Source organism: Nuphar pumila, chromosome 4 (assembly GCF_984573655.1).
Source record: "Nuphar pumila chromosome 4, dmNupPumi1.hap1.1, whole genome shotgun sequence".
NCBI lineage: Eukaryota > Viridiplantae > Streptophyta > Magnoliopsida > Nymphaeales > Nymphaeaceae > Nuphar > Nuphar pumila.
In genome coordinates this window covers 138,297,920-138,442,098 of record NC_143252.1, presented here as the reverse complement: position 1 = coordinate 138,442,098, position 144,179 = coordinate 138,297,920, and the positions used below count along the sequence as shown (strand labels likewise).

The following is a 144,179-nucleotide window of genomic DNA, read 5'->3' as shown; positions in this document are numbered from 1 at the left end:
AAACCATCATAAACTGATGCAGAACCAATTTCAATTGAATTTCTGAATATGAACAATTTGGAATTTTCAAACTTAAAACAATATCCAAATTTATCCAACTTTGAAATTGAAATTAAGTTTCTACTATACGATGGAATATAAAAGACATCATGAAGATCTAAAACTACGCCTGTATCCAGAGTAATCCTGCAGGTTCCAACACCTTTCACATGTGAACGCATCTTGTTTCCCGAATAGATGCTTTTCTCATGCATTGTTGGTTCCCTTCTGCTCAGGAACAGCTGTAGACAGTTGGAAATATGAACAGTAGCACCAGAATCAATCCACCAGCTATTTTCAGGAATTTGTAATAAATTACATTCATGAGAAACAAATGACAAATTACCTCTCTTTTCCAACCACTTCTTGTACTTTATGCAATCTGCCTTTATGTGTCCCTTCTTATTACAAAAGAAGCACTTTATGGGAGCAGAGTTGGATTGCTTGTCTTGGGATGACTTATCCCCAGTTGGCTTCTTCCTAGCATTTCTCTTAAATGCATTCTTCCTTGGTCCTACCTTGGACGTATGAGAAGCCATATGTGCACTTTGCACCTTCTCACCTTTCATCCTCTCTTCTTCTTCAACACACTTGGACATAAGTTCATTAAATGTCCATTCATCATTATGTGTGTTGTACGAGATTTTGAAAGGTCCATATTCCAAGGGTAAGGACGTTAGAACTAAATGCACTAGGAAAGAATCAGAGATAGTGAGCTTCATGTCATTCAGCTGAGACGCTATGTTTCTCATCTCCAAAATATGCTGGCGAATGTTTCCCCTCCAGTATATTTCATAGATATCAATTTTGACATCAGGGTACTGGCTCTGGCCTTGTTTGAACTCACAAACTGTGCCTCAATGGCATTCATGAATTCTCTCACTGTTCTGCATTGTGGGATAGCACTCCGAATGTTCTTAGCTACTTTAGATTGCAAAAGCAACAAGCTAAGTTTATTCGAGCGCTCCCACTTCTCAAAAGCAATCTTTTGATCAGCAGTACTCTGATCAGTGAGGGCAGCGGGTTCATCTATCCTTAGAGCCAGATCTAAATCCATATACCCTAATGCAAATAAAACAGTTTCTTTCCAATCACTAAAATTGGATCCATCTAGAAACGGTATGGAGCTAGAGCCATCTAAAATCACAGAACTAGAAACTGCATGACAAAAGACATGTATCAGGAAACATTCATACGAGACTAAAACTTTAGTGGAAAAAGCAAAATAATAAAGGCCCTTGATATGCTTCTTTCCAGGCGAGTGAAGGGGGTCATCGGAGTCCTACTTTGGTAAGAGTTCCGACACGCGAAACCACTTCGCCTACCAACCATATTCGGTAAAACTAAGGTTCTTGTGAAGATAGACCATCAACACAAGGTATCTTTGGATACACATGTGTGATGTATCTCGACACATTTACCTTATTCTACCCTACTTAAATTCCAAACACGATAAAACTACCTTTGGGTCGTCTATCGTTTCATGAATATAAGTACAATGTGCATATCGGCTTAGGAACTGTATGATAGTATAAAATTCATTCATGACTCACGTGTATTCAGTCACTTTGGTGACATGAAAACACTGATTCATTTAACTATCCTTAATGCTAATATGCAAAATTATATTTTAAAATAGTTCGTAAACCGAATGGACTAGACATATGACCCTTGAAATGGTTCTTAAACTGAATGAACCAGTCATATGTATCACGAATCGGTCTTAAAGCACTCTGAACCGGTCTGAAACAGCCCCGAACTGGTCATCCAAGGGTCCGAACCGGTTCTGAACCTTATGAACCGGGTCAAATATGAACAAAAGTTCATTAAAACCCTATAACCGTATGCCAAAACCCCTATATTTTCTTATATTTAAAAAAACAGGGTCTTAGCATCTCGGAACCGGTGAGAAACTGGAAGGAACCGGCCAAAAACGGCTCCGAACCGGTCCCGAAAGGGGACTGAGTCAGTCCCTGATCCGGTTCAGGCCAAATAGTGCCTGGACCCTTCTGGATCCGGGTCAGACCCGACTGCTAACTGAATCCGGATCAGACCCGGGGTTATCCGGATCCGGGTCAGACCCGGTACAGTCCTTATCCGGGTCGGACCCGGTTACAACTAGATTCGGGTCAGACCCGGTACTAACCGGATCCGGGTCAGACCCGGTACTAACCTGATCCGAGTCAGACCCGGTACTAACCGGATCCGGGTCGGACCCGGTTACCGCTGGATCCGGGTCTGACCCGGGGTTTTCCTTATCTGGGTCGGACCCGAGCGGGTCCCCACCCGAATCCCTGATCTGATCTGAATCACTTTATGGATCGATTTCAGGTGGTCGGGTCCGGTTCAAAAATGAACCCGACTCGAAAAAAACAAAAATTAAGGGTCGAGTTAGGGATTACAGAACCCCATTTCGCCCCTTTTTCAAAATTTGTAGGGTGTTGTCGCCGCTTGCCGGCAACCAGCGTCGGCGCCTACCGGCGACCAACGCCGCCATTCGCTGGCGACCAACGCCGCCATCAGATGGAGCTCCAACTCCGGCGAAAACAACCATCCGCCAGCCAAAATGGTTGCCGCAGAAGTTTTTCTGAAATCCGGCGACTCAATAGTCGCCGGCGACGGCTCCCGCAGCCTCCTGATGGCAGATGAAGATGAAGATGCCGGCGGAATCCTCGTTGACAGGAAAAAACCCCATGAACAGAGGTAAGAACTTTTTTTTATTATTATTATTATACTGTCGCCCAACGGCGACAGGCGCCGGTGACGGCGACAGGCGCCGGTGACGGCGACAGGCGCCGGTGACGGCGACAGGCGCCGGTGACAGGCGCCGGTGACCAGCAGCAGGGTCACCCCACGGTGACCTGCGTTTCTGGTCAAAACCGGAGCACACCCCGCGCAACAAGAAACGGGGTTGTGGGCCCATAACCCAATGTGGAGTCCGGCGAGGATTTTCCGGCGAGGCGGCATACCTCAGACGGCGTCACTGTTGCAGTGACCCTGCAAAAAACAAAAACAGAAACAGAAGAAACACAGGAAAAAGACAGCGTACCTGATGCTGCCATTTACGGAGGTTGGAGGTCGCCGGAGAAAAAGAATCTTCAACTCAGCCTGTCTGCAGCCACCACAAGCACAGGCCTTCTTATGCAGACGGTGAGTCGACCTCTACCCCTCTCAAATTTCTGTATTTTTGCTTATGTAAAGGGTTGCTTATGAGACCCTTTTATAAGCCACGAAATGGGAACGGTTGAGTAACCGTTCCCTCTGTTTTTCAGGTTTAACGGAAGGAACACCTCATGTGGGGAAGCGTTACCCACATCGTGGGTAACCACCACCAACGTGGTGGTTTAACCCAACATGAAATTCTATCTTATTTGGCTAATTGCTGCATTTTCTTCATATTGGTATATCTTGTCATGACTTGGTAATAGTAACGTGCTTGAATTTGTTGTCTTATCAATATTTACTGTAGGAGAATGAGCAGCAGGAAGAACCAGTGGAGACTATCACAGAGTCAACTGAGGGAGAAAACACAACTGATGCTACTGCAGAAAAAGCTGATCCTGTTGCTGCTGATGAAAATACTGAAAGTTCTGAGCAGGATGAACATGAAGATCAAGAAACTACTGATCCAGTGCCAGTAGTTAAGGTAATATCATCAGTAGTATGTTGTGTACTTGAGTTAGTTGCATACATTTGCATCTAGTTATTCCTTTAAATTTTAGGTCGAGACAGCACCAGCAGACTTCCGCTTCCATACGACAAATCAAACACGGCATTTCTTTACACGCTATATTGAGTACCATAGGTAGGCCTGGGCTTTTTGACAGCTTAGTTGTTCTTTTCTTTGCATCTATTTTCCTTCTTCTGAGGTGACTTCACTTATTAGCCACCAAAATAGTGGATTTTTTTTAAATGCTTGAATGAGGTTTATTTATCAGAATCAACAACAAATTTATGTTATAGGTGCATAGCTGTGAATGGCGAAGGAGCTATTGAGTGTGATTAAGTTGGAAACTTGGAAAGTATTACCGGTATTATTCCTTGATTGTTTTGTGCTGGTGATTCCAACAAATATATAATCTGTGTTTTCACTGTACATTAATTTTATAACCTTCTCAAGCTCTACGTTAGATATCAGTCATTGTCCTGTAGATATGTAACTAGGTTGGCTGGGCCTGAAAATTTTACACCAGGGCCTGAGCCAAACCAATCACTCATTTGGCTGGTTCTTGTTCCAAATCTATCAGGTTCATACTCAAAGTTTGAGCTGAATCCTGCTCATCCAGGGCTAGGTACCTGATGCCCATCAAGTGTCCTGCTAATGTCTGCAGCTAGGAACAGAAACGGATGTACGAGAGCTTGCACCAAGTTGGAACTGGCTTTCAAGTTCTAAGACTCTTCTGGCAGCTTCTGATTTTTTTATGTCAATCTTCGGTTGTTGCTAGATGCAGAGGCTGGATTCTTGAACATGCAACCATTGGCCTGAGTCTTGAATCTCCAGCACTATAGGTGCCAAACACATCTTATGGTTTCCTGATCTGGGGAACAAACTTTTGAACGCTGGACTACAAACTAATGCATGTCACGCATCTTCAAAATTGTCTTGCCTCTGTCATTATTATCTACCATTCACCTCAACCTGTTGTTTCGGTTTCCTCTCTTGATGGTCAGGACTCAAGATAACGCTTGTTTTATGATTTTCAGAAGCACTGTATTCTGGTTATCTTGTATACAGATTGATAGGTGAAATGAGCAAAGAGAAAATGGGACATTCCCTGGCCCCTTGTAAGTAGAAGTTGTCAAGCCATGCGGCAATTACTTTGTGGCCATTGTAGGAGAGACACATTTGCAAAGGATTCTCTAGGAATCCAGTTTGAAATAATTAATTTAATAAGGACTTGTCTATCTTGTTCATTTTTTTGCGAAGCAGGTTATATGTCCCCCCCCCCCCCCCGGAACAGGGCAGTTAGCTACATCTCATGATCGGGGGTCCCAAAGAGCACCACGTATGTAAGCATGTGCGTCTCGTATCCCCATGTTTGTCAGCATTAATTAGCGTTGGAGTTTGATGCGATTGCAAAGACTTAAGTACCCTCTCCTCCATTGCTGCAAAAAAAAATGACGGTTCTTGAAAAGGAGTGGTTGTAAAGACTTAACTGCTCCGAAGATGATTATTTAAGACCCAGTCTCTGCACTGCAGGATTATCCGAGAAAGAAATCTCCCCTGGAGGAGGCCATGAACATCAACCCTCTTACTCTCTCTCTCTCCCTTCTATTTCTGCTTTTGTGCACATCCATTAGAAGATCATACATTGCTCCATCAAGCACCGACTGACCTGCACATTGACTGTTGTGGAGCCTGATTCAAAGTTTTTACCCTTACAGGAGGAGGGTTTGGGGGCTCATCCCAGCGTGGGTAGCATCATTCAACTCTCACTCTCTCTCCCTTCTATTTCTGCTTCTGTGCACATCCATTAGAAGATCATACATTGCTCCATCAAGCACCGACTGACCTGCACATTTACTGTTGTGGAGCCTGATTCAGAATTTTTACCCTTACAGAAGGAGGGTCTGGGGGCTCCTCTCAGCGTGGGTAGCATCATTCAACTTGAAGAGTTATGGAGTCTGATTCAGAGCTTTTACCCTTACAGAAGGGGGGTATGAGGGCTCCTCCCAGCGTGTTCATGGCCTTTTGCCCTTACAGGAGGGGGGTCCGGGGGCTCATCAACCCTCTCTCGCTCTCTCTCCCTTCTATTTCTGCTTCTGTGCACACCCATCAGAAGATCCTACATTGCTCCATCAAGCACCGACTGACCTGCATATTGACTGTTGTGGGTCCTTACTGATGAGCTGCCTCTAAATTTATTCGACTCTGGGTCCTTACTGCACTTGAAGTTGAGTCGTTGTATTTTTTGTTATTCGGTGGGTGGTGAGGCCCTCCTCTACTCTCTCAAGATTCTTAGCTTGGGCAATCTTTCTTTTGATGATTGTAGTTGTAATGTATCGTTGAAGTTAAAATGGGGAATGAAATGATAATAGAAATCGCTGAAAATTTACAGAAATAAACTAGACTCAATAACGAAGACACCACTTTTTACGGATTTGGAATATGACCTCCGGTTAGGGAGATATGGCCCTGACAAGTTGGTTCTAATTCGGGTAGCGATTTACAGCGATTTGCTTACTGAATAACACTACAAATCGCTATAGCGATTTGCGGAAGACACTACAAATTGCGCGGAAGAATTTACAGAGCCGGTACTGAGATCTCATGTTCGGGGGTTCCAAACCGCGCCACGTATAAGATGCAGACCGGCATGTATCCCCATGTGGGTCGCCATCATATTGCATCATAATTTGGTGCCGCAACAAAGACTTAAGTAACTTTTACCATCATTCGCTTCCTCTTCCTCGGACGAACATAAATGCCCTCCTTCTAGAAAACTGAATTGTCGGTTCATGAAAATGACAAAACTGCCCTCCATCGATATCGCGGGAAAATGTTCCGCAGGTGGTTGTAATGTATCGTTGAAGTTAAAATGGAGAATGAAATGACAATAGAAATCGCTGAAAATTTACAGAAATAAATGCCCTCCTTCTAGAAAACTGAATCGTCGGTTCCTCTTCCTCGGACGGACATAAATGCCCTCCTTCTAGAGAACTGAATCGTCGGTTTGTGAAAATGACAAGACTGCCCTCCATCGATATCGCGGGAAAACGTTCCGCGGGTGGTTGTAATGTATCGTTGAAGTTAAAATGGGGAATGAAATGACAATAGAAATCGCTGAAAATTTACAGAAATAAATGCCCTCCTTCTAGAAAACTGAATCGTCAGTTCCTCTTCCTCGGACGGACATAAATGCCCTCCTTCTAGAAAACTGAATCGTCGGTTCGTGAAAATGACAAAACTGCCCTCCATCGATATCACGGGAAAACGTTCCGCAGAGTTTGCGTATGTAGCAAGCGTTATGTTGTATGATACAAATAGTTCAAAAAAATCCTTTCTCGCTCTAAGCATTCTACCGGAGATTCTTTGCTTTCATCTCGAGTTGCCGGAGCATCCTTTCCTTTTTACCAGAGCATCTGTTTCCGTCTTACGCGCAGTCGCAGCATCGTTGCCACCTTCTGTTGCGTATTAGTTGTTACTGTTGCTTACTCTACAGTTGGAATATCCAAATTTCCATCGTTTTGGTGAGTTTCGTGTAAGTTTTCTTTCTTCAATCTGAAGATTGGTTCTTATACAAGGATTTGTATTATGAACCCAAATATTCCGACGATTTCTAATGATGATGATCGTGTATTGTGTTGTGCAGGTTAGCAATGTCTGCGCCTCATCAGATTAGAGATACCCCGTCGTTCTATGGGTTGTCTATTAGAGAAGTGATCCGCCAGTCCCATCTATCTAAAGTTTTTGAAAGATACCAAAATATACTTAAGATTGAGAACGATGAAGATAGGGAAAAAGCCTTGGAATCGTATTTTGCGGAGGATTATCCATCAGATATCGAGGCTGCGGACCAAAGGAAAAACTCTGAAGAACGAAAGATGCAGAACAAAGATGACGAAGAGAAGGCAAAGGCCAGAAATATTGATGAGAATATAAATAGAAGGCGGAGGATTAACGCACAGCAGATGGAAAAGAGGAAGAAGAAGGTGGAGGAGTGGGAAAGGGATGTTAGCAATATGATGGCGGAGGCTCATAGGAGAAACTTGGAGAGTAGAGCAATGCGACACAAGGCAAGGCTACTGAAGGAGGCGGAGGATAGGCGAAGGCAAATGAATAAGGAGGAGGAAGAGAAGGAACAGAATATTCCTCAGTTTGAGGAAGAAAAGGAAAGGCGAAGGAGGGAGTTGGAGTTCGAGGAAGTTAAGGAAATGCAAAGGCAGCAGAAGGAGAATGAGGAAAAGAAGGAAATGCAACGGAAGGAGAAGGAGGAGGAGGTAGAGAAGGAAAGAGAAAGAAAGAAGCAGGAGGAAGAATTGCAGGAAAGAAGGAAACAACAACTGCAAGAGAAAGAAAGGCGGCGGAAGGAGAAGGAGGAAGAAAAGGAAAGGGAAAGGAAGAAGCAGGTGGAAGAACTGCGGCAAAGAAGGAAACAAGAAATCAAAGAGAAAGAAAGGCGGCTGAAGGAGAAGGAGGAGGAAGGAAAGGAAAGGGAAAAGAAGAAGCAGGAGGAAGAGGCGAAAAGGGAGAGACAAAGGAAGCAGAAGGAGGAGGAGATAAAGGAGAGAGAAAGGAAGGAGGAGGATGCGAAAAAGGAGAGAGAAAGGATGCAGGAGGAGAAAAGGGAGAGAGAAAGGAAGGAGAAGGAGGAGGAGAAAAGGCAGAGAGAAAGGAAGCAGAAGGAGGAGGAGGAGAAAAGGGAGAGAGAAAGGAAGGAGAAGGAGAAAAGGCAGAGAGAAAGGAAGCAGAAGGAGGAGGAGAAGAAAAGGGAGAGAGAAAGGAAGGAGAAGGAGGAGGAGGAGAAAAGGGAGAGAGAAAGGAAGGAGGAGGAGGAGAAACGCGAGAGAGAAAGGAATCAGAAGGAGCAGGCAAAAAAGGACAAAGAAAGGAAGCAAAAGGAGGAGGAGGAGAATAGGGACAGAGAAAGGAAGCAGAAGGAGGATGAGAAAAGGAAGGCGAGAGAAAAGAAGGCGACGGTGGAGCCGGTAGAGATGGAGATTGAAAGGCAGCTCGAGGTAGTGGACCCACCAGAAAGTCCCAGGTTGGAGCGAGAACAGCAGAAAATAGCGACCAAGGTAAATATATTTGTCCTGTCTGCGAAGATTTAATAATATGTTTAGCGATTTTGGTATAGCGATTACTGTGTTAGGTATTGATATTTATAGCGATTACTGTGATAGTATGTCTGCAACCGATATTATTTATAGCGGTTAGTAGAATAGTATTTATAAGTACAAATGGAAGTAATTTATAATTTGTAGGAATAATATGTTATTTTGTGTTACAGGGAGGTCACAGGAGAAGTAGAGCACCAGGTGAAAAGCTCGGAGGTCGCTGTCAATGGCCTGTAGTTCTGTCTTGGTATGGTCAACTGAGTGCATATCAGAAGGACCGACTACGAAATATGCACTTCGGTGGCCTTTTGGACCAGCAATATTTTGAAACTTGCTGGAATACCATGACTCACCTGGTAAATAAGTGGAATGATAAGACTAACACATTCCAGTTTGATTCTTTTGAGATCACCATGACTCTAAAAGATGTGGCGAGGATCACTGGCCTTAAGTGCGATGGCAGTGTTGTCCTATTACGTCATTCAAACTATAACGCAAGGGAAAACTGCATTGCCCTTCTAGGAATGTCAATGGACGAATGGAGTCAATGTATTTCTGGTGGAAGCAATTACACATCAATGAAGGTCTCAGTTTTTCGTAATAAATGGGAAGGCCACTCCGCTACTTGTGCATCTGAAACAGTTGACCAAGAGGTGCGCGACTTCCTTCTATATTTTTTTGCTCTTACATTATTTTCCGATTGTTCTGGTTCGAGAATAAGTTCCATGTGGCTGCAGTACCTGGCAGACTTAGACGAAGTCGACAACTATGCCTGGGGTGCCGCTATGCTCGCACACCTGTACAGTCAACTCCACCGTGCGAGTAATGGTACGAAAACAGTTGGCGGATTTTGGCCATTTGTTCAGGTATTTGTTGATTACATACTTAGTATTTGTAGACAAATCTCATTGCAGTCTGTGGCGTTGCTAATAATATTTTTTTTGTTAGGCCTGGGCGTTGGAACATATTATCCCATTGCGTCCACGGTGTGGCCCTCCGATTTGTGGTTTTCCAAAGATCGGTCGCTGGGCCAGAATAAACGTCGCAGTTTATAATGCTAAGTCCATTTTAGATGGGCTGCAATTAAACGAGGTAAACGTTCTAAAATTGTTTACAATCGCGTCAGCATTTACCATTGAGTATTATAAGTCGTTGTAATGTTCAGCATTCTTAAGTATACATCGTTGCAGGATTGTCTTTCGTAGTGCATATCGTTGTTGCTATATCATGCATAAATAAATTTTAATATATTTGTCATTCGTTATTAAAAAGAATTACCAATGTACAGGTTTTGTGGAGACCTTATGGAGATGGGGGCGATGATGAAGACGTTATTGCGGAGGCTGCCAGATTGTCTGACCGCGATTTGTGGCTATTCTGCAATTTTGAAGCCGAGTTGCAGCAAGGTAGTCGAGTTCTCCTACAATCTGGCTTGGGGCAGTCTATCCCAAATAAGCCTTTGGAGGTGAGAAGGAAGATGAATATTGGTGGGGGCAGGCACGTGAATTGGAGCGATCGCTACAGGGATGAATTATTAAATTGGAACTCAGGTGGTGTCCCTGTCGTACCGTATGATCATGAAGAACGACAATTTGATCCCTTCTATTTCGAAAGCTATTGGGAACCAATGCGGCGAAATCGGAAGATTGAGAAAATTGTCAACCCATGCCTCCCAACTGTCCCTTCTCATGTTGTAGCCCAGCCTCTACAACCAAAACGTTGTCTCGCTCTGGTTAATACGACTAGTCCATCAGTAACAAATCACGAGGAAGACCGAACACTTGCTCCAAAAGAGAAGACTGTCTCTGCAGCAAGGTTCGAACTTATTGAGAGGGAGAATAAGAAATTAATGACAGAAGTAAGCACTATGGGGACCCAATTGAATGCAGTGGTGGACATGATGACCAATCTTCTTAGGCAAGGTTTCGCAACGAGGAGGCCACCCAGGATAGACAGTCCACCAATAAAAAGTGAGAGACAAGTCTATGAAATTTCATCAGATTCGTCCAGTGACTCGGAATAAATCCTAGATTTTTCATTTTTATCACGCTATACATTTGTTGTAATTGTATAATGAGTTGCGGTAACGTGAAATTCTTTTACTGTTTAATTCTTTATTATTATATCTTTCTGACTTTGGGTCTCGGTAATAAATAAACTTTCCTCTATGGGAGGATTAGTAGGTTGATAAGAAGGATGGTTGTCTTCATCTATATTTTCTTTTTTACTAAACTAATTGAGTTCATCATCACTAAAAATATCATCATTTCTAGATAGTAACTTAAACAAGAAAGAGTAATCCATATTCTCTTTATGGGATTCATCCTTCTCAAAACCACTAACGTTTCCTAAGAAAGTCACATTCCTAGAAACATATAGTTTGTCGTTCTTAACATCATAGCATCTAAATCTTTTTTGAGTTTCAGAATATCCAAGAAATGCATAAGGAATGACTTTTGGTGAGAGTTTGTCATTTTTGTCGGTAAGGACAAAACATTTACATCCAAAGATTCTTAACCTATTTTAGTCGGGTTCCTTTTGGTATAAAATTTTAAAAGCTGAAGTTTTGTTTAGATTTTTTGAAGAAAAGTGATTTATAAGATAAACGGATGTAAGAGCCGTCTCGGCCCAAAAACTTTTTGGAATGTTTTGAGAAATGAGTAAAGTTCTAGTTGTTTCAATAATATACCTATGTTTTCTTTCAGCTAGACTGTTTTGTTGTGGTGTTTTTGGACAAGATCTATGATGAACTATTCTATGGTTTTCAAGATAGTTTTTAAAATCATTTGAAAGATACTCTCCTCCAGAATCAACTCTAAAGATTTTTAAATTATCATTAAATTGATTTTTAATCATCATATGATATGTCTTAAACGATGCAAAGACTTCATGCTTATGTTTAAGAAAGTATATCCAACAAAATCTTGAATAATCATAAAAAAAATAACATAGTAAGCAAATCCTCCCTTAGATACTACGGGTGTCGGTCCCCATAAATCCGAGTGCACAAGTTCAAAAGATTTGTTTGTAAACGTAGATCTTTGTTCAAAACTCAAGCTTTTCATTTTTCCAAAAATGCAATGATTACAATTGAAATTACTTTTACAGAGATCTTTGTCTTCGCAATCGTTGTATTTGTCTTCGCCTCGAAAGAATAGCGCACAAAGTATTGGCGATCTAAGCCATGAACAATAATTTAACGAGTTCTGACGGCACAAAGGTTTGTATCCATATACGATAATCGTGAAAAGGTATTTGTGTTAAATAATCAATAGATAAGGAAAGGATTTGTTGCCATCGCTGGATACTTCGTGCTTTGAGTCGGAGAGCGATCTGTGGCATCGCAGCATAGTGATTTGTGGGTATTGTTCGAATGTCAAATCACACGTGGAAAACGTATTTTTGAATATTTAAAACTTAATGAGTGGCATGGAAAGACGTATTTTTGAATATTTCGAACGTAAGCATTTAATTTGGCGGCGGTTATAAAAAAAAGGCGGCATGCGAAAAGCCGTATTTATATTTTTTTTAAACACAATCAATTAATTAGCTTCGTGCTTTGAGTCGGAGAGCGATCTGTGGCATCGCAGCATAGTGATTTGTGGGTATTGTTTGAATGTCTAATCACACGTGGAAAACGTATTTTTGAATATTTAAAACTTAATGAGCGGCATGGAAAGATGTATTTTTGAACAATAATGATTTCAAAAGGCAAGTGGAGGTGTCGGGAACGCGAAAGATTTGCTGGAGAAGAAGTTGACTAGAGGTGTATGGCGATTTGTGGTTATCGTTGAATAGCGATCTGTGGCATCGCAGCACAGTGATTGACAGTCCTACGCTGCGATGCCACACATCGCAGCACACTTGAACAATCCTTCGCATCACGCTAAGATTGACAGTCCAACAATAATCAACAACGTTCTACGCTGCGATGCCACATATCGCTATTCAACAATAACGACAAATCGCCATACATTAATTAGCTTCGTGCTTTGAGTCGGAGAGCGATCTGTGGCATCGCAGCATAGTGATTTGTGGGTATTGTTCGAATGTCTAATCACATGTGGAAAATGTATTTTTGAATATTTAAAACCTAATGAGCGGCATGGAAAGACGTATTTTTGAATACTTCGAACGCAAGCATTTAATTTGGCGGCTGTTATCAAAAAAAGGCGGCATGCGAAAAGCCGTATTTATATTTTTTTAAACGCAATCAATTAAGTAGCTTCGTGCTTTGAGTCGGAGAGCGATCTGTGGCATCGCAGCATAGTGATTTGTGGGTATTGTTCGAATGTCTAATCACACGTGGAAAACGTATTTTTGAATATTTAAAACTTAATGAGCGGCATGGAAAGACGTATTTTTGAACAATAATGATTTCAAAAGGCAAGTGGAGGTGTCGGGAACGCGAAAGATTTGCTGGAGAAGAAGTTGACTGGAGGTGTATGGCGATTTGTGGTTATCGTTGAATAGCGATTTGTGGCATCGCAGCACAGTGATTGACAGTCCTACGCTGCGATGCCACACATCGCAGCACACTTGAACAATCCTTCGCATCACGCTAAGATTGACAGTCCAACAATAATCAACAACGTTCTACGTTGCGATGCCACATATCGCTATTCAACGATAACCACAAATCGCCATACATTAATTAGCTTTGTGCTTTGAGTCGGAGAGCGATCTGTGGCATCGCAGCATAGTGATTTGTGGGTATTGTTCGAATGTCTAATCACACGTGGAAAATGTATTTTTGAATATTTAAAACTTAATGAGCGGCATGGAAAGACGTATTTTTGAATACTTCGAACGCAAGCATTTAATTTGGCGGCGGTTATCAAAAAAAGGCGGCATGCGAAAAGCCGTATTTATATTTTTATTAAACGCAATCAATTAATTAGCAGGCTGTTTTCAAAAAATGGTTGCACGTTAAAGGACTTTACCTTTGTAGGTGAGGACGGCGTTTCAGTATCTCCGTTGCAAAGGTGCCATCGATATCTCCGTCCAGGCATAGCGCCGAAGAAGGGGACAATCGGAGCAGTACGACCAACCATGGCGGACAAGAAGAGGACTAGTGGAGCAATACGACCCGGCACGACGCCAAAGACGATGGGAGCACTACGACCGGGCACGGCGACAACGGAGAGGACGATGGTAGCAAAACGACCAGGCACAGCGCCAGAGGAGTGGACGAGGGGAGAAAAACGACCAGGCACGGAGCAAACGGATAGGAGGATGGGAGCTAAACGACCAGGCACGTTGCCAATGGAGTGGACGATGGCAGCAAAACGGCCACGCACGGCTCTGAACAAGAATACAACCACATCCACAGTACCAGGACTAGCGCTTAAGAGGTATATTCTTTGAAACGCCTGAGCGGTTTAGTGAACATTTGGCTTTTTATGTCGTATTTGGACTAGTGGTGTTTACTGTAGAGAATAATTTCAATGTCCAATCCTCAATACTACGCTCATGGTGCACTCAGTGCAACATCCACAGTCTCGGGTGGGCGGCAACGCCTTGACGAGTTCGTAGATGACATTGAGCAGATGCAAGATGAATTTGCAGATGGGAACACTATCAGTAATTTTGTAAGTATTTGTCCACTATCAATTTCTAGGTCATCGGTTTGCATGTTCTGAAGTTCATAACTTTGTGCAACCAGACAATGTATGATTTTGTCAATTACATTCAGAGCAACCCAACGAGCAATACAGTACGCATCATCAGCCCGTATTTCATGTTATGTCCGTGCCGCTGTTGTTCTGTTTGTTTTCCTGACGTACTCACGTTCTTGGTGGTTAAACCTTGTTATTTCGTGCAACAGATGTACGTCCGGCGAAAGCCATACGACATAGGATTCGAAGATGCACTACCTTGTTGGAACAGCGATGATGAGTGCATAGACATTTCGAAATTTGGAAAGGTAAGTGAACAAACCTCTTATCCAAGGTTTATTCGTAACATCCCCATCACGATAAGTCTGTGGAACGAAAAATGATTTTATCGATTCGCAGATTTTACTTCCTACACTCTGGCAACATCCAGACCATTGGGTCCTATACGAGATGAATTTTCAGCTAAAACAACTATGGTGCTACAACTCATTGGACTGCCACAGTGGCGTAGAACGCGATGCTATGCATTTGGTAAGCTTGTACCCAAAGGTGAAGTAGCTATTCGAGGTGGACCGGACTGTAATATATTATCCCTTTTTCACAGGCGGGATTCCTTAACGGGCAAATGGGTGTCGACATTGGTGAGTGGATGTTGCTCTGTGCTGACGATGCTCCGTTACAAAGTAATGGGGTCGATTGTGGCATATTCGTAATGAAGCATATTGAAGCAATATACAATGGAGAACAACCTTGTTTCCACGCTGTATGAGCTTTGTATCCGATGTTATTGGGTATTTCTGTTATATATTGGTTTCACATTACCTGTTTTGTTGCAGGAACATATGCCGGTAATACGCGACGAAATATGCGAAAAATTGATTGAGTTTAAAACGAATGGCAGACAGAATAGTATAAAGTGAAACCTATTGATTGCTCTGTCTGTACAACCTAACGAGGCCCTCCATCACCGTTCTCGGCGTCCTCCTCGACAGTAACCCAGTAGGTGCAGTCGCGCTGAGGGTGGCCAGCAGGAGCTCCGCCAAGTCCTCTTCCTCTCCCTAGCGAGGTCTAAGCGGATTTGTCGTTTCGATGACGGGTGTTCATCTCGTTCCGTTGACGGGTGTTTTATGAAAAGTAAATTGTATTCAGAAATAGTTTTGTGTTGTATACGCATAACCAATGCTGGTAAAGTTGTTCTTAAGCAATGAAGAATACTGTACGGCGAAAGATATTTCTAAATATCGCATTACGTGAACTTATCAATAAGAAAGGTTTGTTCTTAGAAATCGTTGTATTGATGAACCGACGGTAATGTACACCTAAGGCGATTTCTTTAGACGTACTTGTGGATTTATTTGAGACCCAAAGATTCGGAATAGCCCTCTGGCATATTTCATGTGTTGGCTTTCTTAAGGGCATTAAGTTCTATTTTCATTGCTTTGTTTCAATGATGATATTGTTTGACATCATTATAATGAGATGACTCTTATGTTATTGAACATGCTCTAAAGTTTGGAGAAAATGCGTCATATGATACAAATCTATTAGGATCTCTAGATATTCGATTAGATCTCTTAAGTTGGGATTCCTCTAAGGATATGTTTTGAAAGAACTTGTCCAGAGAACATGGATGGTTACCTTGACCTCGCCGAGTATACACATGCATATCATTAGATGCAATTTTATTTAAACTTTCATGTTGATGACTAACTTCAACAACAACCGGATGATACTAGAGTTATTATCCAAGAGTCAAACACATCAATAGAGTTAGACTCATCATGTCTTGGCAATAGATCAAATAGAAATGAATAGTCAATTTCTTCTTTAGGTCCTTTGTTATCAAACCCATCTTTATTTTCAAGAAAGATGACATTTTTAGAAATAGAGTTTGTTTTTTATTGGATCAAAGTATCGGTGCCCTTTTTTATTTTCACCATAGCCCAAAAAAACATATTCAATGGATTTTGGAGATAGTTTATCATTTTTATGATTAAGCACATAACACTTACAACTAAATATTCTTAGTCTTTTAAAATTGAGTCATTTTAAAAAGTTTTTGAAATGGAAACATTTTGTAAAGAAGATGGAGTTCTATTTATTAATTTGAGGTTAAAACAGCTTCGGCCCAAATTTTTTTTGGAATGTCCCTAGAAATTAGAAGAGTTCTAGTAGTTTCTATTATACGTATATGCCGGAGGGCTATTTCGAAATGACTACTATTCAGAATAGCCCTCTGGCATGACATTGTTTTCATTAATGCGGAGTGCTTTTTTATTTAAGATTTGCTTTTGGTTTAATGAAACTGACGTATATACTCGAAAACTGACGGAGGGTGATAGGACGTTTCATTAATATTTGAATGACACAACACACAGTTCCACTTTGCTTCGCGAATAAGGAACCGACATAATCGACAATTCATGCATACACGACTTATTCTTGAATCGAGTGCATAGGCGGCTTCAACGCAGTTGTCGTATCCGTCTATACCTTTTTCATAGGTCTGTAAGATCATAATTGAAAAAACCGTTGTTTAAAATTCAAGCAATTTTCAAATGCTGGCACAGGTTTTCATGGTCGTAGCAGTGTAGTTTGACGTTAGACCACCAAGCGTATCGCTTTGTACTATTTGTAAAATACGAACGCGACATTAAAGCGATGTTTAAGCATACAACATTTCATAGCGATGTTGAATATTATCATTTCGAACATTAGAAGTCTTTGTTCATTACACACATCGCAGTCTCACCCTACGACTGTCAATCACGCGGGTTGAGCGCACATCTTTTATCAATTACAAGCCTTTTAGATCCTCGCCTCCGTCAGTTTCTCCTCCGAAATTAGAAAGGATGTCAACTTTTTGCAGAGTTCTTCGCGGAATCCGGGTATATCAACCTGCAAAAATAGATTGTAAACTAGAAGCAATAGACATGCCCTTAATTGCCAATAACAGAGGCCAAAGAATGGCATACAGCGTCGAAACAGGGTTCTGCACCATTGTATATCGCTTCAATGTACTTCATTACAAATACGCCGCAATCAACACCATTATCTTGTAAAGGAGCATGGTATGTCGTGCGATAGATCCACTCGCTGACATCGACTCCCAAAATGGCTATGAGGAAACCGATCTGAGAATAATGCGACCGAAAGTAAATTCATGACCCCAGTACACTACACGATACTCATATAGATGGAATCTTACGAGATGGGAAATGTCTAGCCGTAAACCACTGTCAACTTCCAACGAATTGTAACACTATAGTTGTTTTTCGCGTAAATCGGTCACGTATAAGACCCAATGCTTTTCAGACTGCCAGAGTGTAGGAATCAGTATCTGCAAATAGATCGAAAAAATGTTGTTACCACTGTCACGCTGTAATATTGCACTGTAGGTTTGTTTGCTTACCTTTTCACTTGTCATAAGGTCTCTGCAGTGATTACCGTTAACCCAATAAGGTTTGCCGTCTTGAAATCCACTGGAGTATGGCAAACGGCGTAATATAGTCTGCAAACCGAAAGAAACATTGCTAACACCAACGTTAACATACGAATCAATTGGACTAAATCAATAATGAAAAGCAACATAAAATACAACCGATATACCATGAAATATGGGCTGACGACGCTCACAGTCTGGCTTGGTGCGTTGCTTTTAATATAATTTACGAAATCGGATATAGTCTGTTTGCAGCAAATATGGTGTTGTATTGATCATACGTACACATGGCTTACGTTTATAGACAACTACTACTAGTTTCATACTAACAAAATTACTGATCATGTTGCATTGTGCGAATTCACAGCGCATTCGGTTGATGTCCTCCAGGAGTGATTGACTAAGTTTTCGCCCAACTTCGTCGGTGGATGTTCGACTGAAATGAATGTGGACATTGCAACGACCGATATTTAAATTACATTATATAGTACACAAAAACAAATCGCAAAAAACGCATGAAAGAGACGGATTTTGCTGAACATGTAGACTATGTGTAGACAATATACCCATGATTCACCATTGTTGGTCGTGTAGCTGTCTTCGTCTGCCTCACCGACTATAATTTTTTATGTTCGAGGGCGGATCTCCAGGTTTATGAAGGAACCATCGGTTTGGTTGTTGCTGGTTCACGAAGTAGAAGACAAACACACCTTCCAGTGCTTGTGCGACTATTTATGACCTAAAAGATATACTGCTCAACCAACATGATCAATGAATACTGTACGACAACTCAAACATTTATGGGTATCCGTTGGAAAATACACATTGAGTAGCCTTTTATTTATAATATATGGATACAACTTTTCACAAGATAACAATAATGATTTCAAAAGGCAAGTGGAGGTGTCGGGAACGCGAAAGATTTGCTGGAGAAGAAGTTGACTGGAGGTGTATGGCGATTTGTGGTTATCGTTGAATAGTGATCTGTGGCATCGCAGCACAGTGATTGACAGTCCTACGCTGCGATGTCACACATCGCAGCACACTTGAACAATCCTTCGCATCACGCTAAGATTGACAGTCCAACAATAATCAACAACGTTCTACGCTGCGATGCCACATATCGCTATTCAACGATAACCACAAATCGCCATACAATGATGTCATCATTCACCTTCCTGCAGAAGCAAAAACCCGCTATCTATCGATTTGAACAAATTCAACCACGAACCGCAAGTCGTCAATGACAAACGACTATAAACTCTCAAAAAATCCGGCATTGTGGAGATCGGGTCATGCAAAGAGGCATGACAACTAAGTTAATAGCCCACACGAGATTCCTGTGTCCTAAACCTATCTGTCGACTGCATCATAGCCTGTCATGAAAGAGAAAATATTAGACACTGAATTATGTTTTACAAGAAATGCGTACCTCCTCGCAACATCGATTACATACCAAAAGCCTTGTAAAACTGTAGCTATCGTTGCCGGAAATCTGGTCGGGAGGAATGTAGGTTTGAACGTTTGCCGGTACTTCTGCAGGGTATTGCTGCATGATGGACATTACACGAGTTAGCTATTTGACAAGCTTCACGCAATGGGAAGCAATATAATGTTTTGCATACCTGCTCATTCGAAGGGCTTTGTTGTTTTTTATTACAGGTTGGTTGTTTCTTAATCCTTTTCTTGCCAACCAATTCTAGTGCACCCTTTGCCCTCCGACGACTGCGATCAGAGGCAGTTTTCTTTTGATACCCTTTGCTTCATGAATATGTCCATCATAATCAACAACGTTCACTACTGACTTGTTGAAGATAATGTTTACTCTTCGGCGCAACTTCTCGGGAGTGTCAAGCGAGACATGATTTTGACCTACGTTGTTCGATCCCATTATCTTCGGCTGGTATTCATTCGCTGCAACAGACTTAATGTGAATTAACTCCACGTTTTCAAGTAACTCCGTTGCAGCTTTTCTCACACATGCATAGCCTTTTTCGCTTCTCGATGCCAAATCAACAACATGCATGAATGACCTACACAGTTGTTGGTAACGGGAGGCTATGTGGCACTTCTCGTCAACACCAGATTTACTCGCATTGTCCATAACGAGCTTTTCAATCTTCGCGCGTCTCATCCATCTTCGCATTACGTAAGACTCAGGTATTTCTTGTATCTTCTCTTGATTGAGTGCCTTTAATGCATGACAGCATAGGATACCTTTGAATTCATACATTTTGCACGAACATTCTACCCTTTCGTTGTCGACATTGTACGTGACATGCGCTTCTTGCCTTTCCTGATGCTTTTCGCCCTGACAAAAAAATATGGTATTTGTGCATATTCTCGGTTTGCACCACTTCTTCTATTCTGCAATTCATGACATGCAACACCTCTTTCTTGATCCATTCAAATACAGTTAGTGTATACAGAGCTGCAGGTCGCATCAATATTTTCATGCCAAAAGTTAGAGGTCGTGTATTGAAGCATTTCACGTCTTGTTCAAGCTCATTCTGTCTTAGACCGTCTACAAATAATTCATATTGTTCCATTAAACGAAACATTGTTAAACATGAATACAGGGTTTTCTTCAGCGTGGCATGCATAGATTCGGCTCTTTGTGTGCTTATCATACCTGCACAAAAGTATTGTCTTCCATATGCCAATGCCCACTTCTCTTTTTCTGCATATAAATTTTGCAACCACAGACAGTCAGCAAGGTCGTATGTCTTAATCATTTTGTCCCAATCTGACTTAAAGGTGACCTCGTCTACGCTATGAAGTACACACCTTGTAAAATGTTTGTCAAACCCTGTATTCTGATTAAATATGTGTTCTATGTTCTTTGCTGCATTTTGAAAGATATGCCACAAACACAGGCGATGATGTGCATCTGGCCACACATGAAGCACTGCAGCCGCAATTGCGTGATCACCATCTGTAAGTACAGTTTCAGGATGCTTCTCATTCATTGCCTGTGTAAATACTCTGAACAACCACTCAAAGGTTTCATTGGTCTGGTCATACACAAAAGCACCGCCTAATATACAACTCTGTGCATGATGGTTCACTCCCACAAACTGCGCAAATGGCCACTATTCAGTGTTAATCTTTACTGTAGTATCAAACACAAGCACATCATTGAAGCATTCATAATCTAATCTAGACCTTGAATCTGACCAAAACATATTCACGGCATATCCATCTGCGTCCACTTGCATTGCACTAAAGAAACCATGTTCATTGCTTGATTTATTCTGTAAGTAACGAACCAAACAACATATTTCTCCATTCTTCATGTTATCTGTCCTCTTCCTGCTCAAGTGGTTTCTAAGATCCAAAGGTGTGAATGACACATTTTTGCGACCACCATCAATGCGGGTAAACAAATTGTATGTCTTCCTTGGTGCAATGCCGGCGCTATCGGCTATTTCAGCCATTGCAGCATGAGCTACAGTTACTTTACGATGTGACCTTAGCATAGGAGTCATAAATGATGCAGATAAATCATGATTATGATCACTGATTAAAGTACGCACGACAAATTTCCCATTCGGATGTCTTCTCAAAACCAATCTCGCCTGACATCCACATCTTGATTCTGGCGTGCTCCTAGTTGGATTTCCCATTGATTTCTTCCAACCTTGCTTGGAACAGACATATGTCTTTCTAACCAAGACACCCTGTGCATTTTTTGACCAAGAAAACCTTCTCACACTGAAGCCAACTTTTAAGGCATAATCATTATAAAATTTATATGCATCTTCTTCGTTATTAAAATGCATTCCTTCTACAGGAACATAGTCAAGTGCAATTCCATGTACATTCCCAGTTCCTACGATTTTATTAAGTGTACTGACATCAAAATCAGGATCATTATTGAATTGCATTTCTTCTCCTGGAACATTGAAGTCAGGTGTACTTCCGTGTACATTCCCGATGCATACACTTTTATTATGTGCGCTGTCATGGTAGTCTACCTCATCATTGAATTGCATTTCTTCCACTGGAACATTCAAGTCAATAGTGGGTCTAATGCCTGCACCCTTCTTTTCATGTGCATCGTCAGTGCAAATGTTCAATTCTTCAGTTGGGTCATAAGTATAGATATTCAATTCTCCAGATCTTTCTATTGATTGAGCTACATCGTCTTTATTACAACCTGATGATAAGCTCAATAATGTTTTAAGCAATATATCAATTTGTGTTTGCAGTAACATGGCAAACAAGTCGATATTATCTCACAAAAACGAGAGTCTGTTACTAATACAGCGGTTTGAGATACAATGCATATGATGAGTGAATATAGGATACCTGATGGGGTAGAGGCCCTTCCTAGCATCTGCAAACAAGCATTCCTGTCAACAGGTCCCAGCGTCTTACAAATATCGATAAGTTTCCAACCTTCGTAAGAACAAGATCTACCTGCAATAACAAAAAAAAAGCCTTAATGACACACAAGACGACATGCCTTCTTCATCGATAGCATGATGCTGGGAAGCTACTCACGCCGCCTTGATGGAACTGGTTGGAATGTTTGTGCATCATTGCTTTCTTCCTTAATGCCTAACAACAACGACAAATAAAAGAAGACAGTGGAATGTTTTGTAAGCAATATATCAATTTCCGTTAGCAAGCGGCATAGGTTTACTACGATTTAATCAGGATGCATATAAGAACGGATACCACTAGGGTTACGCAAGTCAAAGCAACGATTTAATGAATGAAAGTATCAAAGCAAGTGCGGTTTGATGTTTGCTTATGCTGAGCATCGACGTGTCGCTTACCATGCCAATAAAATAAACATATCGTACATGTGTGTTGACGATAACGCTCTCATAATATCCACGAGGCTCTAAAGCGAGTTCAATAGAAGTCGCTGAGAGAGCAACGATATGCATGCGAAAATCGCCCCGCCATGCGTGTCAAGATGTGTTTCTGCACCCAAACGTTTTCAAAGTCTGTGTACAAATATCTTACAAATACATATTACAAAACATATAATATCTTACAAAACGATATGTATAGCGATTTGTCAGATATTGAAAATCGATACGGCAGTTCAGTATCTAAAAGGTCGATAAATATATCGCACAATAAATTACAAATCGATAAGGAAGAACTTGAACATAATAGCAAACAAATCGATATTAACTAACAAAAATGTATCTCACAAAAATGAGAGTCTGTTACTAATACAGCGGTTTGAGATACAATGCATATGATGAGTGATTGTAGGATACCTGATGGGGTAGAGGCCCTTCCTAGCATCTGCAAACAAGCGTTCTTGTCAACAGGTCCCAGCGTCTTACAAATATCGATAAGTTTCCAACCTTCGTAATAACAAGATCTACCTGCAATAACCAAACAATGCCTTAATGGCACACAAGACGACATGCCTTCTTCATCGATAGCATGATGAGATGAAAAGCTACTCACGGTGCCTTAATGGCACTGGTTGGAATGTTTGTGAATCATTGCTTTCTTCCATGATGCCTAACGACAGCAGAAATTAAGAGAAGACACTGGAATGTTTTGTAACACAAGGCAGGCACGAGAAGGCGACAGTGTGTTGTACAACAGGATAAAAAACAAGGCGGAAAGCTCGACTGGAGACGAAGGCAAAGTTTGCGTTGATAATGGGAGCACTGTTACAGCAGATGGCGCAGGCGAACGTCTCCACTTTAAATGGTTAACATCAAACTTTCTGGAAGGAGGACTTTTTTGTCCTTTTCCCCACCCGTCGTTTCACAACTTTTGAATGGAGGATATTTTTGTCATTTCCTCGAACCGTCATTTCAGGGCAAGAAAAGCAAGTAAGGGTGATTAAGTCTTTGCAACAGCACCAGAGTCCGATGCAAAGTTATGTCAACATACACGGGAATACGAGCCCCATGTGCATGAATACGTGGCGCTCATTCGATCCCCCGAACACAGACGTGGGATTCAGTGAATCATCGGGGGTGAACATACACAACCCTCCTTTGGTACCCACTTGGAATGCATTAAATGTAAAGAGAAGCTATAAGGTCATGCCAAGACAGTTCTTTGCACAATTTTTTTTTGTCCAGTTGAATGGATAGAAATTCTTGCTGGGTTTAAAGCTGAAGATGATTTCTGTGCAGGATGTGTATGTTCTTAGTTTACAACCCTTTATTTCCCTGTTCTAAATGTGGTTGTTCTAATCTGTTACATTATAATTGGTATAGGGGGTTCAACTTTTGTGTAGGTCTCCTGCATAGCCAACGGAATAGGTTGATGGAAAATGGATGCTTTGATGCATTGTGAGCCCTTGTTTTTTCTCATTTTGAAAAATATGTCAAGATGTTGGGAAATCATTATCTAAATCACATTCTTTGCTAAATATATTATAAAGATCAATTATATAAGATCCGATTAATGGAACACTTAATCATTGGAGAGTGATTACTGCTTGATCATCATTTGTTGTAGAATTTAGACTGTCCTTTGGTTGGATGGTCCCCTTTCCCTATATATAATATCAACCATTGTAGGTATATTTTTTTCAAACCTTACAAGTAGGTCATGAAATTGTTTTCCAGAAGCATTATAAGAGAAATTTGCGTGAAAATTTTCTAAATGACTCACAGATCCTAAGACATGGTTCGTCTCTTTGCATCCTTAGGATTATAGTTTGTAAATGTCAAGGTAATCTTGTTGGATATTACCATAAGTGCATATTGAAAAAGAGGAGAAAGATGGCATTACAGATGTGTAAAGATACGCTGTATTTGTAGCCAGCCTGACAATCTAAATATCTGAATATTCTGGTGAATTACCAGATTAGTGCTCGTCTTTCTCCAAGCGGACTTTTGAATCCTTAGGGTTTCTGGTCCAAGGATTGTTTCTGGCGTGGGGTCAATCTCAAATCCTAAAGGCGTGTTTGAATGCTCTGGATCTTAATGCTCGAGATCGGACTTGGTCTGAGATCCCCAAAACCCCCTTGGATTCTCAAAATCTTAGGATCTCACATTGTGTTGGATCTGAGATCTCAGTAAATCAAATGCACCCTAAGTTTAAGCGAACACTGAATGAACAGTCAGAGCATACATCTTAGAAGGGACCAGATCTGAGGTGGTCCAACTCCTTAAACCTCCAACAAAAAAACCTCATCTCTCAAACACAGGATCTTATATCCTCAGGGAGTGATCCTACAATCTCAGATCCCTAGACAGAGACGTTCAACTGTTGCACCAGCACAGCAACTGCCTGGACTAGAATTCATTCTGTTACTGATGGAACAACCAACTTAATAAAGTTCAATCTGGCACCTGCACAACATATCGACATGAGATTATGATTAATTTATGTTCTTCCTACGCATCAGAGAACTTAACATCCAAATAATTGAAAATGCTGATTGTTATGAAATGGTCAAGATTATGCGTCCAGGTTGCCAAATTCAAATTCTTCAGGGATCTCTATCTCCATGAAAATTTTGCACTCTTGGCTGTTTCTTAAAGGCAGTAATAGTTGAAAGGTGCCGACAGTTTCATCACATTATTGGTCCCTTGAAACATTTATGAGGTTGCGACTGTGTCAAAGAAAGCTCCAGCATATTTCTTAATTACTTTGATAAATCCCATATGGAGTAAGAACTTTTCAAAATCAATCCCCCTGAGAAATGACTTTACACACTTCGGTCAGCCTGCATAATTTAAAGTCAAGTAGAGGAACCAATTTCACAGCCAGGTATTGGAAACAAGCCCACCAAATCATGATTCTTGGAGCAATTTTTCTTGATAAGCAAGCTGGGAGGATAACCCGTGGGACTCGAACCAGAGACCGTCTGGTTATGATAGTACAGCCTAATCAGCTATCTCATTAGATCCCCATTGTTGAAGCAGGTTCCTTCCAATGTCCTACAACGCTTTTTATTTTGGTACAATCCCTGTCTTTCTGAGATGTTGCACAAAATTGCCATGAAGATATTTATGGGCATCTCATCAATAAATCAAGACCTTATTACAATGTGGTGCAGTGCAAGAGGCAGAGTGTTACTTTCAATGCTCAGCCAACTTCATCTCTAGTTCAATACATGCTATTACTTCATGAATTTGATCAATCTTTGGATGGGATACATCTCCCCCCATGAATAGATGGACTTCACTATCAATTTCTGTCCAACTGTAGGCTGGCTGCTTCTTGATCCCTTGCTCCTTCATCAATGTTCTCACTCTGGTTACATCCCTCCACATACCGGCAGCTGCATACATATTAGATAGTGAAATATACGGCCCGGAATTTTGGGGTTCCAATTCTGCAAGTTTTGTTGCTGCCAGTGCTCCCAACTCCACGTTCTGATAAACACAACATGCTCCAAGCAGAGCACCCCAAACTGCACCATCTGGTTCAAATGGCATTTTGTGTATCAATGCATATGCTTTATCCAGTTGGCCTGCTCGACTCAATATGTCAACCATGCATGAATAATGATCAGCACTTGGGGCAATGCCATACACAGGAACCATAGAACAAAAATGATCTAAGCTTTCCTTTATCTTTCCTGAACGTCCACAGGCAGACAACACACTCATAAATGTGATGGCATCTGGTTTCACGCCTTTTCCTAGCATGGCAGAGAACAAACTGAGCACTTTCTCATAGTGGCCATGCTGTGCATGCGCCGCTATAGCAGCATTCCAGGAGATCAAGCCTGATCCATGGATTTCTTCAAATACAGAATCAGAAGCATAGATGCTGCCACACTTGCTGTACATGGTTAGCAAGGAATTACATACTGACGTGTTTGATTGGAAACCACTTTTTATTAAATTAGCATGAGCCTGCTTCCCATGCCACAATGAAGCCAGGCTTCCACAAGCAGTAAGGACTACAAGAAATGTGGAACTGTCAGGTTTCATGCCTGATCTGAACATTTCACTCTGCAGTTTCAAGGCTTTTTCCTCCTGGCCATTTTGTGCATAACCTGGTAAGATGGCAAAAATAGATGTGAGAGCATGCAGAGTATGTCGGTCATCACAGTGTGAAACTCGTATGGACAACTTAGCTGTTAATTTATTTGCAGTTTCATCAGATATAGCTTTATCAGTTTATCTCCAGTTTAAAAGACTGGCTTGGCCGCGTCTTGATGCATCTAGTTTAGAAAGCCATCTGGGTGGAGGTTTTGTTTGTAATTTCATCAGATATAGCTTTATCTCCAGTCCAAAAGACTGGCTCAGTCCCATCAAGATACATCTAGTTTAGAAAGCCATCCGAGTGGAGGTTTTGTCACTAACCCCCAATGAGCTGACAGACCTGAATAGCTTCTTCCTTATGGATCTCTGAATTTAGTTCATTTTAGAAATTTGTAGCCGCTCCTTTTTGTTTTGTGGTAAACATAGAGAGGTTGTAACAGGGATCATAGAAGATACATGATCAGCACTGTTTGTCTTGGATTTCTACTGTTACAACAACTACTACCACCGCATTGGCACAAAAATAGCATCCTAATATCAAAGAGGACAACTGCTACAGCTTTTAATTCTAAAAGAAACCAGTGGGGGGTGTTAACCTGAAATCATTGCATTCCAACAAACAATATCCTTGCATTGGATTCGTTGAAAAGCATTCTCTGCCTGTTCCATATCGCCCTCCTTGCAATATCCGGTAAGCATGACAGTCAAGACAACCACATTGTCCTTGTCTGGAAATTCATCGAAAAGCTTAAGAGCGTCAGCAAACCTTCCATTTTTCCACATATCCATTGATCATCACAGTCCACGATACAGCATTTCTCTTCGAGGTCTGATTGAACAAAGCCCGCGCCTTGTCAAACTCTCCAACCTCTGCGTAACCGGCCACCATAGCAGTATAAGAAATCACATTCCTCTGAGGCATTGCTTCGAACAGCCTGCTGGCTTCTTCAACCTTACCAAACTTGACAAATCCAGAGATCATAGCATTCCAAGATGCAGTGCTTCTCTCCGGCATCTCTCGGAAATACTCACATGCCTCATCTAGCATGCCATTCTCAATGCAGCCAGCAACCATAGAATTCCATGAGACCACATTCCTTTCCGGCATAGATTGGAACAGTGTCTTGGCCTCCTCAGCAAGACCATTCTGCCAGTAAGCTGAAATAATAGCATTCCATGAGACAACATCCCGTTGAGACATTTTATTGAACAATTGGCGAGCAGCTCTGATATTTCCTACACTACCAAGTTGGCTAATTTTGACATTGCAATGGAAGACTTCTCTACTAGATGGGTTCCTCGTCCTGCTGCTTAGAGTGCTAAAACTACAGTTGGTAGCACCAATGGTGGTGGTGGCAGCAGTCATACTAATGACTAGTTGCAAATAACTGTTTAACTTTGTCCTGAAACAAAGGAAGGATGCAAGTGTAGCAAAGCAATTGGATTTTGCAAGAGCGCAGTGTTGATGGTAGTTGGTGAATGAAAAGCAGGTTAGTTTGGCTTCTTTTTCACAGAGGATGCCTTTCATTTCATTGAACATGACATCAACCAACCAACTTTGGAAATAAGTTGATAACATTATTGTTCGTCGGAGAGGGTGTTGAGCAATGATAAATCCTAATAATTGAGTGACTAGCATGGCAAAAATTCACAATAATTGCGTGACTAGCATTGGACCGCCTTTGTAGCGGATTCCTCGGCTTTTTTGCCTGCACATGGGGTCGTTTCTTTGGCAAGGAGAGCGGTCCCAGTGTTCCCGATGCGTTCCTAGGACCATGTGCACAACAAACCCTTCTCTCTCTTAGGGGTGTCAACAGGTCGGGTTTGGTTCAGACACCAGGTGAAACCAGACTTATATTTTGGGGTATGGTATCGGGTTTGGACCCAAGTCTAATTGGGTCTACTATAAATAAACCATACCTGGACCCGATAAGAACTAAATGAACCAGACCCCGGATCATACCCTGTAAAATAATATTTTTTATCATTTTTACATTGAAAATTTGAGTCTTAATCGGAACTCAGATCTGACCCGGGTCTGGTATAAAATTTCACAAACTATACCTGGGTCCATGTATTAATCCGACCTTCGGATCCAGACCCAAGCCTTAATCGGGTCTTCTTATTTGTCACCGTACCTGAACCCTAAGAACTGAAAATATGAGAACTAATGTGTTCATGGATACTTTGTTCTTTCTCTTGAATCTGACCATACTAATGTGATCTACATGCTTGGTTTTATAAGAATCTGCTCTTGAATCATCCAATTTTGATGCATAAATGAGATTTTTTAAAGGCTTTAAAATCAATGGCTCATAATCTTCATAAATATTCAAGCATTCAAAATTCACATTTTTTTTATCGAAAATACATGATCCAACGGTTGATTCCTAGCAAATTCACCATGCCAAGCACATCTTTTTAGTTCTCATATTCTAGTGACTATATATATATATATATATAGGCTTAACATTGGTTGATGAAGAAGGTACGAAACTGATGAGCAAGAAATCATAGGTGCAAGTTGTATACTCCATCTAACCACATAGATGTATTCAGCATGATTTTTTTGTTAAGGATCAAGCCTTGGATCATGTATTGTTTTATGTAAAAATATGATCTTTTGAATTATGAAATTTTGGCACATTGTGAGCCATTGATTTTTTGAACCCTTTAAAAACCTAAAGATTATGTTGATCACGCAAGTTTCTTACTAAACAAACCATGTAAATCACATCTGTAACATTTGATCTATAAATAAGTTAAATTTTTTGAAAAAAAAAAAGTAATTTCTACTCATTAGTTTTGTACCTTCATTAGTAGCCAATATTTATTTTACTAATGATAGGGTGCTCCCTGAGTATCTACTCTCACCTAATAAAAGCTTCAAATTTTAAAACATTTTGAGCATTTTATTATTTAGTGGAAACCAAGTTTTTTATCATATGATTATGACATACATGCAAGTTTTTTATGATCTTCAAAAATCAATGGTTCACAATTGTATATATGTTAAGTATATATGTATATATATATTACAGACAATTGTATATACAATGAACTTAATACAACCCAATTCTTTTGATTTTTTTTAATAAATCCAACCTCATAGATGTGATTTACATGTTTCGTTTAATAGGAATCAACTTTGGATCACCAGAATTGGGCATTTCTTCAGGCTTATCCAGCGATACAAAAAATGATGGCCATAAATGTACCAAATTTTTTTTACTAAAAAAAATATGTTTTTTCATAAAACTACAATAAAGGTCAATTCTCACTAAATTAACCATGTTGAACACATTTACAAGATTATACTGTGTCAAATGTATTCTATCATGAGATCCCAACTAGATTTTAGCATTGTGTCAAATGGCTTCTATCATGATATCCCAACTAGATTTTAGGCACAAACAATTATTATATGTGTGTGTACGTGCAGGTGCACACATGCCGGTACTCATATTGGGACAAATATAGGCTTTTTTTTCAAAAGTATCGTCAAACAATAGAATATTTTACTTGTTTATCAGCTATATCTTGAGAAATATAGTTTGTTATATATATATACATTTTCCTAATTTTAAATTTTTTTATTTTTGCCAATGTCTTGCTGATAAAAAATACCAATGGGCTCCGCTTGTCTGGTAAGAGCAGCTAGTGTACGTCACCTTGTGTTGGGATGTTGCAGGTTCAAAACTCAATGGTATAGTTGTGTAACTGGTAGGGGTCTGCCTAACCCCAGCTTGCCTTAAAAAAAATTTGTCAAAAAAATTCAATTTCTCACAAAAATGTGGCTACCACTGTCTTGCCATTTTTAACTTTTGAAAGAGAGAGAGTTATAATTGAACAAGGATTGGTTTATTTTTTGAAATGTTGTTAGAACCTGATGAATTGAAATTATTAATAGACATCCAACATAAAGTCGATAGGCTTGATTTTACAACTCATTTATCCAGCATGGTGGAGGCCCAATTGTTGCAGAACTTTCAAGTGCTGTACAGTTTGCATTTTACATTTTTCATGTTCATGTACGGCAAGAGTATGCATTAGGTGGGATTCAGCCCAACTAGTTCACAATGAGCAAATACAACGGGTACCCTAATCAATAAGATTGAGAAAGTAGCAATTATTGGTGCAATCTTTCAAGCTACTGACAAATAAATGAACTATATTATTGGATCCCTCGAATGAAATTACAAGGCATACCAACAGGGGCTCCGCGTGGTTGGTAGGACCTATCAGTGCACGTCTCCTTGTAGTGTGTTGCAGGTTCAAACCCCAGTGGTACATTGAATAAGAACGGGTGGGGGTCTGCGGTCGGCCTAACCCCAGCTTGCCTTCCAAAAAAGAAAAAAAAAATTAGGCATAGAGAAATGCATCACCAAACGTTGTAGCATTATTGAATTAAGACGACATTGCCAGCCCTTGTTTTCTACAAAGTTACAAACATTAATGACTTAGGGTTAGAAGTAAATTTAGTTTTGTAAAGTATTTGATCAGCTCGATGACAAGGGCTCCACTCATTTGACGGGATGTCACAAGTTCAAAACCCACAGGTAGTGTTCTTTGCCGCAAGGTCGAAGCTGAGTGTGCTCCCTAGTCGGAAAGGGGCGTCAAGGGTTGTGCCAGCCAGAGGCCAGCCAATGTGCAGTCGTTGATGGGGGGTTTTCCCTTGGATTATCCAAAAAAAAAAGTATTTGATCAACCTCTGTTGGTCCTTTGCGTCAACTTAATTAGTCTTAAGGCAACTTAAAGACAAGATAAATTATTTAATTGAGCGGTTTAGCATACATAGGAGAGAGAGAGAGCAACATTTTGTCAAGTTTGAACGAGAGCAAATCAGTTGATCTTCCGAATCACGATGAGAAATGCCCTAAGATTCCTATGGTCCCTTGATCCAATCGGGTTGGGATCAAGTGATATTAAAAATCACCACGATTTTCAATATCCACCCAGACATCTTGTGCTGCGGGTATGTCCATACCACCAAAATTTCCTAGTGTGGGAGCCTAAAAGGTGGTACCAAAAGGAGCTTAAGGGTATGTTTGATGGCTTGTCAAGGGTTGGACGAAATGAATAAAAAGAACGAACAGAACATTGGTTCTATTCGTTCCGTAACAACTGTTCCAAGTCCAATGTTTGTTTAGACTGTACTCAGACGTTATGTTTCAAATGTCCATTGTTTGATGACGATGTGTGGACAACTTGGACAGCCATGGATAATGGGTCAAATTACTTCATTTTGGATCATATGACTCAATCCGCCCACCATTTTACATGTTTTAAGAAGTTTATTATGGTTTTTTGCTGAAATGTGAATCCAATTATAAAATTATGTCTAAAATCATGATTTTTTTTTAACAGTTATGAAAAATGGAGGTTGCTTCAAAGAAGCAGAGTGGTAACAACTTTGATTTTCAAATATAGCATTTCAAAGGAGCATCATGGTAACAACTTTGATTTTCAAATATAGCATTTACAAATTCAAAAGGCACATACACACATTCCCAAAATATACATTTCGGCATCATTGGTGAGTACAGTGGATGGTATCCAAAGAATCAACATAATTGAAACATGATGCAAAATTACACTTGTTGCAACATTCGGTAAAAGGCCATTGGGCAAGAGGTCGTTTGGTTGAACCCAGCCTTCATTATTGCCCATGCAACTTCCCGTAACTAACCTGTGTTGTCTACTTGTCCCTCCCTCTGATGAGAGAGCACCGTCAAAGTTCCCTGAGAGCTATGAAAAATATATACCTTAATGAAGTGAAAAATGACTCAACCATAAGATTTTCCTCCTATCAATAATTTCAGGTAATGTTCAACAACTATTGAGCCCATCAATCATATTACTCATATGTACACAGTTCGCATTACAATCATCAACATATAGTGTACAAGAATCCATCAGAATGAACGCTACAAGAATGCATAAATTACAGACCAAAATCATCAATCCAAATCAGTCACAATAGCCCCCCTCCCAACATGCATTAACTAAGCCAAATACATATTGCAACATGAAACAAAGTGAAACCCACTTTTCCCTTCAAGCTCAACGCCAGAAAATGAATTACAGACACCAAAAGAAGTTACAAATTTCCCAGAATTTCGCTCCTCCCAGAACTCAAATCCGTAAACCCCTGCAACCTCAAAAACACAAACTGAAAGAAACCAGAAATCATCAATATAACAACTTGATCAGTAGCACCTTGTGATAGTTGCATCCTCAGCAGGTACAATGAAAACTTGATCAGTAGCACCTTGTGACATTGTAGCATAAGGAACAAAAAATCATCAATATAACAACTTGCAACAAGCTGAAAGAAAAACACAATCAACATGAAACGAACAAAGTGCATGAAAGCAGAGAAGAAGAGGTGCATAGCAACAGAAAACAATGAAATATATGGTTCATATTCCCAATCCTCTAGCAAAGTCACTCTTATATCCAAGCCCTTGAACTACTTTCAATGCAGAAGAACAGGACTGTAACGTAATATGTGGCTCCTAATCCCAATCCTCTAGCAAAAGTTCAATGACTGTGATAGGCATAGGCCAATTATTGATCTTTTCTTTTCTTTTTTAAGGATTTTGCACAACGATATCATACAAAAGTAGGGCTGAGAAACAAACCAAGCTGCTCATTGCCCAACTCATGTTTGGCTTGTAAAGAACTTATTCAAATTCATAAAATAACCTCAACATGGAAGCTGAACATGAACAACAGGTGTTCGGCTCAGCTCAGTTCATATAATTAACCTCTTTAAATGGTAATATATATATTAGATATATTTTATATCATATAATATGCTGTAAAACAAATGATCGAAGTATTTGGTTTTGAAAGCTATAGGTTTAAAGATAAGATTTTATTGCTTCCATCTCTCAAACAACATATTTGTTTGAAACCCCATTAATTCTAGCTCTGAAACAATTGTAAACAAGCCAGCTCGAGCTCAGCTTGTTTAGCTTTTTATGGTCTCAAACTTCAAACTTGGCTCGATTGTAACAAACAACAACCACTGTTGAGCTCCAATGTGCTTGTGGGTTAAAAAAAATAATCTAACCTACTTCATTTTTTCTTTTTGATAGGCATGTTGGGGGATTATCTGTGTGGGATTTAAACCCAAGACTCTTCGGTTATGATACTAAGACCTAGCCATCCAGCTATCTAATTTGACCCCTAGTCTCTTTCACTTTTTTTGTATGAACCTACTGGTTATTTTGCTTGATCTAATTGGCTGAGGTTTCCATTTGTTTGCAACCAAGGACTCAACAGAGTTAACTCACAAACTTGGTGCATCAGTCAGGTCAACTTGAAATAACTCAGTTTTCTCTTTCACACACACAATTCTGCACATTGTCTTTCAATTGATTTTATATTACCTGTCTTGCCCACAAGCTATTCTAATTCCTAGAGTACAACACAAAGAAGCCTTTATATACAAAAAAAAATCAAAAAAGAAGAAAGACAAACTAGAAAACAGGGCACCCTTTAACAATAATTCCAGGTGCAGTAGGACATGAAGCCAAGGGACACTGATCCAGTTCAGTCCCCCACCACTTGACGTTCTTATTGCCTATTTGCAAAGCAAAGTATAGCAGCATACCCATGAATGTAGTGCCTGCATCAAGTGCAGCTGACAGCACATAGTTATAGCGCTGCCACCACCTCTTTCGGTACAGAAAAACAAAGAAATTGAATACGGTGCCAGTGATCAACCAGCAAGCAATGTTGGTCGGCGATGCCGGTGGCATACCAACGAATCCCTAACTTATAACAGGAATGTTAGGGATCCATTTCTTCTCTAGGAATAACTACTTTCAGATAGAGAATTTCATTCTCCAAAACAAACAAAAACAGAAGGGAATTTTTCTCTTTATTGTGTATTGATTTTGTGTGTACCTGCTCAGTAATGTTTCCTGCTCCAGACAGAGATCTTGGCTCTTGGTGGAAAGCTTGGCGAGCATAATTGTCTGAATACCACCGATGATGGCAATCAAAGGGACTACTGCAAGAGTCACAAATGCAAGCTGCCATACCGCTGTAAACCCGATAACGAATCCGGAGACAAAGATCGCCATATGAATGAAATTCCCCAATTACAAAGCAAAAAAAAGAGCATCATAAATTCAAAAACTTCAAGTTGCAATCTTCTTTTCCGCTCTTCCTTTTCTCATTACACGATCAAAAAAGTGACAAAAGGGCATTGAAGACTATATGAACAGATCGGCACCCATGAATTCCTTCATCTCTCTCCCTTTGTGAACCAGAAAGGAAAGAACTCTATCTCAATCGAGAGAGAGAGAGAGAGAGAGAGTTTGCTCTCTTTGTGCAAAACCCTAACCCTAATTTCTCAATGGAGAGAAGAGAGACAGAGAGAAAGAGGGAGAAGATTCGCAGGAAAATGAAGGGAACGATGGAAAAGGGATGGACGGGAAAAATGGGAAAACAGATCCTCGCCTCCCCCTCCGTCGACCGTCGAGTACTCTCCTTCTCCTCCTCTAACCACTGTTCTCGCCTCCCCCTCTGCCGGCCATCGCTGCGTACTCAAAAATGTCGGGCGAGAGAGGCACGCTCGTCGAAAAAATTCCGTTCCCCTCTTCCCGATAACTTTTGTAGCAGGGAGGAGGGTGAAACAAAAAGATCATAGGTATAAGGACCCGACGGACGCGCAGAACGCCGTCCGCCGCGTTCAACGTTTGTCAAAAATCACCATTCTCGGCGAGATTTTCGTCTGAATCACCCTGAGAACGGTGCATCAAACATACCCTAAAAGGACTCCAGATGGTGGACGAATATTAGAAATATCACCATTGGTGGTGATTTGCAATATCACCTTATTTCAACTCGGCACCTATCCTTCCATAAGTTATGCAACCCACACACAAAAAAAAAGGTCATGATGACATCATCATTGGCTGCCAGAACAGTGGAGACGGACCGAAGCAGGTTATATGTCCCCCCCCCCCCCCCCCCCGAACAGGGCAGTTAGCTACATCTCATGATCGGGGGTCCCAAAGAGCACCACGTATGTAAGCATGTGCGTCTCGTATCCCCATGTTTGTCAACATTAATTAGCGTTGGAGTTTGATAAGATTGCAAAGACTTAAGTACCCTCTCCTCCATTGGTGCAAAAAAAAAAATGACGGTTCTTGAAAAGGAGTGGTTGTAAAGACTTAAGTGCCCCGAAGATGATTATTTAAGACCCAGTCTCTGCACTGCAGGATTATCCGAGAAAGAAATCTCCCCTAGAGGAGGCCATGAACATCAACCCTCTCACTCTCTCTCTCCCTTCTATTTCTGCTTCTGTGCACATCCATTAGAAGAACATACATTGCTCCATCAAGCACCGACTGACCTATACATGGACTCTTGTGAAGCCTGATTCAGAGTTTTTACCCTTACAGGAGGAAGGTTTGGGGGCTCCTCCCAGCGTGGGTATCACTACAAATGTATTTGTATCACAACTCGTTCAACTTGATGAGTTGTGGACCCTGATTTAGAGTTTTTGCCCTTACAGGAGGGGGGGTTTGGGGGCTCCTCCCAGCGTGGGTAACATCATATAACTTGAAGAGTTATGGAGTCTGATTCAAAGTTTTTATCCATTCAGATTTTAAGGCATTAGATCTCATTTTTGAACATCCACGCATGTGCAGTTTGCTTTCATCATATTCAGTTGCTTTCTAGATTATACTTTGAATTCTTGTGCATTTTAGATCTATCGATTTGTATGTAACCAGAGCTCATTTTAACTTTATTTTTTTACTGTAACTTCATGCATATGTCTTCATGCTCTCCACCAAAAATCAGATCATTCTGAGTTTGTTTGACCCACTTTAAAAATCGAGATTCAAAACCTGTTATTTTGCACCCTCAGGATTTTAGCAGAATTAGGACCAACTTGCAGAAGTGATTTCTCCATAACCAGAGATGATTTTTCCGATCCGTAAAAAGGGTTATTTTCTAAATTGAATCTAGTTTGTTCATACCAAATTTCAAAGATTTCTATGGTGTTTTTGTACCAGTTTTTGGTCAAAAAACATAACCCTGTCACCCTATGTCATTTTAACGGCTCAGATTTTGATCCATATTGTTTGAATTTTATTTTCCTAATGGAAGATCATTTTTCAATTCTTTAAAACGGGTTCTCTTCGTTTATGTGTCTAGTTCATCCCTGTAAATTTTCAGAATTTTTCATGGTCAATTACTATTTTATTTTGATTAAATACCAGAACCTTGTATCCAGATTTTATAAATATTCTGATTTTGGCCCCCATATCATGACTGTTGTAGCACTTCTACAACAAATCGTTATTTGATTGGCAATATTCTTCAGCAAATTATTGTTATGATTTTTTTGAGTCTCTAATGAGTCTCTACTATGATTTGTAGTATTTTTGGGTCTCCAACGAGCCTCACAATGATTTATAGTGTTGTTCGATCTTTTAACTATGATTTATAGTGCTTTGGGGTCTCCAACGAGCCCCACAACGATTTGTAGTGTTTTTCGGTCTTTTAACTATGATTTATAGTGTTTTCGGGTCTCTAACGAGACCCACAGCGATTTATAGTATTGTTGGACCTCGCTATAGCGATTTGTAGTGTTTCTCGCTAAACACTACAGCGATTTGTGATACAAATCGCTGTCCGAATCAGGACCAACTTGTCAGGGTCATATCTCCCTAACCAGAGATTGGATTTCAAATCCATAAAAAGCAGTGTCTTCGTTATGAAGTCTAGTTTATTCTTGTAAATTTTTAGCGATTTCTATGGTCATTTGATACCCCATTTGGATCTAAAACCAGACCCCTATTAGTCTGCCTTATTTGAGTGACATAGGTTTTTATTTCATTTTGTAAGAGTCATATCTCCCCAACGGAAGATCATTTTTCAAATCCGTAAAAAGGGTTTTCTTTCTCTATGTGTCTAGTTTATATCTCGAAAGTTTTATAACTTTTTGTGCTTATTTGATATTTTGAACCTGTTAAAAACCGAGACATGTTATAAAATGTTATAAAACTTAAGAAGTTTGAAACTTCCTCTATGTGTCTCGATTTTTAACAAGTTTGAAATATCAAATGAGCATAAAAAGTTATAAAACTTTCCAGATATAAACTAAACACATAGAGGAAGAAAACCCTTTTTACGGATTTGGAAAATGATCTTCCGTTGGGGAGATATAACTCTTACAAAATGAAATAAAAACCTATGTCACTCAAATAAGATAGACTGATAGGGGTCTGGTTTTAGATCCAAATGGGGTATCAAAAGACCATAGAAATCGCTGAAAATTTACAGAAATAAACTAGACTTCATAACAAAGATACCACTTTTTACGGATTTGAAATCCGATCTCTGGTTAGGGAGATATAGCCCTGACAAGTTGGTCCTGATTCGGATAGTGATTTGTATCACAAATCGCTGTAGTGTTTAGCGAGAAACACTACAAATCGCTAAACACTACAGCGATTTGTGATACAAATCGCTATCCGAATCAGGACCAACTTGTCATGGTCATATCTCCCTAATCAGAGATCGGATTTCAAATCCGTAAAAAGTAGTGTCTTCGTTATGAAGTCTAGTCTATTCCTATAAATTTTCAGCGATTTTTATGGTCATTTGATACCCCATTTGGATCTAAAACCAGACCCCTATTACTCTGTCTTATTTGAGTGACATAGGTTTTTATTTCAATTTGTAAGAGTCATATCTCCCCAACGGAAGATCACTTTCCAAATCTGTAAAAAGGGTTTTCTTCCTCTATGTGTCTAGTTAATATCTGGAAAGTTTTATAACTTTTTATGCTCATTTGATATTTCAAACCTGTTAAAAATCGAGACACATAGATGAAGTTTCAAACTTCTTAAGTTTTATAACATTTTATAACATGTCTCGGTTTTTAACAGGTTCGAAATATCAAATGAGCATAAAAAGTTATAAAACTTTCGAGATATAAACTAGACACATAGAGGAAAAAAACCTTTTTTACGGATTAGAAAAATGATCTTCCGTTGGGGAGATATGACTCTTACAAAATGAAATAAAAACCTATGTCACTCAAATAAGGCAGACTGATAAAGGTCTGGTTTTAGATCCAAATGGGGTATCAAATGACCATAGAAATCGCTGAAAATTTACAGGAATAAACTAGACTTCATAACAAAGACACTGCTTTTTACGGATTTGAAATCCGATCTCTGGTTAGGGATATATGACCCTTACAAGTTGGTCCTGATTCGGATAGCGATTTGTATCACAAATCGCTGTAATGTTTAGCGAGAAACACTACAAATCGCTAAACACTACAGCGATTTGTGATACAAATCGCTGTCCGAATCACGACCAACTTGTCAGGGCCATATCTCCCTAAACAGAGATCGGATTTCAAATCCGTAAAAAATGGTATCTTTGTTATGAAGTCTAGTTTATTCCTGTAAATTTTCAGTGATTTCTATGGTCATTTGATACCCCATTTGGATCTAAAATCAGACCCCTATCAGTCTGTCTTATTTGAGTGACATACGTTTTTATTTCATTTTGTAAGAGTAATATCTCCTCAACGGAAGATCATTTTCCAAAACCGTAAAAAGGGTTTTCTTCCTCTATGTATTTAGTTTATATATGGAAAGTTTTATAACTTTTTATGCTCATTTGATATTTCAAACCTGTTAAAAACCGAGACACATAGAGGGAGTTTCAAACTTTTTAAGTTTTATAACATTTTATAACATGTCTCGGTTTTTAACAGGTACGAAATATCAAATAAGCATAAAAAGTTATAAAACTATCCAGATATAAACTAGACACATAGAGGAAGAAAACCATTTTTACGGATTTGAAAAATGATCTTCCGTTGGGGAGATATGACTCTTACAAAATGAAATAAAAACCTATGTCACTCAAATAAGGCAGACTAATAGGGGTCTGATTTTAGATTCAAATGGGGTATCAAATAACCATAAAAATCGCTGAAAATTTATAGGAATAGACTAGACTTCATAACGAAGACACTACTTTTTACGGATTTGAAATCCGATCTCTGGTTAGGGAGATATGACCCTGACAAGTTGGTCCTGATTCGGACAGCGATTTGTATCACAAATCGCTGTAGTGTTTAGCGAGAAACACTACAAATCAGTAAACACTACAGCGATTTTTGATACAAATCGCTATCCGAATCAGGACCAGCTTGTCAGGGCCATATCTCTCTAACCAGAGATCGGATTTCAAATCCGTAAAAAATAGTGTCTTTGTTATGAAGTCTAGTTTATTCCTGTAAATTTTCAGTGATTTTTATGGTCATTTGATACCCCATTTGGATCTAAAACCAGACCCTTATTACTCTGTCTTATTTGAGTGACATAGGTTTTTATTTCATTTTGTAAGAGTCATATCTCACCAACGGAAGATCATTTTCCAAATCCGTAAAAACGGTTTTCTTCCTCTATGTGTCTAGTTTATATCTAGAAAGTTTTTTAACTTTTTATACTCATTTGATATTTCAAACCTTTTAAAAATCGAGACACATAGAGGAAGTTTCAAACTTCTTAAGTTTTATAACATTTTATAACATGTCTCAGTTTTTAACAGGTTCGAAATATCAAATGAGCATAAAAAGTTATAAAACTTTCCAGATATAAACTAAACACATAGAGGAAGAAAACCCTTTTTACGGATTTGAAAAATGATCTTCCGTTGGGGAGATATGACTCTTACAAAATGAAATAAAAACCTATGTCACTCAAATAAGGCAGACTAATAGGGGTCTGGTTTTAGATCCAAATGGGGTATCAAATGACCATAGAAATCGCTAAAAATTTACAAGAATAAACTAGACTTCATAACGAAGACACTGCTTTTTACGGATTTGAAATCCAATCTCTGGTTAGGGAGATATGACCCTGACAAGTTGGTCCTGATTCGGACAGCGATTTGTATCACAAATCGCTGTAGTGTTTAGCGAGAAACACTACAAATCGCTATAGCGAGGTCCAACAACACTATAAATCGTTGTGGGTCTCGTTAGAGACCCGAAAACACTATAAATCATAGTTAAAAGACCGAAAAACACTACAAATCGTTGTGGGGCTCGTTGGAGACCCCAAAGCACTATAAATCATAGTTAAAAGATCGAACAACACTATAAATCATTGTGAGGCTCGTTGGAGACCCCAAAGCACTATAAATCATAGTTAAAAGATCGAACAACACTATAAATCATTGTGAGGCTCGTTGGAGACCCAAAAATACTACAAATCATAGTAGAGACTCATTAGAGACTCAAAAAAATCATAACAATAATTTGCTGAAGAATATTGCCAATCAAATAACGATTTGTTGAAGAAGTGCTACAACAGTCATGATATGGGGGCCAAAATCAGAATATTTATAAAATCTGGATACAAGGTTCTGGTATTTAATCAAAATAAAATAGTAATTGACCATGAAAAATTCTGAAAATTTACAGGGATGAACTAGACACATAAACGAAGAGAACCCATTTTACAGAATTGAAAAATGATCTTCCATTAGGAAAATAAAATTCAAACAAAATGGATCAAAATCTGAGCCGTTAAAATGACACAGGGTGACAGGATTATGTTTTTTGACCCAAAACTGGTACAAAAACACCATAGAAATCTTTGAAATTTGGTATGAACAAACTAGATTCAATTTAGAAAATAACCCTTTTTACGGATCGGAAAAATCATCTCTGGTTAGGGAGTAATCACTTCCGCAAGTTGGTCCTAATTCTGCTAAAATCCTGAGGGTGCAAAATAACAGGTTTTGAATCTCGATTTTTAAAGTGGGTCAAACAAACTCAGAATGATCTGATTTTTGGTGGAGAGCATGAAGACATATGCATGAAGTTACAGTAAAAAATTAAAGTTAAAATGAGCTCTGGTTACATATAAATCGATAGATCTAAAATGCACAAGAATTCAAAGTATAATCTAGAAAGCAACTGAATATGATGAAAGCAAACTGCACATGCGTGGATGTTCAAAAATGAGATCTAATGCCTTAAAATATGAATGGATAAAAACTTTGAATCAGACTCCATAACTCTTCAAGTTGAATGATGCTACCCACGCTGGGAGGAGCCTCCAAACCCCCCCTCCTGTAAGGGCAAAAACTCTGAATCAGGATCTACAACTCATTTAGTTGAATGATGCTACCCACGCTGGGATGAACCCCCGGACCCCCCTCCTGTAAGGGCAAAAACTCTAAATCAGGCACATAAGTAGAGAGAGAAGGGAGAGAGAGTGAGAGGGTTGGTGTTCATGGCCTTCTCCAGGAGGAACCCTTTACCTCCCTTGATTTCTTCTCTAGAGAGAGAGAGGGTTTTACAGCGTTTTACGAAGAAGGAAGAAAAAGAAGATGACGATGGAGCAATGTATGATCGTCTGTTGGATTTGCACAGAAGTAGAGAGAGAAAAGAGAGAGAGTGAGAGGGTTGTTGTTCATGGCCTTCTCCAGGAAGAACTCTTTGTTTCCCTTGATTTCTTCTCTAGAGAGAGAGGGTTTTACAGTGTTTTACGGAGAAAGAAGAAGAAGACATGTTTGTTCTTTTTTTGAACAAAAAAAGAAGAAGACTTTGAAGAGTCAACATCATCCTCGACTTTCTGGATGGAGGACATGTTTGTCCTTTTTTTGAACTGTTTGTTTTTTTTTTTTTGAATGAAGGGCATTTTTGTCATTTTCTCAAACCATCACTTTATGAGAAGAATAGCAAGAAAGGGTACTTAAGTCTTTGCAACAACACCAGAGTCCGATGCAAAGTTATGTCAACATACACGGGAATACGAGCCCCATGTGCTTGTATACGTGGTGCTCATTCAAAGCCCCGAACACAGACGTGGGATTCAGTGAATCATCGGGGGCGAACATACACAACCCTCTCGAGACGGACTATACCCTTTAAGACGTTTATTGTCAGGGAAGTAGAGCGAAGTGTCTCCCCCTTCACAGATACACGAGCTCACCCGAACTGATGAATAATAAAATTGTAAATCAATGTATCAATTGGTAGGTAGAATCATAGATTTCATTTATTGACTTTATCCTAAAGCAAAAAAAAAACTGCTAAAAATAAAATGCCTTCGTTTTCTATTTTTATTGTTCTATTTCAATAAGAACAAACAACAACAGTGTTTTGGTTTCTTTGGTAAGAGAGTATGGGATATCATTTATACTATCTTGCACTGGAATGGCAGCTTCCCTTTCCTATTGAATTTAATTTTTACCACTCGCTCACTCACTTTTATGGGTCGCTTTGCTCTCTCAATTGTTACTTTCTTTATCAGTTTAGTTTAGGAAAGAAAAGGTAACAATGCCGAGAGCACTAAGTAAGGTCTTTTTTTCGGGTCGTCCCCTGCTCCAAACGCTCAGCAACCAATCAATACGACCTCGAAGAGTGGCTTTTGCTAAAACTTGAGCGGCTTTGATGGCTGGAATGAGCGGGAGAGCATTTTCCCACATTATTTGGCAGATGGTAGAGCATTTTCCCACCATGATTTGGGCAGTTCATCTCTAATTGAACGCCATCGGGTGTTCCATCACAAACCTGAAAAAGTCTAGCTCTGTTATTTCTCACCAACAACCCAATTAACTCTTAAGTCAAGATTAGGCGCCCTCTCCTTTTTTAAGGACCTAACCTTTGATGCCCGCTGTATCAACTCCCTTTTAACGAAATAAAATAACTTCATAACGTTGACGTCAAATTTACACAAAGTACTGCAAAGAGACCTAAACTTTTATTTTGAAATTTTTCAGTCAACGTCAACGCCAACGTCAACGTCAAAAAACACTATTATTATACCATCATGTTTCACATGGGCCGGCCCCGACATAGGCCGGGTTTGGGTCAAGATTTTAGGCTTGGGCAAGTTAGCTACCTCCGGTGTTATATACGTGAGCCATGTTTGGGTCGGCTCAATGGGCTTGAGCTATTTATTAATTTTTTATAATATAAAAATTAAAAAAATAATTAATTACATCATAACTCGGTAATTATATTTATCTAATTAGTTACATTAATTTATAAAAAAAAAACTAGAAGAATAATTAGTTAAGGTACATGAAAAATTGTTAAGTATTTAATTATTTACCTAATTAGTGAAACTAATTAGTTGAGTTTTGGCCGCTTCACATTGGCCCATTGGGGCAATGGGCTGGGTGCTCTTCAAACCTTAGCCCGTTAAAAACCGGGCCAAAGCCCGGCTGGTTAGTAAATAGGTCGGGCCAAGCTCTAAAAGAGCCCGGGCCAGCCCAATGCCCACCCCTACCTACATCATGAGCCTATTAATTGTTGCTAATAAACAGCAGGTAAATTTTGAGGAATCCCACCCAACCTTTAGGAGATAACCAATCAAGGACCTAAAATTTTAGGGCTATAAAAAAACAAACCTAAATTTTTTTGGGCTAACGTACTAGTCCTAAAACAATCTTTCATGAAAACTGAGGGTTAAAGTAATTTAAGTTGATCCCTCACGCTTAAAATTTACAACATTACTTCTCTTTTTCTCTCTTCCCATGAACCACTGCCAGTAGGGATGGCAGTGGACCGGGGGACAACGGCCCCACCCGGCCTTGCCCCATTTGGACCGGGGATGAAGGTTGAAATCTATCTCCGTGCGGGGATGGACTTACGCTTTCCCCCGCCCCGCCGTCTCAATCTCCACCTTTCCCGTCCCATTCCCAATCCTTTAAGGAATGACTATATATAGACAGAAGGGAAACGGGGCCCCAGCCCGCCTCAACCCGTTTGGACCAGGGATGGTGGACATGAAACGGGGGTGGAGGTTAAAATTCATCCCGAATGAAGGTGGGGATGAAGGTTCAGATATTGAAACGGGGCGAGGGTGGAGACCTTGTCCCCCACCTCTGCCCCTGTCCACTGCCAGCCAATGCTTATGTGTCAATGGGTTAGGTTTGACTCGAACCCGACCCATACCAAACACTATACAGTCAGGGTTTGGTGATAAATAAGAAGGTCCGATTACAATCTAGATCAGACCCTAAGTGTCTGATTAATATATGTAACCAGTTATAGTTTGTGAAATTTCTTACCAGACTCAGGCTTGACCCGAGTTCTGACTAAGATCTATATTTTTTTAATGTAAAAAGATAAAAAATATTATTTTATAGGGTATGGTTCTGGCCTGGTTCATGTAATCCTTATAGGGTTCGAGTATGGTTTCTCTTATGGTGAGTCTGATTGGACCCAGGCTCGGATCCGATACTAATATCTTAAATCAAGTTTAGATCTGGTTTTACTTGGGTTTGAACCAAACCCAACCCAACCCAACCCGTTGACACCCCTACCTATTACCTCTACCGCAAGACCTTTCTGATTTCTTCTTAAGAGAGAGAAAGAGAGAGAGAGATTTTGTATATTAATGGGTAAAAACGTATATTACCTTTAAAGTCAAGTCATTAATTTGAAAATCCAAATAATTTTACAAAAGTTGTTTCTTGCTATTTTTTTTTTTTTTTACATTTGTACATAAAGCAATTCCTAGTAACATTTGTACATAAAGCAAAACCTAAATTTTTTTGCTCGTTTCTTGCTAAACTTACAAATGTTCCAGTGCCCACAAAGGCTCTGCTTATCTGGTAAGGACCACTCGTGAACATCACCGAGTCAACAACACGTTGCAAGTTCGAAACCCACGGCTATACTCCTTTGTTGCAAGGTCCAAGTTAGGTGCAGGGATATAAAGGGACTAGATCTTAATCCGGCTTTTTTATGTATTTAGCTTATCAGGATCCGATCCATTTGCATCCCTGGTTAGGAGTACAAGGGCAAGGAGAATATGTAGAGGTGTCAACCGGTCGGGTTTACTCAGACCTGACTCGTATCAAAACATATAGGGTCTGGGTACCATGATAAATAAGAAGATCTGATTACTGGACTCCGAAGGTCCAATTAATACATAGATCCAAGTATACTTTGTGAAATTTTATACTAAGACTCACAATTTTTCAATGTAAAAATGATAAAAAATAGTATTTTACTGAGTATGACCTAGGTCTGGTTCGTGTAGTTTTTATCAGGTCCGGGTATGGTTTATTGGGTCTGATTAGACCCTGGTTCGAACCCGATACCATACCCAAAAATTGGGGCCAGGTCTGATTCTACCTGAGTCAGAATCAAACCCGACCCGTTGACACCCCTAGGAATATTATTTTTCCTGCTTATCCAAAAATAATGTTTTGAAGCATTATTTATGATTCCAAAAACTTTGATTGCTTTTTGGCAAAAGGTTAGGTGTGCTCTACAAATTGTCCTTGTAACAAGGAAATGCGAGCTGATTTTTTTTTTTTCACCTTCCTTTGTTGCGAGAACGTCACACAGTGAAACCCCACCTTTCAGCAAAGTCTCGAGGGTGTCGGTCGCCTGTTTCCGGCGGTGTCGGCAGCCACACCTCTTTTAGTTCCTCCCCTCCTTCCTCTCTCTCTCTCTCTCTCTTTCTCTCTTCTCTACTCAATCTCAAATCCGAAGGCCAAATGAGATACCCAAAGTAAAGTCACCGACCACCACTCAAATGCCTCCTTCTCCCTCCCCTTCTCAACCCTTCTTCTTCTTACCACCCTCCCCTGCCCCTCTCTCCACCCGCAATTCACCCTCTCCTTCTCCTCTCTCCCTTGATTCCAGCCCCAAAGCTTCACCTTCTCCAGCCCCCAATCTACCACAAGCCCCTTCCCCTATTGCCTCCCCCCAAAAAACCACCTCCCCACAACCAAAACCAGATTCATTTCAACCACCACCACTACGACCTTCACCTTCGCCGTTCAGAAGGCACTCTCCGGCTGTCGCCACCAAAATCCCCGCCTTGCCGAGAAATTCGCCGAGTTCCACCAAGTTCCCATGGGCCACCATCACTGGAGCTTCGGCTGCCTGTGCCATACTGTTACTCGCCGGATTAGTGCTTTTCTGGTCGTTGAGGAACAGAGCTCGGCGAAACCAGCGCTGCCAAGACGACGATGCTGATTTGTCGAGCTCAGGTAAGGCCAACTGGAACCCAATTGTACTTGATTAGAGATAATTCAAGCATTTCTCCGGCCTATTCAGGCAAACCAGCGGTGCCCCTGCCGGAAAGAGCGGCGCTGTCTCCGGCGACCTCGTGGATATGGAGGTACATGTTCAGTTACAGGGAGCTCGCGGATGCGACCGGCGGGTTCTCGGCGTGGAACCTGATCGGAGAGGGCGGGTTCGGGTTCGTCTACAAGGGGCGGCTGCCGGACGGGAAGGAGATCGCCGTGAAGAGGCTGAAGGCGACCGGATCGCAGCAGGCGGAGCGGCAGTTCCAGGCGGAGGTGGAGATCATCAGCAGGGTGCACCACCGGAACCTGGTGTCCCTGCTGGGCTACTGCATTTGCAATGAGCAGAGGCTTCTGGTCTATGAGTTCGTTCCAAATGGCACCCTCGAGCAACACCTCCATGGCAGGCACTCCTCCCTGAATCTTTTCTTTCTTGCATTTATTTTATTTTATTTTCCCACGAAAAAATGGAGAACCACCTTCGGAGTAAGAGATTTTTTTCATATTTTTACTCGAAGAAATCTAGCTGCGTAATTACAGTCTCTGTTCACGCTCTACCCAGGGAGTCGCCAAGCTTCGACTTACTGAAGGGTGCGACCCCCATGGGATTTGAACTTAGAGTGTCCGTCAAATGGCCTAAGCTCCATCCCACTACGCCAAACTCCTTGGGTCATCCGACTTAAAGATCTGATTGCCAATCTGTGGTCGCTTCTCCAATAGCGTAAAACCATGGCGCACCCTTCACCCACCCCTAGCTTCTGCTATAATACAAGCCCAATCCTACTGCACCAAACCCAAACCCAAACCCCCTTGGGGGCTCTTCTTTCTTGCATTTGATTGCAGTCATTTCATAATCATTTGGTTCTCCCTACGATGTCACAAGGACACGACAAAAAGAAGCAAGATCCATCTTTTTTTGTGCTTTGTCTTACCAATAATATATAAAAAGACACGACACGAGAGTAAAATAAAGTATCCTTGTAACATAGGCTGCTAGAGAGTCCTATTGGATGAGTTGGTGAGGATCAGGTCGAACAACCTTAGACGAGAAACTGTCACTGTCTAAAGCATCTTGGGCTTAGATGCCATTCCACTTACGTGGACCCCACAAGAATTATTAATGCCCTTTGATTTGATTGATATCAAAGGCTGAAAAAGGGACAGTTAGGATTGTTGTAAGACGAGCTTTTGGTAGGTTTTGAGAGTCCATCTTGACTAGGGCTGGTGGACGAGACCAGCTTGTAATTGAAGATTGGTTCATTCTTGTGGCGAGTCAAGCCAAGTTCATGCTCATAATCAGTTTGAGTTCGAGGTGGCTTGTTTATAAAAAAACAAATGCATTGAGAAATAGGATTACAAAAAACTACATGTAAAATATATCTAAAATATATTTCTTACTAGCTTATACGAGTCAAGCCAAAGTACCTATTGTTAGGGGTGGCAATCGGGTCGGGTTGGCGGGTTGGTGTGTCAGCATACCTCAACCCGAACCCGACCCGTTTATTAAACGGGTCGGCTGTGGCAAACACGAACCCAACCCGTTTAATAAACGGGTAACCCGACACGACCCGCCAACCCATTTAATAAATGGGTTGGGTCGGGTAAACGGGTTTTCAGGTTCGCGGGTCAAGTTGGCAGGTCGGGTTCGCGGGTTGACGGATCGGGTTGGCAGGTTGGCGGGTCGGGTTGACGGGTCAGGTTGACGGGTCGGGCAGACGGGTTGGCGGGTTGACCCACCCGCCTAACCCGTTTATTAAACGGGTCAGCCGGGTTGGCGGGTTGGCATACCCCCAACCCGAACCCGACCTGTTTAATAGACGGGTTACGCAGGTCGACCCGTTTATTAAACGGGTTGGCTTAAGCCCAACCCGAACCCGCCTAAGAGGCGGGTTGGCGGGTCGTGTCAGAAATTGCCACCCCTACCTATTGTTCATATTCAGCTTTTTAAGTGGCTTGTTTTTCCAGCCCGATTCTTGACTAAGAACGGCATCTAAAGGTGCAGGTCCTCGGGCCTGGTCTGATCTCGCAAGGTCACACCAGTTTGGATGAATCATTCTTTCACACTTGCTTAGGCCACAATGGAACCAACATTCGGTTGACACAACATGATTCAAGTGTCAGTTTTTACTAAACCAAATATTTAAAATACATCTAGAGGGTAAGGTGTGCAGAAAAAAATTAAATTTAGAAAAAGGAGTTTTTCACTAGGGGTTTGGAACCCGTGAGGATATCCAACATAATATATAAAAAGAAATGATGTATCATCTAAGGGGGAATGTGCAACCTTTGCACAATCATACCACTTTTAAAAATCATTTTTAATGTGTTCTTTCGCTAATCTAACCGTATAATATAACAATTTTTTTTTATGTATATATGTGTTCTTCATCCGACCAATGTTGTCAGTATCGGTATCGGCCCAGAATCGTTTGGCCAATGATTCAGTGGTATCGGGCCGATACCAAAAGTGAATCGTTCTGCATCAGCCAAAAAAAAACATTGTATCAATCAGAATGTGACAGGTGTTAAAACTATTAAAATAATATTTAAGAATTATTTTTTGGTATTTTTACTTTTATTAAAAAATAGCCGATTCAGGGTGATGCGTATCAATTTTCTGCGGATACTGACCGCACCAATACTAACAACATTGAAGCAGACCGTTTCCTCTAGAGATAGACCATGTTATACCTTCAAACTTTGTTCACTTGTTTATGCATATTCAGGTGTCGAATCGCCAGAGTCTCTTAACTGGGATCAAAGAATGAAGATTGCAGTGGGTGCAGCTCGTGGATTAGCATACCTTCACCAAGATTGTACCGTACATCCCACTTCTTGTTTTTTCCATCAATCGGCCACCTTATCATTCCTGATCTCTCAAATTTTAGTTGCTTACTCATTGTTTTTGTGTCAGGTCATCCCCAGATAATCCACTGTGATGTCAAGTCCTCCAATATTCTGCTTGACCAGGATTTTAACGCAAAGGTATGCATAGATAGCATCATCCCTCTTCTTTTTATCAACAATTATTTATTTCCATTATGTCGACATAACGGGGCGCGATGCATTTTAGGTCTCAGATTTTGGGCTGGCGAAACTCATGTCAGACCCGTATTGTCATATGACCACACATGTTGTTGGGACTCTTGGGTGAGTATTTGACTGGTCTCAGTGTTAGATATCGATCAGCTTATTGACTTGGCAGATAATATTGGCTACCCTCGATTGTACCAATTTTCTTCATTTTCTTTTGTGGATCAGGTCCTATGGATCTGATTTACATGGTTTGTTTAGTCAAAAAACAAGTTGTAGATCATTCCACAATGCATCGAAATTTCATGATGGACAACCAAGCTTTTACGTCAAAACCACTCTATCCAAAGTGCATTTTTCTAGTAAAAGCGACAATGTTGAATGCAACAGTTGGGGTCAAATTGATAAAAACAAAGATTGCATCTAAAGTTTCAGTTAGAGGGTACAGTACTCTAGAGTGTAGCCAATATTTCCCCTGATCTAATGGCTCTAAATTGGTTGAGATAAACTCTCTCTCTCTCTCTCTCTCTCTCTCTCTCTCTCTCTCTCTCTCTCTCTCTCTCACACAGGTACCTCGCACCAGATTACCCTCTAACGGGGAAGCTCACAGACAAGTCCGATGTGTACTCGTTTGGTGTCCTGCTCTTGGAGATTGTGACAGGAAAGAGACCAATAGACACTGCAGAAAATTCAGATTATGGCAGCCTCCTTGAGTGGGTAAATATTATTTATTGCTTTAGGCGTTAAATGTCACTGGCACAAAATGTTTTCACAGGATCCCAAACGTTTGTGTGACGGCATCAACTTAATAGTTTCCCTGGTTACAATTTTTTTAGATGATCTACTCATCGAGAGCAGATCAAGTGATCTGCCAAATCACGTTTAAGAAAGTGATTTGGCATCCTCACCATCTACAATATGCACAAAGACCATGAGGGCCCTTGTTAGATGAATCAATGGAGGGAGAAGATATCAAATCACTTAAAGTGATTTGACAGATCACCTGAGCTGATGTCCAAACAGAGCTATGTCAATTGTCAAGTAGGGGCATACTACCTCAACGTTGTCCCTTCGCATTATAGAACAAATATACAAACACGGCTCCAAGCAAACTAACCCAAATTTTTGAAGACCACCTTACCATGGCTATGAAGTTAAAATGACAACTTTATAACCACACCTCCCACTGATCATGGCAGGGTCACCCACTACTCGAGCGCGTGTTAGAAGATGGGGATGTTACAATCATTCTGGATCAGAGACTGGATGATAACTACTTCAAAAACAAAGACGAAATAATGAGGGTACTGGAGGTGGTAGCGTGCTGCCTGAACCCATCTCCCAAGGGCAGGCCCAAGATGACTCGAGTTGCCAGGATGCTGGAAAAGGAGGATCGCTCCAGCTTGGAGCATCCGCGCTCGGGAGACGAAAGATACGAGAGACCAGAGGAGGAAAACACGAATCAATTGGCCCTTGCAAATGTCTTTCGCATGATGGCCTGTGCCGATCATCATCATCTGATAGACCACACTGCCGATTGTAGCATCGATTTCCATACTAGTACTTATTTCTCCAAACAATGCACCACCCAGTCAATATCACCATGAATATATATATATAACATTTACCATTTTGTGCCCTGAAATTTTTGTTCATAAATAAAATGAATCCCCACATCTTATTCCAAGAACATATCAGATCAACTCGAGACAGTCTCAGTAGTAGCACAAGCATGAGAGAGAGAGAGAGAGAGAGAGTTGTCACAATGTCCCATCAAAGATTTGTGTGCGGAACAAAGCATGCTTAACATAAAACCCAAAAGGTCTTATCCCCTGGAATAGACTGTTTATATGTAAAATACAAGCATTATAGTCACGATTATCGACCAATATAAATATGAATTAAAGAGAGAAAAGCAATCAAAACACTGGCTTTTAGTCTTCGTATCAGCCACTATAAAACTACCAAAAAGTCATCATTAGCCTGCAATTCCCACCAAATAGACCTTCCATTCTTCAATCCAAAAGGTAGGTCCTTCCCTTCAAGCTTAGGCCCTCTCGCCACGGATCCTCCGAGCCAGCTGAATGTCTTTGGGCATGATAGTGACACGCTTGGCATGGATGGCGCACAAGTTGGTGTCCTCAAAGAGACTTACAAGGTAGGCCTCAGCAGCCTCTTGCAGCGCCAGAACAGCATGGCTCTGGAAACGCAGATCCGTCTGCAATCGCACACACGCCACAAGAGAGAGGTCGTTAGAAAACCCAAAAAAAAAAAAGTTGGGGGAGGGGCACCCAAGATTGTAGAGAGAGAGAGAGAAAGATCCCCACCCACCTTGAAGTCCTGGGCAATTTCACGAACAAGCCTCTGGAATGGCAGCTTCCTGATCAACAGCTCCGTGCTCTTCTGGTACTTGCGTATTTCACTGCCCAAATGACAAAGCAAAACACAAAAAATGTGAAATGCCTGCACATTAAAAAGGAAACCTAGAAAAACAGAATGCAAGGAGACAAACGGAGCTCTCCTCATGAAACTTGAGTAGCATACCGGAGAGCAACAGTTCCGGGGCGGTAGCGGTGGGGCTTCTTCACTCCTCCAGTTGTAGGTGCAGACTTACGAGCAGCCTAATGGAAATTTTGGAAAGGACTTTTCAGAGTTCGTGCAAGTGGAAGACGAAATAAAGCAACACTGGTTATAGAATAAAATATCACCTTGGTTGCAAGCTGCTTCCTGGGAGCCTTTCCTCCAGTAGACTTACGAGCTGTTTGCTTGGTACGAGCCATCTATAAATGCAAATCATTTAAACCCTATACTTCTTTCTGTATCCCAATACAAGTAAATATATCGATCTACAGACAACATGGCATCCCAAGGAAATCCGAAAAAAGGGAGTTAAACCAAACATTTTCGAAACTTAAGCAGAAGGTTTAAAAACAGACACAACAGGAACAGACTATCTGTGTCTCAAATATATGAAATTATCGATCCCACATGATAGGACGACGTCATCAGTTTCATAACTCACCAACCAGACTTAGATTACTCTGGTATCAGAAGCAAAAACGCTAATCGAACCCAAAATACAAAACACTGAGCATATCGGACATGGGAGAAAGAAAGAAACGAAAAGAGTTGCGTCCAATAAATAGGTATGATTAAAGCAAACCCAAGTTATCACATCAAACACGATCATATCCAATAGAAACAGAGAGCGTTATCTCCCAACCGTAGAAGGTAGAATCTTTTACAAATCAAAATAAGAAGAAACCTACAATTCTACCTACAATTGAGGGTGGAAATCTAACCCACTGGAGTCCGAGATAAAGAGAAGAAGCACAACAAAACCATGCAAAGGGGAAAAGCTCAGAAACTACAATTGGATTCTGGCAAATGACGCAGAAACAAAGACTCCTGGGTCAAAAGCCTAAATAGATACAAACACCAGGATTTAATCATGCAACCGAAAAAGGAAAAAGAAAGAAATTAGTGAAAGGTTTGAAAAAATAGGAACACAGAGATTGTAAACCAAAACAGAACCGAAACATTAGCGTAAGCAAATCACACCCACGGCAAGGGACGTAAGAAACCTTGTGAAAGAAACAACAAAGAAACCCGCGGAGTCATACAGAAGAAAATCACAAGAAAAGAACAGAATAAACTCCAAGATTCAAAGTTAATTCAAGGAGAGAAGCGAAACAAACAAATCACCGAGACAAAGAAACCTTATGACGAAATCAGGACAGAAAAAAACTAAAAAGAAAATTTTACGAAAAACGAGGCTATCAAAATCCTAATAAATCCCTGTTCGAACCCCCTCTTCACAGCAACCTATTTCACAAATTTAAAAGAAATCACAGAAATAAGGTTGAACAGGAAAAAAAAAAGATCCAAACAATAAATCCCATGAAAGAAGAAACTCTATCGAAAAGTATAAAAAAAAAAGAGGGAAGAGAACAAAATAAACGAAAACAATATGGTCACAAACGAGAGAACAATCCAGAATCTTCCCGCCATTGAGAAAACAATTGAAAAGAAAAAAGAAAACAACCAAAACGAACAAGCATCCGAACCTCCAAGAAATCCTCCTCACAATGAATTACTTGATAGAATTAAAAAAACACAATTAAAATTTGCAGCTTTTTATCAAAAGATCCAAACCCTAAATTCAAATCCCAAGAAAAAAAGACGAAAGGAAAAGATTAAAAGATTTCCAAGTAATTAGATGCCAAAATGAAGCCAATAAATGAATAAAAGAAACAGGGAAAAAAAATAAAGAGAACGAGAAAAAAGGGAATTCCATAACGCGAGAACAAAACCCTAATCCACCCACATAGAGAAAAACAAACAAAAAAATAAACCAAGAAAAAAAGATAAAAATCAAAACAAAAAGCAAGAAGAAGAAGAGAATGGAAGAAGGAGGCATACCTCAAAGGCTAGTCACGCCTCACCGAATCAAAGCGCGCCAAGGAAGAAGAAGAAGAGAAACTCCTCTCGCCCAGAGACGAACGAGCCCTTGATGGAGGACCGACTCCTATTCATACGCGGCCGTCCGTCTGTTACGAATCTCACCCCCGACCGGGAATAACATCAAACCAACGGCCGAGATCGGATTTGGGGTGTGCCTCTTTCGCCGAGGCCGACGGCCAGGATCCGCCCGCGTTATGCTTTCTCTCCCAGAAGTTTCCACCGTCGGATCTGGATTGGCGATGGACTGTCAATAAAGGGTACGTCTCCACGCGGTGGACTCCCATTGGATGTTGACAAAACTCCCAATCAGAAAACGTGATGGAGACGGAGGCGGCTGACGATGCTGAGTACTGCCCATAGTTTTGGGCCTTTTGGCTTTGCGTCCAAGGGAACAAAGGGTGTTAATGGATCGGGTTTGAACCGGACCTGATCCGTACTAAACCGGGTCCGCGTTTGGTGATAAATAAGAAGGTTCGAATAGAATCCGGGTTGGACTTGAAGGGTTCGATTAATATATGGATCCGAGTATGGTTTATGAACTTTTATATCAGACCCAGCTCGAGTTCCAACTAAGATTCATAATTTTTTAATATAAAAAGGATAAAAACTTTTAAATTTACCGGGTATGGTTCGGATCCGGTTCATGTAATCCTTACACGGTCTGGGTATGGTTTCTTTTATGATGGGTCTAATTGGACCCGAAGGTCTGATTAATACATGGACCTGGGTATAGTTTGTGAAATTTTATACCAGACCCGGACCCGACCCGAGTTCCGATTACGGCCTGAAATCTTTCAATGTAAAAAAAATATGGTTTTACCGGGTATTGTCCGGTTTGGTTCGGTTCATATAGTTCTTATCGGGTCCAGGTATGGTTTTTCTTATAAAGAACCCGATTAGACCTGGGTCCGGACCCGATACCATACCCAAAATCTGGTCCAAGTCTGGTTCCACCTGAGTCCAAACCAAACCCGACCCAACCCAACCCGTTGACCGTTAGTTGTATATGATTGTCGTCATGTACATGAATTATAGACTGGATTTGTCGCTGCATCTGTATGTAAACTTTGTTTTCAAGCCTATCTCTGATCACATTGCTTGCCACTTGATATTTGTGATACTGTTCTTATGTTGAATAATCTTGAATACTTGATTAGTATCATGCGTCAGCCACTAAGCTCCCATTCGTGATAATTGATTTTGGTCTTAGATAGATTATACATGGTATAGATGTTGAGTATGGATGCCTCTCAAACAATATGAATTCACATTCTGTGGTTTTATATTTTTGGTTGGTTCATAGTTGTCTGTTAAATGTAACTAAATCATGATTTGATATACATTTTATAATATCATAGGAATTTCAACCATTATATATGAAACTTCCTTTTAGTTAGTGCTAGTGAAGATGAACACTCAAAGCTAAAAGACCTCTGTTGTGTGCTGTGAATTCTTTGAAGAGAGAATTGTTATGTCAATAATAAGAAATATTGTGTATTTATATGACTAAGATGCAGATATAATTCCTTTAAAATGGAATCATACTTACAAGATCAAAAACTGAAAAAGTATTGTCATGGAACAGCACAGCAATACGGCCCCCGGCTATCTTCACAACTGGTGAAAATTTGATCCTTCTAATTCCATCTCTGTGAGTGTTGAATGATAAAGAAAGTCTAGTAGTCACATCCCACCAACGTATAACTTCTGATCTGTCTCCCGTAACCTTTAAAGATTTATCAATAAAAGAAGCCAGTAGCTGTGTAACTTCCCCAATCACAGAAGAATATGCATTCAAATCTACAGATATGATGAATATTGGTAAAGAACGAATCACACCACACAAAGAAAGCAAGCACACATATAACGTGGTTCGACCAGTGTAATCTACATCCACGAACCAAAGAAAAATATTACTCTCTCAAGTCCTCTCTACATGTTTTTCTCTCTTGGAGACAGAGGGCTGAGAGACACTCTATATATAGTAAGGCTACAAGTTTTTTGTAAGGAAGATTGCCTTTCAGGTGGAGTGCTCATTGTTTGTTTTAGAGAACAGTTTATTTTGATTGTAACTCCTGAAGAGGTCGACCTTGAGAATCTTGATCTGTCACAACTTCTTGAATATTTCTTTCACTACAAGAAAATGCGTTGTTAGCGACGGACTTTAGCGACGGAAATATTTCGTCGCTAGTTAGCGACGAATTAACGAGCGACAAACATCCGTCGCTATAATTAATGAAGCTTACGAAAATAGCGACGGAATATAGTCCGTCGCCCTCTCTGTCACTACTTAGCGACGAATTTTATGACATATTGTTTTGTCGTTACGGCTGCATCATTTGGCGACGACGTTTGCGACAAAATCTAGTCCATCGCTACTTAGCGACGGACTTGGCGACGGAATATAGTCTGTCGCTCGTTTCGTAAATTTGATTTACGTTGGCTTAGCGACGGATTAATTCCGTCGCTCAGTTTCGAATAACCCTAATCCCATACAGCTTTTCCTTTTCTTCTTTCGTTGCTCCCGCCGTTCGCCGCTCCCGTCGTTCGCCGGTCTCACTCCCGTCGTTCGTCGGTCCCACCGTCCGCAGGCCCCGCCGCCCAAACAGGGGGTCAGTTAACCCCCTATGTTCCGTAAGGGGGTTAACCCCCTATGTTCCGTAACGGGGTCGACCCCCTGCCAGAACAGTAGGGGAGTCGACTTCTTGACGGAACAACCTCTTTTTTTTCGTGGTGACTTCATTTTAAAACAGCATTTTTTTGTGCAGATTTTTCAACGGAACCAGCTCGTGCTCAGCCACCTGTGGTAAGTAAGTGACAAAAACAATGCAAATCGGGTAAATACCCATGGTGAGTAAGTGATGCAAGTGTATCACATGTTACTTAATTTGTTAAATGTAACACTTTATTGTTTACACACTCACTTAGTTGTTGATATTTAGGGTTGCTTTGTTGGAGTTCAGAGATCATGCTGAGCATGATTTTAATGTATGAATATTGAAGTGTTTTTATTTTTGGAGTACGGAGTCCATGCTAGGCATGGTAGTAGTTAGTGAGATATTGAAGTGTGTTTGTTGCAGGTACATGTTTGTCATGTGTTTGATATGAATGATTACGATGTATTGCAATGTTTGATGTAATTGTATCCATGCTTGCATGTAGTTACTTTCAATTTGATTATGACTTCCATGTGAAATTGTATAATAAAAACATGTTTCAAATTATTGTATTGTGTCATTAATAGTTTGCACATGAAAATATTAAGTTATCAATGCATGCATCAAAATTCTTGTTATTGTATGACATCATATATTGCATGATAAATTTGATATTTTCTTCATCGTAGCATTCTCATTGTTCTCTTTTATTTCGTTAGGCTATTATTCGTAACGTCATAAGAAAATGACTGCAAACCGTGAGTGGATGTACCGTAGGATAGTGGACAATGAGTTATCGCATGAATATATGGATGGTGTTGACAGTTTTATTGAATTTGCAATGACAAGTGTCAGTACAGTGAATCCCACAGGTCAGATTAGGTGTCCCTGCAAAGATTTGTAAGAATAATCGATTTGTAGAACCTCATAGCGTTAGACATCACCTATACAGGAAGGGTTTTGTGAGTGATTATCAAAACTGAATGTTTCATGGAGAAGAATTTAGAAACGATTTTGATGCATGGGTGAATATGGTGCACAATAATCCATATACGAATTTGATATTTGATGCTGCAGGAACAGAACTGGGTTCTGCTATGAGTTCTAGTGATATAAGAATTGTCATAGATGAAGAATCACCAAACGATGCAGCTAGTAGATTTTATGATTTACTTAAAGATGCTGATGAGCCACTTTGGAACGGTTGCGAGAGTCACACTATCTTGTCTATAGTTCTTTAACTAATGAATTTGAAGTCCGAGTATAATTTGAGTCAATCATGTTTTGACCGTTTGTGCATGATTGTGAAGAGTATGTTGCCCAAAGATGAGAAATTGCCACAAAATTTCTATCGTGCGAAAGTTATGGTCAACGCTCTAGGTATGGGTTACAAAAAGATTGATGCTTGTCCAAATCACTGCATGTTGTATTTCAAGGAGCAGAAAAACAACATATCATGTCTGTCATATGGGCATCCTCGATTCAAGCCAAAGACAAGAGGCAATGGTAGCACGAGATTAAAGGAAGTTTCATACAATTCGCTCTGCTACTTTTCTATCACTTCTAGATTGCAGTGATTGTATATGTCTTCAAGAACAGCTAAACACATGAGATGACATGCAAATAAAGTTCGACACGATGAAAACAAGATCACGCATCTTGTTGACGTTGAAGCTTGGAAGCAATTTGATCGTACTCATCAGAACTTCGCAATGGAAGTGCGAAATGTTAGACTCGGTCTATGTACAGATGGAAATGTTAGACTCGCGCTGAAGCTTGTAATACTTGATGTGAATAAATGAGTTGTACTGTAATACTTGATGTAAATGATTTGAATTATTTGAATATATTGTAATACTTGATACGAATGATTCGAATGCATTGCCATACTTGATGTGAATGATTTGAATTATTTGAATGTATTGTAATACTTAATGTGAATAATGAGTTGTATTGCAATACTTGATGTGAATGATTAAAAATTTTATTTGAATGTATTATAATACTTGATACGAATTATTTGAATACATTGTAATACTTGATGTGAATGATTTGAATGTATTGTAATACTTGATACGAATGATTCGAATGCATTGCAATACTTGATGTGAATGATTTGAATTATTTGAATGTATTGTAATTTATGCAACGAATGATTTGAATTATTGCAATACTTGATGTGAATGATTTGAATTATTTGAATGCATTGTAATACTTGATGCGAATGATTTGAATGCATTGCAATGCTTGATGTGAATGACTTGAATGCATTGCAGTACCTGATATGAATGATTTGAATGTATTGTAATACTTATTGTGAATCATTTGAATGTATTGCAATACTTGATGCGAATGATTTGAATTATTGTAATACTTGATGCGAATGACTTGAATGTATTGTAATACTTGATGTGAATTATTTGAATGTATTGTATGACATATGTTATTTGTTAGAATATGGTTCGTGGAGGTTACAGTGGTCGCTCATCCAGTAGTAGCCAGGCTCAGCCTTCATCTTCACGGGCTCCTGTGATAGGTATATCATTTAACTAATTTGATGCTTGATTAGTTCAAATGCGCATTTGGAGAATTTCTAACGTATTTTTTTACAGATGATGTTTCGCCTGTACACGACCCACCTACATCAGTTGATCACACAAGTCATGAGTCAACACAGAAAGCATGGTCTTCTCAGTCTGACACAACAAGACTCATTCGAATAGTGTATATCGATAATCGATCGTAAGTATTTTATTTTCAATTATTGCATATCTTATAAATATTTTATATTGATATTTATTATGTATCAATTCATGTGCAGCACGAGGTTTGAACCACAAGAAGTAGTACGAGAGATTAGGAATTCACTTCTTCAACATCTACCAGGACCGGTTGTTCAATGGAAAGAGTACTCAAAGGAGGTGTTAGACAGATAGTGGTCCTCATTCACGGTATATAGTTGTTTCTCATAGTTAATGTGTTTTATATTTAATTTTTTTAAATAATGTCTACTAACTTTTTGAAAATATTTGTAGGCTTCGAATCGCTTCGCAACTACGATGGAAGAAAATGATGCAAGAAATGTGTGGCAGAAGGTGGCTCGTTATTCTGTCGCAATTAGCGACGGACCTGGCGACAGATTTATTCCGCCGCCAGTTAGCGTCGAAAAAATCGCGACGTAAGCATATCGTCGCCTCGTCGTCGCTAAGCCGGTTAGCGACGGAATGTGGTCGTCGCTAATCCACTGCTTTGTTGTGGTGTTTTATCTTGGACTTTAATTAATTTAGCATCTCCTTCTTGAACACATCTTCCTTTGACCATATCAGATCTTGGATCTACTAAGAGCCCCCCCCTAGCCCCCCCCCCCCCCCCCCCCCTCCTGATCAACAGCATAGGCAGGGTGTTAAGCTTGGCACACAACATGTTGAATCAGGCAATAAAGAGAAGTGTAGTCATAATATTGGCAACTTGATCAACAAAAAATATGTATTTGACCTGAAGATGCTTGTTGATCACATGATCCCGTATGAAATGGACATCAATCTCAATATGCTTTATACGACTATTCAAAACAGGATTTGCTGCAAGATATGTGGCTCTAATATTGTCACACCACGTGGGTGTGGACAAAACAGGAACATGCGTATCATGAACTAAGTAGAGAAGCCAAAGAACCTCGACAGTGGTGTTAGATAATGACCAATATTCAACTTCAGTACTGGAGTGGACAATTGTGCATTGTTTACGAGCAGACCAAAATATAAAGGAGTTGTTTAAGAAAAAAGCAAAACCATCAGTGGACTTATGATTATCAATATTTTCTGTCCAATCAACATCAAAGAAAGAAAATATATATAAATCCAAATTATCAAGAATAAGAAGACCAAAGTAGGGTATATTTGGCATAGCGCAGAATCAACTTGATCGTTGTTTGTGCATAAACTAACATTTTATTTACATCAAAAGCAAGATCAGGCCTGGTAAGAGTCAAATATTGTAAAGCACCAACCACCTGACGGTATTGTATAGGATCCTCAAATGGTTCTCCATCATCTACTAAGAGTCTCAAAGAGGATGCCATAGATGTGGTAACTGGTTTGGCATCTAACATATATGTCTGGTCCAATAAATCCAACATATATTTTTGTTAAGACAAACATGAACCAAATGAATTGTAAGTAGCTTCAATGCCAAGAAATTAATGTAATGGTCCAAAATCCTTAATGGCAAATTTAGATCCCAACCGATAAATAATATCCAGAACATAAGAAAGAACTATTAGTAACCACAATATCATCAACATAAATAAGAATAAACACAGTAAATTGATCACGATGATAAATAAAGAGATAGGTATCTAGGGGGAGACAACAAATTCAATGCTCGGCAGGTAATGAATAAGTCGTTGGTACTATGCTTGTAGAGCCTGCTTGAGACCATATAAGGCCTTAGATAACTTGCAAACATAATAAGGATAGCGAGAATCTATAAAACTCTGTGGCTAAGTCATGTAAACCTCCTCTGATAAAATACCATGATGAAAAGTATTATGAACATCTAACTACCTAATAGGCTAGTTCCGAGCAACAACAATAGTGAGAACAATTCTAACTGTGGGAGGCTTTACAACAAAACTAAAAGTCTTAAAATAGTCAATGCCCTCATCTTGACTATAGTCTTTGGCAACCAACTTGGCCTTGTACCTTTCAAGAGAACCATCTGCCTGACTTTTTGTTTTATAAATTCACTTGCTGCCACACCAGTAAGGCTCTTAATTAGCTTGGGAGAAACAGGTCAGTTCACTGTCTCTAGAAAACTCAGTAAAGAGAACTAAGAGAATGGGATATCAAGAGATATTAAAGGTTTTGGGTTTAAGGGATCCAATTTGGGAATGGGTGACCATAGTGTGGATGAGAAGGGCAGAAGAAATTTGTGTGAGATGATTCTGGAATCAGTTGGGATAAGAGGAGCAGAAATTTGTGTAGAGGTCGGCTCTATAGCATCTAGGTCTGACACAGACTGTGGTACAGGAGTAGAAGACGGTAAGGGATGGAGACTTGTAGGTGGTGCATCAAGGGAACATGGTGGCTCAGGCAAGAAAATAAGAATAGGTTACAATTTATGGGCATTAAAAGGGCGCAGACAAGGATAATAGGAACATTCAAATACTTTTAAAAACATATAGTCAAGAAGCGACTTAAACAATATTTGAATTAGGGATTTGTGATAAGTGACAGTAGAAGAGATTTTTTTATCAAATAAACCACAGTAACAAAGGCATAATTTCAATACTGGTACGAAAAATCAACTTGATCCATAAAAGAAAGATCATTTTCGATAATATGTTATTCTGCTATTCTCTCTAACCCACATGAGAGATCCTTTATGCAAAATCAATAATATACAAATCCATAGAGAATTAAATTCATATACACAAATGTGATCACATAATGTATTGTCATATATAAGAAAGAATAAAAAAAAACCCATCCCCTTTACATGTTGAAAATATAATCCCGGTGCTAGCCCTTTAGTAAGGGGATCCACAGTCATTTCCTTTGTCTCAATTGTATTAATACATACCAGATGATTCTCAGTCTTTTCTTTAACAACAAAATATTTTAACTTCATGTGTCGACACGATGTTGAGCGCTTGTTGTTATTTGAAAAGGACACGGCTGCTTCATTATCATGAAAAATCTTTAGTGGTCTCTCAATAGAGTTCACAATACCATGACTTATAATGAAGTTTCTTATCCAAATGGCCTGAGATAAAATCTCGTATGAAATCAATAATTTTTGTTCCAATGAATTTCAGAAATTCCTTCACTATTTTGTCGTGAGAGATGATACCTCAAATATTCTTAGTCACTCGTGATTGCAAAAGCAACAAGTTAAGATATTCGAACACTCCCGCTTCTTATGAACATTATTTTAAGCGCTCCAACTTTTCATAAACAACCTTCAGAACAATTGTTCTATTCTCTGTATGAGTGAAAGATAAATCGCTTTATACGAGATTTAGATTGAAAAGGTAAATATGAGACCCCTTATTATTTACCTTTTCTAAGACAAGCATAGTTCAACCATTATAGTTTCACTTTGGTGGAAACGACAATACACATAGTTGTTCTGTCTCTTCAATTCACAAGGAATTGACTTCAGTTGGTGAAACTAACAGATCATATATCCAGAGGTAATTCAGCACTGTACTTTTGGGTATAAACATACTTCATGGGCTGAAATGCATATCTACTATCACACCCTGTGTAAATTTAGAACACAATGACCTGCCTTTGGGTATAATCGATGTTTCATAAATTTATACACAATTATAATAATAAATCTTAATACGGTTTAAAGAATCCTTAATCAACACGACTCAGATCACTTTGGTGACAACATAAATTGATCAATCAAGATCTTTTCCCAAAAATATATTCTTATTATGGAGCATGGCCATGAACACATGTAAATGCATGTATATTCATGACAAAATATATTTTATATCATCAAAATACCAGTTCATGCTTCAACTTATATGCATAAACTAATTTTGATAATAAAATGTCATGAATTTAGTCATAATTCATGTCTAAAATCATCATGCATAACTTAGCCAACATAGAACACATGATTTAACATGCATAAGTCATGCAATCTTTAGAATAAGTACTTTATAAAGCATAAAAAATAACAAAAACCAAGCTTAAATAGGTAAAACTCAGGGTCCATAAGCAGGAACCGGTCTGAAAACACCTTGAACTGGTCCATATTGATTTCAATGCATCATAACTCAACACGTGAGTCTCACTTTCTTAGTTAGTCATGAGGTTTTTATAATTCTTCTATGACCATACCATAAGATATCATCATTTGCTAATAATCTTGTACAAAGTCCATATGCACACAAGTAAAGTACTATGAATTTTCATCAACTCAAATTCATGATAAATTATGATTTGCCAAACATGACAAATGCTCTCATTTTTCAAGATTTCATCATGGATAATACTTCGCTATCTATCTGCATCATCATCACATGCACCATTCTTTAACTCTCATCACCACTTGATCATTTTGAATTGATATATTCAGATTCAAATATTCATAAATATGATTAAAAATATATATATGAATACTATTGTTGCATACCATGCATAAAGCTTCCAAAGCATAAAAACATCCCTTCATGCATTCATATAAGCAAACCATAGGGAACATGATTTATGTTGATTATTTATCATCAAATTCAAATGAATATCCACATGCATGTGAAAATTATAATTCAGCTCTCACTTTTCTAACGCATTGCAATTATGCAATATGTGCACATTAAAACATCACAAACTACGAGTAATTACATTCATTTTTCAAGGTTTTAATCATATCAAATGTGATAATAAACAACTTATATGTGAACTATAAGTCTAGATCCATTAATGGATAAAACAAAAATTTGTACCTATATCTATTAAATTTATATGAGTTCATATACAAAACTGACTTAAGATGTTTTCATCAAGTTCAACATAATTCATAGTGAAAAATTAATCTACATGCAAATTTAGATAGCTCAAGCAAAACTATAGGCCAGATATGATATGGATGTTGTCTAAATTCATACCCTTAGGTTACAAATTCAAATGAATCATTATAACATTTTCAGCATTATACTTTTTTCTATCCATCTTTGGATTCATACAATAAGAGGACCCAATAAGAAACTACCCAAAATTATATATGCATCAAAACATTTATAGTCTCACATAATCAAGTTAAATAAACTTGAATGTCATTATACTAATTTAAAATCATAATAAATTCATATATAATAGGACCAAACAAAGGCTATCCATAAGCACATGCAATAAAGTAATATGTAATCGTATAAAACATTCTTAGATCTCATAGTGCCAATATGGATCCAACTCACATTTATCATGTATAAATTTCATTTAGACCATAATTAGGTACATATCACACCATGAGTTTTGAGTTAAAATCAATTCGAAAATAGGATCGTCATACTATCCATATTGAGTTATTTAACTTAATACTTAAATAACCTCAAAACTCATAAGATATCTATTTAAGTATGATAATTATGCAAGTTGGTCCAATAGGTTCAACTAAATCCAATGGTGTTGCCTGAATTCAAACTTATTTAACTGTATCTACTCAACTCCATTTAAGTTCAATTAAATCCAATATTGTACTAACTTGTTTCAACATGATCCAACTTGCTCTTATGTCAACTTTATTGATCCAATAGTATCTTATCCAATCCAACTTGGTCTATTTGAATCCAGTCTAGCCCAATTTGGACCAATGTGATCCAATATAGATGATCAAATCAAACATCATGGTACATCCACTTATATTGACCCCATCTGAATGAAACAATTCTAGTTTTTCAACCAAATCCAAATAGTTAATAAAATGTGAATATATTGGGTTGATCTGAATAAAATTTATTATAAAAACTAGACCAATATTAGGCTATATCGGATCCATATATTAATAGAATCTAAACATAAACAAATTATAAAGCATATCAAAGCATTTCAGGATTGCATGCATCCAATATAACTACATGTTAAAAATGTCCAAACTCTCTCCTATTAGGGTAGAGATCCAATCTAAATTACAACTGCATTAAAAAACAATCCATGAGTTTTTTTGACAATAGACTGAAATATCATAGTTCCAACATGTTCTAGATTACCTTAATTGAATATCAAACTCATAAAACAATTCATGATGTCAATAATAGATCCAAACTTATTTTTGGTTTTTTTAGTAATGGTCAAATTCATGTGTTCAATGGCTTCGGTTCAGGTGGTGGCCGAGTCTTCACTCATGCTGAGTCTCTATGCACACTGATAACCTTGCTCTAATACCACTGTAGGATTTTCATGATTGTTGATGTGCGAGTGAGGAAGGAGAACTAGGGGAATTGAGTAGAGAGGCGAATGATTGATTGGTAAATGACCTGTGTCAAGGGGGGTCATTTTTTTGACCCACTTTTTTAGCATATTTGCAGGAATTATATATAGCCTCCCTTGGTGTAGTTGTTTTTATATTATATTTTAATATATTTTTAATTCACAGGTTTGGGTTTTCTATGTGTTATGGGCCCACCATTTTGTGGGCTTTTGGGTTCCATTTGTGAGACCCTATAGCCACACTGAATCCAACATCTAAATAAGTGAAATAACCATGAAACATAGGTTAGTATCATAGTTGGTAGTGCTTCACTTGTAAACAAAGCAAGGCTATTTATTTTTTTAAAAGTAGAAATGGTATTCCTTGTCATTTTTTATGTTTAAGTAGGAGTTAAGGTTTATCCACAGGTAACTAGATGAAGAACTGATAGAAGCAGTGATTCGAGCAACTTTTCAAAAGGTCAAGGGTCTATCTTAAAAGTTTGAGAATGCAGGCTGTTATACTTAATTTCATGATAAGTTAGGCAGTTATATGTAAATTTCCAAAAAAAAAAAGCAATAGGATATCTAATAGTTACAATTCAAACACTTCAATTATGTAATATAAAATGCATGCGTGATTACTTAACAAGCTTACATAATTTGATTTGAGTTGAATGCATGTTGTTTGTCGAGCCTAGTTTACAGGTTTAAAATGAGCCCTGTATGAGGCAAACTATAAGCAGTTTGTCTCAGCTCCCATCCCTACTAGCAACCAATTAATTTATATTAGTATGTGAATCATAATTATAAAGTATATACGTGTGATAATACTAGATTTAGAAAAAATAGAATAAAAACATTCTATTTACATCTAAAAATTGGCAAGCAATTTACATATAAAAAACAAGTAGTCAAAAACCAGGGATGGCAGTGGACTTGGGGAAAACGGGCCCCGCCCCCACCTCGCTCCATTTGGACTGGGGATGGAGGACATGAAACGGGTATGGGGGCGGGGATGAAGGTTAAATTTAAAACTTGTGTGAGGATGAAGGCGGGGATGAATTTACACTTTCCCCCGCCTCGTCTCCGATCTCCGTTAGTAAAATAACTAAAATACCTTTAGGGGTGGCAAGGACTTGAGGAGAAACGGGGCCCCACCCTGCCTCGCTGTGTTTGAACTTGGGATGGAGGTTAAAATCAAAACCAGTGTTGTGAGAGGCGTACGCCTCAGTACCTGAAGCGTACGCCTCAGAGGCGAGGCGCATGCTCAAGGTACTGAGGCGTTGCTGTGATGCGCCCCTCATCAACCTCCGACCAGTTGTGACCACCGACCACCGGAGTTGCTGTGCTGCAGCTGCTGCTCAGTCTTCTCCGACCACCGGACGACCGGCATATCCCTCGCTTTCGTACCAGCTGGGTGGGTGGTCCTTCTCTTACTGCCTCCCCTCCCACCGCTTCACTTCCATTCCAGTTGTGAGAGGCGTACGCCTCAGTACCTGAGGCGTGAGGCGTACACCTCAGAGGCGAAGCGCAGGCTCAACGCCTCGCTTCGCCTCATCGCATTTAACAACCTTGATCAAAACTCATGCGATGATGAAGGCGGGGATGGAGGGCAGAATTTTGAGATGGGGCGGGGGTGGAGACCTTGTCCCCCCGCCTAGGCCCCAGTCCACAGACATCTCTATCAAAAACTTGGTGCACAGAGGGCAATCTATGGACCCACCCCGTTTTAAAAGGAAAAGTACACTGGCCAACTTTGATAAATTAGAAGCTTATATTAAATCACATAATGACTGCAAAATTGTATCTCCAAATAAGATAAGAAATCGATAACATCAAATAATTCTGAATGATCCATTGCACATTATCATCAGTAGATCATTTTAAATTTACATATACCCGCATTACAACTCATTTTTCAATTATATCCTCGCTCATCTGTGGGCGAGTCATAAACATCACCATGCTCAAGGGACATCACGAGCTCAAAACTCAACTATGTGCTGCAAGGCTGAAGTTAGATACCAACGGGGACTCTGCTTGTTTGGTAGGAGCTGTTAGTGCATGTCACCCTGTGTTGGGACATTGCAAGTTCAAAACCCAATGGTACCTTTTTCACGGGTGGGGGGTCTGCCTTTAACCCCAGCTTGCCTAAAACAAAAATAAGGCTGAAGTTGGATGTACCTAATGGTGATAAGAGGGACCTGAGGTTTTCATACCAATGAGCTTGCATGTGAATGTGGTGGTTTCTTCCCTAATAAAAAAAAATCATTTCTATGATATTTATAGTTAATTTTGAATCTATCAAAACTGTACAAAGTATCAATGAGAGGGAGCCTTGTCCCGGCAGTGGGTTCCTTTCCTTCCATCATCCTGTGTATAGCACCAACCAGGTCAGCCCGACCCGTCTCTACCTTTACCTTTCCTGTTATGTTAGCCCCTTTTATATGGTTTCACCGGGTATGGTCCAGGTCTGGATCATGCAGTTCTTGTCGAGTTCGGATATGGTTTTTCTTATAATGGACCCTATTAGATCCTGGTTCGGATACGATACCATACTCGAAATCACGTTCAAGTCTGGTTCCACCTGGGTCCAAACCAAGTCCTACCCGTTGACACCCCTAGTGATAAGTTTGTTATTGCAATGTCAAATGCAAGTAATTAAAAGACTAGAGCTAATGAATCAATAGATGGTAATCAATGTCTCATGTGGAAAAAATCTTTATTAGATAATAAATGAACCCTTATAAGTAATTATCAAAGCAAAAATCGCTATCATTAATGTTTAACATAAAAGTAATCAATTATAAGGCAGTGTTTATTCTGTCTTCAATACCTTGCTTTTTTTTTCGATAAACCAAGTCCATAACTATTGCTTGCTATAATTTTCCGTTATTTACTAATTCTAATTCAACACATGGACTGGAGCAACACTAATGAAGAAGGGGGACAGCATTTAACATACAAAAAGGACATAATTGTTAGGGGGGAACACTTATTTACTAAGTACAATAAGTGTTTGCTAATAGTTGTTAGTGTACCAGATTGTTAAATAATGAACACATAATTAACAAGGTTTAGCAATGAAAACATGGACAAAAAAAGGCATAAAAGAAGAGTTAAAAATTTTTGGCAAACAATATATGTCGGTTTAGTTCAGCTATAGCTTTATAAAATAAGGTAAAAAAAAGGACATGTGAGGTTTTTCCTTAAAAATTAAGGTAGGGTACAGGATTCAAATTCAAGACTCAATGTGATCCGAACATGAGATTCGATAAAATTGGATCCAGATTTGATTTTTTTGAAAAAAAAATATTTTTTAAAATTTAATTTTTTGTGTTCTAAGCATCTCCCTCAAAATGACCAGTATTATAGCTGAAAAATTAACTGAAAAAGATGTTGCTCTAAATGGAGCCTTGCTAGTTGCTAATGGTCCCACCATGGAGGCAACCTGTAAACAATCATGCAAGCAGTGCGAACAGATTGGATCTGGTTGGACCTCCACATAAATCTAGATCTGGATCAATTTTTTCTGTCGGATCTATACTCAGATCCAGATTAAGCCCAATCCATTTATAATTTGTATATACAAAAATGCATATTATAATCATTTTTACTGGATCCAGTATACCAATAAAAATGGTACAAAAATATATATCCCATGTATAAAATAACATGAATTTTTTTTACGCGATTCAGCTCGTGTTTGGCTCATCTCGATCATGAATGAGTTGAGCTTGAGTTTGCTCAGCTAAACACAAATGCAAGCCGAGTCATGAGCTTAGTCTACTGGTTAACGAGTTATCCCAAACGTTTTTTTTTTTTTGAAAGACAAGTTGGGGTTAGGCTGACCCCTACCAGAACAACATCCACCCATTTGGCAGAGGGATTTGATCCTAGGCCTTAAGCTTGACACACCAATCCATTTATAATTTGTATATAAAAAAATGCAAATTCTAATCATTTTTAGTGGATCCAGTATACCAATAAAAACAGTCCAAAAATATATATCTCATGTATAAATAACATGATTTTTTTTTGCACAATTCAACTCGTGCTTGGCTCATCACGTTCATGGATGAGCTGAGCTTGAGTCTGCTCAACTAAACACAAATGCAAGCCGAATCACGAGCTTAGTCTACTGGTAAACGAGCCATCCTGAACTCTTTTTCTGTTTTTCTAAAAGGCAAGCTAGGGTTAGGCGGACCCCCTACCAGAACAACAGGCCCCCATATGACAGAGGGATTCGATCCTTGGCCTTCAACTTGACACACCAATCTATTTATAATTTGTATATACAAAAATGCATATTCTAATCATTTTTACTAGATCTGATATACCAGTAAAGATGGTGCAAAAATATATAATATCTCATGCATAAATAACATGTTTACACGATTCAGCTGTTGTTTAGCTCATCTCGTTCATGGATAAACTGAGCTTGAGTCTTCTCGGTTAAACACAAATGTGATTCGAGTCACGTGCTTAGTCTACTAGTAAGCAAGCCATCTCGAACTTTTTTTTTAAAGGCAAGTTGGGGTTAGGCGAACCCCTACCAGAACAGAGGGATTTGATCCTGGTTCTTCTGCTTGACACAGAACCCTCCTTACCACATGGGATACCACATCGGTGGTGAGCTATTCCGAACTTGTTTACACGAGGAATGATAAAATTTTGGTGCATTTAGTGAATAAAACTGAGTTGGTGAGTTATTTGTTAATTTTTTTTACTTTAACCAAAAAACTAAAAGGCCTTTTTTAATTTATTTACCAAACAGTTGTGTTTTCATTCTTCCCTTTCTTCTACTTCATATTATGTTGTCATCTAATGATAAGTATTGTATACGTTTCACTTCTGAATCGGTATCATTTTAATATTATTTTAATTGCTTTAACAAGTGTCACATTTTGATTGACACTTAATATTTTAAATTTTTTATCCGATTTAGAACGATTCACTTAAGTATCAGTATCGGTCTATTCACGAGAATCGTCGGCCAAACGATACGGGGCCGATACCCATACTGACTTTCTGAATTTAGGTTTATTATTTTATTAAAATTTGAAAAAGTTTTTTACCAAAAATAAAACATATGGGAGAGACGTAGACATTGAAGAGAGAGAGAGAGAGTTTTTTACCAAATAAAGAAGATGAGAGAGACGTAGACATTGGAGAGAGAGAAAGAGCTCCACTGAAAAGATAATCCAGAGAGAGAGCATTAGCTTAAATCGTGGCATTCGCCTGCAGATCTACACTAACCCTAGCGGTAGTTCTGTCCTTGATCAGATAATTTCCTTCGTCTTCATCTCTTCATTTGCATAATCCTTCCTTTGGTTCATCATCTCTGGTGAGTTCTTCCTGGATTTTCACGTTTCTTTGTTAGGCAATGGTTTGAGGTTTAGCGTTTCTCATTTTTGAATGCTCGAATTCGAAAGCGTCGTCTTTTTTTTTGCGGATCCTTGTTTCGTTTTGTCCGATTTGATTGGTCCTTACGGTTGTTTCTGTAGTTCGGAATCGTTTGGAGTTCATTTTTCGTTTTCGATCCGTGATTGATTTTGGATCTGGAAATTTAGAAAAGATATTTAGGTTTCGTAGTGGCTACGTGCGTTCTCTTTGTTAATTGTGAATTTCTTCGATCTTTTTTCTGGTGTTTTTGTAATGGAAAAGCTCTGATATACTTCTTTTTTCAATCGTCCTTTTTTTAAAATTTTAGTTGCTTTGCAAAGAATTTCTTTTCCGCTTTGATTATTGGAGAGACTAGGAATGATTTCGGTTGAGGATCTGATTTGAGAGGTTTTTCGTGTTAATGTAGGGTTTTAAATCACATATTCGTGTTTACTTTTTTAATTCCGTAAAAGTTTCTTTTCAGCGTGATGCTTCCCTTATATTCAATTTTCCACTGCTTCCAGAATAAGATTTCAGATAGTAGAAGTGTCATAGATCGGGAATCATGTCGAGGAGGCCCGTGATTCCAGGCGTGCGACGCTTTGCGGAGAGCTCCACCGTGCCGTTGACGAATGCTTTACATCAGAAAACACGATCGTCTCCTTTGTTATCCGTTGGATTGATTCTGCTGGTATGGTTTCTCTCAGTTACAAATGGAAGTGGTTTGATGGTGAATCTTTTAAGCCTGAAGCGGAAAAAATGGGGCGTCCGATCAATGTCTAACCACATTCTTGATGATTTCTTGCAGGGAGCTTTCCTTCTCATTGGTTATTCTTACAGTAGCTCAGGTTTGAGTCAACCCTCTTGTCGCACATTTCATCACAAGCTGTTTTATGGAAAACTTTTGGTTTTCTTTGAAGTAATTCATAGGAATTACTCGAACAAGTAAGTAAAAATCATTGGCTTGCATGGATCCCTAATTATAAGGTCTTAATGTTAAAAGTCATCTCCTGCCATCTTCGCTGAAAATTCTGACCATAGTTATTCCTGTTTGACAGCTCTGGGTGCTGCTGTGCACCCAGCAGCTGTTATAACCAAGATCACAATCTTGTTCCCAGGAAGTCTTGGCCAGGAAAATCAAGTGATAGATTAAAAACTTCTGTTTTCCTGGGAAAATCTGGGTAAATATTGTCACCTTTAAAAAATTAAAAAACAATAAATATATGTACAATTATAAAGAAAATATGAAATTATCAAGTACGTTAAAGTGCTTTTAAAGCGTTGATATCAGGTTAAAAATGTGTTTTTTTTAAATACTGAATATGTTGATAAATGTCACATCTTTTGGCATTATATCAGCTTTTAAAATAACAAGATGAAATTTCAATGGTTTCAAAATATCATTGATATTTGTGACAGGTTATAACTATTCTGGCCCAATCATGCATACATTTGTCAATGCATAAATAGCCATGCTACTACTAAACTGGGAGTTTATTTTCCTGTGGTGTCAACTTTCCATTTTATTGTGGTCTAAAATTCCTCTGTGTCTTCACCAGGAGGTTTTAACAGTGACAAGGAAGCTTTGGTTATAGATGATGGTAAGCCTTCTTTGCTTTATCGTGCATTTTCATCTTTGTATTTGGGGCACAATTTTCTTTCATGGCGGCAGTAGAAGATGATTCATTCAGGATTGAAGAATTAGGTGGTGCTTCATGCAGAATTTTTTTGTAATGTGAAGTATTGTTTTGAAGGGAGTAATGTAAAGTTTAGTATGAATGATTGTATTTATTATTGGATCTCTTTCTTGCTGCAAACTTCAATAAATAAGAGGATCTCAGCTTTCACCTTGTGAAAGCCTTAAAACAAGACAGGGAGCATATTCACCAATTAAAGATTATCTTAACTTCATACATTGACAGTAGGAACATCTTTTGGTCTGTTCATGGGTCCACTTGTTACAGAAGACCAACATCCCCATCCCAAAACATTCACATAGACTTACAACTGGAACAAGGTTGCCAGTCTAGGAAGCAGAAGCGGGAAACAATACGAGAAGCTAGGCATTTTGAAATTTATAAGCGGGAAGCAAGAAATCAATTTGAAAACAAAATTGGGATCAAGCAGGAAACAATATTAGAATCAAATGGGATGTGAAACGGAAATCAAATAGGAAGCGGATAAAAATAAAAATAAAAATGACTGTTCTTAAGTTTTGGATTTTTTAATGTAAGAATTAAACTTTTGTTTGTCAAAATCTAAAAATGATGGTTACCTATTTAGAGAAAGCACATGGGAAGTGAGTAGAAGCATGAGATGAAACACATATAAAACATGAAAAGAAGCGTGAGAGGACATACAAGAAGCATGTAGGAAACATGATTGAAGCGTATGGAAAGCATAAGAGAAACACGGGAGAATCGAGATTCCCATCAAGTTTCGGAAGGGAGGAGTGTCGTGCTTCCGAAGTGAGTTTATGGGAAGCGTGCTTCCAACCTATATAAGAAGCTTATGGTAACTCTGGGCTAGAAAAAGCAATTCTTGAAGTCTGTTTGATTGGAGAACCAAATGTAGTAATGCACCAATCATTGGCCCATAGTCCACATTCTAATGTAGAACTCAAAGGCAAAAAATGTCACCTTCATGTATCTCAGCCATAGATTCTTACTTAAGCTCTCAATGAAACATGAGTCCAAAATAGGAAAAATTGACCGATGTTTTTGTTCATGATGACATATGTGAACCATGAAAGGATGATCCATCAAAAAACAAGTCACAAGTTTGCATGGGAAGGATAGAACAGAGTGAATGGGAAAGTGAATATTAAATATGTTTTTTCTTAGGTCCTTGTTCGGACCCCAGAGGAAAACTTAGAGAAAACTAATGTGCTCATAAGTTAAATCTTTGCTTTCACATATTTTTCAGCATGGTTACTTGAAAATGGCCCAGTGTACCCATCTCAAATTGATTTTTTTGGGGTGCTGCTCTCGAGTGCTCTGTATATTCATATATTACATACCATGGACACATTGGTACTTGGTACACCTAGACCTTGTTTGTTTCATGCAACTTACATGGGAAAGTGCTGAGCTGGCAACGCTAATGCAATCCTTTCCCACCATGAATGAAAAAAACATCAAATCATCATGGTGGGAAAGTGCCATGCTGGCACAAGTAGGCCCTGGTTTTTTCCACCAACTACCCTACCACTTTTTATGTGTAAATCCGTTCATACCTCCCCCCCCCCATGAAAGCTTTCACATGGGCTGAGTTGGCATAATGTTTTAGAAATTTGTGCCCATTCCCATGTAAAGCCTTTCCTTTACATGAGAATCTTTATCATAAGGACATGCCATTTTGGTGGCGTGTCCTGGGTGACACGAGCAGACATGCAAACACGAACATTGACACGTATGGATAATATAATTCATTTCAATGAAAAAAGCATTTTTAACATTAAAATATCAAAAAATAGTTTTTAATGGATTAAAATTAAAAAATCTATGTCGTCATGTCCTATTTTCCAAAAAAATGTTGAACTTGTGAGTTGAACTTGTTAAAAATTATACTTACAAACATACATACACATATATATATATATATATATATATATTATGTATATTTATTTATATAAATATATATTTTTCTATTTTTTTGTTTAAATTGAAATAGTCAACATTTGTTGACTAGTCAACCAAGAGAGACGATGGGGAGGTCATTGGGCCTCTCCCAACGTCTCTTTGGAAACTCCTTTTGCTTGTGTATATATAGGGGTGAAACCCCCTTCCATTTGTATGCTTCTTGCATAAAGGTTATCAATAAAATATTGTTTATTTTAGCTTTTGTTTTGCCCCTTGTGTGGATTTTGTGAGTGAGCCCATTTGTGGCTTTTGGTGTGCTTTGTGAGTGAGACCATTTGTGGCTTTGGGTGAGCAACATTATGGTGGATCTTGTTGGTGGCTTCCATTTCTTTATATGGTATCAGAGCAAGGTTCACACTTGACTCTTAAGGATTGTGTATTGCCTCATTTTCTGTGTTTGTGGGAGAAAGAAAGAATTTCTTGGTGATTCAAGTGCTCGTGTATTCGTTGTGGTGTGCTCATACTACTACTATCTTCTTTCAGATCTATTATCTTTTTTCTTTTCTTCTCTTTCTCTCTACTTCTTAAGGATGGATGACAATGAGAAAGTCACCATCGTACTCATGAAACTCAATGATACTAATTTTGTAATGTGGTCTTTAATAATGAAGCACCACATATGGGAAAAAGGATTATGAGGATTATTTGATGGTTATGATCCAGAGCCTAAACTAGTCCTCACAAAGGTAGAGAACGAAAAAGAGGTGCCTCTTGTGGACGGTGAGAAGACTAAAACACTATCCACTTATGAAAAAATTGGAACGAGTGGAGGATGGGGCATGCCAAGATCATGTCTTGGTTGATCAATAGCGTGGATATTAAAAAATACTCTAGTCTTACAAAATTTGAGCATACCAACAAAGCTTAAGAATACCTTAAGAATGATATTGATCATGTGTGCAATCTTCAAAATAAAGTTTGGACAATGACTCAAAAAAAACAAAAGTATTAGGGAATACTACAATGAATTGTCCGAACTTTTTGAAAAATTATCTATTCTTGGGCCTAAGTGGCATTGCGTGGGAAATATAGAGCTTCAGCAAAAGCAACTTGATGCCGAACATTTCTATCAATTTATAAATGGCTTGAGATCGGAGTTTGAAAGCACCAAATCGGCTCTTCTTCATAGAGGAAAAGTACCTTATATTGTTGACACTATTGAAGAATTGAGTATGGAAGAAAATAGGCTAAAAGGGCACTATTTGAAAAATGAAGATGACTCCATTTTGGTCGTCTCTAGACCGAGAAACTACATGCGCCCCTACAAGCCACCTTATTGGAAACAAGAAAATGAGCATGATAGCAAGCCTTATTGAAAACAAGGCAATGATTATGACAAAAAAATTTATTTGTTATAACTATCATGAACCCAAGCATACTAAACATTAATGCCCAAAGTTTAGAAGGTAGGAAAAGTTGGTGGCTTCAGTTAGCTCTTCACAAGAAACTAATGATGCACCCGTATCAATGTCACAACTTATGGAGATTCTTCAACTACTTCTCTATGTCACAGGGACTCTCCAACTAGGTGTTGCACTTGTGCCGCAGTTGCACCCACACCCGATGCGGTCAACCTGACCCTGGGTGCAGTCAACGCACCCAAGGTCATTTATGTCCAACTTTTGGACTTTATATATATATATATATATATATATATATATATATATATATATATATATTTGCTGCACCCCCGCACCCAAGTTTTTTTAAAGTGTCGCACCCCCGCATCCGCACCCATGTGACAACTACTTCTCAAAGAGGTATCTTTCTTCAAATGAAGCCTTAACTGGCGCAGCAGTTTCATCCTTCTCTGATCCTAGTAAAACTCATTGGTTACTTAATTCTGGTGCTTCTTTTTATATGACCCCTAATAGTAAAATTTTATCTTAATGCCATACCAACTCAAGCATGTCAAATGTTTTTACGGCCAATGGCATATCTCTTAAAATAAAAGGAATAGAGAATTTTGAAAAGATTTTACAAAACTCCAAAAAAATTACCATTCTGAAAGTTAGTTATATACCTAAGTTAAATTTAAATCTCTTATCAATTTCACAAATATCTGACAATGGATATAATGTCTTCTTCTCTTCTAATTGATGTTGGGTACAGGATTGTCAATCAGGGAAGCTGATTGAGGAAAGCCATAGAGAAGGAGGTTCCTGTTACATAGATTTTTTTGAAATACCCAAGGATTCCTTTTGTTATAATGTTAAGAAATTAGAGTTGGATATGCGGCACAAACGACTTGGTCATCCTAATGTATCCAAAATTCAACACTTTTCAATTTTAAAAAAAAATTAACTCTGAAAATTTTACATGTAAAGACTGTATTCTTGGTAAAATGAAGAGATTACCATTTCATGAAAGAACTTTCTTTTCTTTTAGACTGCTTGAGCTAATACATTCAGATGTTTGGGGGGCAGCACCAGTTATAACAAAGGGTGGATATGCATACGATGTGATTTTTTGTTGATGATTTTTCTAGGTATACTGGGATCTACTTTCTCAAATATAAATAAAAAGTCTTCACATTTTCAAATATTTCACAACTTTGTCAAAATTAATTTTTAAAAGGATATTTCTATTTTTCGCACAAATTCAGGAGAAGAATTTTTATCAAAGAAATTTAAAGATTATTTAAATTTGCATGGTATCACACATCAAAGATCTTGCCCTCATACACCACAACAAAATAGTTTGGCTAAACGAAAACACAGACATATTATGGAAACAACCAGAACTCTACTAATAGCAAATCAAGTGCCAAAAGAATTTTGGGCTGAATCAACCCTAACTGCTATGTATCTCTTCAATAGAATGTCATCTTCTTCTTTGCAAAATATAACATCAATTGAAAAACTCTTTAAAGTATCTCTAGACTAAGAACTTTTGGGTGCAAATGTTTTGTTTTTACTAACAAAAATGGTACTCTCCCCTCGTGCTATTCCTTATGCCTTCTTGGGTTATGCAGATAACCAAAAAGGCTACATGTGCTTTGATCCTAAAAATAAAAAATTATGTCTCACTTAATGTGACCTTAGAAAAAGAAAGCTTCTTTGACTTTGAAAAGACGAAGAAAGTAGATGAGTTTTCTTTTTATTTGATTTAAGTTCAAGTCATGAAAAATGTGATTATGAATGTGACCTAGATAGTGGCCTTGATATAATAGATGAATGTGATCTTGATAATGGTTATGATGATATAATTATTGAAGAGCAACTTCAAAGGAACAAAAACTATTTACAGTATTCTAGGCGTAGAGACCTTAACCAACCATGTGCACTGGAGAAAAATGTTGAACAATCAGAAGTTCACACTAGAAGGTCATATAAGATTTTCAAACCACATGGAAAGTTTGTGTCTTATGATTCTTTTTCTCCAAAATACAAGGCATTTATTGCATTAATTCATTCATATGTGGAACCTTCAACTTATACTCAAGATGTTCTAAAAGGAATGAAACTTATAGGTTGTAGGTGCGTATACAAAATTAAAACAAAGAGTGATAAAACTCTTGAAAGATATAAAATCAGATTAGTTTCTATGGGATATATGGCATAGATTACAAGAAATCCTTTGCTCCAGTTGCTAGAATGATCATTGTTAGAACTCTAGTAACATGAGCCTCTGTATGAAAATGACCTATATTTTAAATAGATATTAAAATTATTTTTCTTAATGAAAACCTAATTGAAGAAGTTTATATGGAAGCACCACCAGGTATAAGTGTTCTTAAAGGTAAAGTTTTTCGTTTGGAAAAGGCTATTTATGGACTTAAACAAGCACCAACGGCTTGATATGACCGGTTTAGTCGAGTTATGCTTGATATTGGATTTAGAACTTGTTTGACTGACACTGCACTACTTATTAAGATTTCTAATACAGGTATTATTATTATTATTCTCTATGTGGACGACATGATCATCACCAAAGGAGATAAACAGGGAATTGAAAATATTAAAAAACTTCTCAAAAAATATTTTGAAATGGTTGATTTAAGCTTCTTCAAATATTTCTTAGAAATCGAAGTTGCTTACTCTCCTAGAGGATATTTATTATCTCAATCTAAATTTGCTTTTGACATTATCTCCAGGTCGGCATCACAGATGATAAGAGAGTTGATACCCCTAAGATTGCCAACACCAAGATGTGAATTGATGATGGAGAACTTCTTGAAGATCCTACTCCTTACAAACAGTTTATTGGAGCATTCTCTTACCTTTCAATTACTAGACCTGACATAACACACGTTTTACACAGCTAGTCAATTTCAGCACGCTCTCACTTATGTTCACATGTAAGCAGTTTTACGTATTGTTAGATATATTCAGACTTTTCTTTATGGAGGCCTCTTTTTGTCTGCTTCATCTTCTTTAGATTTAATTGCTTATATTGATGAGAAAATATATTAGTTAAAAGAGGTCGGGGTAGGCCTAGGAAGACTTGGATGGAGATGATAGGAAAGGATATGATTGCTTTGAACCTCACCGAGCACATGGCATTGGATAGAAATGATTGGAGAAGAAGGATTCATGTGGAAGACCCAGAATGATTTTCTTTGTTGGTTCATATCGCCGACCCCAATTGTTTTGGGATGAAGGCGTAGTTGTTGTTGTTTGTTGTATATTGATGCTGATTGGAGAAGTGATCCCAATAACAGGCACTCAACCACGGGTTTTTGTGTTTTCTGAGGTGAATCTATGACTTCATGGTGATGCAAGCAGCATAAAGTTTTGCTTTCATCAACTAAGGCTAAATATCGGGTCATGGCAATTACAACGATGAAGGTAGTCTGGCTCAGAAGGTTGTTGGTTGATAAGGGAGCTCAAGTGACAGGAACCTCCTGCATGTGTTGTGACAACAAGAGTGCGATCTACATTGCCATTTATCGTGCTTTTTATGAACGTACTGAACATATAGAAATGGATTGTCACTATGTTCGAGAGGAGTATCTACATGAGACCATTGATTTGCCTTATGTTATATTAGAATATCATTTATCAAATTTCTTTACCAAACCTCTCGTTGCTCCCCGTTTCCACTTTCTATTAGACAAACTTTCGGTTATTTTACCGTAAGTTTGAGGGGAGCGTTAAAAATTGTATATATATATATACATTTTTTGTCTTCTTTATTTTTCTCTTTTTTTTGTTTAAATTGAACTAGTCAACCAAGAGAAATGTTGGGGAGGTCCAACGACTCTATTTAGAGTCAGAGTCATTGGGCCTCTCCTAATGTCTCTTTGGAAGCTCCTCTTGCTTGTGTATATATAAGGGTGAAACCCCCTCCCATTTGTATGCTTCTTGCATAAAGGTTATCAATAAAGTATTATTTATTTTAGCTTCTTGTTTTGCCCTTTGTGTGTGTTTTGTGAGTGAGCTCATTTTTTGGCTTTTGGTGTGTTTTGTGAGAGAGCTCATTTCTGGCTTTTGGTGTGTTTTGTGAGTGAGCCCATTTGTGGCTTTTGGTATGTTCACTTCAGCATTGTGGTGGATCTTGTTAGTGGCTTCTGTTTCTTTACACAACCTGCATCATGTGTCCTCATGTCCATGTGTCTTTGTGACATAGATGAGAATGAAACAAAGGAGGCCCTAGTGTATCATGTATTAGATGTATTGATATGAAACTCATCTTGGAAACCATAAATTGAAGTATCAAATGGTTAAGAAACTGGTGCCAATTATTTGGGAATCTCACATCACTTCTAGCAGAAACTCGTTTTCATTACATTATAACTAATCATCAAACTCATTTCTAATGACATTTCTACATGCAAATAACAATATGTTTCATAAAGGATTTAAAAAATAATGCCTTATAAAGAAATTAAAATACAATAAAACTGATTAAATATTCACATATAGCTATTTTAATTTGTAGCCATCATTATGAAAATATATAAAATTTTTATTTTATGACTTTGTATTCATCTTTTAGAAACATACCAATTCTTTTTTGAAACTATATCAATGTTTATTAGAAACTGTCAAGATTTTTTTTAAGCAGTATCAATATATGTGTACCCGGAACTTTTTAAACCCTCTCAGACCGGTACCAATACCTGCACCTGTTTCTGGCAACTATGTTACATACGTGAAGATATATAACATATTCTATAGATATTTTATTCTGTGTGTGTGTGTGTGTGTGTGTGTGTGTGTGTGTGTGTGTCATATGCACACAAGCACACATACACACCTTCAAAGTGATGTTTTTCATGTCTCTGAGCATGCTTAAGATCATGTTGGATATGCAATTGTAAATATAGTTTCTTCAAGATTGTAACCCTATTAATCTGCTGCAGAAATTGGCAGTTGTGCCTGGATTTCTTCAATTATTTGCCTGTTTGCTTTACCATTCTTCTTATCACACCTCCTTTAAGTTCATCTTGGATATCAATTGTAAATTTAGTTGCTTCAAGATTACAATCCTATTGGTCTATCACAGAAATCGGTGACATTTCCTGCTTTTCTTCAATAGTTTGCCTGTTTGTTTTACCATTCTTCTCATTACCACCTCCTTTATCGATGGCTTGTTTGAAACATGAAAGCAAGACTGTATTTAGGTGCCTTAAAAGATGTGTTGAATGTGTTTAAACATGAGTATTGGCATGAAAAATGAAAAATCATTCTGTTTTACGAAATTACTATTCCATATTTGTTCTTGTCATAGTCACCTGTATCATTAAAGGTAATTTCTCAGTAAGGATATTTCTCAGAGAGATTTTCTAAAGTTGATAAATCCCAGGAATATCTCGGGAGTTTAAAAAATGGAAAAAAATATAAATAACAACAAAAAAGCTAAGAAAATAATAAGTTTTGCATTATTTTTATTCCAAAAATATAAATAAATATGTTTTAAAGGTTTTGAAATATAAAAGAAACAAAAAAAAAAATAGGAAATGCAAACTTAAAAATAAAAGAGTTTTCCCCAAAAAGATTGTGATATTATCGCAATAATATCATGATATTTTGTCTTCTGGCGATATTTTGAAAATATCGCGAGATATTACCTTTAATATCGGCGACCTTAAAATATCAGTATTTCTCGTGATGGTGACAGTGGTTCTTGTCACGTGGTCCTCAACTTCCAGAAATAGAGGGTAACCTGTCATTTGTATGCTTCCACCTTGTGTATTATCCGGTATATCTGTCAAAATCAGTTAAAATGGATAACAAAACCTTATCTTTCTCTAACAATTTTGAGGGTGTTATCTCTATCTTTTGGAATGCATCTGGTTTATAAATGTTTTCATTCCTTTGTCAGACTTTATAGATGATTGCAGCATGACATAAATTGATTTTTTAATGTGCCTGGATTAAAAAAATTGTATTTGTTGAGCCATCTGAGTTTTCACTGTGTTGTTTAGATTGGTAGCGAATTGTTGGATGGAGACTTCAGAAAGAGTTATTAATGATTCATATTGTTAATATCTATGAAGAAGTATTGCATTTGCTCCAACAACTTTGCTAGTCAGGCTTCCTGACTGCATTAACTCTTGCAAAGTTTTTCTTATTTAGATGAATGACTTCAAATTAATTACTGTAAGTATTAGGCTGAGGGTAACTTGCCCATGGATAGTCAGAACTGGTACTTGATGTGCTGCATAATTGAGCTCTTTTGCTATCTACATTCTCATCCATTTGTCCTTGTGAACTTTTCTCAGTACAGAGACAGCCATGTATGTTTTAATGGTCTTAATCTGTTGAGATGCATATTTCTGTGAGCAGGTGATAATTCTTGCACACTGGAAGTGCGTAGATCATTGCCTTTTCTAAAAAAGGTCTACGGCAATAGCATGCACAAAGTTCTACATGTTGGCCCTGATACATGTGCAGTTGTCTCAAAATTGCTGAAAGAAGAGGATACTGAAGCTTGGGGTGTGGATCCATATGATATGGAAGATGCAGACGTCAATTGCAAGGCTCTTGTACGCAAGGGCATCGTCCGTGTAGCTGATATCAAGTTTTCTCTACCGTACAAGGCAAAGTCATTTTCTGTTGTCATTGTGTCAGATGCACTGGACTATCTGTCCCCAAGATACCTCAACAAGACACTTCCAGAACTTGCTAGAGTGTCCAAGGATGGGCTTGTTTTATTTGCTGGTCAGTTCCAGAATGCTTTTTCAAATTTTAATGAATATACCTTAAGTGCAAGCCATTTTTCATTCAATTATCAAAGAGTTTTTTGGAAAGAGTTTTTTTTCCTTTTATGGCTTAGCGGTCATGATACTCAGCAATTTCTTATCAGTGAGGTTAAGAGAAAAGCATATTTATGTGGAACTGAATATGGGAGCTCTGCCTTTACTGTGCTTATTGATTCTTTCTTTAACTTTTATCATTTAAGGCAAGAATAGGCTTGATAGGCTTTATTGGATAAGAGCATTCTAGAAAGTCTATCTCAGCAATTGGGGTAATATTTACCTGCAGAAAGCATCTAAATGCTATATGGTACTGTATACAGTTGATGTGGTTATTGCCGATAACAAACTGCCAGCTACAAGATATGAAAAGATTAGATATGGTTATTATTTATCCAAAATGGGCTTAGTGAATAGCTTCTTCTTGATCAGACTTTCTGCAATGTGGAGCTTCAAATTGTCTTAGACAAAGACTTGAGATTTCTTTGATAATTATATTTAACTGTTTTACATTTTAGATTTCCAATTGAGTTTAACTAGAATTTCAGGTTGATTAATGGATAACTAAAAACATCTAGGAATTGCAAGGTCATTTCCGGAGCATTTATTACTAAACATAGACTATTAGTTTTAGATTTGTGTATAAAGAGTAAGATGGTAAAAGAAATCCAAGAATTCGATGGTAGAATCTTAAAGGTGATAATGTAGAAAAAGTTAACGTTATTTAAACAAGAAGTGGAACTAGATGGTGGATATGGATCAACTTTGGAGGCAAATGACATATGAAGTTAAAGATGTTGCCAAGCAAGTACTTGGGAAAACAAAAGACAAATCTCATACGTAGAAAGAAACTTGGTGGTGGAAGGAAGAACTTGAAAATTCAATAAAAGAGTATGTATGTTGTAACTTGTAAGAATGAAAAAAGACAAGAAACATGATGGATTTGAAGAAGCCAACAAAAAAAAGAGACAGAGTTATTAGTAAGACCAAGTATGATGTGTATAATGGTAATATATGCAATGTTGAATTAAAAAAATAAAGATCTAAATGACATATATAAGTTAGTCTCAAATAGAGCGTGAAAAACTAGATATTGAACCAAGTAAGGTGTTTTAAAAGTTGAAGATTGAAAGGCGAAAATATTTTTGTTACTAACTGAAGGATGGAAAATGAAGCAAGAAGAGGAACCTAGCCACGGAGAGGTTGATAGAATTAATGAAGAATGTGAAAGTGGCAATAAGGGAGATGAAGGAAAAAAAAATAGGTACAGATAATATACCTATTGAATTTGGATGTTAATGGATAATATTGGGGTAAAATGGTTGACATAACTTTTTAATAATATTTCATCTATAGGAAAATGTGAGATGAGTGAAAGATTACTTTGATTCTTATATACGAATGTGTAATAGTCAAAATTGTTGCGACTATAGGGTTGCCTTTTTGTTAATTTTTTCATGAAACATCAACTGGACATTTTACAGTTATAAAATTATATTTTTATCTGCTTTTTTTTTAACATTTAACACAGGTTCACAATCCATTTTTGCTAGTAAGAGCATTTTGCCAAGGGAAGAAAGCTCGTTAGAGGGAGGATCAGGTGCAATGTGATTGCACACTTTTAGTGTGCTGCTGCACCTGATCACCCTCCATCCTTGGGATACAGCTTGTCAGCTGTTGGGCCCAACAACAATGGAGGGTGATCTGGTGCAGCAGCCACCAGAAGTGTGCTATCACATTGCACCTGATCTTCCCTCGGCTAGTTAATAGTTAAAAACTTCTTGTGCTTATGTTGTATATCAGGCTCTTTTGCATGATTAATGGTTCTTTGGCTTCCAACATCTAGCATTGCTGCAATAGTTTGATAATACTTGTTCAATTTTGGTGTGTAACTTTTCATCACATGGGTGCATGAATCAGAATTTGCTTGACACATTTCTTTTCCTTACATTTTCTCATGAAGGCTATCCTGGTCATCATAGAGCTAAAGTACCAGAAGTGTCAAAATTCGGGAGACCTGTAAGTTCGGTTTTTGTTGGTTCATTTATTTATCTTGCTCTTTTATTCAACTTGTGAAATCTTATGTTCTTTGATATAAAACCTGGTATGTATTTTCATTTTATGACAAACTGCTCTCTACTTTTCTGATTTCTGAAATCTACCATGTTTATTGCCATTATCTAATGGGATCTGCATGAACTGCACTTGTAACTAAAGTATTTTCCCTATTATGGTTGTTCTTATGATATAATTTGTGTTTATATTTGAATGCAGTGCATGAACTTTTATTATTTCACTTGTGGGGTTTCAACCCCCTGCCTCCCTTCTGTTAAATATGTATATGTAAATGGATATATTTCATGTACTGTATTGTACCACTGTACTGTATTGTACCACTGTACTGTATTGTACCACTTGTACAGCATACTGTACTGTATTGTACCACTGTACTGTATTGTACCACTTATACAACATATAAATATCAATGGAAAGGGAAGATCCCATTGCCGCCCAACATTTTTTTTTCTCTCTTTCCTCTTACCTCTCTCTCTATCTCTTGCTACGATAGTAAGGTGACTCCCACATCTGATTTCTCACATGGTATCAAAGCCAAGGGCGTGGTAATCACGATCATCTAGAAGGCCCCTAAGGACCTTGACGTGCGTTTTTGGGCGTTCTCAAGGAAAGTGTTTTTTCCATCTTTTCTCTGTTGTTTCTCCGTTGAATCACTATATTTCGACGTCGTTTCTTCATTTCCTCATATCGTGCATCTTTTCCTTCTTACATATTCTGTTATCCCCAATTTTATCAACCCTAATTTCTGTTTTCCCCAAATTTGGGAACCCTCATTTCTCAAAAGTGCCTCTTTTCTCAAACTTCTTGTGATTTCTTATCTATTTCTTGCAATATAGTTGATAAATCGTACATTCTGCACGATTAACTGAAAAATCGTGATTTCCAAAACTCAAAAATTTATGTCCCTACGGTTCTGTCTGTACAACCTACGAATTTCTGTCGTGCTGTTTGATTCATCCTTGATCTTCTTCCTTATGGATTCTAAAATCAGCCCCGGATTTCTTTCTCAACTTGTTTCTCACAAATTAACTCATGATAACTACTTACTTTGGAAACGCCAAATTCTGCCGTTTATCCGAAGTCATGGTCTTTCCGGGCATCTGGATGGGGGATCACCCGCCCCACCTATGACTATTACGCAAGAGGTAACTGGTAATGATGGGAAGGTGAGTTGCATTGCTATTCCAAATCCTGCGTATGATGTTTGGTTTCAGAAGGACCAATCTGTGGTTGCCTATTTGACTGCCACGTTATCTGATCGTATATTACAAACTATCTCTGACCATTTTACTGCTGCAGAACTATGGAGACATCTTGCTCACTCTTATTCACAGGTTTCTGAATCACGTGCACTTTAACTGAAATGGCAGTTCCAATCTATGCGAAAGGAAACTAAGACCATTACTGAATTTCTAGGGGATATCAAAATTATCATTGATCAGTTGGCCGCTATTGGATATCCTGTTTCTGACAGAGATGTTGTTCAGCAGGTATTGGGAAGCCTTGGGCCCCAATATCGTATGTTTTGCACTGCATTACAGGTTGCCTCTACACTTCCATGCTTTGAGGATTTACAGGCCAAACTCCTACAGTATGAAGTTAGTTTGACTCAAGATCATCTTATTGATGATCCTCATCCTGTCATGTTTACATCTGGGTCTAGTTTACATCTGGGTCTACCTCATTTCGTCCACCTGCTGCTCATATGGGCCGTGGAGGACTCCTTCCTACTCCTACTGCTCCACCTGCCACTAGAGGTACCCGTGTCCCTACTTGCTTCTATTGCAACAAGCGTGGCCATGTGAAAGCAGATTGTTGGCACAACCCACAGAATCGCAACAAGGCAGGGAGGCCAGGACCAAGAGCTGGACAGATGAATGTTAGACAGTTTCAGGGGCAGCCGCAGGGAAATTTTCGAGCACATCAGGGTACTGATCAGGGACAGAGTGCAGGGTTGCCACATGATGTGCAACAAATTCTGATGACTGCATTTAACATGAATTTGCGTCAGAATGATGATGGAGTTTGGTATATTGATTCTGGAGCAGCCGCACATGTTACTTCTGATGCAGGTAAACTTTCCAACATGGTTCCTTATATTGGCACTGGCACTATTGTCACGAGAGATGGTTCCCACCACCCTATTTCTCATACTGGAAATGCATCTCTCTCTTTGTCACAATCTACACTACCATTGAAAAATGTCTTACTCACTCTTGCCATTGAGAAAAACATTTTATATGTTTCTAAATTGGTTGATGAAACAAATTCATCCATGGAATTTACTCCGTCTTCTGTTTGTCTTAAGGACCTTCGAACCAAGAAGATGCTCGCTAAGGGTGAACGACGCGGAAACATGTACGTCTTCGAAGCAGCCCCCGGGACTTTGAAGACGTCATCTACCGTGACTCCATCTTTTCCTGCTTATTTGAGTCAGTCTTCTTCTGTTATGCAATGTAATAAGCGAGTTTCTTGGCATCGTCGGTTAGGTCATTGTAGTCAAGGGTTCCTTGACAAATTGTCTTCTCAGGGTTTTATTCCCAAAGTCAAATTAGATCATAAGTGTCCTAGTTGTAATGTCTGCAAGAGTCATGTACTTCCCTTTCAAAGTATCAATAAAAGAGCTTCCAAGCCATTTGAAATTATTCACTCTGATGTTTGGGGCCCAGCTCCTGTTTCATCTCTATCTGGCTCTCGTTATTATGTGTTATTTCTTGACTCTTTCACTCGTTACACTTGGATTTACTTTATGAAATCTAAATCTGAAGTGTTCAAACTTTTCAAACAATTCCATGCTCTTGTTCAGAACCTTTTCAATTCAAATATCACTTATTTCCAGTGTGATGGTGGTGGAGAATACATATCTCATGATTTTAGTGAATATTTAAAGGACCATGGCATCACACGTAACTCCTCTTGTCCTTACACTCCACAACAGAATGGAGTAGCAGAACGTAAGCATCGACATATTGTTGAAACCGCGTTAAGTATGATGCACAATATTGATATTTCTTTCTCTCTTTGGACTGAGGCCTTTCACACTGCAGTGCATATCATTAACAGGTTGCCTATGGAATTATTAGGAGATCAGTCTCCTTATTATTTGCTTCACGGTTCTCACCCTTCTTATGATGATTTGCATGCTTTCGGATGCATTTGTTATGCCCATGTGGATCATTCTTTACGTAACAAGTTTCAGGACAGAGCAGTTCAGTGCAGATTTCTGGGATATGCCGATGGGTATAAAGGATATAGATGTTATGATCCTATTTTGGGTAAGATTAAGGTGTCTAGAAATGTTGTTTTTGATGATGCCCATTTCAGCACTTGTGATACTTCTCAGGTATATGAGCAAACTACTTATGATCCATGGCTTTGTGATACTTTGCTATATGACTCTATCAGAGATCCTGTTGTTGATGAACCAATTCAGTTTGAAGCAGACAACTCCATCATCCAGGATGCACCTTCACGGTTTTCAGGTTTGGTTTATGCCCGTCGAGGAGCCCCTCCAACTCCATCTCACGAGGCTCCCCCTCTTCGACGATCCACACGTGAAAGACATCATATCCATCGTTGGGTTAGTTACAACAATTTTTCTCTTGACTTTCAGTTGTTTCTAACCAATGTGGCCAAAGAGAAAGAGCCGTCTACTTTCCATCAGGCAGCCCATTCTCGAGCTTGGGTTGAAGCTATGAACGAAGAAATGGCAGCACTTCATGAATGTCATACATGGGATATTGTTCCTCGACCTGTTGATAGAAATGTTGTTGGTTCCAAATGGGTTTACAAGATCAAGCGTAAACCAGATGGTAGCATTGAAAGATATAAAGCTCGCCTTGTTGCACGCGGATTCACACAACAATATGGGCAAGATTATGAGGAAACTTTTAGCCCTATTGTCAAAATTGGCACCATTCGTGTGATCCTCACTTTGGCACTTCAGCATGGTTGGTCTCTTAGCCAGTTGGATGTCAAGAATGCGTTCCTACATGGGGACTTGAAGGAAGAGGTGTATATGGAGCAACCTCCTGGATATAGTGAACATGATGCGGCTACATGGGTTTGTAAATTGAGAAGGTCTCTTTATGGTTTAAAACAGGCATCTCGGTCTTGGTTTGAGAGTTTCTCCATGGAAATTCAGCAGCATTGGTTTTCTAAGAGTATACTTGATCATTCTTTATTTATGTATAAGAATGATCATGTTACTACTTGGGTTCTTATATTATGTTGATGACATCATTATCACTGGGAGTGATGATGCACATATTGCCTTGGTCAAGTCTTTACTCATGGCCAAATTTAAGATGAAGGACTTAGGCCCATTGCGATACTTCTTGGGAGTTGAAGTCGATAGGCAAGATGATCGACTCACTCTAAGTCAACACAAGTATACTCTTGACATTCTTCACACCACTGGTATGATTAATTGTAAACCTCTCAGCACCCCATCTGTCTTAAATCATAAGTTTAGTGCAAAAGAAGGCCAATTATATCATGATTCCACTTTATATCGCCGCATTGTTGGTATGTTGCAATATCTTACATTTACAAGACCTGACATTGCTTATGCTGTAAATCAAGCATCTCAGTTTATGCATGCTCCCACTGATTGTCATATGGAATGTATTAAGTGTATTCTCAGATATCTGAAAGGGACTATTGGAGATGGATTGCTCTATCACAAAGATGAAAGCTTCACTACAGGACACCGTTTACTTACATATTGTGATGCAGATTGGGGTGGGGACCCTGATGAGCGTAGGTCGGTTTCAGGATATTGTGTTTTCATTGGCCCAAATATTGTCACTTGGAGTAGTAAGAAACAAAAGGCCATTGCTAAATCCAGCACTGAGGCAGAGTACAGGGCAATGGCAGCAGGGACAGCTGATGTCACTTGGGTACGGCATCTTCTTCAAGAGTTGAATGAACCCATCTCTTCCTCTCTGCTTTTATGTGATAATCAAAGTGCCATTAATATTTCTTTTAACCCTATTCATCATTGTCGCACGAAGCACATTGAGATTGATCAGCATTTTGTTAGACAAAAGATTGAAACAGAAGAAATTGAGGCTTCGTATGTCAGATCAGAAGACCAAGTGGCAGACATCTTCACCAAAGGATTGGTTAGTCATCAATTTTGGTTACTTAAGGGCAAGTTGAGCATGATTGAAGATCATCCTCAACTTGAGGGAGGCTGTTAAATATGTATATGTAAATGAATATATTTCATGTACTGTATTGTACCACTGTATTGTATTGTACCACTGTACTGTATTGTACCACTTGTACAGCATACTGTATTGTATTGTACCACTTGTACAGCATATAAATATCAATGGAAAGGGGAGAAGATCCCATTGCCGCCCAACATTTTTTTTTCTCTCTTCCCTCTTACCTCTCTCTCTATCTCTTGCTACGATAGTAAGGTGACTCCCACATCTGATTTCTCACACCCTCCCCTTCCCCCCAATCGACTGTTTCAATACTCGTTATCTTACCCAGCAAAAACTTGGTGCACATCCTTGTGGCTTTGTTGAAATGTAAATGCACAATATGGGTTTCTGTTTTTTATAAAAAAATAAAAAAAGTATCGCTGTGCATGTGCACAATCAGTTCTCTTCTGGTAGGGCAAAAGTATTTGTTGGATTGATGTTCTTGTCTTTGCAAATGATTGGTTGACAGTCCTCTTCTACGGAAAACAAGTTCTCGTTTTTCAATTGCCGCTATGGGTGAGGGAAACATTTGTTGATCTCCAAAGCAGCATCCTTTTTCGTAAATGGAAGAATGATAGTACTGGCTTGATTTTTAGTTTCTATTATTGGCCAACCATAACTCTAGTTTTTGTCTTGGGGTCGTCTATCGTGCTGGTGCTTGCACAAGTTTATGAGGAACTTGGTTTAAACATGCTTGTGGTTTTGTTGCAGAAATGATGAACTCCTGCTCTGATTATGTTCCTTTTAAACATCAGTCAGTCTGACTTCTATATTTTGCGTGTTTCTTCTGGCAGGCTAAACCGCGGAGCCAGTCCTGGTGGATTAGCTACTTTTTGCAGACTGGTTTACAAGACGATGAAGCGACTGCCAAGAAATTTGAGCAGGCTGCAGCAAAGAGGTCGTACAAGCCTGGTTGCCAGATTTTCCACCTCAAACCTTAGGATCAATCTCAGTAGCTGGTCAAAGTTTTCACTTACATCAAAGAATTTTGCAAAGTCTTGCATTGATTCTAAATGATGCGTATTCTTGATTCCAATGAATGAGGGGGGTTGGTGCTTCGGTGGTCTGTTTTTGTTTTTTGGCAACCTTTTCATATTTAAAGCTCCAGTAAATAGGTTTGCAGTTGATTGGTGAGTGTAGTCCAAAGAGAAAACACTGGCATGAATTTGGTTTGTATGCTATCCTTAGAATTAATTGAAGAGGCAAAGAATTTGTAGTGTGGTTCCATTGAATTTCTATGCCTGCCTTTTTTTCTCCCCCTTGCCTCTTTTTCTCCCCCTTTTGAATTCCGCAGCGACATTTTGGAAATTCAGTCATTTGGGCTCCAGTTTCCTTTAAGATGAAAATGCCTTTGATTTTATAAAATTTTACTAAAATGCCACCCATTCAGACTGGCTTGTTCTTGTGGCAACCCTGAGCTCATGATGAGCCTGAACTCAAGCTATTAACAAGGACAGGTAAAAGGACACAGAGACACACCATTTTTGTGCAATTTTCTATCGAAAACAGTATACAATGGGACACCACACGAGGGCAAGTTGAAGTTGAAGAATTCCTGTGACAGAACTCAAGTTGTCTTGTTTACAATAAAAATACATTCAGAGCTGGAAGTAATAGGTCTATTGAGCCCAGCTCAATCTGGCTCATTTGCAAAATATTGCTCACGTTTGGTTGCATCTTATGTGACTCGAAAATCACATGGTGGATAATGTGATTTGGCATCACACTAGGTCCCAAATGTGGCTTCAAATCTTACTGCCCCATTTCTTATTTTTGCTTGCACGCCAAAAAAAAATGCAAACGAGAATCATTTTCGTGCCATTGTGATAAAATCCTTTGCAACCAAACAAACATGCCTTTAAAGTTGAAAGGAATAGAATTTGAACTCTATTGTTGTGAGCCAAACATTTCAATTATTTGTTGTACACTACATTTTTTATACAATATATATGTAAAGTATAATTATCATTGCTTAATGATTCTCCAAACGTGCTACCCAGTATACTTGTGGGAAAATGATTCTCCATTTTATTTTTCTCATGCTACCCAAACAAGTAAAAAAAATCATTTTAGAAAAACTATCCTATCAAAACTTCTCATAGTCAATTTTTTTTCCTATGATAGTTTTTCTTGCTTCCAAATGTGCCCTAAATGAGTCAAACAGAACCAAACACTACAAGTGTGTTCCAATTCGAGTAGAGGTCAATGAGATGGTTGCAGAGGTAGGTAGAAGTTGGTGGTGCTGCTGCTGCTGCTGCTGATTTTATGAGGTGGGAATGGATAGCTTTGCCTCTGTGGAGGTCTCTGGAGAGGATGCACTCTTTGATAAGCTGGCGGTGCAGTGAGTTCGATGGAGGGTGACTCATGTCATGGAGGGGTTGCTTTCTCACAGGAGTTGGACAGATTGGTTTAGAGAGATGGGCCTGGCCCCAGCCCAAACCTGTTTACCTCCCAAACTAGGACCCTGTTCGTGGAGTACTAGGATCTAATGAACTTTTACGACATGTTTGATGCCTTGTCTAGGATTGGACATTGACTCGTATTATTGAGGTAGAGCAAGTGAGTTGAAAGTGAACCTGCGTCTTTACCAACACCATAAGAATTATGGTCCCTTCGAATGTGGACTAAAGCAATCCTGTCAGGTCAAATATGAACCCTTTTCCTACCACGATGATTTAAGAAAACTTTGTGCTCTGATACACGTGACGGAGTTTGAGCTACAATTGTATGCCGATAGTAGTGTGCCTACGATGTTTCAGTTTGAGAGACGACATGTCTTAGACTCTAATGTCAGTCTTTTTTTTTCAGACATAAAAATATGAAAAAATATAAATTATCTAAATGAATACCTTTAGGGAGGACTGAGTAGCCATAGTTACCAGGTGTGGTGCCTCGGGGTAATAAGAAAAACTTAAGGTTTTATTTTTAATTGTAAAAGAAAGTTAAATAGAAATAAGAAAAAAAGAGCTCATGCATAAGGTAAGGCATGGCATATCTGCATAATTGTATACATAAACTTTTTGTGAGTATGATCATGTGATTAAATATGATACCTACGTAATTGTATGCATGAGGTATGTGTTATTTATATGTTTAAATGAAATATATGTTTAACTGTATGCATGAATTTGCATATGAACGTAACTGTACACTCGAATGACCTATGTGCATAATTATATGCATAAATCTTGGTATATATGATTATATGTGCACATAAAATATGTGTAAGCTATATGTTTATTTACGCAAATGTGTGAGTAAGATGGTATGCTTATTTATACATAAATATATGTGTGTATTGTATGTTTAATATATGTACGAAAGTGTGCGTGAAAGGTTTGTTTATGTATGTATCAAAGTATGTGTGTATTGTATGTGGTTTGTTTGCTTAAATCATTATAAGATGCTGTAAAGGTTACGCATGTTATATTGTAACCGTTATTTTTGTGTTGTTTGCTTTTTGAGACCTAGTAAAGGTTTACGAAATTGTGTTGAAGCATGATGTGTCTTATGCTCCGTTTCTTTTCACTTTTCATCTCTGCGATAGTAGGCAAACGAATCTCGATACACACGGGGACTGTTATGTTGCCCTGGACTGTACTCTTTTATTTATTTTGGTTTTTGTATACAAATTTTAAAATTTTATTTATGAAGTAAATAGAATCTTTTTATGATATTCGAATTGTAATAGTTTGATTTTAATTTATTTGAAAAAGTCTTCCATTGTGTTTAAAAAAAAAATCCCCTAGAGTAAAGGTGGGACATTAGAGGTGCTTCGTACACCCACTTAAAATGAGGTCTTCACATTTTTTTTTCAAACTTCACAAAGTTCACATAAAATTATATGCAAACTTCCTCTTAAACTTGAACAAAATGAGGAAGTCCGCATAAAATATATGTGGACTGGAGAAAGTCTCCATAAAATATGGCATAAAATAAATATGTGGGGACATTCTGCAGTCTGCATATATTTTATGCGAACTTCCTTAAGTCCACATAAAATATATGTAAAATTCCTCAAGTCTACATAAAATATGTGTCTAAGCTTTTCAACAATTTTAAAAACATAAGTTTTCGACATCTGATCGAAAAGATACAAACATGATAATAGAGATTGTTCTTTTTTTTTAGGAAGAAGTTTGAAGTAAAAAGGTCTTTCTAAATTTAGATATTTATGAATTTGAACATGAAAAGAATATAAAAATTTATAGAGTTTTTAAGAAAATGCGATGAGTTAACCGTCCAATATGGTCATTTTCCAAACATAATACAAATCTTATTGTTCTTTTGAAAGCTAAGCTGGGGTTAAGCAAACCCCCACCAGTTATTATTCAAAGGTTTTGAATCTGCAACGTCCCACCACAGGAAGACGTGCACTAACAGCTCATACCAACCACGCGGAGCCTGTTGGTGCATCGTGTGGGATTTTTTTCTTTTAGAGATTTCTTCTTTTTTTCTCATCTGTTGGAAATTAATGCGACAAAGAAATGATACTACTCTTAAAAAGGCTGCCTTGTTAAGATCCTTATATTTTCTAAGAGGAAAAGTTACATTTGACCTTTGGATAAGTTTCTATCGAATTTCGCTTTCATATAAACGGTAATGGCATTTGCGATCACTGAGGATGAATCCCAAAGGCACCAATTCTGAGGCTTGAAAGAAACTGACAGTTGGCGGTCGAAGAAGACTCCGCTCTGAAAGAAGCGATCTATTTTGAAAAAAAAAACTCAGTAGGCAAGCTGGGGTTAGGCAGACTCTCACCAGTTATACAACTGCACCGCTGGGTTTTGAACTTGCAACGTCTCAATACCAGCCCTACCTAACAAGGAGAGCCCCAGTTGGCTTATCACTTTTTATCATTTTCTAAGACTGCACGTATGGTTGTTTGGGGGTACTGTAAAAATGATATTCACTTTCTAAATCTCATGCGAACTTGAATCTCGTGAGGTCTCATTTGCAAAGGCTTTGCTTTTGGGATGCTGTGCACAACTCACTTTTTAGTTTGTTGTTTTTGGAGTGTAGTGTAAATGAAATTCACTTTTTAAATCTCATGAGAACTCGAACCTCATGAAATGAGTCTTGGTAGAGTTACCGGCCAAAAGGATCTGACCTGTTAGGTCATGAATGAACTTAGTGGAATCCACACAGCCACTTCTACCCAACCCAGTCAGACATTTCCGTTGCAGAATGTAACCTTGTGTTGGAAGATGCAGGCTCAAAACCCAATAGTATAGTAGTATAACTGGTAGGGGTCTGCCTAACCCCATGAATTAGCTTAATCCACCAGACAGGAAGCTTTAGATATAGTAACGCCACCGCACAATTGTTTGTTTAGGGCTCATTTGCCAAAAACTCCCAGGCCTTTTTTGTATTGTGGTAGTCCAGAGACAAAACTAACGCAAAGGGATTCAATTCAAAATATCGTCCTACAGCGGTAATTAATCCAAAATATTTGAATTCACGATTACTTAAAAGTTCAAAATTCCTACCGCATCCTCTTCGCCAAAGAAGACCCATCAAGTTTCTCATTTTCCCTCTAAAAAAAGATCAGTATTAAAGTATCTGTGTTGCCGAAAATTCATGCGGTTCTAATCGGCATGATGGGTGAATAAAGAATTCAAGATACCTGCTTAACCTAGTCTAACAAGTTTTAAAAAATCCAAAATCTATTTTCACATGAAACGGCATTCTTATGATATCCAATTTCATAAGAATCCAGATTGCAAGATCGAAAACCAGATCCAAATGAAATCCTATTGAAAGAACCTATTCCGATTGAAACACCAAAATAATATCATGACACTCCAACAATCCAAGAGCACTGAAATCACTGGACTCAGTTACCTAAAAGCAAAATCCGATCAAAAAACAGGAGTTCTGAAAATTTTCTACAGACCCAAATCAGTTTCAGACTTTAACTGACTTTGGACTCAAAATGGAGTTAACAAAAACCCCCAAAAGAACAAAAAAAGACTCGCATTCTTTTTAACAGCATTGCTGAAAAAAGATAACGAGTGCTGAAATACAACCCCAACACACCTATAACAGGAAAAAGACAGAAGCCAGGCCTGATGTGCAACAGATCTACTCTGTTTTTCAAGCACAAGGACTGAAAATTAGCAAAAATAACAAGAGAAAGATAAAACCAGCTTTACAATGAGACCAAGATCACCCTGATCTGATGTATGGTTAAAGAGATAGGACCCTCAACAAGGAAATCTTTGTTACCTTCAATTGTAGACTGTCCGAACAGAAATTTGTCTCTGTTTAACCCAAAAACAATGACTCTAAAGGATGGTTTTCAGCTTCAACCCAAAACAGGAGTTTTAGATCAAAACACTAGTTTTTGAAATTGACTCATAAAAAAGAATTCTTGTCAAGTACACAGGCAGTGCGATGAGGTAACCAACAAGGCATCGTTCACACCAGAAAATTGAGTGTATCGTGTCGGCAAGCAACTGCTGGATCACCGTCAGTAATTTCCCTAAAGCCATTCATCCATGCGATGAACGACATCATAAAAAGCCATGGATGGATTCTGAACCTTCTAGATGGGTCCCACATTCTTTTATCAGAGACCTTGATGCGCTCTATGAAAGGCATCTAAGGTTTTCAAATGAAAGGATGAAAAAATAGTTCCTCCATGGTATTTGGGGATGTAGTTTATGGCATGGATAACCGGCATCAGAGCAAGCATCCATGGGTAACCGTCAGTGCTTGCTCTGACCTGATACGCACTCCAGAAAAACAGATGCTTCACAGAATAACCTTTACTAGAGAATCTAAAAAACAGTGGTAACCTAACTTCAAAAATAGAGAAATGTCCAGCATTCACCAATAAACATGAAATCTAAATCATCAAACTTTGATTAGAACAAAAGCATAGTAATGAACCAACAGAGAATCATGTCAATGAAACGAAATTCGGTTCCTTTTCAGACAGAATAAAAACAAATTTTCAGTTTCTAGAAACATGAAATTGATTGAAACGTAGTGTGGATGAGTTGGTGGCAAGAGTGCTGCTCAGTGGAGATACGCTGCTAAACGACTTCGCACACCATGCATGACAGTCAAGTCCAATCCTCAACGATACTGCAAAAAATAGATGCCATCATTTACGTACCCAACAAGCTTATATATGTGTTCACAGAATTAGGGTTGTCAACAGCTAAGATTGATGTCAGGTATGCAAAGTGAAACCAAATTTGCAGTGGAGAACATGAAAGTACCAACTGAATTGTTTTTTAAGCACATCTTAACCAGTATTTAAATTGTCGAAGGATCAGGAGGCCATTTTTTTGACACCATATCACCTGAATCCAAGGTGCACCCCAAATCAGTCAGATGGCCGACCCTTCAACAGCCCTAACAAAAACATATCACCAGTCGGCGACGGTGGATAAGACTCATTGATAATAGTGATCTCCATACTGTGGCTTCACTGATCGGCCAGCAAACCATAAACTCAATTTGTAAAAATTGTTCAAAACAAAGGATTGAAAAGACAATGCCGCCAAAATACAGCACACACTCTAAACAAAAGAAAAAGATAGGATAAAAACGTAAAAAAAGAAGAAGTTTCTCATCATAAGAGAAAAGAACTTGAACAAAAAGATGTAAAAACTTGCAAAAATGCATTAGGGAGAAAGGTGACCACGATGTTTGTCAAAATCAACTGTTTAAGCAGGAGCATCTTTTACCGCCTAAATGTAACATGGAAAACATGTGGTTACAGATTTTATGCAGCATTAGTTCACCATACCATTTTCACATTACAACAAAATCAACAGTACAGTGCTAAAACAAGAAACTGCATCAAACTCTTAAGCACCTATCTGAGGATCAACAAAGTTGAGAAAAAATAATCAGACCAGAAAAAGCTTACCTTAATAAAGCCAATTGCTTTCGCATTGCTGTGAAAGCATTGCCTACAGCACATCAGCCCATATTTCCGGATTATAGCATGTGAGTTACCACATACACGGCTGCAATACCAAAGATACATGAAATTAGAGGAAACCTATACGTGTAACATGAGCTAAACAAAATATATTCAGTGTAAATGATTTAAAAGATAAAAAGACAGCTAGAGGAAAAAAATCTGTTTTAACCTATATATTTCTCTGTTTTGAAGAAACAGCCACAGTAGCAGCTGCTGATGAAACACCATGGCTTCCAGAAACGACATCCCAGTTATTCATGTTACCAGTTGTCCTAACAAATTGAACATACCACATGTTCTCCCTAAAAGCAAGATACTAGGCTTGTGTACCATCATCACATATGGCACTCTCCCCATTAGTTCTTCCATAGCTACCAGTGTCTTGCAGTTTCATTTACTTTTACCCCATAAGCCTTTTACAGCCAAAGTCTTTCCCATGGTCAACATACATTGAGATTTGGATGCAGAAGTGGTGGAACTACAGGGAGATGACCAAAGATGTACAACTTGCAAATCTATTGGTTGCATCATAGTCACCAGTATCATTCTTGGCAATTTCTTGGCTAGGATTTCTCTTGAGATTTCTTTTAAGTCGCCATTTTTGGGAAAATCTCAATGGTTTAAAAAAATAACATTATCATTTTTTATGAACATATAAAAAAAACAGTCAGAAACAAAGAATCAGAGCAAATATATGCTTACAACATTAACATGATAAAATCACATGTTTCAAAGTTCAAACACCATTGGGCTCAGTGCTCCAGACAAACAATATACTATACGGTTTTCAGTATAAAACTTTTATCAGATTGTGAAGGTTCTACTTTAAGATATAAAAATAGATCAGAGAAGATTTCTCATCCTCTACCAGAGGTACAGAGTCCATGGCCAAAAATGGTTCATTGAAACTCTAATCAATTTTGATGCAAGATTAACACCATCACCTTAACCATTTGTTGGCATTATTTCATCCTCTTCAGATGACAGACATACCACATGTTACACCATTTAGGGAAAAATAGAAGTGATGCTGACCAAATGAATAAAACAAGTAAACGCTGTAGCACTCTAACCAGACCATATATCAGGAAAAATATATTGATCAAGGCTTCATTTTCACATTCCACCAGAAGTATCTTACTAAAGCAGAAAAAAACCCAAAAATATATAAATTCCATGAAGCAATCGTAGCCTGGACATGATGCATTAGAAACTTTACCGCCCTGCTGAAGGACCTAGGAGAGGGAAATTTCGGGTAACAATGCCAACCAGTGGCACTTGGGTTGACGCTCTATCATATAAGATAATTCTGCCGGGATCCTTAATCTTTTTAGCACACAACAAATAACAACAACAAAAGAACAACAGGATCACTAAACAGCACCAAATTAAATAACACCATCATGCTTCATTCAAATGGGTTAGCCTCACATTCTTCAGCCATGTGAGTGCTTGTAAATCATTACAATAGGATCCACTTCTCATAACAAATACACATATATGGTTTCGCTCAAGGAAAGGGCGCTCATGAAATGAGGTAACATTGTTACAGGCAAACTTTAATATCATGACCAACAAAAACTTGTAGCATCAACTTACAGTAGATAAAAAATAATAATAATAATAATAAAACTCGAACATGCAATACAAAAAACTGTTAATAATACCGCTCACTTTTACACAAACGTGAAACATCCAACCACACTAAGCAATCGAAGGAGGAAAAATCAAGCATCACAAACCAGCTCATCCGATCAAGTTTCCGAAATCAAATCCTTTATCTACTCAACAGACACGACGATGACACATATTTCACCGTTAACTCAAACAGAATATGCACTAACTGTCCAACATCTTTGTGGATCCTAAAAGAAAAAAACAGCAAATTGCAATCCCAACATCAGAACAACCACGCAAGCAAACAAACAAACCAAAAAAATGCAGTACAAACCAAATCCAGCTTTCCGTGAGACCAGTTCAATAGGAGCAATCTAAACCAAAAAAGGACCGAGAATTTGCAAGGCAGACACGCAAAGGCCAGAACTTACAGAGCAAAAATCAGGAAAAGAAAAAAAACCCAACAACAATGACAAAAAATGGCGAAATCTATGTTAGGAAACGAAGGAGAGATCCAGAAATCCTCACCAAGCCCGAGATCCCGGGCCGTAGTTCTTAGGGTGAGAGTTCCAGACGGCTGAGTGCCCCATTTTTTTCCCTCTTCTTCGGAGAAAACCCAAGCTTCGGTTACCACAAGGAGAGAGAGAGAGAGAGAGAGAGGCTTCGGCAAAACAACAGAAGCTCCAGTGAAAAATTTGGGTTAGGGTTTATGACTTTATATAGTGGTTCCCAAGGGCCGCCCCAAAATTCCGAGGAAACCCGACACCCGAAATGATGTTCCGAACTGGTTAGACCCTACCAAACCCGATCCTGTTATATGTATGGGTTTGGTCTAGCGTGTCAACGGGTCGTGTTTGGTTCCTTCTTGAGCACCTCAAGCTTTGTTGGTGCCATAAGATACGGTGATTTTGAGATTTGTGTTGTTTCAGAACTATATATCTCGATGCTAGCAACTCCTCAAAGAATGCATATGAAAATTCAGAAATTATCTTGAAGTCTTTAATTGGTACAGTTGTCTGCTCCAGCAAGGTGAAGGTGAGATACTGACTAGGAAAGTAGTGCAACTTTTTTTTCAAATACTTTTAGACCTTCAATGTAAAAATCACCTAGTCCTTCAAAGAGAATCTAGATAGTCTGAACTCTTCTTTAAAAATTCTAGGCCAAGACAATATAACTTTCTCTTCTCGACATAAAACAATAGCATAGTATAACATAAATCTCAATCATATCAAGTATCAATACTTCAGGAGGCAGACTTTTTATATCTAATACTTATGTTTGGTACAAAATTTATGCATAAATGACCGATAGAACTATATACATCGAGTATATGCTTGGGTTCAGTGTTAACTCTTAATTGTTTAACAAAATTCACCATAATCAAATAAAACAATGATCGCTTGACCAATGACCAAAACTATACCTTGCACAAAGTTACCATTTGTCAATTGCTGGATTGAGATAGCATAGACACGTCCAACCACCTTCTTTTGTTATTGTTGCTGTAGTTGTGGCTGTTGTAATGACCGGCATCCTACATTGGTTCTCCTCAGCTCATTTGTGGCCTTCTTACGAAACTCATGAGCATAGTAGTCTCTCATCTTACAGGGGCATGGCTGCCCAAAGTGAGATTGGTTGTATTTCGAACAAGTTGGGTTTAATTGCTGGTGAGATTAGGCTACTTATTGTTTTTACCTTTTAGCCAGAGAGATGAACTTCTTCCCTCCAATTTTTTTTTTCTAAAATGGTAGTCAGAGCATCCAACCACCGGAAAACATCCTTTTATATCCTTCATTATTTTCAAAGGGCTTTTTGGCCTACCCTTCCTTGAAGTGCTCCCACACTTCGTTCAGTAGAGTCGTTGTTGTTATGACATCGAGGAAAGTCGAAGGCATGCTAGTCATGACTCTGTAGCGAAAACCTTTCTTTAGTTCTCGAACGTATTTATCCACCCTTTATCAGTTCTCAGTGAAAAGTTATGGGTAGTACCATCCTGAATTTTAGAATTTGGTAGTATAGTCCACCAAACTCATGCTTTCCTGACATAGTTCAACATGTTTGGGCATTGTCCTTCAACCTATACTTGCTAAAGGCAAATTTTTTAGCATTCGGTATGAACAATACCTTGAAAGCTTGCTTAGTCTCTTCGATTCATTTTTCTGACAGTTCTAGATCGACTTTTCTTGCCAATGTTGAAGGATCCAACACCTTGAAAGTTTTGCCTCTGTGGGTGTAATAGGCACCTTCTGATTTTATACTTGGTTCCACACAGCTTTGAGGTGGTTGTTTAAGGCTTCCATGATGAATCTTCACTGGTTTGCTCACTCGTTCGAGAGATCTCCATTTGTTCGATGAGTTATCTTAAATTTTTAATATTTTAAGTCAGTGGTTCATAAATTTAAATAAACAAGTCATATTATGATTTATAATACCATGAGCATAAGAAAAAACATAAATTAAGCATAATCAACTAGTATATTTTCATAACAGTACATATTTCAAAAACCCACTACTCCTAACGAAAACTCTTTTATGTACTATGTTCCTCCTAATAGTAGTTTGAGAACTGTTTAACATAGTTTCTCATATTTTTTTGTGGGCTTTGGTTTGCGAAGAGTGTAGGTGAGAGAAGTTAGACTATAGGTGGGATCTTTATTACGTGGTATACCTGAAGATGAGTCATAAGAAATTATTTCTATCAATATTTAAAAATACAATATTCAAACATATGTGTAACTAACAAGCATGAAATAATACCGGACAATTATATGATTTTGTCATATTTTTTCCTACCTTATAATCCATGCAGTTTTTACAAGAAACAGGAAAATCTTGAAAGTACTTGCAGGAATTTTTCCTTCTAAAATGCGCAATATGGATCGCCCACGCCAATGGAATTGAATATGGATGAAGACATGCGAGTGTCTGGATATTCGCATTGCAAGTAAGAAAATGTGCACATGTGAAGAAATGCATTTAAATCATGTTTGATGATGGTGGTGGCAAAGGAAACCGCGAAAGAAGAACCAAATGAGGGTGACACTAGGTTAGGTCGAGCTGTGGTCTGGTTCAGCAGTGGAGAAGACAATGGTTCGACGGCGATTCAGCGGGGCGGCTGCAAGCATGCTAGGGTTGTGCCTTTCACAGCCCGAGCTCAGCTGGGCTGAGCAAAACTTGGCTAGGTTGAGTGAAGCTTGGTTGAGTCGGGCTCGGTTCAGACAACCGAGAGGGAGGAGGCAGGTGTGACAAGGAGGCATTGGTAGGGCGGGCATGTCTACTGTCTGTCTGGAAGGGTGACAAGAGGTGTGACCCTCCTGTCTACCAAAAACACAGAGAGAGGAGAGGAGGGGTGGTGCCTCCTATCTGCCAGAAAAAATAGAGAGAGGAGAGGAGGGGTGGCACCCTCCTATCTGCCAAAAACACAAAGAGAGGAGAGGAGGGGTGGTGCTCTGCTTTCTACCAGAAAAAACAGAGAGAGGATAGGGAGCAGGCGGCAGCAGGTGGCTGGCCTACCTCCCATCCATAAGAGAATACAAAAGAGAGAGAGGAGGGGTGGCAATGGTTGTCCGACCATTGTGTTTTCACAGAAAAGAAGGAAAAGCACAGAGAGAGAGGGGTGTTACTTGGTTTTACGAGAGATGAGAAAAATGAAGAGAGAGGGGTATTTATTGTCAAAGGGAGATGGAGTCATGCATAAATCATCGAGAGAATGGGGGAGAGAAGGTGGTTGAGGTGGGGTATGCGGATAAGGGAGAGGAGAATGGGAAGAAGGGTGCTAAGGTGAGAGGTGGAAGTGAAGGGTTTGGGTTGGGTCCATTTGGATCCAACCTCAACCCATGTGAGTTATGGTGAGGGTGTTTAGTAATCCATTAGTGGACCCAAACTCAACCCGTACCCAAGTTTAAATCTCAAGCCCCATTAAATCCCCATATGGATTCAACCTTATCCAAATCCATTTGGGTCGGTTCATTCATCCTAAAACATTCAGAGATCCATATGGAGCGGGTCCAAAGTCTAAAAAACTATGATGTAACCGTTTGAGTTTAGCTCCCCTCCAAGGTCCAAACTCAATAGTTCTAATTCAGATTTGGTCCACTAACTAGATCCAATCCTAATTACATGGGTTGATCAATTTGGATCTTCTTTAAGATCCAAACTAAAATTAAATTCTAATTTGGATTTAATCCACCAAATGGATCCAAATCTTAATCACGTGGGTTTTGATCGATTTGGATCTCCCATGGATCCAAACTTTAATAGTTTTTAAGATCCAGTGGATTGTGTGTGTTCCAAATGGATAATTCAAACTTAAGTTTGTGTGGGTTAATGCTCTTGGATCCTCTATCGAGATCCAAACCCAAATAATGCTTTTAAACTTCATAAATCCAAATTTAATAAATAAACATAAATAGTGATAACTTGCTAAATGTTTGAAATTCACGAGTGTAAAACAATTTTTCAATAGATGAATTCCTTGATATTTCATTAAAATACTTACTAAAATTTTGGCGAATATTAGAGACCCACACCTAATTTGAGATACTGGCATCGGGTCTTGACTTAGGTCTAATTGAATCCACTATAAGAAAAATCATACTTGAATCCTATATGAATTGCATGAACCAAACCCTGATCATACCTGATAAACTGATATTTTTTAACTTACATTGAAAATTTACAGACCTTAGTCTAATCAAAACTTGGATCGGGCTCAAGTCTGGAATAAAATTTCACAAACCATACCCAACTCCATATATTAATCGGACCCTTCGGGTCCAACCCGAATTCTAATCAAACATTCTTATTTATCATCAAACCCTACCCGACCCTATAGGGTTTGGTACTGGTCAGGTTAGGGTCAAACCTGACCCATTGACACCCCTAGTTTGGTGCGTAAGAAATCTATGTTCTTTCTTAGAAACACATGGATTTTGGACTTTTAGGTAAGAAAATAAAAATGTAAACCGTTACTAGTCGAGCAGGTTCTATGTTCGACCCAAATGATTCTGCCCAATTTGTTCTAGAACTCTAAAAAGATATTTCTTGTTTGATTTGTATATGCTATCGGTAGTACCATACCTCATTCGGCAAGCGTTTGACAACTTCATTGGGTGCACTAACCTAAGTGAAGGATCCAAGATTTTAATCTTGCATCATATCTCTTGGCGAGCAAAGTTAAGTTCTAGTCAATAATTTATTTTCAAAATCATATCATAATAAATTATAAATATGAATTAAACAAATATGATAAAATCAAAGGTATAGATACTTGAGGCAAAAAGGTTTTTCCTTTTTAACTTTTTCTCAAATGACATATTATCACATGATTTTTAGATAATTATAAATTTCTTTGGGCATTTGTAATTTTTTTTACAAAGCACTTATGTAATTTTAGTGCAAAATTACCAATTTCCCTTTCAAATAAAAATGGTTGCATATAATAAATAGAAAATGACTTTATTGTAAGACAAATTTGATGTGTTTCTCCAAATGCCCCACAAATTTTAAAATATGCCCGATGTCCAATTTTGTAAGTTCTTGATTTTTAGAACCTTTTTATCCTTAGCACGAGTGGATCTCTCGATTTTTGCATGTTAGAGCGCAATACCATCCTAATCTCGCTAAATCTTTCTAAAAATGAAATTTGCACGATATTTCTGCCGAAATCGTGAATTTCACACAAATAGTACGAATATCATGACACTACTTGTGAAAATACATTACTTGTGAATTTTGTAAAGAGTTTCAAGTTGGTGATTGAGATGGTTTGTCTTTCGATGCAAAATTTATAAAAGTTTGCGGTATTCATGGACTTTTACATGTTGTCGACTTTAAGTGATGCAAGATTCCATTTTAGCATGTGAAATTAACACACACACACACACATATATATATAGGCATTTGTGTTCATTTTTTCTTTTTTTTGTTTGTATGTGAAAAGAGTGGTAACTCTTTTCCCTCTAGAACCTTAAAAAAATGTTTTGTACCCTTGTAATGATTCTTGTGAAAGTTTTTTCGCTCTATTTTGACGCTTAACGACTTTTTCAGATAGTTTTTTTTTCTCCATTTTGGCGATTCCATTGTTTCTAAACTTTTTTTTTTAGATATGAGTAGTTAATAGTCTTATAGTATTTTTTTATTGTTATGGATATATTATGTATGTTTTCCTATTATGCATGTTTTATTTATGTAATCTTATATTTTATTTAAAATTTGGCATCAGATTTACTATTTAGGGTTTACTATGTTTAGAGTTTTTTCACACACACACACACACACACACACACACACACACACACATATATATATATATATATATATATATATATATATATATATATATATATATATATATATATATATATATATATATATATATATATATTGTTATTTTTTTTTACAGTCAAGCTAGGTCAGGCAGACCTCTGCATGTTCATTGATCCAATACTTGTTGTGATTTGTATACAAAAAAATCACCCTTCTGTCAATAGGTGTCAGTCTATGTGTTGATCTTTTCAAATCTTGGTCATTCCCCCTCTTGTAGATGTGGTTGGGGTTGATTGTGCACAACCATTGAGTAGGGGTTACGAGGGTTATTGTGGGTTATTGTGGGTTGTTGATTTTTTGAATGGTTGTTAACTGAATAATATATTATGTGGTTGGTGTAGGCAGTTATGATGACTTCTGAAAAGGTAAGGGTATTTTACTATAGCACTAATCAACCTATTTGAAAATCTATATTAATCTTCAAAAACAACAACTATAAAGAATTTATCGCATTGATATCTCATATACATGTATTGGACGATGATGGTCTAGAATCAATGTTATATAGTGGTGATATTTACTTGCTAGTAAAATTATAGGTACTAATAAAGCTAATCAAGAAACCATTGTTTGCGAAGTTAAACAAGAAATTGGTTGTAAAGTTACGTAAGAAGCAGTAAAAAATGATGTACAAGAAGCAATTATAAGCAGTTTACAAGAACCAATTAATGAAAGAAATGATGAGAATCTTATCAATGATGTGCATCTATCTCAGACACTTTTATGTATTAAATTGTTCTTTGGAGAACATCTCACTGTCCCAAATAGTTAACAATGAGAGGATCATTAAAGAGGATGTAGAGCCACATGGACAAACTAGTGCTTGTGATCTTTATCGTAGTAACTTTGATAACACACAAACTTTCATTGCAGATGACAAATCTAGGTAAAGGTTGTTGGACTTTCTAATTTATGCTTGAGTTGGGCATGTTATTTTTATTGCTAGTACTAAAAGTTAGAAATGTAGGAATATTGCATGCATGAAAGAAAAGAGAATGATATATACAATAAATTTTGATTTAGTTTGTGTAGATAATCAGTTCATTTAAGGTAGTAGTAATAATGACCACAATGAAAAATCAGGTGATAGCAATGATGATAGCTATACCATATCGACTGAGTAGGTATCTAAAACGATAGGATAGGACAAGACATTGATGATATAGGACAAATAATGGCGGGTGAGAATGATGCATGAATGACATTTAGGAAGTCAAACCCTTGGTTCTCGTTCAATGGTTTTTTATTCAATAAAGAGTAATTAAAAATCATTAAAGCAGATGCATCTAAGTCAGACTTAAACAATGAAGAAATTGCTTGCAGTAAAAGGCTTAATGACCTTGAGCACTATCACAAGTTTTTAAAAGATCATGTGATTAGGAATAACAATAAAAAAAAATTGTGAAGAACTACAGTAACAGAGTCATTGTCGTGAACACATTGATTAATCTCCTTCCATTCTTCAGATCAAAAACATTAAATTAAAAAAGAATTTTCAGTTTTCCACTTTACTTAATTTGTAAGGGTGCAAACACGGATTGGATTTGGTCAGACCTTCACTCCAAATCCGACACTTAATTCCTGGATAAAGATTCCTGAAATAAGATCGGAAAGTATTTTCGGATCATATTCCGATTTACATATTGGGATTACTTTCAGATATGGAAAAGATTCAGATCTAATCCAGTCCGTTTACAAGTTTTACATGTAAAACCTTGAGTTAGGTCTGATTTTGCTAGATCTAGTAACACAGTGTATATACCATATCCTGAATTGGATTTGGATTGTGCACAAAATTTAGAGTTGGATTCACATTTAGCATGATTTTTGAATATTGTTAACCTTGTCTTTTAAACAATTGATTATTGTATTTAAGTTCAGAAGAAAAGGAAAAGGACGATGGATTGTGGTGAAAAGAGGGCGTGGTGATAATTACTAAGAAAAAAAAGGTGGGGCAGCGAGTGGTATAGGAAAGAGAATAATTGCAAGTTTGTTTACACTGAGGCCAACCTGTGCCACAGGAATACTTCAACTTATGCCCGTGTCTAATCACCTTATTTTAGGGATGGCAGTGGACGGGAGGAAAATGGGGCCTGGCCCCGCTTCGCCCGGTTTGGACCAGGCATGGAGGACAAGAAACGGGGGTAAGGTTAAAATCAAAACCCGTGCGGGGATGGACTTATGCTTTTTCCCGCCCCGCCCTGTCCCCGTCTCCAATCCCGGCCTCGTCCCATTCGAACCGGGAATGGAGGGTACATGAAACGGGGATGGAGGTTAAAATCAAAACCCATGCGGGGATGGAAGCGGCGATGGAGGGCAGGATTTTGAGACGGAGAGGGGGTGGAGACCTCTTCCCCCGCCCCAGTCCATTGCCATCCCTACACCTTATATACTGTTTCTAACGGGCACAAAAAAGACGTGTCCTGCATGCTTTGGAGTGTGTCCATGTGAGACAGAGGCCAACTTGAGCTGATAAAGAGCCAAGCCGAGCCTGCGGTCGTGACAATCAGCTTAAGCTGGCTCATTTAATTGTCACCAGTAACATTATCTGTAGACTATTTTCTGCAAGCCAAAAGCTCAACCAACTGTACACACACAGGCACATACACAAATGCATGAACAAACGAACACTCTTTTTTCATGCTCGGGTGACTAAGCTTTCAAAACAACTCATCAAACATATTTTATGAGCTCGAAAGAGTCGTAACAAGCCGAGCCTCAGCCAAGCCACAAGTGACTAGTCGTGTTTCCAGCCCTACTATTGTGAGCCATGCTACACAACAGATCAGACCATAACATTGCGCAGATTCCAATCCTATGGGTGTCAGACCTCTTGCACATTAAGCCGAAGCAAGATGACTCTCTGGGTTCGAGGGGCGTTGCTACCGTTTTACACCATCAGAAAAGCGACCATAGGTTTGATAGGCATAAGTCCAGCGCTTCCAGGTCTCTTGGTCTGCAGGTGGCTTCGCCGTCCTTTATGAAAAGGAAGAAAAAAAAAAGGTCATCTCCATGCATTTGACAGTTGACAGTATCTCAGGTTGCACTGCCCACCATGAAGCGCACCAACCAACACCACACCAAATTTAGTGGTATCTTAAACTCACTTTCAACGAGTCAAGTAGCTAGAAACCAGTACATACAGGCCTTGCCGGAAAGCACCATGAGAAATTGGAAAAAACATGAGCTCTTAAACTTGACAATGGAGGTTTGATACAGTCTCTACACAGTTGTAGTTGCATATCGGATATGTTTGGTGTGACCTTGATGCAATGGGCATGCCAATACAGTCTCTATTCAAGTGAAGAATAGGGACAGGAACCTGACTTAATATGTTTGTCAAGGGTCAAATGGCTGAGTTGGTAAACCCGCTTGGACCTATCAGTGTCAGTCTCAAGCTTGGATAGAATAAGAGAGTTGGGGGCATGTTTGATTCGATCACATGAGAATCACTCTCTCATTTGAATGATGATTCTCTTATGGACCCAAACCTCGTGTCCCTCCAAACAAAAAAAGGTGGTTAGTGTGAGAAACTGAATCAAATATGATTTGGTTTCTCTCCACCAATGAAATTTGAAATCTCGCATTTATATATAAATGTGATGATACGATTTGAAATCAAAATGAAATGTGAACGTTGGGTTATCAAAGCCCCCATTGTATCTCTCTCATCCTGCCATGGATTTTGAGAGCCTGAAAACCACCATAGACAACCAATCACCGTCTCCTTCTCCACCCGCTGCCGAGGGGTCCTCTCCGGCAGCCATTCCCTTACCATCTCGATAACATGGACCACCGCTTGTTTTTCTATTTTTTCTTTTCTTGGTTGCATGGCAGAGCTCGCCAGAATCTCAATTCCAGCAAGCTCCACTGCCCCATATACGATCAAACAGGGGCTGTTGTCGGCGAGCCCCTGTTCCAGTCATCCCCTTCTTGTTCATGTTTTTTTTGTGTGCTTTCAATCGAAAGAAAGGACAGCCAATGGGGGAGCTTGCTGGAGTACCACCACTGGCAAGCTCTACCACGCCGAAAAAATCAATCAAAATAGGGGTTCATCCGGTAAGGCCCTGTTTCGGCATGGACCACCTCTTCTCCTTTTTTCTTCACGCCAACCAAACATGAGAATTGGAATCACATGAGATTCCAAATCTCATGTGATTTATTTACTTTTGAAAAACACAAACATATCCTTGGTATCCAAGTGGCAAACAGCCGTGAAACTCTAACCACATCCAAAGAACTTCTGTTGTTGATGATGATAAGTCATAAGTTGGTAAGCAGAGTTGGCACACCGAACGCATATAAAACCAATGCATCTGGCCATGGACCTGAGGTGCGGATTGTGTACCTGCACACAATAACTCTCCCTGCATACAGGATCAAATACACAGTTTGGAATAAAGCAATAGCCTGTCCGAATTAGTAAAGATTTCGTTCTACTCGTGAAAAAAAAATCACCAGGAAAAGAATTTCTTTATTCCATTTTATTCTTCCAATACAATTAAATACATGATGAGGACCTGCCCAATTACACACCAACATAACGTGGGATCCCTTGAAGATCTGTGGCTGGCAATACCAACACCAAACTCTTCCTTCCTAACATCTACAGTGAATTTGCTAGCCTGCTATGTAACTCAAAATATACAACCCCGACGCCCTCTACTTCCATGGGACAATGATTCTGAAAGTGAGAATAAATAATAAATCGACCTGAGCCTATATCATGTACATGAGTAGCCAGCTAGAAAACAAAACACCTTCTGCTGTGTTTCTAAGCAGTAGCAGCCTATCTAACCCCCATGGCAGAACCGTCTGTAGAGGACATACCCAGCATTTCCTTACGACAGAGACAATCAGGAAGCGGATTCTCGTAAAATACTTCTTCCGATCGAAACCGGTCCGTTCCCCTTGTTCCTGAAATGGGTCCTTTTCTTTTCCTCGGTGATCCTTGCCTGTGAAACAAATACGATTTTAGCTCAGCCTCATATCAATAATCTGTGTGCATAACAAGAAATTTTCGCATACCGCTTTTTGTGCAGTTCGATAATCAGTTCAGACAACTTTTTGGCCGACTTCAGCGATCCCCGATCAACTTTGTCAAAGAGGTGTATGAGCCCTTTTCTGAAAAAGAAAAAAACAGAGGTGTAAATGCAAGCCTAGGAAGAAAATGTGAGATAAACCTTTGGAGGCATATGATACAAATTACAAAGTGAAAACATCAACTTGCCTGTTTGGAGAAATTGTTTTCCTGTGACCAAGGAAACGACGATGTCCTTCAACTGCCCTTGCCATGTTGCCAGAATATGATGGAACAAACACATCACTCTCTACCGAGACAATATAGTCCAAAGCGGCCATTTGAGATGCATGGTCTGTGAAAGGCTCAAGCTCCTCCAGAGATGCCAACTTTTCCTGGGAAAACAAGATAACCAAGAAACAATGATCTCTAGAATCTCGGATTGCATGGACGAAGGCAGAAAGAAATCTACTATGCTGATCAAAAAGATATAAGAACTGACAGAAGCAAAAGAGTTCTTAATCAACAATATTGGACATCATGAAATAGTATTTATTTTTTCCCACGATGTTGGAAAACGAACATATATTTTTCCCGCATTTTTGTTATACAAGCTGAGAAAATACACCATGTTAGACTTAACAAGGTCACCATCTACATAACTGCAGAACTACTTAGGCCCCTTTTGGATGACACTCTCGGAAAACTAATGTTTAATAAATCTATTGGGTAATTTACATACAGGCACCTAATTTACTTTTAGTTGCTCAGATTCAAATATCTAAAATAAGCCCTTAAGGCCTTAACTCTCCAGGAAATTGCTCAGGTGACTGCCTGAGCATTTCTCGTTCACCAAACTCTAGTTTACTTTTAAAAACAACAGTTGCACCTTTCTTTTTTCTAAATTATTAAATGTAACTTTTCAGGTACAAACAAGTGTAGCTACAGTTAAAGGCAAACAAGTAATTCAGAGGCAAAGAGTAACACAGGCAGCCAATAAAGCAATTTCTGAAAAAGTTAGGTGACTCCTTTGAATTTTTTAAACTTTGTGCAGCCAAACATAAATTCACCATATGTTAGGCACCTATATGTAAATTACCCAAATTTGTTTTTGAAAACAAATTTATTAAAAAGTAATTTTTCAAAACCAAATTTCAGAATGGAGATTGAGACAACTGAATATGTCCGGTTGCCAGGAAGTTTATTTTGTAACCTGCCTAATTGAAAAACCATTTTTCTTTAATTTTATCATCATCCTCATGCACCATTCTCTCATCCCATTAACATTCAAGAATTTTCATCTCAGACCACCACCATTACTATTTACCACCCGCAACACCATTGAACCATCTCTTCTTGTATCATTTTCACCATCGTCCACCACCATTACCTCCTTAGCATCACAGTCATCTTCATATCAAAATATCATCATGTAACACCATGACTGCAACCTCGTCACCATCAAAATTGCCATCACCGACATCACTGTTATAGCCACCGTCAAGGTGATCACAAACCACCATCATGAACATCCTCGACCCACGATCATCAATGCCATTGCAGTTTTCTAAGAATCAATTTCATTTTCACGTCATAGAACCATCACCACCGTCATTGTCATATTCTTACTACCACCACCACCAATGTGATCAGAAAATGGTGGAGACGGTTCTGCGCAACAGCTTTTTGGCTTCCCTACCAAGTTTCCATGGCTGGAATGTGCAGACAGTGACATATACAAAACATTATTTTCTGACTACTACATAACTGGAAAACGTTGTAGGAGTTGACAGAGAAGCAGGCTGATAGGATGACTCAAAGGAAAGGGGGATGATGGGCGTCAAGAGGAGGTCCTAACTCCTAAATCTAAAAAGTTAGTTTGAAAACCACCTTTTACTGGTCTTTTCAGAATGCGTTTTTGGGCTTAAGACTATTTTGTAAATGTCACTTTTAAACTCCTTGTCAGCCAAACAGCTTCTACTGAAAATCTACATTGACCAGCTCCAGAACCAGAGCAATTGCTGACGAGGATAAGACAGCAAAATTTAACTATGGCATGGTAGCTTAAAAGTAAGTATATACTCCAAAGGGAAAAGAAACCAAATTGGTAAATAGAGTAGCACATACTGATTCTTTTAGATTTTTTCCTTTTTTTATGAACTTCACTAACCAGCACCCACCAACTACAAATGAAATAAGAAAAGGATACACAAATCCAGAGGTCAAGATGCCACAAGTGCTGGTCAACTCGTAACTTGAAATACCAGGATAAGGTTCAAGACATGCAGCAACTTCTTAGTCACTGTTGACCAAATAGTCACTGCGAGGATTCATCAAAAGCCTCAGTAAGGAGACACAGGCTAGCAAGCTATGTCACATAGGTGTGGGTGCGGATGCGGATGCGGCGATGCAGTACTTTAAAAAAACTTGGGTGTGGGTGTGCGGGGAGGATTATATATATATATATATATATATAACAGTTTTAAGTTAACACTATGTGTATTTGTGTGTATATATATATATATATATAATATAGATAAAAATGGACTTGATTAGGGTTAAATGAATCTACTTTTGGATAGTAATGGACCTCAGTGTGGTTAGTCACTTCACCTAACACAAAGGAAGTTATGTCCAAGTGTCGCACCCGCCTGGGTGCAGGTGCGACGCGGGTGCGGTGCCCTGTTAGAAGAGTCCGTGTGACATAGCTAGCAAGCGACCAGGACAAACTTGCCAGATTCAACAAGACTTCTCTACATGCCCAAAAGTCTAGGCAAAGTCCAAGATGATTATAAACAGTAATAATAACGACAATGAAAATAATAATCTAATTATCAGTTTCCAGTCATAATATAGATACTATAATCACTGATATAACGATAAGGGGTGACACTGTGTAAGGAAGCACTCCAGCCCAAACTACTCTGAATCATCATTCCCAGACATCAATCAGCCAGGACACCACAATAATACTAGGTGCTACCGACTGCTCAGATCTGAAATCTGACATAGGACTGATGGAGAGGATGGGGGTATCCCGTGGACCCCACAACAAGATCTATTCTTGGATCACAGATGCAAGGTAATTAGACGCACACATAAGGACATAGTTACAAACTCAAACATGCATATTTTGGTCAAAAAACAAGGCTATCTGTAAGCAATGTAGTGACAAACAACATCAGTAGGTTTTGCTAACACCGCAACAGGTATGCATTACCTGTGTGAGTGAGGTGAAATTATTTAGACAAGATTGCTCTTATTATATGTTGAGGTTTAACCCCACTCAAGCACCTGATGAGAGGGGGGGGATTTAAAGAGGAAAAGAGAGAAAAAACATGTGTTGCAACATCTATAGCATCAGGTTCCTAATAATAACAGATGGAAGGATAGTGCCTAACTCCATTCTCAGTACTATTTTCAGTCTATCATAACCTTCTCCATGTACCGAGATTCCCTTTCTTGAAGTACCAATCTTATCAAGAAAAGGAAAGCAAGATTAATCCATACTCTAATATAAAAAAGCTAAAAGATGAATAACAAAGTTGAGGAAGAAAACCCAGGAACAGAACGAAGGTGCCATACCTTGCTCATTAGAATGGGAAAGCGGGACTTCAGATCAGCCATATGAGAATCACCACCATAAATCTCCCCTGCAGCAATATAGATTGGAGTATTTGACGGATATCCAAGAGAACTAAGGAATATCCCAACTTCTTTTGGTGTTAGAGGACAATATCCCTTCGCCCTTTGTTCCTCAGAGTTGATATCTTTCACCTTCCAATGTGCAGTGTTTTGTCTATAGAATATTTCACAAATATAATACCATTAGAACAGGTTCAGTTATACATAAACAAGTACATGGCACCATCTTTTCTTAGTTCCCAACCATTCTACCTGATAGTTGTGAGCTCATCCGCTTCAGCTGACGACAAACCATATGTGCAGCCGCTAAAAGCAAGCATGTCTTTTTCATAACGCAAATGCAAAGCAATATAAGGACCATATGACCTCATTCGTTCAACCAGCAACTGTAACCATAAAAATGAAGTTGAACACAGCATGTAAATAATTTGAAGACTTAATAACATCAAATATTGACCTTCCCCAATGCTTCTATTCTGGGGGCAAACCGAAGGGCTTCATAGAAAGCTCGACATCGCAACTTCTGTATGTCTGAAGGTAAATTATTATTTGCGAGACGTAAGTCAGATTTTGCAGCTTGGACTACCTATATAAAATGTACCAAGATAAGGCTTAATTACGAATATTGAAAGATTTCATTATGGAACTAAAAGAAATTAGAATGGGAACCAATGAACACCTGATAACCTTCCAATAAAGGAGAAATCTCATACATATAGTACTCCACTCCAGACCAACTCCGAAAATGCTTAAGTATTTTTGGTCCCGCTAACAACTCCTTGGGTAGTTTCTTCACAACTTTAACATCATTGGCTAATGAATTTATGAAGTTCTCTTCATCAAATACATCAGAGAAATTGCTGAACTTCCAATAAATGGAATAAAAACACACTAAACTGCATTAGAAAAAATTTACACTATAAAATTAAAATACAGTAATGAAATAAGAAGCACAAAAGCAGATGATTAATGTACCTTGAATCCTGCCAGAATGATTGTTTATCAAGTTCTGGGATTACAAGAGTGGCATTTATTATACGGGCCACAGCTACCATGTCACTTATCTGCATTGTATTGCATCATTCATTATCATGAAATTACAAGAAATAAATTCCAGACCAGATCACCTTCTTAATAAATTAACATTTTCAACAATGACATTGAATGGCTTACAAATATTATATTTCAGATTGATAACAGGGAGGAGATGATGTCATCTTTCAGAAACTGTTATTTATACATCTTTGTCCTTTTCTTTCTGGGTACACTTTGCTTTTTTAGTAAATAACATTTTCATCTCACAAGTCCGAAAGACAAAGAATGAAAACAATTGATAATAGCATATTTACTACAGATGTAAGATGTACTGAGAGGTAATAGGCTCATTATCTTTCAACTGCGACCAGATAAAGAGTAAATAAATTTTAAAATTTCCAGCTCAGGCAAATAACCATAGTGACCTATTGAACTATCGTTCCATCCGCACGTTAAGATCTCATTAGAAGTGACAAAAAGTTTTCCAACTGTAGTCTAGAGAAATAGCAAGTGCCAGAGCCTATAGAAAGGAGAATTACTTACACCAGCTCGCATCTGATTGAGTCCCCCATTGGTGTGAACCAGTAGGTATCCTTTTGATCCATCAGGACCTGAAAAAGTAACATTCAAAACCATGCCCCACAGTCTAAGATTACCACCAATCAAAGAGCATATCACCTGATTACCTGCATATGATTCACTTGCTTCCACACACTGCACAAAATTACGGTTGGATGGAGGCTTCCACAGTTTGTTGAGATCCGCTATGCCATTGACTCTATCCAACTATCAAGTCCAAATGAGTGAAAAAAGAGAAACAGAAACAGACATTTTGGGATCAATACATAGGCCACAATCGCTGAAGCAGATAGCGTTAATGTAAACACAGTGACGACAGAGAGCAACTATGAAAAAAGTGATTCTAAGATATGCATGTGCTCTAAGGACACAAGGCACTGATTTTTAAAAAGAAATAAATATCACAAACTCATAGGATAATGCACTTAAAAATAAACAAAAATTGCAAAGCTGAATAAAATATTCGCAAACAATCATGGAACAAAGTATTGATGTTGGTCTTTAGATGAAGAATCACCTTTTGTGGAGGGGACTCTTTTAGCAACTGTGGGGGAGAAGACTCAGTAGTCCAGTGTAACTCACTAATCCGTCTCTCAATTGCAATTTCATGCTGCTGAATAACAAGGCTCATTAGAAACTTATCTCATTCCAATCATCAATCATCAAAAACAATAAAACTACCCAGACAGAAGAAGCAAGAAACAGCAAAAGAACCATCTGTGACACATTTAATTTTGGAACATTGGTGAGATCCAGGGTTAGAAACACAAATGGTAACAACCAACGTTATCAGTAGGCATTTACTGAATTCAAGAAACATAAACTCAGAAACCGAAACCACAGCCAAGAAATGAACAGAATAAGCAATCAAATAATCCCATTTCTGAAGACCCCATCATCAATTGCAGAGTCACAAGTAGGCCTGCACAACGAGTCAGGTTAGCCCGAGCTCCAATCGGGATCGGTTCATCCTAAGCCCGACCCGGGCTCACCCGAATCATTAAGTGAGCCGAACCCGTACAGGAAGCACAGGCTTGGGCTCATAAACGAGCCGGGTCTGAACAACCACTATGGCTCGTTTAACCCGATTAAGCTCAAGCTTAATAACTTAAGTATATCTTATTTATATTGTATAATATACATAAGATATATCATTATTTAATCAGAACCGTTGATCTTAAAATGATCAACGGATGTAGGTTAAGGCTTAGGGCTTAGGGACGAAAGGAAACTTCCCCTCTCGCCTCTTCCACAGTCTTCCCTTTTCGGCTCTCCCCTTACATGTGCTGTAGGCGACAACAAGGCCAGCATGCCAGACTGAGGCAGTGATGGTCAGATTGTGGGTGAGCTCTCTCTCTCTCTCTCTCTCTCTCTCTCTCTCTCTCTCTCTCTCTCTCTCTCTCTCTCTCTCTCTCTCAGCAAGAAGGTTTGAGCGCCCTGTTCTTTGCTTTCCCTCTTCGATTCTCCTCTCCCTCAATCTCTCTTCTATGCGCTACCATCAATGCCGACGGGGATGACTGAATGAGCTTGGGCCTCTTGGCAATGGTGAGACCTCCTCCCACCCCTAATCTCTCTCTGTAACATTATTCTCTTGCTGTTGCAGAGGAGAGGGCAATCTGGTGATTCACACGCTTTGTTAATATTATTCTCCTTCAGAAGGATGTATGAATGATGCTAGAAGATTGGTTGTGATGGCAGGCTCTCCATGCGACTCGCAGGCTTTGCTAAATCTGCCCCCATTTCAGGAACAGTTCTTGACCTAACTAGCCGAGACAAGCCAGGCTCAAGCTCGGCTTCAGGCCGGGCTCGTACAACAATTCTCAAGCCCAGCTTCGAACTCAAGCCAGGGCTGAGCAGTCAAAAAGTATGTCGAGCAGAGCTTTGGAGCCAAAGCTCTGCTCGAACCCGGCTCGTGTGCACCCCTAGTCACAAGCATCAGGCATACCAAGTTGAACAACGACCGCAATAATTAACAGAAACCTGAATAGGGGAAATGAGTTCTGACTTGCTCAAGAAATAACTGAGTTACCATCGCTTCTTTTCTTGATTCCCTTCTGGCTCTCACTCCACAGGGCACATACAGAAAGAAATGGGAGATTCATCAAGGCTTTAAATTCTTTGCCAAATTGACCCAGTTATTGGCAGGCGCAAATTTTCATCATTCTTTCTGGTCAAGTGTACAAGGTTAACTGTTTAAAGAAGAGCACTAGATTGAACCAAACTATATGCACCCTCCATCTTCCAGATGGTGATTTTTTTTTTCGAGAATAAATCTTCCAGATGGTTGTCTGTTCAACCACATCATTAGTTCTCCCCATAACACAAACTATGGAAAAAGAAGAAAATCAATCCCAACCAGGAAAAGAAAGAATAAGAAAAAAAAGTTTCAATTCAACGGCTCTCTTACCACATATCAAATAACCCAGAAAGGAGACATCGAAGACCTTAAAACCACAGAGTACCAACACATAAAGCAAAAAGCAAAAAACCACACATAAAGCAAAAAAAAACACTCCTACATGGAAACACCCGTATCGACTCAACTCAAGACTTACTGAAGAAGTCATAATCAAGCAAAACAACCAAAGAAAGAAACACACAGTTTCTCCCAAACAGCACACTCAAAGCAAACCCCAAAAGAGGAAAAAAATCCACAACCAAATGACAAAAGAGGAAGAAATGCCCACAACCCATCGAAACCACAAGAAGGAACAGAGCACAAGAAACCCAATCCAGATACAAACAAACACCATACTCTCAAGATCTCCGCAAGAAGAAGAAATGCCCACAACCTATCGAAACCACAAGAAGGTAAGGAACAGAGCACAAGAAACCCAATCCAGATACAAACAAACACCATACTCTCAAGATCTCCGCAAGAAGCAGAGTGCCAAAAACCCCAAAACAAAGACTCCCATTCTACAAAGACTCCCTAATAGACCCCATCCATCCACAGAAGCCCAGAAACAGACTAAAAGGACCCCATTATTCAGGCAAAAAGAGAAACACAAAATCCAAAAACCCCAAGAACCATCCACCAATCAAGACACAACAAAGAGAAGGAAGAAAGAATAGCACCACAACCAACAAAAGAGGAGACAAGAATCTCTTTGAAGAAGAGAGGAGCAAGCCATCACCTTGGCAAGAGGGATATGACGGCCGGCGACCTTTCCGGCAGGGAAGATGTGGCAGGAGAGGAGTCCGGCAAGGGAGATGGCGGTGAGGGCGCAGAGGAAGACGAACCTCAGCAGCGAGACGCTACTCGGCACTCGGAGTCTGGAGAGCCGTCGACGCTGCAGCATCTTCTTCTTCTCCTCTTCAATTCATCCACAAACCCACCCAGAAACCTACTCTCTCTCTCTCTCTCTCTCTCTCTCTCTCTCTCTCTCTCTCTCTCTCTCCACACAAGCCTACTCCTCTGTCCCCCAACAAATCCCAACCATCTTCATAACTTCGTTTCTGCTTCTGTGGCAACCGATTCAATGGGGGAGATGAGCTCGTCGGTGGTGCTCTGCTCTTTCGCTTTCCTTCCCACCCCTCCCCACCTCCTTTTCACGCAGACATGCTCTCTCTCTCTCTCTCTCTGGGACATGGGAGTCAATAAGTATACTTGTTAAATTAGTCCACATGGCACCACATGGTTGAAACTAAACAAATAAATTTTGTTCATAATAAAAGTTAAAAGATACACAGTAAAATGAACAGATTGCTATTAAAGTTTAAGCTGTGATGAACCATAAAATAATTAAGGAAAATGTATAATTTGATGATAGATTATCCTCTGAAGAACTTACTATCAGATTTACAAAAAAAATATGAAAAAACCTTGCGGAATGATTGACTTAAAAAGTGATTAACAGATCATTTTTTCTTGTGTGTTGAAAGGGGAACAATAGCTTGATCTTAAAACCACAAACCACTTCTTGGTTTTATCGAGAAGGGACACAGATTAACTGAGGGGGACATCTGCACATTTAATGATGAGCGTCACATGCGTTCACATACCACCGAGTCCAACTTCACCATTTGGAGTGTACGGCACATGCACTAGATCACCCCTTCGTTGCTGTTTCCTAATATCGAGAAAATCTCCAGACTTCAATGTATCCCCAACTTCCTACTACTTTTATTGTTGCTGTCATTATTATTTCCATTATAATTATCCCAATCATTATTACGAGACTTTTAGCATTTGATTGTGTGCCGCAACATCGCTTAGATATCTGTTTTTTAAACTTTATTTTAGACCAGGTGTTCGTTCCAATGCAAGGTAACGCTATCCAATCTCCAATTTTGAATCACTTTATAATTTTGACAGGGTAGATCTTAGGCATGGAACGCATGGATTTTCTTTTCTGCTCCGAAAGCCCTTAGGTTATGTTTGTGAGCTGGAGACAGGAAGAGAGATCAATGTTATCTGTATCAGTATCGGTCTTGTACAGTTTGGCCAACGATTCAGGTGAATCGGATGCTATTAGTTGTTCTTATCGTTATCTTATCTCGTGTTATCCTGTGTTATTTCATCCATTTCGTTACCTACATCTTAAGGAATATCTTATCAGATAAATAGTTATCTACACTTTAGGAACATTTGTGGAGGCAAGGTCGACTAATACAAAGTTTTATTTATGTTGTGTCTAAAGTGATATATGGAAAAACTTTCAATTAGATTTTTCATTTTCTTGATCTTTCAACTTTTTTAGCATCTTTAATATCTTTTTTATGATTGAAGATAACTCCTTGCACAACATCTTCGTGCTATCTCCAATGAGATCGGACTTCTAATAGCATCAAGAGCAGTTTGAGTTCATCTGAGAACACTCAAGAATTGGCAGTCAATCATTTTTTTCATCACTTGGATAACTTCGGGATATGCTTAGTGTCACAACAATTTATTGAAGATAACTAATCGATTTGAAACAAAGCCGTAGCTATGACACTAAGTGTCAATAATAAATTAGGTTTTATTGACGAATTCATTGAATCATCATCACCATATATTGTTATATGGGAGCGATGCAATAATATGGTGCTATCCTGGTTGCTCAACTTCATTCACAAGAATCTAGCAGTCAGCAACATTATCTATGCTTAAATTAAACCATAGTTGAGATTTGGGTAGAGCTTCGTGAGAGTTTTTTTCAATTGAACGCTCCTAAAATATATTAAATCCAACAAGAGATAATCAATTTCAAACAAGAATAATCTTTAATAACAATGTATTTCACCAAATTAAAGGAATTATGAGACGAAACGTACATTGAGATTTCACCTTGCACGTTGCGAGGCCATGAAGGTCATTTAAGAACTTCAACAACGAGAAATGGTCATTCAAATTTTAATGAGCATTAATGATACTTTTAGTATCATCCAAAGTCAATTACTCCTCGTAACACCCTTATTAAATATATCCCTATTCATTGATCATTCAAGAAGAAGAACTAATAGATATCCATACTCAAGTGAATCATTTTGAATCGGTAAAAAATAATTAAAAAATATTATGTGTCAATCAAAATCTAACATGTGTTAAAGCGATTGATATTAAATTTGTTTTAAGTATTTTTTATATTCATTTAAAAATAGCCAATTCAAGAGCGAAGGGTATTTATTTTCTGCCTATACACACTATACTTACAATATTGGGAGAGATGGTGTTTAATAAGGATTATTTAATTAATAACACCCATCACCACAGGTGCCTGAAAACTCAGTTTCAAGAAATGTTACAGTAATATTAAAAATTATTTAAAAAGAAATGTGAATCCTGTTTTTTTACAATATTTCAAAATAAGCTGAATCAACATCAATTTATGCCTAATACGATATGAATCTGCTGATCTAGGCCAATTCTCAACGATACTGACAACATTGGTCACTCCCTTGTTTTGGTGTCTTTTTTATTTAGCTTGCACTAAGTTTCACGAGAGAGAGAGAGAGAGAGAGTTTTCCGTGGTCAGAATCGGAACAATGACTGTAGGTAGGGTGAGCTAAGATTAACACAATCAAGTCTTCGGTCTCGAGTGTGGTTTATGTATATAGAGAGAGTAGGTGGTAGCTGACTATCACTTTTTTTTGCTTACTGTCATCCTACCAGGTTTTGTGAGTTTTTTTTTTATTAAATTTGACTATATTTACAAGCTTGATTTTATAAGAATAGACTCTTGGATCATTTGGTTTTTATAAGATTTAAAAATCAACAGTCTATAATTTTTAAAAATATTTAATGCTTAGAAAGTCTTTTTTTTTTTATCAAAGAACATGATCCAAGTGTCATTTCCTAAAAAACCAACCATGCAAACACATATGCAGGGTCAGATTTGGGAAAAACAATCTGGAAACACCTATTTACAGTGGTAGGCAGCTATCATTTTTCTTTGTATATATATATATATATATATATATATATATTCTCAGAATAAGCGGCTAGTGCTTCTGAAAAGTTGCAGTTCTCAAAATCCAACTTCCAGTGCAAATACAAAGAGACCGCCTTACACAAGTCTTGGCTTGGAAACTAGGCAGCAGAAATGCAAATGAGGAATCCATGGCTTTGGCAAATGCACAAACTTGTTTGGGAGTGCTCTTACATTTTGGCTGGAGAAGATCACCAGGTGTTTGCTAGAGCATCAGATGAGCAACCGGCAAGGTATTTGGTAACTACCACGTTGTTCTAAAGGGCGTTTAAATGAGGAATTGGCAAGAACGAATGTTGTCCAAATCACCACATTTCTTCTTGGACATGCATAGAAGACGAGTTAAAGCTAAACAACCTTCTCAATTTCTTTCTCCCAAACAACCACCATGAAAGTAGTTTGACCAAATTTATGGCCAGCTTGCAGCCTAAAATAAAAGTGAAAACAAAAAAGCGTCGCCTTCATGCTTCCCATCACCATCATATAATTTGCATTCACCACAAACGTCATGAAATGCTTTCGTCTTTAGCATAAATGCCAAAACCGTCTTATCATATAGGCAAGAGCTTAGGAAATAAGCATTGACGCGTGTTTTTCCACCATAATTACGAGAAGCTTCTTTCTTGCTACATGGGAAAACTCCTTTGTTCAAAAGCTCCTTTCAAGAGCATAAAGCTCTTTGCTTTATCCAAAGAAGCTCATTTCCTCTTCATTTCTTAAATTGATTATCTTTTAATTCTTTAAAGTTTCTCTCTTGTTGTCACTTTAGACTCACTTCTTACGTATTTCACATTAGAAACTTATAATTTTTTCTAATAAGCTTACACGTTCGCTTTATATTGTTTTATATTTATGTTTACATCATTTGTTATTTGCTTCTACATGCGCTTCATACTGTGTCTATGTGTTTTCTTATCAGGCTTCCTGTTTCATGCTGTTTTTATACACTCGCTTCCCTGCTTTAGCTTCAGCATTGATTCTTTTTTTCATTTTTATTTCCTAGTATCTATGGTTTCTACTATTACAGTTATGAGGAATGAAAACCTACCCACCAAAAACCATGTCAACCCAATTTACTGAAAAAAATTTGTTGTTTTTTCAAAATTCTGACCATACAGATGTGTTCAGCATGATTGATTTACTAGAGATTGATACTTGGATCATGAATTTTGGATATAAAAAATGGTATTTGAAGCCTCAAAAATTTATGAAAATTATAAGTTGTTGATTTTTTAAACTTATAAAAGCCTATCCTTGCATCGGAATCAAATGCCACAAGAACTGATTTCTATAAAAACAAGCATATAGATCACATCTTTACGGTTGGAATTTTGAAAAAAAAATATCATAAATTCAATAAAACATGTGGTGTGTAGGTTTGGTAGGGTTTTTAGTTGGTAGGTTTTCAAAATCCTTATTTTCAATTCGGTGGAGGTAGTAACCTGCGCTCATAAAAAGATTTAGGAAATAGATACCATGTATCATCATCAATATTGTCATTAGCTGCGAATGGGACTAGATTGGCCAGTTTGTATCATATCGGCAAAAAATCCATACGAAATTGAACTGATTTGGCTTATTTTTTTAAATAAAATTTTAAAACTAATTTAAAATATTTTTTATATTTTCCTTACACGTATCATCTACTGGTTAAAAACTAACTGATTCAGTTTGATTCGGTTCAAAATAGACTGATTCCCTTAATAGATTTAAAAATCGATTCAAGGTCTGATATGAATCTGACAACATTGTTTTTTTTGGATAATCCAAGGAAAAATAGAAACCCATTACCGACCCTTAGCTTGCCTCCGGTTGGTAAAAACCCTTAAAGTCCCATCTCCAAAAACTTGACCGCTCACTCCAAGTCTTATCAGGTAGTCTTGGGTCAAGTCAAGTGGGATTCTTTTAAACCAAACTGTTATCTAGCCAGGTGGGTCAGGCTCCATTACTATTTGGCTATATATGAACCCGGGTTCATATACTACTTGGGCCAAATTAGGTCCAATCACACTATCAGTCCAAAACCAGACTATCTCGGGTCTGGTTGGAATCCAACCTGATGTCCACCCCTACCTACAATAGCTTGCTCTTCCTTCCACAAACCTAGCCACTGTGCTAGATTTAACCTAACACTACATCACATGGACATGACCAAAAAGGTAAGGGGAAGCCATTGGAGTCCGGATAAGGTGCCAGGCACATTTTTTGTGCCTTAGGCATCTGATCACCCTCCATCAGGTCATGGGCCACACACCTGACAGGCCCTATCCCCAGGATGGAGGGTGATCAGGTGCGTAAGGCACAAAAAATTTGTGCCATGTGATGTCTCCTGATCCGAACTCGATTTTGCTCCATTAAGAAAAGTGTACAAGAAGGCAAATTACAATTTACAGGGGTAAGTCAGTGTTGTTAGTATCAATGGGGCCCAAAATTGTTTCCCACAAGGGTTGATTCCACCCTCAGAGATTTTTATATTTTGGTATTTTAAATTTTAGTTATTTTTACAATTTAAACTAAAAATACATGGGGCAAAAATTTGAAGATATTTCTTTCTCGTAAACTTGGTCCGGAGAGTCGTTAGAGATTAGTAACGATCCTAGAAACGCTTGATTAGCTTGGTTGGCATCACCCAACTGTTGTAGGCAGGGGCAAAGGGGTGGACACAGATGCACAGTAAAAAATAATAATAATTTTTATGACAATAAACTATACTATCAAGTGCAAAAAAATGAAAAACTAGATAGTGTCATATTCATAATTAAGAACCTTGGTTGAAACTAAATATGTTTTACTTAATAAAAAAATTATTTAATAACCATGGTTGAAAAACTTAGTGACTTAGGAATTGACTCGTCGACTTGTTTGGGTTTTGTTAACTTTTGATTTTATATAAAAATAATGTATAATTAGTTAGCTAAATACAAAAAAAAATAAAAAATTATATTTTTTTTTAAATCACTAAATAAATAAAATGACATCATGGTAAGTTTTAATTAAGTTACATCTAGTCATTTATTAACAAAAAATTGAATTAATAAACAATTAAACCAATCTTCAACTATAGATTAGATAACACAATCATGTAAGTAGTCTAACAATATCCATAGAACTCATTATAACTTGGGGTTTTGCTTCCAAAATTCATAAATTCATTCAAAACCATTTTAATCCTCCCATCAAAAATTCAAACATAAACATACATTCTTTATATACACATGCAAAATGTGTATCTATGGAATTCATTCTAACTTAAAGTTTTGCTTTCAAGTTTCAACACTCTAAAATTCATTCAAACACAATTAAAATAGCACATCAAACATGCAATGGTTTTACTCCAAAATTTATCTTTGTTAGATATAAAGATTAAACATGCAATAATATGGTACCGGGTTTGGATTCAGGTTTAATCGAACCTACCATAAGAGAAACCGTACCTGAATCTTATAAAGATTACATGAACCAGAACCATACCCAGTAAAATAATATTCCTTTTATCATCTTTACATTGAAAATTTGTGGATCTTAATTGGAATTCAGGTCTGTCCCGAGTACGGTACGGAATTTCACAAACCATAACCGACCGACTCTATATATTAATCGGACCCTTCTTATTTATCACCAAACCTACACCCTATAGGGTTTGCTATGTGCTGGGTCCAGGTCAAACCCGACCCATTGACTGTCAATAGGGGTGTCAAAGGGTCGGGTTTGGTTCAAACCCAAGTGAAACCAGACCTAGTCCCGATTTTCGGATATGGTATCAGGTTAAAACTTAGGTTTAATCGAACTCAACATAAGAGAAACCATACCCAGACCTGATAAAAACTACATGAATCAAACCTGAGCGATACCTGCTAAATAATATTTTTTATCATTTTTACATTGAAAATTTGTGAATCTTAATCGAAACTAAGGTTGGTGTCGGATTTGGTATAAAATTTAACAAACTATACCCAGATCCATATATTAATCAGGCCTTTGGGTCCGGACCCAAGTCTCAATCGGGTCTTCTTATTTATCAAAATACCCGAACCTATAGGGTTTGGTACGGTCGGGTCGGGTCCGACTAAACCCGACCTGTTAGAAAGACCAGACCAGCGATCATTAGTCATTGACAAGGAATCAACATTCACTCGTAGCTAGAGGTTGGGATTAGGACTTGAGCTTTCCTATCAACATACCCAACACTAATCGGTGGGGACAAATGATCCTTGTGAAACACCAGTTCCATCTCTTCCAGTTGAGAACCTGTAACCACAGATGCTCAAGAACAGGGAGGAGACGCCGGTAAAATAGAATCCACAAATGCCCGGTGTGGGGACAAAGAGGGACGACCCTATGGTCTCCATTTCCATTTCCATTTCCTTTTCCTTGTTTAGCATATTTGTTTTACTATATCTGTAGGTCTAATCATCAGCAATGTCATAGGGGCTAGTTTTCAAGATGGAGAAAAATCAACTGCTAACAATTCATGAAGATAAAGATCTTTTAAAAATTCTCCAAAACAGCATGTAAGAGCGAACTTTAATGCATAATAATAGTAAAAATGGAACATGCCAAACATGATCTAAAGGCCAATATTTATTTTTGGAGGCTACATCTATCTAAATCAGGAACATGCCACCATAAGTTATTGTGGCTCTATACCTTTATTAGTGTGGGGCAAATATTGGCTACTAATGAAGGTACAACTAGAAATCATAGGTACAAGTTGTATAAACTCAATCTAACCATATAGATGTCTTTAACATGGTTTGTTTGCTATGGATCAATTCTTGAATATGCTTTTCTGATGTAAAAATGTGATCTTTTGAGTTATGAAATTTTGGCACATTGTGGGCCATTGATTTTGGATCCCTTAAAAAACTTAATTGTTTGGCATAATCACATGATTCAAAACAAGTTTCTTACTAAACAAACCATGTAGATCACATCCCTAACATTCGATCTACAAAAAATTAGAAATTTTTGATTAAAAAAAGTGATTTCTACTTATTAATTTTGCACTTTCATTAGTAGCCAATATTTACTCATTACTGGGTAGAGAAATAAAAAACCCTTAATGAGCCTTTTTTTTTTCAAAATTCTTTGTATCCAAACGCACCCTTAATGAGCCTGCTGGTCGGAGAGGTAAACCCAGGTGGGCAAAAGATGTTGCTTGCAGCAGCAGTTACAAGAAGTCCTAAGTTTGTCTTTTCTTCCTTTACATGTTGCATTTGTATACTAACCAAATTCCTAGGATGGGTGTTTGTGAAGTTTATGCATTTGAATAAGTGACAGCTGTCAAATTCATGATTTAGTGTAAATACAAAAGAGAAAGAGCCTCACTTCCCATCCAAATGCATAAACGCTCATTCCAGCGCCAAGATTCCAAACAGGACCACCAAGATAGTTTGACCAAGATTTTACGTCGAGACCACCAAATGCATAAACACCCGTCCCAGCGCCGAGATTCCAAACAGGCCCTAATCAGAGTTCTCACCTCCCCAAGTGAGAACTCTCTCTCATCGAGTGACTCAAGTCCTATTTACATCCTTTGCTCAACGAGGGTACCTCGTAATAAAAAAACATCCTTTTGCCCTGTATCACAGGGACACACCATTTTCGGTGGGTGTTCCACGTGACACGAACGGACACGCTGACAAAAACACTGGCATGTACAAACATTATTTTTCAATAATCTTAAATAGCATATTAATACTTTTAATATTATTTTAATTTTTTATCAGTGAATATTTAGAAATTAGCTTTTATTAATTAAAAATAAATAAACTCCATGTCTTAGTACCTATTTTCCAATGCCATTTCTCATTAAGAAGAGAAGAGTAATTCACACAAAGATGCCTTACTCATCAGCTATTTACAGAAAACCACCTAACATTCGAATTATTGCATTGATATAGCTGTGCTGCTTAATGCATTTCAAATACTTGTCCACCTATAAAATAACATTTTTATCCTTTTCTGATAAAAACAAGTCATCTTATGGTCTTTTGCAAAACAAAAATAAATAAAATAAGGGCGTGTTAGCCATACCGTGTACTATGTCATAGGGACACGGAATTTTGGCCGCACGTCTCAAATGACACGAGCACATGGATTCGTATGATCATCGCTTTAATATATATTTTTAATCATTCTTATTTTTAATAATATTTAAATAAATATAATTTTAAACTGATTAAAAATTTTAAATTTTGTGTGTACTCGTCGTGTCTTATTTTTTTGATTTTTTTTTTTAACTTTAAAATCAAACCACACCTCGTGTTCTTATATCCTCAAATCTTTGTGACACAGATTGGGTTTAGTTTTGATTTGGATCCAGTTTTGGGCTTGATGGCCAACACCTGAATTAAGTTTTGAATTTACCATCATAAACAGCCTGCATCCCACCAACTTGCACCCTTACTTTGTTCGGGGGATAGAGAATAATTTTTCATTTTCATATTTTTTCTCATACAAGTGGAAGGTAACCAAAATCTCACGTTTGCAAATGCATGGGATTTTGAGGCTCTCTCTCTCCCTCTCTCTCGCGCGCGCGCCAAACCTTGAGATAATGACCTTGAGAGAGGTCAATTTAAGGTGCCAAATTCCCATGCCATTTTCAGCAGCATCAATATATCATGATCTATGTAACGCCCTACTGAGGGTGGGCTCGTGCCCAAACAAATTAAATGAGAGGGTGAGGGGAGTCCTCCCTCTTCTCCACGTACTTGGTGGAGGAAGAGGGAGGAAAACTCCCCATTATTTTGCATTATTTCAGTGATGGGGAGATGGAGAGGGCTCCATTAATGGGGAAATGACGATTACAGTTGGGCCTCTATATAAGAGGCCCACAAGCCCCTTACCCCTCTAGATATCCATGTGAAAGAGAGAGAGGGAAAGACAAAAAAAAGGATGTACTAGGGAAAGAGAGAAGGAGAGAGGATGATCGGGCACCATCCGACCTAGGTGGTGTCGCCAAGAGGTAAGTCTTCCTTCCTCTCACGTTTTTCCTTTTTTTCCTTCTTTCATTTGGTTTTCATGAGTTGAGATTCATGACACCGACAACCATGGTGGTTGCCAACACCGGTGATGGCTTTGATAAGGCCAACAACTACAATGGGTTGCCGGCAACAGCGATTGGGAGAGGACCGGCTCGGTCTGGGCATGCCCAAACCAAGTTCGGTCATGTGTGTTTGAGAACATAGTGGTATTTGATGTTGTTATATTATATAATGTATTTCATGTTGCATGAGAGATAAAATTAATGCATATATATGATTTCATGTATCTATGAGTTCTCAATATAAATTGCATGGTAAAGAGTTGTGATATTTTAGACAAAAATATATAGAGATTATATAACTACATGCATGAGAATAAAATTGAGTACTTAAGTCATTTGAGTCCCTTCTTTCAGTTGGTTTACTAAAAGTTTAAGTCAACTTAACATGTTAGAGTTAACTTTATAAATCTCATAAGAGGCGACTGATGAAAAGGGTTATCTAATGGCTTCAGAGTGAAAGCTATCATAGTAGGGGTGATTGGCTCTAGGATGGATGGTTCCTATCTTAGAACTGAAAACCATCTGCTAGGGGCCGGTTTCGCAAATTGCGAATCGTGAACCACCCGCTTATTTCATGGATCCAACCAAGAACTGAACCACTGGTCTGGTTTGGTTCTGGTTGGATCCCGACTACGGTCATAATGTTACCCAATTTTCTGTAAAGAAGTTATGTTTTACCTTTTTTGTAAATGGGACTATAACCATAACATCACGAAACATCTTGAAATGGGATATTTTTTGTAAATGGAACATCCTAAAATCATAACATATAAACCATAATATCTTGAAACTTCACAAAGATCAGGCCATAGGTACACAAAGGCCTTGAGCCTGTTTGACATATAAACCATGACATATAAACAAAGTCTGGGGGGAATATCCTGAAATCTATTACCTTATCTTCAAAGTCACAAACAAACAGAAAATTCCACAAAAAAAAGAGAAAAATCCACTATAAATCTATGTGAGGCGAGTAAGAGAAGCACTAAGCTCCGTGACATGAAGCCATGGACTGAGAGAAGGAGGCTGCAGGGAAGGTTGAGGAGTTGAGGGTAGGGTTTTTTCATTTTGGTTGCTTTTCTTTTGGACTGAAGAGATGGGCCTTCGAGCAAATGATTTCATTTTCAAAAATATAAGTTCATATTATATATAGGACCGGTTCGGTTGGGTGGTTCTCACTCGAAACTGAAAACTGAACTGGTACCCGCTGGTTTTGAAAAATTAGAACCAAGAACCGAACCATACCCGCCGGTTACGATCCAAAATTAGCCGGTTGGGTACGGTCTGGTCCGGGTTGGTTGGATCGTGGTTTTTTTGCTCACCCCTAATCATAAGTGTGAGTTGTCAGTGATTTATTGATATAGTGTCACTGCATTTTCTGCAATGCTTAGACCTTTTAGTGAATATCAAAACCCTAAGAAGAACTTAAGAAACTTAACTAAGTTACGGAGAAAATAGTAAACTTGAGGTAGTTCATGTGGAAAAGCAATGAGTTACTTAATACATTTTGGGGATTATATTTCACACAACAATTAAGACTCTACGTAGACCAGAATGTAGCACAAACCATGAACCATGGAGAGCAGATATAACTCTCTAGTCTGGCTCTCGAGTGTGTTCTCTTTCACTGCAGTGCCTCGTGACTTTCGTGGGATCACAAAGAGTGGTTCATAGTTTGGCTAGCATCGTAGAATTTGGGGTATTCTACACGGGTTGAAAGTAGACTATTACCAGTATAACCAATTTAGTACAGTGGTTAGTATCGAATAGGTACTAGCTTATGAGTTTTCAGAAGATTAAAGGGGGGATTTAAAAGAAACAAACATGTGTATTATGTGATGTAAAAATTAAACTAAGATTAGGGGCTTAAAGCCCACTACAGTTGTAAGCCAAATTCTTTATTTGTTTATAAATATTTCTTACTGAGTTGTAGACTTACCTCCTTTTTATTAATTACAATTGTAGGTTTCAGGTAATTGACCAGAGACTAATTAGAGTCGCCATTGTTCCAATAGGTGTCCTTAGGTAGCTAGATCAAGATAAGATTTTCATTTATATATTTATTTTATTGAACTCTTTACATGTATGAATGATGTAGCCTCAGAGGGCTTGTGATTATGAAACTTTGATGTGATTTTAGGAAAAAAAATATGTCATGGTTTCACTGTGCTCACTTTGAATCATTTTCTCTGGAAAATAGTACCTACGAACTCGAGAGGTCTTAGATCGGGGTTTTACAATCCAACACCCATTAGTGTGACTATACTAAAGGGAAGTAAAATCACATACCATTTACCTTCATCATTTAGAGAGCACATAAAACAAACAAAAAGTTTTTTTTTTGAAAGGCAAGCTAGGGTTAGACAAACACCTACCAAATTCATTTAGAGTAAGTAGCATAATTATAAAAATAATGTATCTCCCTTAGATGGGAACGAGTCTGGGGGTGGTTCTTCCAACACTTTTAAAATTTTCCCTAGCTAACTTTGCTCAGTATTGAGCAGTGTAATTCATATTCAATAATTCATATTTAATTGAGGTTTCTGTACAACTATTCTTATACGACTATACTTTTGTTGTTTTGAAAGAAATTCTTTTACAACTATACAGAAAGTGTCTCACTTGTTGAGGTATGGTGTTACCTTAGTTATTCACCTTGGAGTTCCCCTCTCAGAGGAGTCAGCTTAAAAAAGTAACAATTCATATGATAACTTGTTGAGGGATGGTGTCATATGATTCCTCACTTTTTTTGTGATAATGACATTTAACCATTCCCCTGATCCTCACTCACTCTCTTTATTTTTCTCTCTCTTACACTTTTACTTTTCTTGTTGTTTGTGTAGGCCATTTGCTTTGCTTTTGTGTCCACTTGACATGACCATTAACTAAATCTCAATGTTCATTTCTCACATGAGATGAGAAAGGCATCATAGGCTAAAAAAAGTCTATAATCATGCAAAGGAAAGGTCACATAGAAATGTTGCTTTCCTTTAAAAAAAATCATTAACAAACATTATTGTCTTTGTCACAAGCATAAAATTTTTTGTGAGCCAGTGCGACGTCAGACTGCCCAATCTGGCCAGCCTAACGGCCAAAGGCCTCGCACAAACTCATTTTTGTGTGCCGAATTATTTCATTGGCTATGTGCACAATTGTCTAGCAAAAACTGATCAAGCGCATCTCCTCATGCGTATCTACTTGGCCCAAGCTACTAGCTTTGTGCATCTTTCTTTTAGCATATCGTCATTGTGCTTCGATAAATAACCAAAAGGGTCGCAATACAAGTTTCAAGGAAGGACTCACACCCAACCGGACAACCAACTAATCCAAACAGCAACGTTGCACCTCTAAGACTGAAGCACGACCTCCTGAGAGCATCACTCAAGAAGGCCTTGCGGGTCTGTAATAGATGAAGGAAGATTATTCCTAAGACAGCCCAACCTTTCGGTCAGTTGATAGTTGATACATCACAGTAAGCAACACTATCCAAATTGCTCACTGATGCGTAGGCATTCACTTGCCTACCCCCGAGTCACCATACTCGGTTGAAACCACCTAATGTGATCCCTAAGAGAATTAGCCATAACCCACATACACCATCGTGCAACCAATGTTACGCATGAGATCATCATCCAAGTCGAGAGGTCATTAACCAAGTCTCCAAAGGCAACATCCTTTGATCTGCGGGCATAGTGCTTAATTAAACTGCTCAACGTCTATACTGTCACACATTATCGCATCAACGACAATAGTGTTTTATATCGTATGTCATGCTACCACTGCATGTCACTGATCAACCCAACGCATACTGCACGTTTTTACATGATGCATTTTCTACTCAATAGAGCTTCACACTGCACATGTCTCATTCCAAAGGCTTGGTCTGGGACATTCTCCCCCACCCAAATCATTATCATCATCGACAATGTCAGTGCATGTAAGAACATAATCTTCACTTCCATTTGCTAGTTTCCCTTTTGCAAACCACTTTGGTCATCTTTTCTTCACCCTTCTCAACATGTTTTTTTTTCTATAAAAAATTCGCATTTTGTTGTAGCACTCTTTTGCGCATACGCTCCCCTTGTGCACAACAAACACTTTTTTATCCTTAAGCACATCCTTTGCCCTGACTCCACATCTTGCTCATCATACTTGCAGCCCACAAACTGGTTGCCGCTACAACAAAGTCTAATCCAGAGGTTTCTCTCAATTTGACTTCCCTTATGAGTCATCATCAATTCTCCCTTTGGACGCCCGGTTTAGGTTCTGTCAAATTCACTTCGGCAATGACCTGTGGAGAGTATGCTTATACTTCGCTTCTTGGGGTGTCTCAGATTTGCCCCAAGAGCCATCTCAAGCAACAACCGAGGAAATTCTTATCGTGTTGTGCCCCACTATGAGCAACAACCGAAGAGTTCACTCTTTATTATCCTCAACCCTACGAGTGACAATCGAGTTTCACCTCGTGTTGCCCTCTATCTTAAGCGACAATCAAAGAATTTGCTCTGCGTTGCCCTCAAGTTAACGAACGATAATCGAGTTTCACCTCATGATGCCCTTATCACATCAGGCGCCCTCAAACCCAAAGGTGTATCTTTCCTGGCTTCAATCTGCTGGCATCATAACTCTTTGCAACATCGAGTCCCATACCACAATGCATTTCAAGCTACTTCAACAATAGTCTCATACCTTACCTTGCAACCTGTCGTGCATGAGCTCTGAACCTTAGGGCTTCGAATGAGCACTTCTTGCTCAACAAGGGCGCTTTCCGCCCAACGTGGTCCTCTCTATTGGCAATTAAGAGGCCACCAGCACGTACCACCAAAAAAGTCAGTTCTTTCAAAGGTATTGTTGCACCAACGGGTTGTCTTATCCACACACAAAGGGGTACTTCTGACCTCAGGCACCTTTCTTGCCCCCAACCAAGGCACTTCAGGCCTAATACGAACAACTCTAGCCTAACGTGGTCATCTCTATCGGCAGTTAAGAGGCTACCAACACGTGTCACCAAAAGGTCTGCTCCTTCAAAGGCATTCTTGCACACTTCTACGATCCATGGCATAACTACTCCTCAAGTGAATGGCAGCTTTCAAAGCGTACACCAACTCACCCCTCATGGTCTTCAACAACAGTCTACCTCAGTCACATATCCAATGTGAAAAACTTATAAACCCACCCAATCTCAAGTGCTGAATGCAATAGCCTCTTACCACTACCAAGTTTTAATAAAGGATCTGCCGACAACAACGAACCAACACAACCTAACTTTTATTTTGGTTTCAACCCATCACTGCCGCAACCTTCAACACGCTAAGTCGCATACCTCAACGCGCCTAAGTCGCTTAGATAATGGTCTTTTGCTTACTCAGCAATCGAGCATTCTTTGCTCATGGGACCCCAATGTAGCCCTATACTCAAGCAAGTTATCCTCACCTACACGATAAATCAATCTTCTTTTATGCTCATGGTTGGAGCACCTTCTGACCCAACAAGAGCAATTCCAAGCCCTGCAAGGTTCTCATAGAGAAGAGCGACTACTAATGTGTGCCGCATAGATATCAACTCCCTTAAAACACCAAACTTTGTAGTTTTCCAACGGTCCAAATTAATTATCAAATGGGACAAAAGGTGGGTACTCCGCTAACCCACAATCTCGTTGTCCTTTGCGGACACTCAAGAGAGAACATATAAGTTAAATTAAGTCTCCCACACTCAAAAGTACAAATTCATCCAGTCGAATCCAGCATGCACTCTTTGTCTGCATACCAAACAACAACCTTGTGCTTTTGCTTACCATCGATAAGATATCCCATATCACCCTCTCAACAACTTGCTTATGTGCTCCGTTAACCACACTTTAGTCGCACAAATACATATATACGGGACAAACCATCTCTTGTATGTTTGTATACTTAAACAAATGATCACTGCCATCTTAAATGTCGCACTCATCGAATGACAAAGTCACCATGAATCTTTCTTCTCTGATGCAATTGTCATAGACATAAAAAATTTTGTGAGCCCGTGCGGCATCAGACTACCAAGTTTGGCCAGCCTAACGGCCAAAGGTCTTGCACAAACTCATTTTCGTGTGCCAAATCATTTTATTAGCCCTATGCACCACCCCGTGCACAATTGCCTAGTGAAAGTTGATCAAGTGCATCCCCTCATGTATATCTATCTGGCCTAAGCCACTAGCTCCATACATCTTTCCTTTAGCACAACACCATCGTGCTTCGATGAACAACCAAAGGGTTCATAGTCTAAGTTCCCAGGAAGGGCTGACACACACTCAACTAGACAACCAACCTATCCAAACAACAACATCACACCTCTAAGGTTGCAGCGCGAACTTTTAAAAGCGTCACTCAAGAAAGCCTTGTGGGTCTCTAATAGACGGAGGAAGATTATTCTCAAGAACGCTCAGTCTTTTGGCCAGTTAATAACTAATATGTCAGAGCAAGCAACAATACCTAGATTGCTCACCAGCTCCTAATTATTCACTCGCCTAGCTCTGAGTCACCATACTCGGTTGGAACCACCTAATGTGATCCCTAGGTGAATTAGCCCTAACTCACATGCACTCTTGTGCAACCAATGCTATGTGTGAGATCATCATCCAAGTTGAGAGGTCCTTAACCAAGTCTCTAAATGCAACATTCTCTTATTTGATGGCATACTGCTTGATCAAACTACTCTATGTCTTTACCGACACACATAATTGCTTCAACAACAATATTGTTGTCTTTTGCATGTCATGCTACCATCGCACGTCACTGATCAGCCCAACGCATACCACATGTTCCTACACTTGATGCATTTTATGCTCAATAGCGATCCACACTACATATGCTCCATTCCAAAGGCTCAATCCAGGACAACCCTAATAGGCATGCCTAAGGTCCTCTAAATTGCAATTCTCACTTTTCAGCCTAATCACACCAGTCATTGTCCATTATACATTATATACAGTTGGATAGGGTTTGCTTTATTTTGTTTCCTCTTGTTTCATGGGTCAAGCTCGGCTCTGGTCAAGTTCAAGTCAGACTCGAGCTAACTAAGTCTAGGGATAAGTAGCGTATTGCCTTTGGTGAAGAAGAGTCCATCCCTTAACCAATTTTGAGGATTAAAGTGCCCTTGTGCGATGGGATAGTTGTTCCAATTTCACCATGGATGTCATGTAAATCCCTAATAGGTAGGGGTGTCAATAGGTTGGATTTGGTTCAGACCCAGGTAGAACCAGACTTAGGCCCAATTTCGGATATGGTATTGGTTCTAGACTCGGGTCTAATCGGTCTACTATAAGAGAAATCATGCCCAGACCCAACAAGAACTACATGAACTAGACCCGAATCATACCCGATAAAATAATATTTTTTTTATCATTTTTACATTTAAAATTTGTGTCCTAATCATAATTTGGATTGGGCCTGGGTCTGCTATAAAATTTCACAAATTGTACCCAAATCCATGTATTAATCAGACCTTCAGGTATGGACCCGGGTCTTAATATTTATCATCATACCCAGACCTGACCCGGACCAAACCCTATAGGATCTAGGTATGGTGACAATTGACAAATAAGAAGACCCGATTAAGACCCAGGTATGGACCCAAAGGTCCGATTAATACATGGATCTAGGTATAGTTTGTGAAATTTTATACCAGACCCAAGCTCAACCCGAGTTCCAATTATGACCCATAATTTTTCAATGTAAAAATAATAAAATTATTATTTTACCGAGTATGGTCTGGGTCTGATTCATGTAGTTCTTATAAGGTCCGAGTATGGTTTCTCTTATAGTAGACCAGATTTGGCCTGGGTCCAAACCCGATACCATACCCAAAAATATGGTCCAAGTCTGGTTCCACTTGGGTCTGAACCAAACCATACCCATTGACAACCCTACTACCAACAAGGAGTTGAGATGAGGATTTCTGGAATCCCTACCAGTTTTGACATTTTTTTAAATATTTACATAGAGAAACCACCCCCAGGATCAAAGACCTAGCCGCGGGTGTCACTTATTTAGATTGTAAAGTGAAATGAGGGGGAAATGAGAGGAGGTTTGGCAAGCCAAATCCCTTCCCTTCTTCTAATTTCAATTATATCCTTGCAACCATATTATAGTGAAATCCACTCCCATCATTTTCACCACCCTTCTTATCGCCCTTCTCATCTTCCTCCCAACATCAACTCTCAAACAAAACCTAAGGAGTTATGTTTTGAAATTGGTACCCCTAAGGAGCTTATACATTTGAAAAAGTGGTAGTTGCCAAATCCTCAAAGATTTAGACAGTGAAATCCAATGGTGATGAATGTTGTATCCGGTAGTAGGCCTTTTTTTTTGTCCATACGACTTATGAACATACATATTAAAAAACAACAAAAAGCTAGAATGAGTCTTATCTAGCTTTAATGAGCCCAAGTTCAAGCTCACGCTGGCTCGTTTAACTAATTAACGAGCCTCAAACAAGCGCTCAAGCTCTGCTTGTTAATTAAACGAATGACGTGAATCAAGCTCAATTTACTTTTGTTTGCTTAGCCATTATATCAACACAGCTTTTCTAATTTTTGATCTTGTTGATCCAGAAGCGCGAGAATGTAGCATCAGGTGGGGAATCTCTGAATGACATAACATGAGGATTCATGCTCACAGCACAAGGGGGTGGGGCTCTTACCTTTGAGGGTGCCCTCACCTCGAAGAAAGGCAGAAAAAGGATATGGTTGTCAAAGCCAAATGGTTGAAGCTCATAAGAGCTTTGTACCCCTGGTCAGGTGGATCACTTTTAGGTCGTGTTTGCATTGTTGGACGCCACGAGGGTAGAATGTGTGGAGTTTGTCCTTGACTTGTCAGTTGCACTCTGTGAGGCTGAGACGAGCTCAGAACGAGTTAACTCATATATATATAAATATAAATTTTTGAAAGTTGAAAACAATAGAATTTGGACCATCGTAGGGCGAAGTAGGTTATATGCTCTTTTGAAAGTTGAAAACAATAGAATTTGGAACATCAATCCCCTCTCTCTCTCTCTTCTATTTCTGCATTTGTGCACATCCAACAGGCGATCCTATATTGCTTCATCAAGCACCGGCTGACCTGCACATTGACTGTAGCATGGTTCAACTTGATGAGTTGTGGAGCCTGATTCAGAGTTTTTTCCCTTACAGAAGGGGGGTCCGGGGGCTTCCCTTGGCGCGGATCCCACTACACATTCAACGGGCAGGGGTCCAGGAGGGGCTGCCCTTGACGGGGGTCTCTGGAGGGCAATGCCTCATAGAAATTTTTTTTGGGGCCTTGTATAAATTATTTATTTTATTTTCCTCTTGTAACTGTCGAAAAGGAGTAATAAAGTTTTTCCTCTGGGCGGCCATGGTTTTTTACTCCCTCTCGGATTTGAGGGGAGGGTTTTCCACGTAAATCTATGTGTCGTTGTGTTTTGTTTGATCATTCTTGTTTATTGTTACCTTCAGTTGTTCCTTGCTCGCAGTTTTTGTAACACCCTTTTCCGCCATTGGTGTCACGAAATGACAATTCTAGAAAAGGACAAATTTTTTTCACTACACGATTTACGAAAATTACGTTGCAATTTGCCTTTTTTTTTGCAACGCAATTTAGCGATTTATGAACATCATGTAGCGATTTGTAGGTTGTTTTTTTTGCTACGCGTAGCGATTTGCCATTTTTTTTTGCTACATGATTTTCATAAATTGCTACTCGATTTAGCGATTTGCCATTTTTTTTTGCTACGTAATTTTTGTAAATCGCTACTCGATAGCGATTTGTTTTTTTTTTTGGTACACGGTTTTCATAAATCGCTACTGTGTGTAAATCATAAATCGTGATACCGAACTATGCCCCCTTCAGCATGATCTCCGTCGTGATCAGGTTGTAGACACCAGCCGTCCCGATGGCAGTCTTGAGGTCCTTGACAGGAATCCGAAGAGTAACGTGCCATTTTTGACGTTGGTGGGGAGGTGGGTCCTGTCGGAGAGAACGGCACCGGAGGTCGAGATGAGGACTTCGCGGTGCCAGAACCCGATGAATGCCCGCCAGGACTTGAGGGTGCGAACGCCCATGTTGAGCAGCGTCAGGGTGGCCTGGAAGGCATAACCTTGATCGAAAGTATTGCCAACGAAGGGGTAGACGGATTATACTTTGAAAGACTCCGTTGTAGGTGTACTGGAGGAAGATTCCATTGTAGGTGTCCCTCGAGAGAGTAGAATATGAGAACTACCATGTGAATTGGGCATTTCAAAAACTTTTTTTTTTTGCAAATCCAACTATGTAGATGCGTTTCTAATGATAAGTTTGTAAGGAATCAACTATTGGATCATGTATTTTGATGAAAAATGCAATTTTTGGATGATGTTTGAATATTTATGAAGATTATGAGTCTTTGATTTTAAAGCTTTAAAAAATTTTGTTTGTGTCTTATTCGGATGATCCAAGAGCTGGTCCTTATATGTGACAAACAGGTTTACTGCCAATGAAACTTTCATGAAGCCAATATATTATTGTACTAAAAACTTTCTGAAACTAGTTCTGAAAATTAACCAAACCCCAATGTCAGATACGAACCGTTTCACTTCACTTCCAATGGACCTTTTACTAGCATGCGCAACATTCAAACAAAGTGCAGGCTTTACACTCATCAATTGAAACCATCAGAGTTTTATTCTGTTCCACGATCCATCGACAGCTGCATGGAAGACAGAAACCAGGCTGACCAGTAGAGCACATTAGCTCATCTATCACGGTTAAAATATGAACAGAGAACCAATATTTAAGTGAATCTAAAAAAAATTGAAAATATTGGACAGAAATACGGTGTGTAACCTGTAGGCAATATATTTTATTTAAAAATTATGTTAAAAAAGATGAACAAATTACCAAAAATTATGATGCAACTTCGGGAATGTTAAGATCACATTAGATTCACTTTCTCATCTGTATGAGAAAGTGAATCTCATTTGTATAAGCAGCCGAACATAAAAATTAAGTTGTGAGAAAGTGAATCTCATTTGCCTTTGCAAATGAGAGTCACTTTCTAAATTGCTTGTGATTCTGAATCACATGAAACCCAATGTGATTCTGAATCATGTTTTGAAAGGAGCAGCCCAACTTACCCTTAATTCATTTCACGACTTATTCTTATTACCAGTCTCCAAATCCTTGCAAAAGACAACACCAAATTTACAAGAAAGTGGAATCCATTACTTGGACCATTTTTTTTTGTAAATTAAAAACTAATCCATCAAATATATAGTGGGGGTTGGATTTTCCTGCATTTTTTTTGTAACAAATTAAAAACTACTTCATCCAATATCAAATATATAGTGGGGTTGATTTTTCTTTCTAGTTTGGTATGATTAACAAAATAGCAGACAGGTGCTTGACACTTTGCATCTTCTAGCATTGGCCACGCTTAGAATGTCATCACATGTGCATCTCTTCCTCACAAGATCATAATTAATACCACAATGATGTAAAGCAAGACAACTAAGAGACAATAAAATAAAAAAAAACTTGAAAAGAAAACAATCAGATGAGTCTATGAGCGTCACCTATGTTGGGTTTACCTCCAACAAACAACACCCTCATAGTTGACTAAAACAAGAGATCTACATAGTGTGAGTACGTTGCTGATGCATTTACAAGGTATTTATTAAGTTATATTTATCTTTAATGGTCACTTAAGTGTATGTCATTACCCATTTTTTGTGTGTTCTTCACAACAAGTTTTTTGATCCTCCTAAAAATTGTTTTATAAATGTACTTTAAATATTCGTTTTAGTTTTGATGTTATATATATTGTATGTTTAATTTCATACAGCAGAAGATGTGCAAGCATCACATTTTAATGTTAGTACAAAAATATGTCATGCTCATAAGTTGTATTCATTTCATTTTCGTTCAAAAATGAACCTACCCATATAATTGCATTCATTCCACTCATTCAAATAAATAATTTTGCACATACATTGCATTCATTATATTCATTTAAAAATGAATTTGCTCATATATTACATTCATTTCATTCATTAAAAATCTGAACATGCTTATACATTACATTTATTTTATTCATTCAAAAATAAACCTACTTATATAATTGCATTTATTACATTCATTCAAAAAATGAATTTGCTTATACATTTTATTCTGTATATTCATTCAAAAATGAATATGATCATGCATTGCATTCATTTCATTCATTCAAAAACTGAACTTGCTCATACATTGCGTTAATTTTATTCATTCAAAAATGAATATAATAAATCTGCTTATACATTGCATTTATTATATTTATTCAAAAATGAATTTGCTTATGCATTGCATTCATTTCATTCATTAAAAAAATAAATACGCTAATGTATTGCATTCATTTCATTTATTAAAAAACTAAACATGTTCATACATTGCATTCATTAAAAACTGAACATGCTCATACATTGCATTAATTTTATTCATTTGAAAATGAACATGCTCGTATATTGCATTTATTTTATTCACTCAAAAAATGAACATGCTCATACATTGTATTTATTGTATTTACTTAAAAAATAAATTTGCTCATATATTGCATTCATTTCATTCACTAAAAAAATAAATTTGCTCATACATTTTATTTATTTCATTCATTAAAAAAATGAAACTGCTCATACATTGTATTTAATTTATTCATTTAAAAAATGAACTTACTCATATATTTTATTTATTCAAAAAAATAATTACTTAATTAATTGCACTAATTTTAGGAAAAAGATAATTAATTGCACTAAAAGGCATTAATTGCACACAAAGTTGGCTATGATTGTTTTGTGTAGGAATCATCTTATTTAGGCCTCTCTTCAAACCCGAGCCCGTTAAGAACCGAAGCAAAACCCGACCTGATAGTAAATGGGCCGGGTTGTTGACCAGGCCGGCTCGGTCCATTAGCGAGCTGGGCCCAGATTGGGCCGGCCCAATCCATTTACTATCGGACATGAATTGGGCCGGTTCGGTCCATTAGAGGGCCAGCCCAGCCCGATCCATAAGCGGGCCGGGCCGGCCCGATGCCCACACCTATGCATTATGCACCTATATGTAAATTACCTGAATAAATGGTTTGTCCCGTTTAAACCATGTATCACCAAATCTCTCGTCAGAATTAGTCTGAATCGGTCCTTAGCTGATTCAAAAGGGGTCGATTTACGTGTCATTTAAATCCAAAATTAAAATGTTTTAACGGGATAAAAACCTTATTTAATATTTGTTTTAAATTTTTTCCATTGTTTAATAACACATGTTATCTGCTGGTAAAAAGGTGCCGATTTGCAAAACAATTCGACTTGATTCAATTCAATTCAATTTTTTTTAAACCAACTCACCTGGTGAATCGATTTTAACAACATTGCACCAAACCCATTTAGCCCTTTTTCACATTGAAAAAAATACCCATTTCCAATATATATAAGTACCATGGAGGACTCAAATTATAACTGGATTTGGAACTTCACTGTAAAATGTGAGCCAGCTCTGAACATGGACCATGACTTACTATTCAAAAGATGGACACGTTGGGGTGAATTATGACCCGACCCATGCTAGATGAGTCAAGGATAATCCCAACTTGATATCCCCAAGGAACCGTTGTTTGATTCAAACCTTTGATTGATGTTCAATTGCTTACCATATTGATTTATGTTCTATTGTTCTTTTCTATTAGCTCAAATGTCCTCTTTTCTATTAGTTCACCTGTCCAGCCATGCTTACCTTGGTGAGGGCTACTTGAATAGTAAGTCTTCATGTCTTTGGCTCAGTCCATCAAAGGCCCTTTAGGTCTACAACTATAACTCGCAGCTAAAGACTTGACTTCAAGGTGTGACCAAGACCAATCAAATCATAGCACGAAAACCTAACTTAGTTGGCTAAGTTCATAGTTCTATTTTTATTTACACGGAGAAACTATCCTTAGGATCAGAGACTTTGCCTGCCGTACTTATGATCACTGTCCCAAAAGCGTAATATTTTGCCTTGATGGAGTTGCAACGCATAGGCTTTCACAAGAAAATGGCACATAACTTGGTTTCTAGTTTCTTGAATACGCCGGCCGATGAGAATACTTAAAACCACGAGAGGTTGGACTTATG

The 144,179-nt window shown here is 38.5% G+C and overlaps 4 protein-coding genes across 7 annotated transcripts; 1 reads left to right on the top strand and 3 right to left on the bottom strand.

Annotated features, from left to right (window-relative positions):
• Window positions 1-51,664: 51,664 nt before the first annotated feature.
• Window positions 51,665-54,575, bottom strand: LOC149841254 (histone H3.3-like). Of its 2 annotated transcripts, XM_090003721.1 has the most exons (5): window positions 54,330-54,575; window positions 52,616-52,687; window positions 52,452-52,528; window positions 52,239-52,329; window positions 51,665-52,125 (listed from the first exon to the last, which is right to left on the bottom strand). In XM_090003721.1, exons 2-5 carry the CDS (start codon window positions 52,685-52,687, stop codon window positions 51,955-51,957), a joined length of 411 nt encoding a protein of 136 aa, XP_089859847.1. In that variant the 5' UTR covers window positions 54,330-54,575; the 3' UTR covers window positions 51,665-51,954. The 2 variants fall into 2 exon arrangements, with proteins under 2 accessions (XP_089859847.1, XP_089859848.1); XM_090003722.1 differs by lacking the exon at window positions 54,330-54,575 and having other exon boundaries at window positions 52,616-52,702.
• A 16,478-nt stretch (window positions 54,576-71,053) lies between these two features.
• LOC149841253 (putative pectin methylesterase CGR3) lies at window positions 71,054-91,651 on the top strand. Its single transcript, XM_090003720.1, has 7 exons — window positions 71,054-71,305; window positions 71,868-72,034; window positions 72,152-72,191; window positions 72,903-72,944; window positions 82,718-83,092; window positions 85,091-85,146; window positions 91,214-91,651. The coding sequence occupies exons 2-7, from the start codon at window positions 71,909-71,911 to the stop codon at window positions 91,358-91,360; spliced, it is 786 nt and encodes a 261-aa protein (XP_089859846.1). The 5' UTR covers window positions 71,054-71,305; window positions 71,868-71,908; the 3' UTR covers window positions 91,361-91,651.
• Window positions 91,652-97,253: 5,602 nt separating this feature from the next.
• LOC149841252 (small ribosomal subunit protein uS14) lies at window positions 97,254-100,664 on the bottom strand. The gene is made up of 3 exons (XM_090004727.1): window positions 100,507-100,664; window positions 98,305-98,404; window positions 97,254-97,511 (listed from the first exon to the last, which is right to left on the bottom strand). Exons 1-3 carry the CDS (start codon window positions 100,566-100,568, stop codon window positions 97,503-97,505), a joined length of 171 nt encoding a protein of 56 aa, XP_089860853.1. The 5' UTR covers window positions 100,569-100,664; the 3' UTR covers window positions 97,254-97,502.
• Window positions 100,665-110,745: 10,081 nt separating this feature from the next.
• On the bottom strand, window positions 110,746-120,165 carry LOC149841251 (O-fucosyltransferase 7-like). Of its 3 annotated transcripts, none has more exons than XM_090003717.1 (12): window positions 119,722-120,165; window positions 117,102-117,197; window positions 116,692-116,791; window positions 116,549-116,616; window positions 115,946-116,034; window positions 115,650-115,830; window positions 115,428-115,556; window positions 115,223-115,356; window positions 114,911-115,124; window positions 111,536-111,720; window positions 111,334-111,429; window positions 110,746-111,260 (listed from the first exon to the last, which is right to left on the bottom strand). In XM_090003717.1, the coding sequence occupies exons 1-12, from the start codon at window positions 119,884-119,886 to the stop codon at window positions 111,095-111,097; spliced, it is 1,623 nt and encodes a 540-aa protein (XP_089859843.1). In that variant the 5' UTR covers window positions 119,887-120,165; the 3' UTR covers window positions 110,746-111,094. The 3 variants fall into 3 exon arrangements, with proteins under 3 accessions (XP_089859843.1, XP_089859844.1, XP_089859842.1); XM_090003718.1 differs by having other exon boundaries at window positions 117,102-117,194; window positions 119,722-120,160; XM_090003716.1 differs by having other exon boundaries at window positions 115,650-115,866; window positions 119,722-120,157.
• Window positions 120,166-144,179: the final 24,014 nt, after the last annotated feature.

Coding starts and splice junctions, on each gene's coding strand:
- LOC149841254 (XM_090003721.1), bottom strand. CDS start 52,687: ATGGCTCGTACCAAGCAAACAGCTCGTAAGTCTACTGGAGGAAAGGCT. Junction 52,330..52,451: donor CCCGGAACTGTTGCTCTCCG/GTATGCTACTCA, acceptor TCATTTGGGCAG/TGAAATACGCAAGTACCAGA. Junction 52,126..52,238: donor AAATTGCCCAGGACTTCAAG/GTGGGTGGGGAT, acceptor GTGCGATTGCAG/ACGGATCTGCGTTTCCAGAG.
- LOC149841252 (XM_090004727.1), bottom strand. CDS start 100,568: ATGGGGCACTCAGCCGTCTGGAACTCTCACCCTAAGAACTACGGCCCG. Junction 98,405..100,506: donor GGCCCGGGATCTCGGGCTTG/GTGAGGATTTCT, acceptor TTGGTATTGCAG/CCGTGTATGTGGTAACTCAC.
- LOC149841253 (XM_090003720.1), top strand. CDS start 71,909: ATGTCGAGGAGGCCCGTGATTCCAGGCGTGCGACGCTTTGCGGAGAGC. Junction 83,093..85,090: donor TGGGCTTGTTTTATTTGCTG/GTCAGTTCCAGA, acceptor TTTCTCATGAAG/GCTATCCTGGTCATCATAGA. Junction 85,147..91,213: donor TGTCAAAATTCGGGAGACCT/GTAAGTTCGGTT, acceptor TTCTTCTGGCAG/GCTAAACCGCGGAGCCAGTC.
- LOC149841251 (XM_090003716.1), bottom strand. CDS start 119,886: ATGCTGCAGCGTCGACGGCTCTCCAGACTCCGAGTGCCGAGTAGCGTC. Junction 116,035..116,548: donor TCAATCAGATGCGAGCTGGT/GTAAGTAATTCT, acceptor AATACAATGCAG/ATAAGTGACATGGTAGCTGT. Junction 115,125..115,222: donor GATGAGCTCACAACTATCAG/GTAGAATGGTTG, acceptor AATATTCTATAG/ACAAAACACTGCACATTGGA.